The sequence below is a fragment of the Dermochelys coriacea genome, chromosome 1, assembly GCF_009764565.3.
Source record: "Dermochelys coriacea isolate rDerCor1 chromosome 1, rDerCor1.pri.v4, whole genome shotgun sequence".
NCBI classification, from domain to species: domain Eukaryota; kingdom Metazoa; phylum Chordata; order Testudines; family Dermochelyidae; genus Dermochelys; species Dermochelys coriacea.
Window position 1 is genome coordinate 231,838,556 of NC_050068.2, and position 105,576 is coordinate 231,944,131.

At 43.0% G+C, this 105,576-nt stretch overlaps 2 protein-coding genes and 1 long non-coding RNA gene across 6 annotated transcripts; 1 reads left to right on the plus strand and 2 right to left on the minus strand.

Annotated features, from left to right (window-relative positions):
* Positions 1-467: 467 nt before the first annotated feature.
* Positions 468-4,670, minus strand: LOC122460562. The gene is made up of 2 exons (XR_006281937.1): positions 1,419-4,670; positions 468-1,243 (listed from the first exon to the last, which is right to left on the minus strand). It is a non-coding gene; the product is annotated as an uncharacterized LOC122460562 (long non-coding RNA).
* Positions 4,671-6,945: 2,275 nt separating this feature from the next.
* SSPN (sarcospan) lies at positions 6,946-70,964 on the minus strand. Of its 4 annotated transcripts, none has more exons than XM_043516184.1 (4): positions 70,722-70,964; positions 39,292-39,732; positions 13,183-13,269; positions 6,946-8,650 (listed from the first exon to the last, which is right to left on the minus strand). In XM_043516184.1, the coding sequence occupies exons 2-4, from the start codon at positions 39,604-39,606 to the stop codon at positions 8,285-8,287; spliced, it is 768 nt and encodes a 255-aa protein (XP_043372119.1). In that variant the 5' UTR covers positions 39,607-39,732; positions 70,722-70,964; the 3' UTR covers positions 6,946-8,284. The 4 variants fall into 4 exon arrangements, with proteins under 4 accessions (XP_043372119.1, XP_043372127.1, XP_038245027.1 ...); XM_043516192.1 differs by lacking the exon at positions 70,722-70,964 and adding an exon at positions 37,848-37,935 and having other exon boundaries at positions 39,292-39,420; XM_038389099.2 differs by lacking the exon at positions 39,292-39,732 and having other exon boundaries at positions 70,722-70,957.
* Positions 70,965-76,044: 5,080 nt separating this feature from the next.
* BHLHE41 (basic helix-loop-helix family member e41) lies at positions 76,045-81,768 on the plus strand. Its single transcript, XM_038386618.2, has 5 exons — positions 76,045-77,466; positions 77,740-77,803; positions 78,062-78,169; positions 78,484-78,595; positions 79,005-81,768. The coding sequence occupies exons 1-5, from the start codon at positions 77,405-77,407 to the stop codon at positions 80,018-80,020; spliced, it is 1,362 nt and encodes a 453-aa protein (XP_038242546.1). The 5' UTR covers positions 76,045-77,404; the 3' UTR covers positions 80,021-81,768.
* Positions 81,769-105,576: the final 23,808 nt, after the last annotated feature.

The window sequence follows — 105,576 nt, forward strand, 5'->3', positions numbered from 1 at the left end:
CAGGTCCACATTCCTTCTTATCCCAGGTAAAACTTCCACTGAGTTTAATGGGAGGGTTGCCTGAGTCAGGATTGCAGTTCAGTTCCTTCTTGTTCTTAGAGGTATATATACACATAGCTTTGCATTCTGCTTCAATAAATGAAATGTACTCATACTGTATAATTAGCCTACAGGCTGGTGTAATCTTCAAGCGCTTGTTTCCTCTTCTGTTTGACAATTCACTATAAACAATAGTGTAATCATAAATATAAGCAGATTTTTAGGATAGGGGATTCTTTTGGGAGATTTTACCATCCTGTAACTCATCTCTTCCAGCTATAAGTCTAGCTGCCCATACAAAGGCAATAGTCTCCTAGTTTTCTTAAAACTGATTGCAGAATTTGGTGAAATAGACCATGGGTAATATGCAGAAGAAAAGTCCAGTTGCCTTGGGAAACAGATAAAGAAACAAAAATGCAGAAGCTAAATTGGAGCAAATGAAAAGTTTTTATTAGAAATGCAGTAAAGATAAAAGTCTTTTTAAATCGGAGGCATAGCTTTTACTATCAGAAGTCATAATTTTTTATTTATTTTTTGCACACAAGAACCTAAATCTGGAAACAGCTATCTTAACAAATAGGATACATATGAATGTGACACAACCAACCAAAATTAGATTATAAAGCTTAATTTCAGTTAAAATACCAAAGGACATTGCTAAATAAAATGGATCGGCCAACTCCTCAGCTGGTGTAGCTTAACCAGCACTGCACAGAGGTACACCAGCTGAGAATCTGGCCCAGTGTAAACTGGTTAAAATTCCTGACCCCCTGCTATTAGTAACACTTTAGGTAATTGAAACTGAATGAGTTACTTTAAAAACAAATTCCTTTTTTTTTTAAACCATGTATGTTGTTTCTTTCTTTCTTTTTTTTTTTTAAACAACTAGACTTCGATAGTGAAAGTAGACCAGACAGTTTCACTCTCCAGTCTGTTTCAGTTGCTGGTTCTTTTATGTTAGCCCAGAGCTCTTGTGTTTGGATTCACAGCACTGGGGTGCAGGGGGCAGAATGTTTAAATTAATTTTAAAAATATTTCCACTGCAGCATTTTTAGAAACATTTCATTAGGGCCAGATCTTCAGTTGGAGTAAACTGGTATTGCTCTGTTGAAGTCAATGGAGCTAGACTGAGTCGCATCAGTTGAGGATCTGGCCCTTACACTATCATTGGGCCATATACCCAAGAAGTGTCAAGCATCTGCAACTCTCATTGAAGGAAAAGGAGTACTTGTGGCACCTTAGAGACTAACAAATTATCCGATGAAGTGAGCTGTAGCTCACGAAAGCTTATGCTCAAATAAATTTGTTAGTCTCTAAGGTGCCACAAGTACTCCTTTTCTTTTTGCGAATACAGACTAACACGGCTGCTACTCTGAAACCTCTCATTGAAGGCTCATCAAGTTTTGTAACTCTTCCCCCAACTAAACTCCCCCCCCCAATTATTTAACATGGTCTAAATCTGGGGCAAAAAGTACTTGGCACTGTCCTTTTAATATTGTCTTCTGTTGATTTTAACATAATGTGCCAGATACACCTGGAGAGCCTTTCTATACATACATGTAACTCCAATTTGAGTCCACACGAGTTGCATACACATCTTTATGGGCTGACTTTGGCCCAGCGTCAGAATCATGGCTATTTTTCAATGAGGATTTGCAGCACACTGCAGGACATCATCACTTACATGACCAGAAAGGAAGAGATGGAAACGTCAAGTCTCTCTTCCCCGCAAAGCTCCCAGTGAAATCTATGGGAGCCATGTGTATATATGCCAGGCAAAACTGGATCCCAAACTGACAGGCTTCTTTAAGGGAGAGCTCACTACTGATCCCATTCAGGCTGTATCCACCAGGAGCAGCTGGCTATGGGGAAAAATATCCAGTATAGATTTCTTTTAGGTACAATTCTGGCAAAAGAGAAATCCTGTGTTATATCCCTATTCTATTAACTTTGGAACATTTCAGAGAAGATTCTCTTTGCACAACTGAGTGAAGCTCAGTTGAAAACTGGCTTGCTAAAATATTCCATTTCTAATATAACTAGGGCCCTCAATGCTGCTGAGCTCTGGCTTAATCTGTGTCATTCTCCATACATCCAGTAATTTGAGGTCATCACAGTGCTTGTCATTCATAATATATCTGACTGAAGGATGTGTGTGTATTCAAGTCATCTTCTGCAGATTATTCCCCCAGCTCACTCTCTGTTCCCATTTGTCTACACATTAGCAACCCAACCTTCTAACATTTATGCAATGTGCTAACCTGGAGACAGTGGCAGGAATATTGGAGTGCAAATGAGCATTAACTCCTGTCAGCTGAGAATCCAGTTTTTGAAGTAGACACTAATTTGTGAGTTTTGATGCATCTCAGCTCATGCTCTATCACAGTCAATCACTTTAAGCACACTTTAATAGCTGTGCTCAAATGTAGATGGCTTCATGGAATATAGAAGCATTATGTTAACAAATGAAATATGCATTATACATATCTCCTTTAAAAAAAAACCCAACCCGAAATACATTTAAATGAATCTTTTAACTGTTTCTTCAGACAAAGGCATAACATTACACACACACACACACACACACACACCCATCAATACAAACCTTTGTTTTTGTTTATATTTGTATAGTCCCAGCTTTCAAACTACAGATTTGAATTGTACACGTGGATAAACGTTAGTGATCACTGGGAATTGTAGGGAAAAAATAAAAATGCTATGGTAATAACTATAGACTCGGCACAATTAATAATTCACAATTAATAATTCCAATAACTTGCTACAGGTGCTATAATTAAGGTAAGCATGTATTAGTAACAGATACAGCTTTGTAAAAATTATGTCAGCAAAAGTTAGCTAAATATACAGTTCCAACCTGTTATAACTGGTCAGAGATCTTTGATTAGCAGAGTAGAAACATGGAGTTCTCTCATGATTTATGATATAGGAACATGCAAGGCCAGATTCTAGAGTTCACCAGAGTTATGGTGATTTACCCTAACTGATGATCTGGTCCACACATAATATTTCTCTCTCTATATATAGTATAAGTATTATAGAAAGCCACAATGTACATACTGGTAATACTGTTCCATCTCCTTAAGGAGGTTTTTAAACTTCATGCTTAAATAGTGCTTTACTGTTGTTCCTCAGTGTCTCCCTTGAATACCCCCCTACCCACACACTCTACTAATATCTAAAAACATTTTCCAGACATAAGCACATGTGGGTGTGTGGAGGGAGTGTATGAAAATTTCAAGGGGAGCTGACATCCCAGACTTAAATATAGAATATATGCATAACGGCTTCTAACACACAAACATAATGGTTTCCGATTTTAGAAGCCCCATGGAAACATTATACAATTTAGCAGACTCAGTAGGTGAAAAAGTTAGTCCTAGTACTTAACTACGTTTCCAGAGCTCTTCTGTAGCTCTCTCTTTTAGGCAAAGCTCCAAGTAGCTGCCCACATAGAGCTAGATGGAGCTGGCAAGGCTCAGATGGTGATCACGTGAAGGCACAGTCAAAGAGTGGGCTTGCTTACAATGTCTGTACATTTCAGCTACTGTGTTCCTCATCTGTCATGTAAAGCCAAATCGCGGCAGTTCCCCTTCCTCCAAAGTCTAGTTTCATTTTAGTACTAGTGGAGCGGGAGGAGGAGGAGGATTGTGCAAATCTCAGAGATTTATGGCTTATAAGAAACAGTCATTGCCTTGGTTCATGGTCAGTTTTAGAATGCAACATTTTGCTAAGTAGTATGCTGTGTATCTCAGTTCCTTTTTTGTTGTTCTTATTATAACTTTAGTATTTGCATAACACAACATCAAAATACCTCAAACCCAGAGTAAAGATGATGCTTTGTGTGTTATGCATGCAACATCCCTGCTTACATATGTTCCGAGGACTGCTTGCATGACTAAGGGATTAAATAACCAGGCCCCAGCCTTCTGGAAAAGTCCAACCGAATTTAATAGAGAATGAAGATCTTAAGCTTGGCAATAGAATGCAATGGAGAATTATACCCCACTGTTATAGTTCTATAAAATGGTCTGAAACAGTCTATAGAAAGATCTCATTCTCCATGAAATTTTCATTTACAGTAAGGGCCTGTTAGCAGTATAAAGAGGCCATAAAGTGAGCACAAATGTAATTTATGCTCTCTTTAAGGCTCATTTATGCTGCCAGAACAATAGAAAGTGGCAATAGTGCAAATGAGAATCAGGTCTGTTTTGAGTGTAGACTATATAAACCTTTCTCAGTTCCTATGCAACCATATTGGTTTAATCACTAGCCAGTTTTAGTGGGCTTTTCCAGAGGATTCATTTCCAGGACTGATTTTTTTTCCCCTTCGCACCTCTTCAATACCTTGCAAGAGCTTTAGGTCCCAATCCTCCTCTCACTGAAGTCAAGGTGAATTTTTGTTTTACATTCACTTTCACTGGAGCAGGATCTGGCACTTTCTGAAGACTCTAGATAAAGAACTTTTTAGTTTTGCTCTAATCAAAGTTCTCAGGATTTTCTTGGAACAAAATGCATATTGTAAAACCATGGCCAGGAGACAGCTGGTTCAAAATAGCGCCTGTGGCTGTTTCCTGGTATGACCTCTATGTTCTGAATGTATAATCTTGATAGATAGATACATCTAGAGAGATAGAGAGATAGATAGAGAGAGACATAGAAGTTAGCATTTGCTAGTTCAAAATACCTATTAAGCAGGAAATATTTTAATATACATGATCAATATTGGGTTTTTTCCCTTTCAGAGCAAAGAGGTAAGCTGCAACACACTGTTTAATATACTGAATTCAACTATGCAGTTTAAAAATATAGGTGGGCTGCTATTAGAATACACAGAGTTCTAGGGAACAGGCATTTTTCCCAATACATTCATTGTATTTTCCATAGCCACCCTCAGATCTTTCACAGCAAATGTGTGTTAGCCCTCATCATTATGATGGATTCAGTGGTGCCGAAGGGTGCCAACCTATTTAAATCATTGGATTGTGGCTGGAGCCCTCTATGCAGCAGCTTCCCCCCTCCTCCACTTTCACATGAGGGAAGAGGCACAGAGTACAGGACCTAACAGATTGCAGTGAACAAAAAATGAAAAACATAGGACTGAGATGAAGGCCAAAGGATTAAAACTGACAGCTCTGGAGAGTGAACATTTAGCTATAGTGGAAATATGGCACAGGCAACAGCAGATCAAACTTCCCATCCTGCCCTGCCACTCAGCCTCCTGTGTGGAGTGAGAGGGTTGGTCAGTCTCCATGTCTATTCAGTCCTTGGCCTTGCCACTGATAGTGCTAGAGATACCAAAGGGTGCCAGTTTTAGTGGTGGCACCTCACTCTTTGAACTATCCCCTTTGAAACAGTTTAACAAAACCCTTTTCACAAAACTAAAATAATTCAGTTATTCTTACCCCCACTATTTCTTCCCTGGCCAATAAAATCCCCTGGACGTTGGGTAAGACACCAGCCTGGATAAAGGCATTCTTTGAAGAAAGGGAGTAAAATGCTTATATTTCCCACCAAAAATTATAGGTAACATTTTCAAAAGTGCCCAAATGAACAAGCCTGAGATTATTGAGTGCCTAAGTCCCTTTTGAAAATGGCACTTCTTAGACACTTTGAAAAATGTTACCCCACAGCTGGAACAGAGCAGCCCTGAGAGTGAGCTGTCAGGACTGCTGTGGGTCTGCATCCTCTGGATCTCCAGGGGTCCCCCATTTTGAGGGGTGAACCCTACACTCTTTTCCGTCTCTGGACTGTGCTTGAAAGATGGAAAGGTTACTTCCACATAAACATCTCCTTTGGAAAGCTAAATATTCCATGGATCCACATGCAATGGCTATGCTGATGTAAGGATCAAACAACTTCCACTGACATCAATAAGATACTTTCCATTGACATCAAGGAGAGATGGATCAGTCCCCAATATGGTAGTGGACCCCAAATCAATCCTCTTAATTGAATTCCACTGTACCTGGCTTCTTCCCAAGGTTGTCATTACCTCAGTTTTATTTGAAGACTGTTTTGGAGTCAGATTTGCTGCTTAGATTGCACCAATTTACCTGCACAGTTAATGCTGATATAAAATTCTACAGTACCCACAAGTACTTGTGTCTGCAGGTTTGTGGGCACAAAAAGGGAGGCCCCGGTTGAGGCTGGTCTCAAAAATTACACTTTTGGGGTTAACATTTTTCATAAGTGGTTAAGACCTAGATGCCCAAAGGCATTTAGGCTCCTAATTCCCAAGGAGTTCACTGGGAGGTAGGTGCCTAAATCCTAAGTCACATAAGCAGGTCTCAGCCTATGTGACTTAGGATCCTTAGTCACATTTTCAAAAGTGACATAAGCACCTAGGAAGCTGAAGTCTCATTGCAAGTGAAGGGGACTTATGCTCCTAAGTGCCTAAATCACTTTTGAAATTGGGGCTAAAGCACATGAGTCATGTAGGCAATTTGGGATGTACTGTATATGTGTGAGCAATGAGGGAAGGTTGAGACCCTTCCAAATGAAACTAAGACCAGCAACAAATAAGAATCTATTGCTGGTAACAGTATAAATTCTAGTCAAGGTTTTCAAAAGGCCTAATGAGATCCCTTAAAGGGGCCAGATTTTCCAGGAGTGGTGCTCAGCACTTTCTGAAAATCAGACCAATGGAAGGTCTCTCAAGTTGGACACCTAAAACTGAAGTTCCCAAATAGCTAGTGGCTTTTGGAAAGCCTGTATCAACCATGATTGTAATAGCACTGCATATAAAAAGGATCTTTACCCAATTACTCCACTTTTACTTTCCTCCAAGTGCAGCAGGCCAAAGTCTTCTTGGTGTACTTCCTGTGAAGACAACAGAGTTGCACCAGGGATGGATTTGACCTAACAACCCTGAAAGATATATCACTGCATAAATAAAATTGCCAGTGTCCTAACAATCAGATGAGGGATCTCTAGATATACAAGGCAAGATTCTCCACTGCTTTCGTCCTTGCCCTTTGTACATCTGTGCAAATGAATGTGTGCAAAGTATGACCAAATCAGAAGTCTTCATTTACTCACACAAGTTTTATATCCACTTTACAGAGGCGCAAAGGACTATACAAGGAGCAAATCAGTAGAGAATCAGGCCCATAAACTGTAAAGCACTTTTGGATCCTAACCTTTGGGATATAAACTGCTATTTAAATGCAGTTTGCAATGAATGATTATCTTCACCACCACTCATTAGGAAATCATTATGCTCTTGTACTCAGATTATGTTCTTAGGACACTGGCAATACCTTCTTGGAGGCCCCCTTTTTATTTATGCAGTGATATATCTTTCAGGGTTGTTGGGCCAAATACATCCTTGGTGCAACTCTGTTGTCTTCACAGGAAGTACACCAAGAAGACATTTGGCCTGCTGCACTTGGAGGAAAGTAAAAGTGGAGTAATTGGGTAAAGATCCTTTTTATATGCAGTGCTATTACAATCATGGTTGATACAGGCTTTCCAAAAGCCACTAGCTATTTGGGAGCTTCAGTTTTAGGTGTCCAACTTGAGAGACCTTCCATTGGTCTGATTTTCAGAAAGTGCTGAGCACCACTCCTGGAAAATCTGGCCCCTTTAAGGGATCTCATTAGGCCTTTTGAAAACCTTGACTAGAGTTTATACTGTTACCAGCAATAGATTCTTATTTGTTGCTGGTCTTAGTTTCATTTGGAAGGGTCTCAACCTTCCCTCATTGCTCACACATATACAGTACATCCCAGTAATGATAATGTGGGATATCCAAGAGCACAACTCCCTAAGCATGACTGGAATAATTTCACTTAAACAGTCTGAACCAGATCCTCAACTGGTGTAAATCAGCATAGCCCCACTGAAGTCAATGGAACAGACAGATTGACACCAACCAAGAATCTGGCCTATTGTTTGTTACCATATATAGCTCAGCAGAGGAATGCCAATAATGATCAAAACTGCCTTTGTCTATGCCTATTAAAGATGCTCTTTCGAGAATATTTGTACAGCCACATCTTTAGAATTTTTGAGATACATCTAGCTCTTCCCACAAGGGCCCTTGGCAATAGCACCCATAAAAATTGCTCTTCAAATGACTGAAAAATATAAATATATTCATTAAAAATGTGTGAATGGTCATCTTTGTCAAAAATCTTTAAACACTCATCTATTTGCGGTTTCTACAGTGGTAATAGCCTGACATTTGTTATTCTCTCTCTACAAAACAAACCAGAACCACCCCCTATACTTTCTGCTGCTGGATTTCAGTACCAGTTAATGAGTGTAACCGAACGCCCACATAAAAGACCTGATATCTGTGTTTCCATATCACAAAGCATGCTAACAAACACACAATGGCTGTGATCAGATTAAGAACCATCTGCAGTAGCAGATACAGATTGAAAGTGCCAGTGACACTGGTACAGTCAGATACATCATGGTAAATGAAGGTCCTACTGAAGGGATCTGAAGTGTCCAGTTTGCACTGGCAAGAGTTGAGGACGGCATCACAGGTAAACTGTGTAATCTGTGAATAATGATGTGCAACAAAAGCCACTGCCAGAACACAGGTAATCAGACTCAGGGTGCTCAGTAGAAAGTACATCAGCTGAAATAAAGCAAAAAAGAAAAACATTCTTTTCCAGCTACACGGAGAACAGGGCATATAACCAACACATGCACATAGATTTTTCTAGTGAAAGCGTGCATTTGAAGGACAGTTTATACATTTCATGCTCATGAGTTGCAATAAATATGTAATTCTGGGTTGATGCAGAGCTTGGGTGCTAAAAGCAGTTGCAAGTACATCAGCCCTCCAAAAGCATATTTTACTTACTTCATATGAGGTTTGGAATATAATTTTCAGAACAGACCTATTAAAAATAATATCAAGGAGTCTAACTTTTTACAAAGTTGCATGCTTAATGGATCAGGCTGTGCTTTTGTGGTATTGTTCATGCTGCTTTGACTAGAGTTGCAACAGCCACGTATTCAGGTAAGGTAAATTTGTGGTGCTCTATTGAAGTCAATGGAACCACAGCAATTTACACGAATTGAGGCACTAGCCTCAAATATTTAATGGCAAGCAGTGGTGCTTACAAAAATGCTGTCATTATGCCACTGACATAAAGGAATTACAGGAACAAGTTTGTGCATGCATCTACTCATAGCTATGTTTTGCGCACACACAAAAAATCAGACTTGTGCAGGCATATTGGACAGCTAGGTGTCTAACTGAGCGGGGACTGCAAGGGCACTTTGCTTGAACTCATCTGAGGTTCCATAGGGAAAATAATGATAATTACAAAACATGCACATAAACTTATAGGAGTGAATTTGTGCCTCACAGAGGCCCCTTTGGAAATCTGGCCCAGGAAGGTGAAAGAGAAGATTTCAAAGGCACAGAAGGAAGTTAAGTTCCCATTAGTATCTAAGGCTACCACTTGCATGGAATAAAGAAGATAGAGTCCTTTTTCAGTCCCAGAGGGAAATGTAATTATTTGGGGCCTGGTCCTGAAATCTGCTCCATGTGGATGGAATTCTGATATCACTGTGAGGTCATTCAGAGTCCCAATCACTTCAGGTTGCAGGAGTGGAGCTTTGATTATTATATGGTATGGAATTTCCTGACATTTGAGTTCTGGATGTGGCAATTTTTGTATTGCACTCACACTACTTTTTGTGAATATATACATTCAAATATAACTCTGTGCATAGCGCCAATATCATTTCTGGTTCTGCCGAGCAGGATGGAGACATTTATTTCTCTTGGCTTCTTACCTATCTGTCAGCAATATGGCATGGTTAGGAATTTGTTATTTTAAATAACAAGGGTTTTTTTTTTAACCTCTGCACCATAAGCAAACTATCAATATATAAGCATTTTTATGACCTTCAAGCTCTAGGTATGTATGTTTTGAAATTCACTCTCTGGGTATATTTGTCTTTGATTCACACTGTAGATCTATCTTCCCAAACGTGTCAGTTTGGGGAGAAATAGTAGGGCTTATAAGAGATATCAAAGCAATATATCCCTTCTGTCCCCAAAATAACTGAATTCAAGATATCTAGATCTTCATTTAGAATCCATGGCTTCTATTAAGTTTAATGACTCTCCCTGCAGTCTTAAACTTAGGTCAATTTCTAAAGAAAGGTGGCTTTTATTAAATTTAATTACATTCCCCCTGCAGCTTTCATGGTAAAGGCCCACAGTAAAACTGAAGTTACAAAATGAGGGCAGCTCCTATTAAAAACGGCATGGTAAAGGGGCAGCTAGTAATTGAGGGCAGCCTCTAAACAAAGATATATGGTAATTTATGAGCATGTGATAATATTTCAAAAGATGACGCAAACATTTTTAAAGGGAAAAACATGCTGGCAACAGATAATTGCATTAATGTTGATATTCATGAGGGAACCAATTTTAAACGATTATCCTGGTGTAAATCTGTGGCAACCCCACTGAATGGAATGGAGAGTAGAATATGACCTCATTACATGAACTTTTAAGTTTGTATGTACCATGGGTCTGCTTCTGCACTGATCTGCACTGCATGCAGCTATCAACACCTACAGAAAGTGAGTGTAAAATGGCATCAAATCAATAAATAATCTAGACAGTACTTCTTGTATTGTCACATGCATTTGCATGTTAGGCACCAAAATAAATACATTAAGTAAAATTATGCCATACATGAAGGAAACCTCAGTTTTCCTTCCAAATGCAAAAATATACAGGCAGCCCCTGCAGCAATCAGCTGAGACACACAGAGTCATATGGGGCCGTTAGGCAATTGACAAATAGCCATTATCCTCACGTGGCGTTTGCAGAGGAATTTTCTTTGCAGTCAGATGAAAGGGAACACACTTCTAAATATCAAAGGTGAGTCCAAAGAAAATGCCGCCTGGGAAGGAGCACAAGGGCAACGAGTGCACAGATCCCATCAGCAGGCTAATCACACGACAGACTCAGAGGCAACTCCAAAATGGCAAATACAACTGCTTAGGGAGTTCTGCCAAGGAGCCGGAATTTCTCCCCGGAAAAATGTTTTTCACCGCTTAAGAGCTATATAGGTCCTGTGATTGCTATCTAAATAGTGTTACGGGGCAAGGCCAGATGGCTATGGAAAAGTAGTGGGAGATAGATAGATTAGCTCCAGGCTAAACAAATCCCTGGTACCAGGATAAGTGAAATGGCAACTGCTCCAGGTCAATTAAGACACCTGGGGCCAATAAAGAACTTTCCAGAAGGCAGGGAGAAGGCTAGGTTGATTGGGACACCTGAAGCCAATCAGGGGCTGGCTGAAACTAGTTAAAAGCCTCCAGTCAGTCAGGTGGGAGTGCATGTCAGGAGCTGTGGGAGGAAGTTGCGCTGTTGGAGAGGCTGAGTAGTACACACCATATCAGGCACAAGGAAGGAGGCCCTGAGGTAAGGGTGAAGTAGAGCTTGAGGAAGTGAGGGCTGCTGTGGGGGAAGCAGCCCAGGGAATTGTACATGTCATGTTTCTAAAAGGTCAGCTACCATAGCTGATACTATTAGGGTCCCTGGGCTGGAGCCAGGAGTAGAGGGTGGGCCTGGGCTCCCCCCGTGATTAATCACTGAGACTGGGAGACAACAGAGACTGTGCAAGGAAGGATAACTTCTCCTCACCTCCCTTGCTGGCTTATGATGAAAATGGCTCAGTAGACTGTGACCCTTGTCTCTAGAGAGAGAAGGATTACGGGGAGGGTCACAGCGAGCCTCCGAGACTAGCGAAATCTGCCAGGAAATGTGGGACCCATGGAGACAAGGACAGAGCTTTGTCACAATAGAAGGAAAAAGGAAGGAATGGGGGAAGTACCGTTGATTAGGTACAGTGAATGGCAGGTCACATACATTTTCCTACATGATGAACCCAAAGGAGAAGAAAAAGGTTTTAAAATATTTACATTTTTGTTACACGTCAGGGAAATAAACAACAACTCAGCTAAGATGCATTGTGTCCTGCATGGGAAATTCCTATACTATTAAGGATTAAACTGGTTGGATTCCATAGAAAGTATTCAAAAAACCTGCAGAAGTTAATAGAGAACCCTTTCTAAGAGTTAGGGTAGCTTGGACTATAAGACCATGAAGAGGGGCTAGAGGATGTCAGAGCCACCCTTTATACCAGTGTCAGTGCTACCTGCTGAGGGGTGGGTGGATGTAGCTCTGCCACCTGTGTCTTTGCAAATCTTCCTCTTGAATTTTATTCATTTTCCCTTTCCATTTAATTCTTTCACTTATTATTCCACACCAGCACAACAACAAGAGCCTTTGAAATAAAAGTAATCTGGAGAAAAGCTGCTACAATACTCCTACTGGAGAAAAAATTTGGTGCCATTCAGAGTTAAATTCATCCTCCTGCAGAGGGTCAGTGCAAGGCCAATGAACTGCATAACAACCACGCTAGTGCTGTTTTGAGAACTTAAATGGGACATAAGTGGTGCTTAGTCCTTGTGTGCTCACTGACTAAATGTCTGTGATACCTGACACAATATGAAGCAAGACTACATAGTTTACATGGGCTTACTATATATCCTTGGTATGTGGGTGGGTGGGCAAGTAGGGGGTCTTCCCCCAAGCATTTTAACTTGCACGTGCATATGCAGTCAGCATCTAATTTTATGGTAAGGGGGAAACTGCATGCTAGATGGGACTTAAAATCAATCCTAAAATGTCAGAAATAGATACAGTAAAGCCTTATTTATCTGAATCCCTTTAATATGAAATTCTCTATCCTGATAACTGTGATGTCTCCTCTTACCCAATAACCCCCTCAGTTTTGGAACCCTTGAGCCCATTTATCCAAAGGTCTTTGATATTCCTCAAAATGTTGCAGATAAAATGGGCTCTTACCTGAAAATAAGGTATTTATCAGCACATCTTGACCTAGAATTCCTCTTTTATACAGACTTCAGATATGCATGGTATAGTATAAATCCTCCTAAGCATTTGTTTGATTGTTCGCATTTTCTAGACTGCCAATCTAAGGGTTAAATTTTTGCAATTTCAAGCACAATCTGGCTTTCTTTTATATCGGGAAATTATCCAGTAAAGCAGCTTGTGATTTTATACGTGTGTGTGTGTGTATAGCGAGATTTTAAAAAATTACATTGTACCTTTATGGCAAACTGGAAACATGTCTTCTCCTCAGGCTGATATGAAACACAAAGCATCACCATTCCCACTAAGGCCACCATAAAGACCTGCAAAGGAGGAGATTTAAAGGGACAATGTCAAGATAAAGATCTTATTTTTCCAAACAAAAAATGTCCTATGTGTATTACCAGCACCTTTAAAATAAAATAAGTTTTAAAATGTAATAACTTTGCTGTGGTATTTATATGGCCCAATAGCATCTGAGTGCCTCACAATCCTACAACATGCCTCTGAGGAATGTTTATCCTCACTGCACTCTTGTGATGTAGGGCAGTTCTATTATGTCCATTTGACAAATGGGAACGGAGGCACAGAGTGGCTAAGTGACTTAAGGTCACATAGGAAGTCTGTGACTGAGCTGGTCTCACAGCTCCAAGGCTAGAATTCTAACTATTGGGAAATGCTGCGGCTTTAAATTTAGCCCAAGGTTTTCAAATTTGAAAGCTTAAAGTTAGTCTCCCTCAATCTATATTAAGGCATCTAAATTAACGGCCTGGTTGTCAGAGGTGTTGGGCACTCACCACTGCAACTGGAATCAATGGGAGCTGCCTGGCTCACCGTTTTTGAAAATCAGAATACTTATGTAGCTGGCCAAATATTTAAGGCCTAACTTTAGGTGCTCAGCTTTGGAAACCTTGGCCTTAATTTATATGGCTACATTTATGCTTGTTTACATTCTGGACTTCATTTGGCTAATACACTAAAACTAGACAGTTTATTTATTTGTAAAATTTAACTCAACGCAACAGTTATAACTCAAAGGAAGAAATCCAGAGATTCCATCAAGCCTACCATGGGGTTGGCTATTGATTTTACATGGAAAGTGCTCAGATACTGGATGGCTGGATGGATAGTAACTTTTGGGATGGAATTCTGGATAGCCCTGTGTAGGTAGGGAAGAGAACACACAGGATCCAGGCAAAATTTTGCACCTACTACTCCCAAAATGCCATGTAGGTCAGCTAGTGTGTCCAGTGACATTCCACAGACATATCTGGGGTAGACAGGAGAGTTGAGGCATGGCCAACTCACTGTGCTCCTTGCACATCTGCTACTAGCAGATGAGCACAAGCTGCTTGTTTGCAAAGCATCAGTTGCTTAGTACGCTCCCTGATGTCCAATGAGCCATTAAGCCTTATTTGCCCTTCACAGGCAGAAAGGTTCAGAAAAACCTTCAGCTAGTTGCTATGCTCCACTCCCTTTTTCAGAGCTCTTCCCAGGAGACATACCAGAATGTAATCTCTTGTTTAGGGGCTTGTCTATGCACATAAGTTTCACCAGTTTCCATTTTTTAAACCAATTGATTAAACCAAAGCAAAACCTTGTTTGGACTCACTTATTTTAGTTTAGAAGAGGCTTATTTTGGCCTAGCTTAAAACCTGCCCTAATCAACATAAACTTAATTTTATATAAGCCTAGTGTAGATGGATTTAATATCATACACACAACTTTTTGCAAAAGTTAAACTCTTCTTCTTCTTCACCTTGTGCCATCAATTGGGGGTCACCTTGTCCCATCAAGGCTTCATCTCCAAGTGCATTTTCCAAACTGGAACCAGTCTTCTTCATGCCCTCCTTCAGTGTCTCAAACCATCTTTCCTTGTGATCTTTGTCCTGGGACTACATCTCATGTACTCTAAGGCCAACATATCCCACATCTTGTAGTCTCAGATGACCCAGCCATCTCAGCTGATACTCTCTCAGCTTTTCAGCGATAGGGGCTATGTGCATCATGGCTAGTACTGTTTAATTGTGTATCCTATCAGTTCTCGTCTTATCCAGAGTCCACCTGAGTGCGAAGTAATTGTTCTTCTCTCTTCCTCATGGGCCAACATTCAGACTGTATATCATGGCTGGCTTAATCATCTTATACATTTTGTTCTTTAGTTTACTTGGCATATTCTTATCACAGAGAATTCCCTCCATTTATACCAAAATGCACTTCATATGACTTAACATCCACAGCCACATTCTCATCATGGCACAACACTGAACTGAGGTATTTAAATTGTTGCACAGACTTAAAGCTAGATGATAGAGTTAACTGGCTTCTTGTTGTCCCTCTTAATGAAATGTATGTATTCAGTCTTTTGTCACCTGATTCAGAAGCCACTGTCTTCTAATGCAGCCCTCTACAGTTTGAGGCCCCTTTCCCGTTTGCATTTATCTTCATGGAATAAAATATCGTAGGAAAAAAGCATGGTGCATGGAATCTCTCCCCTAGTCTTCTGCATCAAGGGGTCCATTACAATCACAAACAGGAATGGGCTTAAGACTGTTCCTTGATGTAAACCTATCTTTACAGTGAAAGGCTTACTCTAGACATAGCTGCTTCTCACTACTGTTGTCCTACCCTCGTACGTGTCCATGAGAGAGAGACATATTCAGACTGGCAAATTGTGTGACAGCAGGTACCATAACAATTGTCTAGGAACTCTGTCATAAACCTTCAAATCCACAACACTAAGTTTAATTCCTTGAATTTCTCCTTCCATATTCAGGCTGTGAACCTTGCAAACATTGTTGACCCTCCTGGCATAAACCTGAGTTGATTACTTGGTGCTCCAGCTCCTCCTGATGTCTTTTCTCAATGATTCTCTCCAGCCATTTAATCATGTGACTCATTAACTTGATGGGTTAGTAATTACTACATTCTGGCACGTCTCCTTTATGCTTGAAGATAGGGACCAATGTGCTCTTCCTCCATTCATCAGGCATTTTTCCAAGATGGAGAATTAAGCAGAAAAAGTTCATCATCAGCATCACTCCCTCATGGCCTAATGCTTTAAATGCCTCAGCTGGTCTGCTGTCTGATCCCACTGTCTTCCCCACTTTCATCGTCATTAGCGCTGTCTGAGTCTCCACCATGGGGATAGATCTTATGAGGTTGTTACTTGAGCATACCTCCCTCAAGGGTTTCTACATGTTGTGGTACTGATCTTCCACCAGCACTTTCATTTTCATCTGACAGATTTCACAGCTCCCAAGTCCTCTGTTCTTCTTTGCCTAATTTTGGCTAATCTATATATTCCTTCCCCCGCCCTCGTTCATTAGTAGTCCCGCATATATTGCTTTAAATACCTGAACTTTAGCTTCTCCAGCTGCTGTTTTTGGTGTTTTCTTTACCAGCTTGTATTTCTCAGAACCTTCCACCATTCTTATTTTCCGCCATCACTTAAATATTTCCTTCCTCTTCTTTACTGTCTCCTGCACATTGTTTTACCACCACCGAAGCTCCTTGCCAAGAAGTTTCCCTTTTTTCATCTGGCCATGGGCAGCTTGTGAACTTTCTGTGATATGTTTGGACATTTCCCCCCAAACCTCATCAGTTTGGTCATGTCCAATCTCTGTAGAACCTCATCCTTACATCTCTAGCTTCCCTATCTGTGAGCCTCCACAACTTTGTTCTTTCTTCCACAACTCATCTTTTGTCCCCCATGAGCCTTTTCACTCAGATGTCCATTAGAAGCAAATCTATGTTGCTTCCCAATCTGCTGTCCTGGGATCACTTTACAGCCTCTCATGTGTTTGAGATCTCCTCCTCTTGTCAGGAAGAAATTGATTTGGGACCTATTGGAACAGCTCTTTTTTACAAAGCATGTACTGGCAACAGTCAGGCCATGGGATCTGTCTAACATTTTCTACCAACTTCATTTCTGGTTCCAAAGCCTTAACCTCTGACAAATAGTCATAGCCCTCACTGTGTGCTCCCACATGTCTGAGATCTGCTCTGATAATCAAGTACTCAGCTTGTGGTACTTAATTTATCACTTGGTCCAGCACTATCTGGAATTCCTTCTTTTCCTCTATTGTATGAAACATTAAATATTTTTTTCTGTTCAATGCCATTCTCTTTCTTTGCACTGCCTTATCCTGTCACATTTCTGCTTTGATTATTCCTATGCTATTCCTCCTTGCTACTGAGCCACAATACATTATGTTGTAACCCTCCTGATCATGGATTTCAACCCCTTCCATTTGGTCTCTTTTATACAGAGAATATGCACTCTTTCTTTTCAAGATCCCAGCAATTTATCTAGATTTGCCAGTCATTGTTCCCACATTCAGGAGAACCAAACATAGCTCTTTAGCCACATGCACCCAGAACGTGGTAACCTTTTCCCATTTTTCCACAGCTGTTGGGCAAAGCAGTCTCATCACTTCTGGGGGATGCTCTAGCATTGTACTGGTACACTCCCTGAAGATGAAGGGAGCATAGAGCATACGTGCATGGCACAACTTTTACAAACTGGCTGGCCAGGCCCAATGTTCTTGCTTTGAAATAGGACTCCCTTCTCATAGGTGGAATCCCTACTACAGCTAATGAGCTCCATCTGTTTGGAGCAACCTAGTTATAAGGCACCACACACCAGCCTTTCAACCCATGTCTTCAATTAAGAACATCTCCACCATGAGAAGGCAAGTATACTACACTGGCCACATGAGGCATTTCCTAGGAAGTGAGAGCTCATCCTCAAAACCACCTTGAACATGACCATTATTTAGTTTGCACCACTTTAACTAACTTTAGGTAAGTCAGTGCTCTTTGCATGTAAATAACCTCTAAGCCCCCCTCTGATCTGTGATTGCATTTTATTTTCTGTTTCTCCTGCATGAGCCATTGCTGTTGTGTTTGGGTTTCTAACAATGCAGGAGAAATGTAAAGAGTAAAATTAGTTATCTTGGACAATATTTGCAGGCCAGATCCTGAGATGTGTTTGACCATGTGCAATTCCAACTGATTTCAGTGGGCTTTTGATCAGCCCCATATGAGAGTAGAATTTGATCAGTGATCTCCAGGGTGAGTTTCTATTTATATCATAAGTAACCACTGTCATCTCTCAAAGGATGGTTCAGGCTTGTAGGGATAGGATCATGAATCTAAATTCCACCTATCCTCTTTGTTACAAGATATCTGCAGGTTTTTTTATGTTATTAGCAAAGACTGCAGGGTTTAACTGTAGTCAGCAACATTTCCTGTATGCATGAATAGCATGGGTTAGAGCAGAGGCTTTCAAACTTTTCAGTGTGGACTACATCTTAAATACAAACAGATACAGAGATGTGCTGATTGCATTTCAGCGCTGTGGCAATGACAGTAATTGCTTATGCCGAACAGTAATAGGAAAAAAGAAAAGGAGTACTTGTGGGACCTTAAAGACTAACAAATTTATTTGAGCATAAGCTTTTGTGAACTACAGCTCATTTCATCAGATGCAGACAGTGGAAAATACAGTGGGGAGATTTATATACATAGAGAACATGAAACAATGGGTGTTACCATACACACGGTAACAAGAGTGATCAGCTAAAGTGAGCTATTACCAGCAGGAGAGCGGGGGGTGGGGGAGGAAACCTTTTGTAGTGATAATCAAGGTGGGCCATTTCCAGCAGTTGACAAGAATGCCTGAGGAACAGTGTGGGGCGGCGGGGGGGGAGAACAAACATGGGGAAATAGTTTTACTTTGTGTAATGATCCATCCACTCCCAGTCTTTCTTCAAGCCTAAATTAATTGTATCCAGTTTGCAAATTAATTCCAATTCAGCAGTCTCTCGTTGGAGTCTGGTTTTGAAGTTTTTTTTTGTTGAAGAATTGCCACTTTTAGGTCTGTAATTGAGTGACCAAAGAGATTGAAGTGTTCTCTGACTGGTTTTTGAATGTTCTATTTCTTGATGTCTGATTTGTGTCCATTTATTCTTTTATGTAGAGACTGTCCAGTTTGGCCAATGTACATGGCAGAGGGGCATTGCTGGCACATGATGGCATATATCACATTGGTAGATATGCAGGTGAATGAGCCTCTGATAGTGTGGCTCATGTGATTAGGCCCTATGATGGTGTCCCCTGAATAGATATGTGGACACAGCTGGCAACGGGCTTTGTTGCAAGGATAGGTTCCTGGATTAGTGTTTTTGTTGTGTGGTTGCTGATGAGTATTTGCTTCAGGTTGTGGGGGCTGTCTCTAAGCAAGGATAGGCCTGTCTCCCAAGATCTGAGAGAATGATGGGTTGTCCTTCAGTATAGGTTGTAGATCCATGATGATGCATTGGAGAGGTTTTAGTTGGGGGCTAAAGGTGATGGCTAGTGGCGTTCTGTTGTTTTCTTTGTTGGGCCTGTCCTGTAGTAGGTAACTTCTAGGTACTCTTCTTACTCTGTCAATCTGTTTCTTCGCTTCAGCAGGTGGGTACTGTAGTTGTAAGAATGCTTGATAGAGATCTTGTAGGTGTTTGTCTCTGTCTGAGGGGTTGGAGCAAATAGCGGTTGTATTGTAGAGCTTGGCTGTAGACAATGGATCATGTGGCATGGTCTGGGTGAAAGCTGGAGGAATGTAGGTAGGCATAGCAATCAGTAGGTTTCCGATATTGGGTGGTGGTTATGTGACCATCACTTATTAGCACCATAGTGTCCAGGAAGTGGATCTCTTGTGTGAACTGGTCTAGGCTGAAGTTGATGGTGGGATGGAAATTGTTGAAATCATGGTGGAATTCCTCAAGGGCTTCTTTTCCATGGGTCCAGATGATGATGTCATCAGCGTAGTGCAAGTAGAGTAGGGGCATTAGGGGTTGAGAGCTGAGGAAGTGTTGTTCTAAGTCAGCCATAAAAATGTTGGCATACTGTGGGGCCATGCGGGTACTCATAGCAGTGCCACTGATTTGAAGGTATACGGTGTTCCCAAATGTGAAATAGTTATGGGTGAGGACAAAGTCAAAGTTCAACCTCCAGGTTTGCTGTGACATTATCGGGGATACTGTTCCTGAAGGCTTGTAGTCCATCTTTGTTGGAACGTTGGTGTAGAGGGCTTCTACATCCATAGTGGCTAGGATGGTGTTTTCAGGAAGATCACCGATAGATTGTAGTTTCCTCAGGAAGTCAGTGGTGTCTCGAAGATAGCTGGGAGTGCTGGTAGTGTAGGGCCCGAGGAGGGAGTCTACTTAGCCAGACAATCCTGCTGTCCAGGTGCCAATGCCTGAGATGATGGGGCGTCCAGGATTTCCAGGTTTATGGATCTTGGGTAGCAGAACTGGTTTGGGTTCCTGGGGTGTCTGTATGGATATGTTCTTGTGCTTTTTGTGCTGTGTGGTGTTGGAGAGCTGCCTAGCAGCCTCTTGTTCATATTCTGACCTATTCATGATGACGATGACACCACCTCCTTTGTCAGCCTTTTTGATTATGATGTCAGAGTTGTTTCTGAGGCTGTGGATGGCATTATGTTCTGCACGGCTGAGTTTATGGGGCCAGTGATGCTGCTTTTCCACAATTTCAGCCCGTGCATGTCGGTGGAAGCACTCTATGTAGAACACCATCATAGGGCCTAATCACATCAGCCACACTATCAGAGGCTCGTTCACCTGCACATCTACCAATGTGATATATGCCATTATGTGCCAGCAATGCCCCTCTACCATGTACATTGGCCAAACTGGACAGTCTCTACATAAAAGAATAAATGGACACAAATCAGACATCAAGAAATAGAACATTCAAAAACCAGTTGGAGAACACTTCAATCTCTTTGGTCACTCAATTACAGACCTAAAAGTGGCAATTCTTCAACAAAAAAACCTTCAAAACCAGACTCCAACAAGAGACTACTGAATTGGAATTAATTTGCAAATTGGATACAATTAATTTAGGCTTGAAGAAAGACTGGGAGTGGATGGATCATTACACAAAGTAAAACTATTTCCCCATGTTTGTTCTCCCACCCCCGCCCCACACTGTTCCTCAGGCGTTCTTGTCAACTGCTGGAAATGGCCCACCTTGATTATCATTACAAAAGGTTTTTCCCCGCCTCCCGCCCCCGCTCTCCTGCTGGTAATAGCTCACCTTACCTGATCACTCTTGTTACAGACTGTATGGTAACACCCATTGTTTCATGTTCTCTGTGTATATAAAATCTCCCCACTGTATTTTCCACTGTATGCATCTGATGAAGTGAGCTGTAGCTCACGAAAGCTTCTGTTCAAATAAATTTGTTAGTCTCTAAGGTGCCACAAGTACTCCTTTTTATTTTTTGCGGATACAGACTAACACGGCTGCTACTCTGAAACCTGTATTTATGTACTGTCACCGTCTTTATTAGCAGTATTCTATATTTGCAGTAGGACTTATTACATGCTAGGCACTTTTCAGTCACTTACAAAGGACAGTCCCTGCTCTGAACTCAGAATCTAGGGCAACAAGTATTCTTTATTTTTTTTAAATGGAATTAATTACACTGTCTTATTTTGCTCTTCAGGGTGGGCTCAGCCCTACAAATTATTCAGCATTCCTTTGAGGTGATTAAAATCCTCGACTTTGGTGAGAGCACTTAGCATCTCACCAAAAAGCTCACCTAACCCTAATCCTGCAGGAGCCAAAGCTAGAACTATGTGACCAGCTCTCCATGGACCTCCAGCTTGTGCTCTATAAAACCTATAGCAGTGGCTCTCAGACTTTCCAGACTACTGTGCCCCTTTCAAGAGTCGGATTTGTCTTGCATATTCCCAATTTTCACTTAACCTCAAAACCACTTGCTTATAAAATTAGACATATAAATACAAAGTGTCCCAGCACACTATTACTGAAAAATTGCTGACTTCCTCATTTTTACCATATAATTGTAAAATAAACCAATTGGAATAGAAATATTATTCTTCCATTTCAGTGTATAGTATATAGAGCAGGATAAACAAATCATTGTCTGTATGAAATTTTAGTTTGTACTGACTTCGCTTGTGCTTTTTGTTGTCTATTGTAGAACCAACTAGGCAAATATATAAATGAGCTGATGTATCTCCTGGAAGACCTCTGAGAGCCACCAGGGGTACACATACCCTGGTTGAGAAACACTGCTCTATAGAACAAATACGTATGGGGGGAGATTACACAATACTCACACCATCATATCAGTAAGTGAAAGCAGGGGAAAAGATAAGACAAGACCATTTTTAAAAGCTTTACTGCTGCCTAACTGACTAAACACACCATGAAAAATGTACTCCATGCTGCCCTGTGTTCTTGGTACTCCTTATTGGAGTTTTGATGTCCCAAAGTTAACCCTTCTACCTCTGATGTTCATTGCAACCTCTGTGCTCAAGAAGAATACAATGGCATTCTTTGGCATGCCAACAATCAAATCCCACAATCTTGTGCCTCAGCACAGAAGACTGAGTGATCACCAGTAATCATGGGATTAACATTGTTGATTGTTAAACTAAAGACAAAAAAGTCCTCCAGAAGTAATATCTGCAGCATCTCACACACTCAGTATGGTCTCAATTGTAGTAACTCGTCTTTTTAGTTCTAGAGAACCTAAATCTTCTGTAATTATATTTTTAAGAGCCTGACCCAAGGTCTATTGAACTAAATGGGATTCTTTCCATTGACTTCCATGGGCTTTGGATCAGGTCCCAACAGATGGAATAATTTCAACTGATCACGTTTTTCTCCTAACTTCTAAATAAATGTTAAATCTGATTCTGAGACCTTTGAATAGAAGTGTTCTGTTTGTTTATGAAATTCCCACATCTTAGGTTAGCCCTTGTCAGATGTGAATCTGTGATCCCATCTTGTGACTTCCTTTAATCTTCTCATTCAAAGTCTCATTTGGTTTGGTGGGGCCTACTGCAAGTTCTTTGTTTTTGATCACGAATGATGGGGGAGGGGCAAGCTCACTGGTGAGCAAGCAGTGGGACAGCCAGAGCCCCTTGGATGATTATTACATCAGGTCTGTATGACTACAGCATGGATGATATACAAGCTCAGGACCATAAAAGGGATCAAGTCTGAGTGTGGACAGAAGGAATTGTGATAGAGCCTGTCTATATTATGGGGGAAAAGGTGTGTGTGTGGGGGGGGGGGGGGGGATTAAAACATGATAGCCAAAATGTGTTAATGTGCACATGTTTAAGCACCACTGGGCACCATGGTGTTTAATGCCTTTGAGAACATGTTGGCTGGATGTGGTTAACTCTGAGTTATAGGAGACCAGTTAACGTGTGTGTGTTTTTTTTTTTAAAGGTGTTAAATCCTGCCTCACCTAGGTACTGAGCAGTATTCTGTACATGCCTTACTAGTAGCACCCTGGATTATGAAAAATGGATGAATGTTAAAAATCTGAGGGCCCATTCCTCCTCCCCCCACTAAAATCAATGGGGAAACCTGCATTGACTATAATGGGAACCCAGCTGGGCTCTAAGGTTCTTGTTTCTCTTTAATCCTATGTGTGTGTTTTGAGAGGAATTCTCTCTGCTTTTCCAGTGAAACTAGGCTGGTAGGTTTTGTTTCCTCTGGACCAGATCCTCAGCTCATGTAAATTGGCATCGCTCCAGGGAAGTCAATGGAACTCCCTTGGCCTACACCAGCTGTGGAGCTGGACTTCTGTTAGTAGTTTCACAACCTGGTTTTCCACACACTATCATAATGCTATTGTATTTGAGTTCCCAACACTGCAGGGGGCCATCTGAATTGAGGGAAAAAAATACAAATCCAAGAATTTGTAAAACTATATTGAATGAAAACATTCCTGTTTATGCTTTAATGGGAAAACAAATACTACTAACTGTTCTTCCATCGGTTTCCCTTTAGGAGGACAGTATCTCTGAATACACAGCAGTGTCCCTCCAAAACCTGTGTGAAATAACAGATTTACCCATAAAGTTGTCTTTCATGTCATTTCTGTAAGACATGGTCAAGTAGTATTCCCTGAGAACATTTCTAAAGAAAGCATCAGTGTTATTTACTCCTTTCCATGTCATGTGTATTTATGTTTGGTCCTATGACCTGCACACTGTCTCCAATTTATTTGTTTTCTTTTTATTGCTGACAGCAATAATTGACAGGGTTGTCAGGGGGAACCCTCTCCCCTCCACACACACACTTTTTTGGCACAATGGTCCTGATTTGCGCTCACTTTTGAGAGTGTAAATTTGGCACAGCTCAGTACAAGCCAATAGGATCAGTCTGAAACTAGTGCTACTGAGAGCAAAACCAGGCTCTGGTTCTATTTAACATGGTATCTAATGATAAGTTAGGATTCTTTTACAGTAAAAAAAAGTCCTAAAGAAATAGGAGCTCATCCAAATCCCATTAGGTCAGTTGCAAAACACCTACTGACTTGAACAGGAGCAGGATCTGGCCCATCTTCAGAAATCTTTCAGTATGAAGAAGTATCATTCAAAAGCATTTCCATCCTGCATACACTTTGTAGGATTCCTCTGGGATTTAAATAATATACTAAAGGATAATTGGAGAGCACAGTTAATGGGCATTTATAAAGGATTACATCAAGTCAGGTTTCAGGCAAGGTTTGAACAGGATATTTTAGAAGGCTTAATCCTGTTTTTTTTTTTTTTGTTTGGTTGGGTTTTTTTGTTAACCAAAGATCTGAAGAAGAGGAAGCTGGCAAGCACCTGATGTTGACTGGTAAATACAATAACTCCTGCCCAAATCTTAGATTTTTAGGGATTACAACAAATATCTAGTTTACATTTAAGTTTTTTGAAAAGGTAGACTCTCTCTTTGAAGCAAACTTGAGTACAGAACAGTTAGAGAACAGTTTACATGTTTCTCTGTGTTATTAAAAGATCAGTTTTGAATTATGCCCATGAAGTGCAATAGAACAAACATCTTTTGGTAAATATTCTTAAAGACTCCTTAAGTGACTATGTTCTAGCATGTGTGTGTTATGCATGCTGTTAATGTTGATTATAAAATAGCATAAGGAAATGTGACATTCTGAGGTTCAATAACTATTGCAATATCCCAGCATGAAACAGACTTCCCATGCCTTATTGACTAAATATATAATGTAAGATGCACTAACCTTAGCACTAGGTTATCAATCAATATGCATTTGTTACACAAACAAAACAGATTCCATAAGAGTTATGGAATAATATTTAGGAGTTATAAGAGCTGATCTTATTAGCTGACTAACTAGGAATAAGCATTTCAACCCTGTGCAAATTTCAATCTGAGTTTATTTCAAGTTCCTGTTTCATAATTTTCCGTATGAGCTAATACACCCCTCTTTGAACAGATAGTTGCATGAAAGGAATCCACAGGAGTTTAAATTTCAAAAAGTATTGCCTAGAAAAATACCTGGATGTGATACAGATGTACTTACAAAAGTTACAGGTTTAATTTTGATTACTACATCCTCTACCACTGAAAACAAAATTTACGAGAGCTGGTTGAAAAATTAAAAAAAAAAGTTTGTGGAAAATGTCAACATTCTTTCCATCTAGCAGATTTCTAAATGGATCCATTTTAGTTGTTTTTAATCAAAGTTTTTAAATAAAACCACTATCAAAATGGTTGAAATTGTCTGTTTTCTGAAAACAGGGATAGATCATGTTGCCGTTGAAGTTAATAACTTGTTGATTTCAGTGGGAACAGAACCAGGCCCTATACTGGTACCTAAATATAATTATTTATGACTAGACTTGCAATGATTCCTTTCCAGGATAGCCCATAGCTTGTAAGATCTTTGGGACAGAAACTGTCTTTTCATTGTGCCCAGTGCCTAGCACTGGAGAACTTGTCCCTGATTGGGAACTCGAGGCAATACCACAAAAGAAATACTTAGTGATAATAATAATACAATGGTGACTGACATACTACAAATACCCATTTTACATATGCAGAGTAGATTCTATCAAAGTATGCAAGATGCCACTCTTTACGTAGCTTAGTCATCTAAAAAGTGGAACGAAAGCAGTGAAAAGTCTTTCCTCCAATCTGCCACAGCAAAAAGCCAGCAACACTAACTACATTTCTTACTGCCAAAATAAAGTCACATGCTGAACATCCACACCTGTCTTTAAAGGACAAAGGTTGATTGTTTTCCAAAAAGCATAGTCAGACTGGCAGCAGCAGAAGCACAAAAACATCGTACTGCTCTACATGACTAATTGTCCTCCCTCAAACCTATTACACTCATTGAACTAACCATGGCAACGAACGGTGAGAAAAAATATGATCTTCAAAAGCATAATGATAAATACACACAATCCACTCATTCAGTAGGGGCCAAATCCAGAGGATTTTATTTTGACCAAATTCCCATGGAACTCACTGGTGTTTTTCTTAAGTAAGGCCCACCGGATTTGCCCTCCCTATCCAATCACCCTTATTTTAAGTTTCTTGTAACTTTCTCATACTTTAATCACACAAGGTCTCAACACAAAGATGGAGGATAGATAGCAGAATACAATCTGGTAATGATTAAGATGTTGATGTAATATACATAATTGGGGGAAGTATTAGTTATTGTCACACTCTGATGTATTAACATGGTTTGCCTTATTCCTACAGCTGTCCAAACCATGGATTGCTCTAATCTGCTCTTTTTTCTGCCTAATACATTATGAGGGTTTGTTGCTGCTGCAATTTCAGGCAAAGTGTGGCCCTAAAAATAGGTAGGCCTCTCAGTCAAATGATGTATATTTGCCTTCCAAGAATTTCCTACAGATTTTGGAAAACATATGGTGCTGAGATGGGAGAGGCAGGAGAGCTGAAAATGTCTGAAAAGAGATGAAAATCTGGTTTAAATGAACATCTTGGGCCATAACTCAAAACCTATCTGGAAATACTTATGCAGGTGACTAATTTTACTCATCTGCTCTATTATATGGTCTAGTTAGCGGGAATTTTAGAAAATAATCCTTGTAGTCAAAAGTGTAAACAGTGAAAAGCAACATATTTGTAACCTGTGGAACCCAATGACATATGATAACACTGAGGCCAAGAGAATTACACATTTTTATGGATAATGAGAATACCCAGAGTTATATTAAATAGAATGCACCTTTTTAAAGAGGAATATAAACCCTCATACTTCAGGGAATAAGCCAACCGCTAATAGATGAAGTTAGGAAGAAACTTTCCTTATGAGCAAGTTATTCCATAATCACCCACTACAAGTCACCTCTCACTATCTTAGATTTCAGAGTAGCAGCCATGTTAGTCTGTATTCGCAAAAAGAAAAGGAGTACTTGTGGCACCTTAGAGACTAACAAATTTATTTGAGCATAAGCTTTCATGAGCTATAGCTCACTTCATCGGATGCATTCAGTGGAAAATACAGTGGGGAGATTTATATACACAGAGAACATGAAACAATGGGTTTTATCATACACACTGTAAGGAGAGTGATCACTTAAGATGAACTATTACCAGCAGGAAGGGGAGGGAGGAAGGAAGAAAACCTTTTGTGGTGATAATCGAGATAGGCCATTTCCAGCAGTTGACAAGAACGTCTGAGGAACTGTGCAGGGTGGGGGAAATAACATGGGGAAATAGTTTTACTTTGTGTAATGACCCATCCACTCCCAGTCTCTATTCAAGCCTAAGATAATTGTATCCAGTTTGCAAATTAATTCCAATTCAGCAGTCTCTCCTTGGAGTCTGTTTTTGAAGTTTTTTTTGTTGAAGAATAGCCACTCTTAGGCTTAGGTCTGTAATCGAGTGACCAGAGAGATTGAAGTGTTCTCCGATTGGTTTTTGAATGTTATAATTCTTGATGTCTGATTTGTGTCCATTTATTCTTTTATGTAGAGACTGTCCAGTTTGACCAATGTATATGGCAGAGGGGCATTGCTGGCACATGATGGCATATATCACATTGGTAGATGTGCAGGTGAACGAGCCTCTGATAATGTGGCTGATGGCCCTATGATGGTGTCCCCTGAATAGATATGTGTACACAGTTGGCAATGGGCTTTGTTGCAAGGGTAGGTTCCTGGGTTAGTGCTTCTGTTGTGTGGTGTGTGTGGTTGCTGGTGAATATTTGCTTTAGGTTGGGGGGCTGTCTGTAAGCAAGGACTGGCCTCTCTCCCAATATCTGTGAGAGTGATGGATCATCCAGAAGTCACCTACTACAGGACAGGCCCAACAAAGGAAATAACAGAACGCCACTAGCCATCACCTTCAGCCCCCAACTAAAACCTCTCCAACGCATCATCAAGGATCTGAAACCTAACCTGAAGGACGACCCATCACTCTCACAGATCCTAACTATACATATTCAACATGCGTTACTTTGCATTTATCAACATTAAATTTCATCTGCCATTTTGTTGCCCAGTCACCCAGTTTTGTGAGATCCTTTTGTAGCTCTTCGCAGTCTGATTGGGACTTACAAAACTACAAGATAGTTATCATCTGCAAATTTTGCCACCTCACTGTTTACCCCTTTTTCCAGATCATTTATGAATATGTTAAATAGGATTGGGTTTAGTACAGATCCCTGGGGGACACCGTTATTTACCTCTTTCCATTCTGAGAACTGATCATTTATTCCTACCCTTTGTTTCCTATCTTTTAACCAGTTACCAATGCATGAGAGGACCTTCCCTCTTATCCCATGATTGCTTATTTTGCTTAAGAGCCTTTGGTGAGGGACCTTGTCAAAGGCTTTCTAAAAATCTAAGTACACTATATCCACTGGATCTACCTTGTCCACATGCTTGTTGATCCCCTCAAAGAATTCTAGTAGATTGGTGAGGCGTGATTTCCCTTTACAAAAACCATGTCGACTATTTCCCAACAAATTATGTTCATCTATGTGTCTGACAATTTTGTTCTTTACGATAGTTTCAACCAATTTTCCCGATACTGAAGTGAGGCTTACTGGCCTGTAGTTGCCAAGGTCACCTCTGGAGCCCTTTTTAAAAATTAGTGTCACATTAGCTATCCTCCAGTCATTTAGTACAGAAGCTGATTTAAATGATAGGTTACAGATGACAGTTAGTAGTCCTGCAATTTCACATTTGAGTTCCTTCAGAACTCTTGGTTGAATACCATCAGGTCCTGGAGACTTATTACTGTTTCCTTTATCAATTTGTTCCAAAACCTCCTCTAATGACAGTTCAATTTGGTACAGTTCCTCAGATCTGTCACCCAAAAAGAATGGCTCAGGTTTGGGAATCTCCCTCACATCCTCCACAGTGAAGACCGATGCAAAGAATTCATTTAGTTTCTCCACAATGGCCTAAACGTCTTTGAGTGGTTTTTTTTAGCATCTCCATCGTCCAGTGGGCCCACTGGCTGTTTAGCCGGCTTCCTGCTTCTGATGTATTTAAAAAAAATTGCTATTACTTTTGGAGTCTTTGGCTAGATGTTCTTCAAATTATTTTTTGGTCTTTTTAATTATATTTTTACACTTCATTTGCCAGAGTTTATGCTTTTTTCTATTGTCCTCATTAGGATTTATCTTCCACTTTTTAAAAGGATGCCTTTTTGCCTCTCACTGCTTCTTTTACTTTGTGTAACCACAGTGGCTCTTTTTTTTTGTTCTCTTACTAGTTTTTTTTAAATTGGGGTATACGTTTAAGTTGAGCTTCTATTATGGTGTCTTTAAAAAGTTTCCACACAGCTTGCAGGGATTTTACTTTTGGTACTGTACCTTTTAATTTCTGTTTCACTAACCTCCTCATTTTTATGTAGTTTCCATTTCTGAAATTAAATGCCACAGTATTGGGCCGCTGTGGAGTTTTTACCGCCTCAGGGATGTTAAATTTAATTATATTGTCACTATTACCAAACGATCCAGCAATATTCACCTCTTGGACCTGATCCTGTGCTCCACTTAGGACTAAATCAAGAATAGCCTCTCTTCTTGTGGTTTCCAGGACTAGCTGCTCCAAGAAGCAGTCATTTAAGGGGTCAAGAAACTTTATTTCAACATCCCTTCCTGAGTTGATTTGTACCCAGTCAATATGGGGATAGTTGAAATCGCCCATTATTATTGAGTTTTTTATTTTAATAGCCTCTCTAATCTCCCTGAGCATTTCAGAGTCATTAGACCACCTGACCAGGGTGGTGCTGTAATATAGCCCTATTGCTATATTCTTATTTTTCAAGTATGGAATTACTATCCATAGAGATTCTATAGTACAATTTAATCATTTAAGATTTTTACTTCATTTGATTCTACGCTTTCTTTCACATATAGTGCCACTCCCCCACCAGCACGACCTGTTCTGTCCTTCCGATATATTTTGTATTACTGTGTCCCATTGATTATCCTCATTCCACCAGGTTTCTGTGATGCCTATTATATCAATATTCTCATTTAATACTAGGCACTCTAGTTCACCCATCTTATTATTTAGACTTCTAGCATTGGTATATAAGCATTTTAAAAACTTGCCATTTTTTTGGCTGTCCCTATTGCATGATGTAATTGAATGGGACTTTCTTCAATTGACTGTTTCTCATCAGATCCTCCCTGTATTTTATCATTTTCCATCCTCTCCTCCTTATTAGGACATAGGGAATCTCCATTTTTGGTTTCCTCCCCTAAGGCAGTGGTTCTCAAAGCCGGTCCGCCGCTTGTTCAGGGAAAGCCTCTGGAGGGTCAGACCGGTTTGTTTACCTGCCGTGTCCACAGGTTCGGCCGATTGCAGCTCCCGCTGGCCACGGTTCGCTGCTCCAGCGGTGCGAGCCAAGGGACATGCTGGCTGCCCTTCCCGCAGCCCCCATTGGCCTGGAGCAGCGAACCGCGGCTAGTGGGAGCTGCGATTGACCGAACCAGCGGATGGGACAGGTAAACAAACCTGTCTGGCCCACCAGGGGCTTTCCCTGAACAAGCGGCGGACCGGCTTTGAGAACCGTGGCCCTAAGGACCATCCGAACCACATGCTCCTCCACACCTGTTGGCTTTCCCCCAGCCCTTAGTTTATTTAGTGGTATTTCCAGACCAGACTATAAGCAAGTACTAGAAAACCCAAAACCTCCTCTTTCACAAAATGTACCCCATTTTGCACAGTCCAGAGGTTCAGGTGCTTTGAAGAAGGTTAAATTAAACAGCCAAATTTCTGGGTATTTATCTGAAGCAACCCCGCCCCCCAACTCCAATTTTTGATGTTCATCATGACCAATTAAAAATGGCCTGTATAAAAAAAAAAATAGATGCCTATATGGTTATGATTTCCATTAGCTGCCTTGACTGTGTCAGTTTTAATTGTCACCTTTTATGAAAGATTTAAAGTAGTTTCTCTAAAAACTAGTGACAGTTAAAAACCCAGCCAGGTTGTATAGTAGGTAAAACATGACTGAAAGCCACATCCACAACTGCTGCTAGAATTGGTGTCCACAGCAACAACCAACCCATCCCCCAAAACCAGCATGGGTCCAGAGCTGACTAGAAAGTATCTTTCTTCTCTCATACTTTGAGAAGTGAAGAAGTTTCCGTGGATTTAAATGGCCAAACCCATCATCCCCCAGATCAGTATAGAATAAGATCAAATATTTCCTGCTCAAGCTGCTCATACTTCTCATAGAAAAGACAATAATTGAGGACAAAGCTGTGGCCTGAAATTTGGAAGGCCCATCACTGAGAAGCCAATGCATATGACTCATGCATAGCAATGAGGAGGATCCTGTGTTGTGGCCTGGAAAAATCAAGGCAGGAGGGGAGGACTATGGTTTGTTCATATGAATGTGTATTGTCGTCTTATACTGGTGAGACAGTGTACAGATAACGATCCTTCTGTATGAGCTGTTAAAAGTGTAATATGATTTAGATATAAATAGCTTAAAGAAGGGGAGTGGTGGACATTATTCACTTTATATGATCAGTTTAAATTACAGTATGCCCTGTCCAGTCTATATTGTACAATTAACACCACCTGTCTAGCTAGCCTCAACCAATCAACATGTAAATTACAAAATGGCCTTAATTGTCATTGCTTTATAGCATAGTAAAGTCCTTTTCCCTGGCACACTCCAATACAATAATATTTTATACTTTTATGACCCCTTTTGCCCAAAGATCTCAAAGCACTTTACCAACAATTAAGCAACAAAACCCCTGTGCATTCAATACGTATCATTGTACCAATTTTGAAGCTGGAGGGTCTGTTCCTCATCCCCTTTGTAAAGAAACTTTGCATTACACAAAAAGCACAAGTTGACCATAGAACTGCATGGCATTCACTGGGAATTATGGGTGCTGGAGTGGTCCAGTGACCTTACAAAGGGTCAAGGAACAGATGCTGCTTTACGTCCACCTCTACGTCCTCCAGCTCAAAGATGAGTCATGTTCCTTTCAGGGATACCTGAGGATTGAGCTTTGAGAATCTGAAGACACAGAAAAATTAAGTGTTTGTGGCCTGATTTTCAGAGGTGCAGAGCACCTCAATTCCTATTGAGCCCAGCAGGTGCTCAGCCCCTTTGCAAATTAGGACACCCATTTAGATGCTTAAATATTGATTTAGGCAGCTAAGTATGGCAATGAATGGCCAATGAAAGCATCAGCACAGAGCCAGGAATAAAACCCCAAGTTCAAAGTCAGAGTCACCTGCTTTAACCACTGGAAATATGTCAATTAAATATCTCATTTATCAGAGTCTTAGAGGGATATGGAGTGCTGGGAGATATTTTTTAAAAGTCTTTTCATAAATGGGACTAGGGGCCAGCTCCTCAGCCAACCCAATAATTGGCTGGACTGACTTGCACGGCCTTCTGATTCTTCTCCATAAGGTGCCTTCTCTCTCTTTCCTGAAAATCCTACCTCAAAAGCAGTTACCTTCAGGAACTATTCTTCACTTGTTGCCCCTCGTGCCTCCCCCCCAAAAAAATCTTTCCACACCTTCCTTTACTGAACTGTTTGCCACATGCTTCATTGTGTCTTTATTGGTTTTGTCTCTCCTGTGAACTACCTGAGGCAAAAAGCATGTCTCATTCTACTGAAGGTTTTACGAAGTGCCATATACATTTCTGGCACGATATAAATGAGGACTGATAACATTCACAGAACATTGCAATTAAAACTCTGTCTAGCTTTTGCACCATAAAAACCTGTATCAGTCTTGCTCCACTAGCCCTCAACCTAAAATCAATAGTGGTCAGAGAATGGAAGCCAGACCCCCCACAGGCTGCTATGAACAGGAATCAATAAGCCAATGGCCACCATATTGCTAAACATGAGGAAGATTCTGGGAAAGAGGTCAAGTTCTGTGATGATGTGGGGGGTGGGAGGAAATGTCCTGGTGTGGAACAAGACCATGGAAAAGGTTAAGAACGACTGGTCTAGGTAGTTTAAGGTCAAAGGTCAACCACCTTGAAGGAGGAAAAAAAAATAATGTGGGAGAAAGGGCAGCGGCTTAAGAGTGTTGTCAATGGTAAGTATTTTCAGCCAACAAGAGTGCATTTGTCAGCAGAGCAAAGAAAGAAGTTAAAGATAAGGGAGGGGAGGAAATGAAAGAGAATAAAGAGGCAAGGGCAGGAGGAGATGGGTTTGAGAGGCTGAAGATGAATAGGCCTCACTTTCACAGAATAGAGTGGAGGAGAGGGTGGACTTGGAGGTCAGAGATGGGAAGGAAAGGAAGGAATTTATGCCTAAGAACCAGTCTTTAAGAAGTGTTCAGCTCTCATGCAGGGGCCAAAATAAGTCGCCGGTTTTCAGTAGAGATCAACTCATTGGGTTCTGAGCTCTTAAAATATTTCCTATTAAGTGTCACAATGGGAGCTGCAGGACACTGAGCGCTTTTTAAAAATTTGATCCTTATCGAAATGCCTAGATGGGAGCTCAACCCTTTTGGGGCAGGGGGGAATCTCTCCCCAACTGAAAGTACTTTAAAAATGGTTGTGAGTAAGAGGAGAAGGTTTTATGCTTTAAATGCAGAACACACATACTGTTTCTTCTGTGTCCTGAAGAAGGGTTTTTATTTTTTTGTGAATTCCACAGTTTTCTCTCTCTTCTAGCCCATCTGGAGATGGGCAAGGCCAGCTAATATGAGGTTTTGAGAACTAATGAGACTACAGTTCCTTTGAAATCTGCTGCCCATGAGAAAGTGTGCCTGGGAATCTCAACGGACCTGACCTTTCTCCAGTTTTCCCCGGCATAACTCCATTTACTCCAATGGATGCAGTCCTGATTCACACCAGTGTGAATGAGAGAAGACTTGATTCCAAGAGCTTGAACAAGCTAGAAACAAAAAACAATGTTAATAACTAGTCTCCTGTGTCCAAACAGATTAACTGGAACTATAAACAAAAGCCAGATCAGGTTTTTCAGACCAGAAGCTGAAAAGAGCTATTCTATTTTCTTTTATGGACCACTGTAAAGTAGATCTTAATATTTAACCATAACACAATAAAATGTAAAAACAGATTCATCTAGACCTGTAGTCTGGGAGGAAGTTAGGTATCTCAGATTTTCAAGTCTCCTAAAAAACCCAAATAATTAAAAAAAATAGGTTTTTAAAAGAGAATTAAAATGAGGGCACCTCAAAACCTGTTGGGCAGCTCTGATAAGCAGCCCTGACTTAAGATAGTTCCCATGAGGTTTGGAGAAATATCTGAACATCTCAGGGGAACAGGCTTGCTTGTGAGATTTCTGACACTTCCTACTTCCGGTCATGATGGAAATACTGAGAGAATAGACTTTCATGGAGAAATTCACTATTTGTGCTTCTAGTACGGACTGGGATCTGGGTGTGGAGAGGCCAGAAGGAAATGAAAATGAACAAGAAGAAGAAGAATACATAATGCTTCTATAGGGCTTTTTCATCAAAGCAAAAAGATGGATGGATAATCATTATTATTCCCATTTTACAGAGGAGAAAAAAGAGAAATTAAGGTCCAGAATCTCACAGGTATTTAGATGCCTAATTCCCATTGATTTCAATAGGAGCTAGGGGCCTACATACATTTGAGGATCTGGGCCTAAAGCGACTTGCCTAAAGTAACATGGCACATCAGGGCAGAACCTAGCAAATGATTCAGCACTCCTGGCTCAGTGCCACATCTCTTCGAAAGCCCTGCTTCCAATGGCAGAACATTTATCTGAATATTTTCAAAATTGCATAAAAAGGGGTTCAGCTTGAGTTAGAGCCAAGCTCTGGACAGAGGTTTCAGTCATCTCCTTTTTTATCTTAATTTATTTACCTGGTTCTAGTGATACAACAGGTACATTCTGTTTTTAAAGGGAATAGGTCATTGAGACTGAAGCAGGAGACTGGTAACTCCGCTTTTGCTCTCTGGGCACAAAGCCCAATAGTGCCTAGAACTACATGAAGCTCAGCTACACAAAGCCCATGAACCTTTCCTTTGGTTTCTAAATAGCAACCCTTGTATTTCAAATGAAACTCAGCTGAAATTGCTAAGTTTCACCTGGTTTCATGTTGAAATAGTTTTAGTGTGATGCGGCTAAGTGTATCACTTCCTTCTCTAGCAGCTAGTCCATACAGAAGATAAGAGCCTACTACTGCTACTAATCCATGGTGTTACTGGTTTTGCTCAGTGGTAGAAGCCTGTGCTTTCGGAGCTATGGGTCCCAGATTCTGTCCACACCGATTGCCTATAGTGTGGTGGTGGTAAGGTGACACAATAGCCACAGAACCAAAAAGCAGCCCAAGTTTATTCAACAGATTTGTGGAGTCTTATCACAACAAACTGAGGCCAAGTTTTGAATTTGAAATGAAACCTGAATCCACACTAGTTTTGCTTGGTTTGGTTTTCACTGGGAACATTTTGTTCTAGTTGCTTCACTAGACAAGTTCCCTTTCATTCATGCTAATGGATTAAAGCACTTTGTCACACTATTCCTAACTGAAAATACCTTTGCCACTAATAAAGCAAAAAATCAGTCAGGATCTGTTTAACACATTAGCAGTTTTCCTTCATTTTTCTGTCATATTTCAACAACAGCTGGGGGTTAAATTCATTCCTGCTGTAATTCTGATGGAGTTACACTGGGGGTGAATTTAGCCCACTGTCTTTAACTTCATTAAAAAGGTCTTGATAATATATTTTACAGTTCTTAAACAGTTGGTGAATCTGAACACTAATCAAATACTTTGAAAAGAGTACTTGAGTGGGATGATACTAAAACAAGCACACATTGATATTTTACACCACTTCTTTCCGTTCTGCTGCACTGCCAAGAAAGGCAATGTTGCTCATTTCTGCGTTAATAAATAAGTTCCAGAAAGATGCACTTTCTGCTACAGAATAGGAGCATATTTGTTTTATGAGCAAGACACACTCCATCCCATGCCCTTTGCATGATCTCCAATCTCTACACTGGCCTAATACCAGCCCAAAAGACTGTGAGCAGGATATCTGCATGCAGGGTGTTCTAACACAATAGATCTCCTCCATGGAGCACCTCATCTCCAAATTCTCTAATGCATAGTTTCCAGAATATTCTGTCCTACTGACCACCGGCAAAGGTCCTGGGAACTTTTGTCCTACACTGGCAAACTTTTCTCTGGCTCACAGGTTCTCAACCTTTCCCAGCCAGCGTCCCAACAAGCAGCTTGTATATCCATCACAGTGTAACCATATATGAACAAATAATGGCACAACTTCTCAGCTACCTCTTTATTTTTTAAGCTCTCATGAACCAATATCTTGTAATCCTTTGCATCAGCTCCCACAGCTCTCCTGACATCACTTGAGCTCCATTTAAACATCGTCTCTCCTGGATGCCGGGAGTTACAGCTCCAACTTCTCAATCTCACCTCTCTCTTTCAGTGCCATTCCCAACCTCCTCCACCTGAGCCTGGCTGCTGGGAATGGAAAACAACATGCTTCTCTTTCCTCCCCTACATTTGGTGTGTGTGAGTTTTCTCAGTAGCTCTCAGACACTTGTCTCTCCACTTCTCACTCTCCCTGAAACACATGTATCAGGAAGAACATTCTCATGGTCACCACACCATTCAACTCCAAGACCAGATAGTGTGTACAGAAACCCAGTCAGTGGCACGTGTAATTGTGCTGGTAAGGAATGTGCCTACACCAAAACCTGCTGGTAACCCAACTTGGTAGAGCAACCCACAGACTGAGAGCTGCAAGTCTAGCCAACATATTATTATTTAATACTCTAGCTAGATTCTTAAATTGGCTCCCATTACTTTTGTATCTTTAGGTCTTCTATATAGGTGAAAAGGTGAAATGATTGTAATGCTCAAAGCAAAGAGATCCTAAGAATTATGTAGCCAGAATCTTGTGTTTCTAGTGTCTGTGGGAGCTCTGCCGTCACAGAGGTCATGCAGGTTGATGTGTGCAAAACCCAGCAGTTTTAGTTCAGACTTGAGTTTTGCTTTGAAATTTTAGGCTAACTCAAAGTGTAAACGTACAAATTTTTGCCTGGCTTCAGGTGGAAGCCATGCAAAACAACTAAGTTTTGCATTATTTATACCCAGCCCACACCCATCCAAATGTCAGTCCAAATTCCTGCAAACGGTTCATAAATCATGGCAAATATTACCCGAGTTATGGGTTGGTCACAAAACCTCAGTGACCATTGGCCTGGCTGGGGACTCCCTCTGGAAGGGTAGCACAGCTTTATGTGCCGATTCTCAGGTCTACCACTTTTTTTATATATATATATGTTGGCTGCATACAGGCAAATCAAGGAGCATGCTCAGCAGCTGTAAACTTGCATGCCCTCACTGACTTCAATGGAGCAATGCCAATTTACTCCCGCTGGAGATCTAGTCCTGAATCTTTGTGGCTGTTTATCTGTCCTTCTAATGAAGAGGTTATTCAAAATTTGGGAGATCCATAGTGTGGATCTGAGAAGAGAATCTGACCATCAGTGTTTGCAGAAACTTTAGGACATGTTAACTTAAAAAAATGAAGTGGAAATGTTGCATGCCCTAGTTTATTGTTCCCCTTCCACCCTCACCTTGTAATGGAGCAAGTCCTATTGGAAATTTCTCTTCTGTAAGTGAGGGTAGAATTTCACCATGCAAGACATAACTGAACTTTTAGATCTATATTTCGGAAGAAGAGAGAAAAAGGGGAAAGGGCTAATTAAAACGAGCCATTATCTGTTTAGAAACTCAGGTCCTGATCATTCCAACTTTTTCAGGATTGGGCCTTTGACTTTTAGGTCTCAGAGATAATTTGATAAGGATTGCTAACACAAAGATGTAATTGTTATGTGCAGCAGCTGGATTAATACAATTAACCATAACAATTCAGGTCAAATAATCCTCAAACTAATAAGAATTTATGTTTATGTGGTACACTATACACTGGTCTACTGCATCAAGAATCTTTTCTTTGTTATAGTGCCTAAATATTTATTTACTTGGTGGGAGATTGTATGTTCCATAGTTGAATAGCACTCAGAATTAGTACAAATACATAAGAATACATCTACTTGAAATATGGTCCTTTGGGGAAAAATAACAGGCATAGAAAACATATATAATACAGTCCCCAACACAGGAATGTTACCATAGCCACATGTACTGTCTCTCTAAAAATGATTAAATAAAACAAGGCCAAATCCTGAGAGATGCTGAGTGCCCCCCAACTCCTAGTGACTTCTACAGGAGCGGCCTGTGCTCAGGATTTGGGCTGTATTTCTTAGCTGATTGCGTATATGTGCATGATCATAATAGACTTACCAGGGACCCCACCCTTTACTCCTGCCACTGTATTTTTTATGCCTAACTGCATTAGACAAGGCTAGCCTGTCACTCACAACTTCAAATTTCCTCATTTTAGCTGGCTTGTGTCACACGCTTCAGACTCTACAGACTTACTTGTTTTGCATTTCATAGTAACCCTTTAATCCGAAGAGCCACATGTGGTGTGTTCTATGGCAAAGGATTTGGGATGTGGAGGGGGGAATGAAAGGGGTTAAGTTACAGTCTGTTTTTAACTCATCACAGTGTTGACGCTAAAAGAACAGCCAGTTCTTTTCTGACACTATTATAAACACATTGAATTAGAGGTTTATAATTATACTTTCACTCTCTTAAACCTGACTGGTTTTTTTGGGGGGGATAACAACATAAGTAGTAAACATTTTTTTTCAATATTACTAACCATCATTTAATAGCAAACAGGTTAATAGGTAACATAATATACATCTGGTGCACCACAACCCTATATTTTATTCAAGGTATTGGGTGTTTTGGGGAAGAATATGAAGGATTATATTATATTGCAAGTTTCCTTGGGAAAGTAAATTAGACATATAATTGCAGGAATATTTATAGTTAGTTTAGCTCATATATGGTGTAGGACATGCAGTTGGTTAGTCTTAAGTGTAGCATCATGCAGATTGCATTAATGTTGGCAAATGCACTTTATGTAGAAACAGACTTTATGCTTACAATTATCCCAGCCCAATATGGAGTGTCTCTGACTAGTAAAGAAGAGCTGATGCCTGCCATAATGAAGCCCAGCACTGTTATAGAGATGCCTAACACCAGCTGCAACAAAGCAACCAGCAGTGGGAAACGGCAGCAACAACAAGTGTGGGATTCCTCCTCCTGGCCCGTTTTGGGATCCCCCTTGGCTTTCTTCTTCATTGCTGGCTCCTGCTGCTTGGCTGGATCGGTGCTTTTCTCCCCTTCAGGTGCCTTCCCTGCCTGGTTCTGGTTATTAAGGGACGTATTGTTCTGAGGTTTCTTCTCCTCTTTCCTCATGTTGATGAACTTTTTTTTTTTCCTGGCTGATGGGCGTGTTGAGGGGTTGCTTTTTTTTGTGTGTGTGTGCCCCCGAAGCTTCGCTATGTGCTGGCTGAGTTGTTCCTGGTATTTGAATCAAGGAGGCTGAACAAATATGGAAAACATTTGGAGCAGATTGTCAGAGCTTCTAAATGCCACATATAGCCCGGAGAAGAGGGGGAATCAAGGGGGGTAGTGAACTCCCAACATGCAGAAGCAGATTGCCTGTGCTAGGGCTGGCTGTGCACATGAGAACTGTGCGTATGGAATCATAATCACCGCTTGTGTGACCTTAATTAATATGCAGGAAACCATTGTCTAGGTAGGGGATGCCTGAGCACATGGGGGATTGATTTGATTTGCGAGTGTGAAATTAACAGGCACAAGTTGATCACACTGCAACTGTGTTATTAGCATGCAGAAGCTAATAGAATAAATCTGCGGGGTGCTGTGCACACAGTATGCAAGTGTGTGATTTTTGCATGCAAAAGACTACTGCCTGTGCGTCTGAGTGTGTGTGTGGATGTGGGGAGCCTGTGTATATAAAAAGAGTGTGTAAGTGATATGAAGAAAATTCAAAGCCAGTTTCCTGGATTTCAAGCAATCGAGAATTTGCCATAACTTTAAAAGGCATGGGGAGGTACCGAATATTTAACAAATAGGAACACTAGGGACTCATCTTAAAAAACATGTACTCCTTTTGCATGCATTACAGAAAGAAACAAGAACTGGTGACTATGTGCAGGTATTGACGAAGCATAAAGTATTTATTGGTACCTTAACATTTACTAGGGCCACGCTTCATCATTAATTAATCAAGGAAGAAGCATCGTATCATCCTATTACCCCATCACACTTTCTTATTTATGCTTAGGGGTAGGATATACACAGAAGTGTACAGGTGAATGGTATTTTACACACACACACACACACACACACACACACACACACACACACACACACACAGTCCTGCAATGGAATCTGTGCAGGTGGGCCCCTTGCAGAGTCTCAATGGGGGCTCCATTTGGACATGGGAGTCCGCCCATACACAGAGATTTCATAGCAGGATTGGGGCATGTAACATTAAAGGGATGCTTGAGGACCTTGTATGTAAATACAGGAGTAAAGAGAACTAGGTAATGAGCATTCTATTAAAAAACAAAATCTATGTTTTTACCACTGAGAACAGAGTGCAATATTTCTCATATGGAAAGAAATCATACATCCATTTAAATTATACATAAATGCTCAAAAAAAGAGATACCAAACTGATATTAGAAGTATCAAACTATAAGTTCCTGATCCAGAAAGCAAGCCCTTAAGTAGGAGTTCAACTAACTTTGGGGGAATTACTCAAGTGCTTAACATGAAGCATGTGCTTAAATACCTCACTAGACTGATGCCTAAGTATGTAAAGAATGACATATTGGCCAAAATTCAGCAATCACTTGCGTCCTGTGCAACCTGGCCCCGTGCCCGCAAAGCACTTAAGTGTGAAGCCGAGCAGTACTTGTGAAACCAGCAAACACAAGGGACCACATTCTGCTTCCAGTACACTGGTGAAAAGCCATTTAAATCACTGGCATAACTGATCAGAATTTGGGCCCAGCAGTTAGAGAAGAGAATGTTTTCTTAGAATGAATGATAAGAACAAATGGGGAATTTAGAGGAAGGGAGTCATCAGAAAGTGTATGTGTGCAGGGGGTGGGGGGTGGGGGGGGGGAAGAAGAACTCACACAACCATCTTGGAAGGAAACAAAGTCATGCTGGAGAGAAGAACAGGAGTACTTGTGGCACCTTAGAGACTAACAAATTTATAAGAGCGTAAGCTTTCATGAGCTACAGCTCACTTCATCGGATGCATTTGGTGGGTTTTTTTCCACCAAATGCATCCGATGAAGTGAGCTGTAGCTCACGAAAGCTTATGCTCTAATAAATTTGTTAGTCTCTAAGGTGCCACAAGTACTCCTGTTCTTTTTGCGAATACAGACTAACACGGCTGCTACTCTGAAATGCTGGAGAGCATAACCAAAATTTTGAAGTATCCAAAGAGGATCTTACACGTGCTGAGGTTGCATCAAGAAAGTCTTTCCCTTGAAATATTGGCAATATTTTCTGGGAAACTACACTATTTCCAGCTCTTTATGGCATTTAACAACAATGAACTGTGTCTGCTGTATTAATAAATTATGATGTCACCTTGTTTTATGGTTAAGCAATATCCTTTTCAGATATTTATATTATAGGTGTACAAAAGAAAACTAGTCATGAAGTGATTTCAGACACAGTACATGCACATAACTCACAAGTGACATCAGTTCTTGTTTCCTAAATGAAGGATTAGGAAATACTCTTAAAACAATAATAGTGAAAGAGAAAATGAAAGAAAAAATTGGGAAAGCTATCCCCAAATATTTGTCATCTATCAAACTGAGCTTTTATATCTTCTTAGTGACAATATTTTATAATAAGCTGGGCCTATTCCTTTTAAAAAAAATCATGAAAATACTTTTCACTTATATCATGTTTTTCACCTGGCACCTCAAAGTACTTTACAAAAGAGGGTAACTATATTTATGCCATTTTATTGATGGGGAAACTAAGGCACAGAGGGTTTAAGTAGCATTCTCAGGGTCAGACCTAGAGTCAGGGCAGAGCTGGGAATAGACTTTGGTTTCTTGATTCCCAGTTTCTGTCCAAGCTAGTGGGGAGGTGGGGGGGAATCAATATACAGTTAAATAATTTATTAAATTGAATTTAACAGATCACTAATCTATAAACACAAAGAAATATTCTTTTGGAGTTTTCTGAGTTCCAGTTCCTCAACTGTGAGCAATCTGTGGCTTGGAGAAGGATTTGAGGAGGCGGGCAAAAGTGAAATAAAGCCACCTTTGCATGCTGATCTTGAGGGAGTAAGTTAGAACAGCTCAGAACTGCTCATATGTATGTTGGTTGGAAATGCACGTAAGGGTTTTTTCCAGAGTTAGGCATGGCCAGAGATGACAGAGTTGGCTAAACCAGGAATCCCCAGTTGTTAGGGCAACATTACGTTCTCTTTGAATTGTTGTGTGTTGCAAAAGGAGTGTGTTGGAGGTGGAGTATGTTGATATATTTATAATTTATTTACATGTATTTTCCCCTTCCTCTCTAACTCAGATCTGAAGTGAAGTTTCTTTTTCAAAGAAAATACCAGTAAGATTTTTAGCACCTGGATTCAGGTCAAAAAGCTGATTAATGAGAATATTCTACTAAAGGGGCCAACCCCCCCGCCCCCCGCTTTATTCATGCAGACAGTGCTATTGATTTCAATGGGTTATTCATCTGAGGATTTGCATGACTGACTGAAATGGCTGCTTGCTTGTCTACTGAATGAAGAATTTCTCTCTCTCCATCTCTCATTTTTAAATAGGTGCCTAAATATATATATTTATCCAATAAGTATCTTAAAAATCAGGCTGTGCTCTCCCGGCTTCGGACAGTACTTCAACAATGCAGATTGTGCAAAGAGAATTTTGGTGGGGATTTTCAAAGGGGCTTATGGGAGCTAGGACCCTTCCCTTCTCCAACGGAAAGTCAGTTGGGCACTAACACCATTTGTCCCCTTTGAAAATTCCAGTCTTAGGGCCTATTTCTGTACCCTATATGCAGGGAGAACTCAATGGGACATTTTGTTTGTGTGAGGACTGTAGGGTCAGGATACGTGGTTGTGACACATGAACAGAATAGGCTATAAATCTTACCTTGTCACAAGCAGTTTGTTTTGTAGTAAGTACTATTATAACACTATTTTTCTTAGGAAACTAAACAAAATAGTTCCCTTCTCAGCCATTCACTTCAGACTGTAAGGGTATGTCTACATGGCACCGACTCTCAGAACCCAGGTCAGCTGACTCAGACTTACAGGGCTTGGGCTTCAGGGACATAAAATTGCAATATAGATGTTCGGGCTTGAGCTGGAGCCCGGGCTCTGAGACCCTCCTGCTTCATGGGGTCTCAGAGCACAGACTCCAGCCCAAATCCAAAGATCTATACTGCAATTTTATAGCCCCACAACCTGAGCCTTATGAGCCCGTTAGCTGACCCAGGCCCACCACAGCTGCGTAGCAGGTCTTTTATTGCTGTGTAATAAAAGCAATACAAAACAAAAAAGCAATCTAAGGTGTCTTAGATTAGGGTATGTCTAAACTGCACGCTAAGCCTAGGATCTGACTTGGGTTTGAGCCCTAGCCCCACTTCTGTCCACACACAAGTCGGTTTGACTCAGGTCAGCAAGCACTCAGGTCCTGGGTCCTCGGATACTGCTAGGACGGTGGCTCAGAGCCCAAGTTCCACTGAGACTCGGGTCCAAGCCCTGAAATTTAGCAGTGTTGATGTAGGTCAAGCCACAGATCTGAGTCAGAAGGACTGCATAGTGCAATATGGACACATTAGCAAGGCCTGAGTGCAGCAACTGTAAACCCAGGTTTACAATGCAGCGTGGATGCTCAAGTGTGAGCTTGGAAACACCAAGCCCAACAAACCCAGGTCACACAGACCCAGGTTTACAATCCAGCATAGACATACCCTAATTTACCTCTCGGTCAGACACAACATTCTGTCCTGATACAGAACTTCTCTCATCTCTATGAGCCTGATTCTGATTCCCCTTTTCATGCTGGACAGCACTTCACCCAGAAGTAGTCCTGTGAGCTTCAGTGGGTCTATCTGTGGAGGAACATACTCTTGTCGAATAGTGAGGGAAGCAGAATCTGGCCCCATGTGAGAATTATTTAGACACATTCTACTTTGCAGTCCCTAGGTTATATGACAAATGTAACAGTCAGAAAACAGCTGACCTTCTTTCACTGGAAGAGTTTTAGAACTCCTATGGATATTAATCAGCTGTTAAATGAAGCTAGTAGATTATCTTGTAATTTAAAAATATACTATATATGGCATATTTAGACAGTCACTATAACTGTAGCAGTACACCAAGATGTATTTTGTAAACTTTACTTTGTAATAAAACCCTTGAGTGGGAAAGTATATCTAGTAGGGGATTTTAAAAAAAAGAGAGTTAGACAATGGCTACAAGATGAGGAAACAACAAGGCCCTTTTTACTGTTGCAGACTCACCACTTCTGACCCAGTCCTGCATTTCTTGAACACTTGAAAATATTGAGTTCAATAGGGGCATTGGGCCCAAGCTTGGCCCTTCCATTATTATGAACACTACCATATTTGTTAATTGTACTTGATATTGTGCATCTAGTGGAAAATTTGTTGTAGAAAAATTCAGAGCATTGCATGAGCATGTTAGAAATTAATATAGTTATTTTTAGAAATTAGAAGATTTAACAACATGAAACTTTCTAGATTAATTGTAATAAATCTTCTGTATGTCACTTGGATTTTCTCAAACAACAGAAGAACAACAGTTCCTGATTTATGCCCAAAGATCCTGATTCAGGAAAGCACTTGAGCAGAGACTTAACTTTAAGTTTACATTAAACACATTCTTTAATTAAGCATGTGCTTAAATGCCCTTCCAAATAAGATGTTTTTGTGAATCGAGCCCACAGATACATGTTACCATTTATCTCAGGGCATGGAACTCTAATTTTGGTGTACTTTACTGCGGTGTCCCACAGCTTTTTCATATCCAAATATTGTCCAATGTAAAACATTGCACATCTTTTATTCTTTACTATGCCAAAGGAAAGCATGACGCCAACAACCATGACAAAGTCAAAATGTCCCCCATTTTGCAACTTATGACTTATTTTTCTCTTGTCCAGAACTTAAGTGTCAAAAGGTTACAGCTGGGCTTGCATTGCTATGACACAGTCATTCCTATTTCTCCTCAGAATTACAAGGACAAATATATAATTCCAGAAATCACTGACTTTTTCTCCATTACACTATATTTTGCTGGAAAGAAATCCACTCACTGATCTCATATGTTAATAAAGAAAGATATTTATACAGATATTTTTAAATACAATTCCCAGTAGAGCCAAATTAGTCTCAGAGTTGCAGTCTGGAAATTCCACATAACAACTAAGGGCTGGATTGAGACACTTGACTTGCAGCCCTGAGGATGGCATGGTGTGTGTAGCTGAGCTGCCCCAGGAGTAATTCCAGAAAGGAATTATGACTCATAGGCACCCCTCTGAGTCACAGTTCTCCCATAGCTCCTTTATACTGTGCAAATTGTGGGTGGGGGAGAGAACTATGTGGCATCTGGCAATGGGCTAGCCCAGCATACTCTCTCCTTCACACCCAGCAAGCTCTACCCTGGCTCACCCAGAAGCCATGGCTCTGCCTATTCCCCACTCCCACCCTTTCCTTCTACTTGCACATGCAGTGGGAGAAACAGTCCTGTGGAGCCTGAGCCAGGCAAGCCACGTGCAGCTGCCCAAGGGAATGGTGGAATTTATATCCTCATACTTCCCTCCATGGTAGGCCAGGGCAATCTCTTCTATGTGGGGCCTTGATTGTTTAGCTAACAAATACTATAAGCTTCTAGTAATGTTACTTGGTATGAATCAATTATAACTATTTCCACTCAGTGCATCAAAGGGTAGAGATAGAAGAGACCTATTAGATAAATTAGTCCAGTTCTCTGAGACACCAGGAGCATTCCCCACATGAAAAATGGAGAGAGAGAGAGATCAGTACACGTATTTGCCCTAAAAACCAAAGATTTAACTTAGACTTCTGAAGACTGTTGTCCATTGATGAAAGATAATCAATAGCAATTAATAATAATTAGCCCTCAAGAGTGTTTGAGGAACAGTTAACTATAAAACAATAATATTAAAGATAGGTCAGAACTACAAAGTTTGAATTTAGTTAGGGATGTTTCAAAAGTTTAGGGTTGTCTGGATGTGAGATTTTGGTTCAGATTTACCATCCCCTTCACTCCAATGGGACAATTCTACTTTTTTTTTTGGTTGGTTGGTTGGTTTTTGTTTTTGAATGCATCATATTCCCTTTTGGGACAACTCAGAATATGGCTGAGCTATGCAGTGTTGTATATGGGACAGGATACTGACTGTGAAAAGTTGTGGAAAATGACTTGTTTTATATACAGGACACCACAATCAGAGTTGTATGCCCAAATGATATTTGCCTAAAAAGTGTCTCATTTCAACTTATATTTTCATACACTATTTCCATCGAGCCAAGTTCATAGGCTGGTCTACAAATGTAAAGAAAGTCAGAAGTGATGTAGTGTAGACAGCTGCAGTGTAGATAGCACTCCTTCACATCACTATTGTGACAGGGTTGGACCACATGGCTACAGGAGAGTAATAGAAGGCAGATATATTAGCCCCAGGTTAAGTAGGTCCCTTTTCCCTGGGTAAGGTAACAGGGAAGGTTCCAGAACAATCAGGAACTTTCTGGACACAATTAAGGCAGACAGGCTGATTAGAACACCTGCGGCCAATCAAGAAGCTGCTAGAATCAATTAAGGCAGACTAATCAGGGCACCTGGGTTTAAAAAGGAGCTCACTTCAGTTTGTGGTGCACGTGTGAGGAGCTAGGAGCAAGAGGCGCAAGAAGCTGAGAGTGAGAAGACGTACTACTGGAAGACTGAGAAGACCAAGCATTATCAAGACATCAGGAGGAAGGTCCTGTGGTGAGAATAAAGAAGGTGTTGGGAGGAGGCCATGGGGAAATAGCCCAGGGAGTTGTAGCTGTCACGCAGCTGTTACAGGAGCCACTGTAGACAGCTGCAATTCACAGGGCCCTGGGCTGGAACGCGGAGTAGAGGGTGGGCCTGGGTTCCCCCATCCCTCCATCCCCCCAACTCCCTACTTCATACCGGAGGACTTGACCTGGACCATGGGTTCCACCAGAGGGGAAGGTCTCTGGCCTGTTCCCCGATCCACTAGGTGGATCAGCAGAGACTGCGGGGATTGTTCTTCTTCCTTTCCCCATGCTGGCCAGTGAGGAGGCTAACTCAGTGAACACCAGATTTGAGTCATGAAAGCGGCCAGAGAGGGCTGCCATGAACCTCTGAGGTGAGAAAATCCTCCAAAAAACACAGGACCCACCGAGGCAGAGGAGGAACTTTGTCACACTATCTAGATTTAATAGGGAGGCTAATGTACATCATCATTTGTATCATCTCTGAATTTGTGCCTCATTCTTTGAAGTATATTTACAAAGGATAATGTGTCAAAGTACATAAACAAGATACCATGGCCATTAGACCTTCTCATCAGGTGCTAAATATTTTTTGGTCAAACAGGCAAATCCTCTTATGCATGTTCTCCTGAGGATAATGGATCTACCATACTGAATGTGTTTACAGAGACTGAGTACAAATACATTGTAAGATACAAGCTCCCTCAGGGGACAGATAACACCCATGAGTGGAAGGGAAACTGGAGTGCGACCTTAGGCTGACGTAGCAGAAATGGGTATTAAGAGAAGGAATAACCACCACACCCTCACTTTTCATTAATGACAGGGATAAAATGAAGGAAATTGACTCTGCAGGAGAAAGAAAAAAATTTCTGAAAACACAAAGCTGATTGGCACAACTGTCACTGACACACCAATGTGAATCAGTCTCACTAATGCACATATTTTAGTCACCCCATGACATAAATGTATACCCTTGCTTTGCCATTTAAAGGTAAATGACATTCCTTTTTATAAAGGAAATTTAATTTTCATGCTGATATGCTGGAGGACACTCCAGGAGACACAAGTCTTTTGTTTATATGCCAAACATGGAGCAGATATGCAAGTTTACCCACATCCATGAGTGGACTCAGGCAATCCAAGGACCTAGGTAAAACCACACGGGGGCCCCCTGCTTGCGGCCCCAGACTGTTATCAGGGTGGCTGTTTGCTGGAGGAAACAGTCATCTTCTATTAGGTTGGGGCCACCCTTCTCCCCAGCCTCACAGTTAATTATCTTCAAGGGGCTAGAGTCCATCCATGAGGTGGGAGGCCTCAGCTCCCCACTTCAGCAGAGAGCACTGTGGGGACGGAGGGAGGGCTACCTCATCACCCTGGCACACTACCCTGTTTTTTTGGGGGGGTGGGGTGGAGAGGAGGTCCTATCTCCCCAGAAGTCAGCTCTGCTACAGATATGTTAAAGGAACCTACTCCCACCCCACAGAGCCCTCTGCTAGGATGGAGGCTTCCCTGGTCAACCAGTGGATGGAAGGACAAACACAGTGACAAAGCAGCTAGGGAGGTATTTAAAGCTGTTGAAGCAGTTGTGAGAGGACTTACACTGGAGGTGATAGAAGAAGCTGATGAAGACCATGGCTGGATTAAAGCAATCCTGGGAGACACACACACACACACACACGACCCCCTGTGGCTCTGTCCCTGGAGCCTTGTTCTACAGCATGGGGACTTAAGAGTGGTGGTGGCAGGGACACACTCCTCCTCTCCCACAGAGGCAGGGCCAGCAGCATTGACTGCAGCATCTCCCCCTCAAGAGGCACCAGAGATCTCGCTGCCTTGGAAGAGCAAGGATTCTCTTCCCTGCAGCACCCAGAGAAGCAGCAGAGGGTTCCCTTGCCAGTACTTGCATCCCAGCTTCAGAGGTGTCTGCTTGGATGAGTAGTTTGCCTGCATCTTTTTTGGCCATAAAGTTAACACTCCAATGAGATTATTTTAAGGCACTTTACCCAACTCAGAGCTCTTGTTTCAGGGTCTCTGCAGACATCACTGCATTGGTTACACTCAGGTCATATTTTCAGGACTTTCTTTGAAACCATGAGGGGTGGAGAATGACATGACTCCAGTAGCTAAAGCCATAGGCACAGGCCTAGTGGGGAGGGGAGGCTGAGAAGGGCACTGGTCCAAGGAAAGGTCTGAGGCATGGCTAACTAGGGCACATTCAGAGCTGGTTCAAGAACTTTTTATGAAGTACATGAATAGGATAGAGAAGTACATGGAAAGGATGAAGAAATCAGAAGACGAAAGAGCTGCAGAGGACTCATTCATAGCAGCAGACAGCACGCACATTCAGCATGTTCCCATCAGCCTGTGTTTTGTAACAAAACTATAAAGGCATACTTAGAGACAGATGAGAAAGTGTCACTGGGTTGGAATAGCACAGTGTATAAAAATTTTAAAAGGTGCTATCCCTGTAGAACACAGCATCCATGCCAATCTTTGTTATAGTACTAAATGCAAATGTAATACATTTGCAGGACATATTGACATTTGCAGACACTCGCCACTTCATGTCTTGCACAGGGTCTCACATTGGAATTTTGCTAATATCACTGAGTTATTCACAACCTAAAATCCATCTAGAGAGAAGATTGCAGTTCAATGTCTTATTTATTCACACATGCAGAGCAGTACACTGTTTGTGATTTAGATTATTGCTTGATTACACTGCCTACTTACATCACTTGCATGGTCCAGCTAACAGATATCTCAGACTTATGGCTAGAATTTGCAGAAGGGTTCAGCACTTAAAATTAGAGATAGATTTAAAAAAAAAAGAAATAAAAAAGAAGAAGCTCAGTTTCTAAATTCCTCAAAATTAGGCTCCACAAGTGGCCAGATTTACAGAAGAACTGTGTTAGATCTGTTATGTCTGGATCCAGGAACTTGCCAAGTCAGACACCAACAGAGAGCTAAGTAACCTGCTAGTTTATTCAGCTTTGAGTTGCTTCCTGTTCCACCACACTCTACTGCTCCACAACTATGGATCTTGATACATACAGATGTCCGTTAGAGGTTAGGCATGGAATGTGCACAATTACATCAGAATTCTGCGAATGGCATGGCCAAGGACTAGTGAGTGTTGCACCCAGACCCAAGTAGATTTATTTCCCTACATCAAACCCCCTACCAAGGGAACTATGGAATTCTGCCCCACCCCCGAGAAGTACCGTGACTATGCTGATGTCTTCAAAAAGAAGAATGCAGAAATCCTCCCCCCACATCAGGACTCTGATTGCCCCATAAAAGTCCAACCAGGGGTGAAGATGCCATTTGGACAGATCTATGTAATGTCAGAGCCTGACCTGGTGGAATTGTGAGAATACCTCCCGGGGACCCGGGCCTAGGGGTTCATCTGCAAATCAACCTCACCAGCCAGTGCCCCAGTCCCTTTTGTACAAAAGGAAGGAGGGCAGCCTCTGTATCTGTGTCGATTACCGATCCCTAAACCTGGTGACAATCTGGAACAGTTACCCACCACTCCTAATCCCTGTGTTGTTGGACTGCATGGGGGCCACCTGCATAGTCACTGAACTGGATCTTCAGGGAGCTTACAATCTCATCCATATCTGAGAGGCGGACGAATGGCAGACTGCTTTTCAAACCCACTGTGGCCACTTTGAATATTTAGTCATGCCATTTGGCTTGATTAATGCACTAGCACCAATTCTAGCTCTTTATTAACAATGACAGGTTTCAGAGTAGCAGCCATGTTAGTCTGTATTTGCAAAAAGAAAAGGAGTACTTGTGGCACCTTAGAGACTAACAAATTTATTTGAGCATAAGCTTTCATGAGCTACAGCTCACTTCATTGGATGCATTCAGTGGAAAATACAGTGGGGAGATTTATATACACACACAGAGAACATGAAACAATGGGTTTTATCATACACACTGTAAGGAGAGTGATCACTTAAGATGAACTATTACCAGCAGGAAGCGGGGGGGAGGAAGGAGGAAAACCTTTTGTGGTGATAATCAAGGTGGGCCATTTCCAGCAGTTAACAAGAACGTCTGAGGAACAGTGGGGGGGGGGGAGGGAGAAATAACATGGGGAAATAGTTTTACTTTGTGTAATGACCCATTCACTCTCAGTCGCTATTCAAGCCTAAGTTAATTGTATCCAGTTTGCAAATTAATTCCAATTCAGCAGTCTCTCGTTTCTGTTTCTGAAGTTTTTTTTGTTGAAGGATAGCCACTCCCAGGTCTGTAAACAAGTGACTGGAGAGATTGAAGTGTTCTCTGACTGGTTTTTGAATGTTATAATTCTTGACGTCTGATTTGTGTCCATTTATTCTTTTACGTAGAGACTGTCCAGTTTGACCAATGTACATGGCAGAGGGGCATTGCTGGCACATGATGGCATATATCACATTGGTAGATGCGCAGGTGAACAAGCCTCTGATAGTGTGGCTGATGTGATTAGGCCCTATGAGGGTGTCCCCTGAATAGATATGTGGACACAGTTGGCAACGGGCTTTGTTGCAAGGATAGGTTCCTGAGTTAGTGGTTCTGTTGTGTGGTGTGTGGTTGCTGGTGAGTATTTGCTTCAGGTTTGGGGGCTGTCTGTAAGCAAGGACTGGCCTGTCTCCCAAGATCTGTAAGAGTGATGGGTCGTCCTTCAGGATAGGCTGTAGATCCTTGATGATGCGTTGGAGAGGTTTTAGTTGGGGGTGAAGGTGATGGCTAGTGGTGTTCTGTTATTTTCTTTGTTGGGCCTGTCCTGTAGTAGGTGACTTCTGGGTACTCTTCTGGCTCTGTCAATCTGTTTCTTCACTTCAGCAGGTGGGTATTGTAGTTGTAAGAATGCATGATAGAGATCTTGTAGGTGTTTGTCTCTGTCTGAGGGGTTGGAGCAAATGCGGTTATATCGTAGAGCTTGGCTGTAGACAATGGATCGTGTGGTGTGATCTGGATGAAAGCTAGAGCATGTAGGTAGGAATAATGGTCAGTAGGTTTCAGGTATAGGGTGGTGTTTATGTGACCATCGCTTATTAGCACCGTAGTGTCCAGGAAGTGGATCTCTTGTGTGGTCTGCTCCAGGCTGAGGTTGATGGTGGGATGGAAATTGTTGAAATCATGGTGGAATTCCTCAAGGGCTTCTTTTCCATGGGTCCAGATGATGAAGATGTCATCAGTGTAGCGCAAGTAGAGTAGGGGCATTAGGGGACAAGAGCTGAGGAAGCGTTGTTCTAAGTCAGCCATAAAAATATTGGCATACTGTGGGGCCATATGGGTACCCATCGCAGTGCCGCTGATTTGAAGATATACATTGTCCCCAAATGTGAAATAGTTATGGGTGAAGACAAAGTCACAAAGTTCAGCCACCAGGTTTGCCGTGACATTATCGGGGATACTGTTCCTGACGGCTTGTAGTCCATCTTTGTGTGGAATGTTGGTGTAGAAGGCTTCTACATCCATAGTGGCTAGGATGGTGTTTTTAGAGGATCACCGATGGATTGTAGTTTCCTCAGGAAGTCAGTGGTGTCTCTCGGGTCCTCTCCTTTTGCCCCTCCACCCCCATGAACATGATACAGTTCTGTGGTGACCTAGAATCCTATTTTCGACATCTCCGACTCAAGGAATATTTCCAACACACTTCTGAACAACATACTAACCCACAGAGACTTTCCTACCAACACTACAAAAAGAAAGATTCTGGGTGGACTCCTCCTGAAGGTTGAAACAACAGACTGGACTTCTACATAGAGTGATTCCGCTGACGTGCATGGGCTGAAATTGTGGAAAAGCAGCATCACTTGCCCCATAACCTCAGCCATTCAGAACACAATGACATCCACAGCTTCAGAAACAACTCTGACATCATAATCAAAAAGGCTGACAAAGAGGTGCTGTAGTCATCATGAATAGGTCGGAATATGAACAAGAGGCTACTAGGCAGCTCTCCAACATCACTTTCTACAAGCCCCATTACCCTCTTTGACCTTTAACCTTTGAGGGTTACCAAAAGAAACTACACCATTTGCTCAAGAAACTCCCTGAAAAAGCACAAGAACAAATCCGCACAGACACACCCCTGGAACCCCGACCTGGGATATTCTATCTGCTACCCAAGATCCATAAACCTGGAAATCCTGGACGCCCCATCATCTCAGGCATTGGCAGCCTGACAGCAAGATTGTCTGGCTATGTAGACTCCCTCCTCAGGCCCTACGCTACCAGCACTCCCAACTATCTTTGAGACACCACTGACTTCCTGAAGAAACTACAATCCATCGGTGATCTTCCTAAAAACACCATCCTAGCCACTATGGATGTAGAAACCCTCTACACCAACATTACACACAAAGATGGAGTACAAGCCGTCAGGAACGGTATCCCCGATAATGTCACGGCCTACCTGGTGGCTGAACTTTGTGACTTTGTCCTCACCCATAATTATTTCACATTTGGGGACAATGTATACCTTCAAATCAGCGGCACTGCATGGGTACCCGCATGGCCCCACAGTATGCCAACATTTTTATGGCTGACTTAGAACAATGCTTCCTCAGCTCTCGTCCCCTAATGCCCCTACTCTACTTGCGTTACATTGATGACAGCTTCATCATCTGGACCCATGGAAAAGAAGCCCTTGAGGAATTCCACCATGACTTCAACAATTTCCTTGCAACAAAGCCCGTTGCCAACTCTGTCTACATATTTATTCAGGGGACACCATCATAGGGCCTAATCACATCAGCCACACTATCAGAGACTCGTTCACCTGCGCATCTACCAATGTGATATATGCCATCATGTGCCAGCAATGCCCCTCTGCCATGTACATTGGTCAAACTGGACAGTCTCTACGTAAAAGAATAAATGGACACAAATCAGACGTCAAGAATTATAACATTCAAAAACCAGTCAGAGAACACTTCAATCTCTCCAGTCACTCGATTACAGACCTGGGAGTGGCTATCCTTCAACAAAAAAAACTTCAGAAACAGAAACGAGAGACTGATGAATTGGAATTAATTTGCAAACTGGATACAATTAACTTAGGCTTGAATAGCGACTGGGAGTGGATGGATCATTACACAAAGTAAAACTATTTCCCCATGTTATTTCTCCCCCCACCCCACCCCCCACTGTTCCTCAGACATTCTTGTTAACTGCTGGAAATGGCCCACCTTGATTATCACCACAAAAGTTTTCCTCCTTTTTCCCCACCCCCACTTCCTGCTGGTAATAGCTCATCTTAAGTGATCACTCTCCTTACAGTGTGTATGATAAAACCCATTGTTTCATGTTCTCTGTGTGTGTATATAAATCTCCCCACTGTATTTTCCACTGAATGCATCCAATGAAGTGAGCTGTAGCTCACGAAAGCTTATGCTCAAATAAATTTGTTAGTTGCTAAGGTGCCACAAGTACTCCTTTTCTTTGTATTAACAATGTGCTACAAAACCTAGAAGACCAGTTTGCATTGATATACTTAGACAATATATTGATCTTCTCAAACTATCTAGACCAATGCACCACTCATGTCTACACAGTCTTGAAGAGACTACGACAACATGGTCTCTATGCTTAACTTAAGGAGTGCATGTTCAATCAGACCTCAACTGAGTTCCTGGTTTCATATAGAAGGAATCAAGATGGATCCATGCAAGGTCCAGGCTGTCCATGACTGGGCAGCCCACTGCAGTGAGTGCAACATACCATGTTTTCTAGGCTTTGCAAATTTTTACCAGCAGTTTATCTCCAATTTTTCAAACAAACCGAGCCCCTCACTGCCCTACTCCGAGAGATGCCCAGTTCTACTTGTCGCCAGAGGCCCAGCATGCGTTCCAAACAGCTAAAGCTTGCCTTCGCCATGGCTCCAGTATTGGCTCACGCAGAAGTGTTGCAACTTTTCATCATGCTGGCCAATGCCTCTATCAGGTATCAGGGCAGTCCTCTCCCAGAGGCACGGACTCAAGCAAGTACTGCACCACCTTGCCTACTACTTGAGGAAGCTTACCACAGAAACTATGAATTCTTGGAGAAAGAGCACTATTCAATTAACACTGCTTTTTAAGAATGGTGACACTACTTGGATGGGGCCCATCATCTGGTCCAAGTATTTACTGATCAGAAGAGTCTGGAGTACCTGCATAGGGCCAAGGCCCTAAACCAGCGGCAGCTCTGGTGGGCCCTATTCTTCTTCCAGTTCAATTTCACCTTCATCTACTGCCCTAGAACTAGAAATGCTAAGGGTGATAACTTGTCCCAAAGGCATAACTCTGATCCACAAGGCCCCAGTCTAGAACCAGCCCACATTCTCAAGTTCCGTAATTTCCTCAGTGTGACCCACCACCAGGAGCTGCCCACACACATCCGCTCTGTCCTGGAATTCCACCAGATAAGATGGCCATTATTGACCAAGAATCACATGACATCCAGGAGAGGATCACATTCATAAAAGACCACATCTATGTTCCCTCCAGGCCTGCAAGAGTGGTGGTTCTTAAACAGTGCCACAACTCCATCCTGGCAGGACACTTGGGGCAATGTAATACCCAATGATTAACGTCTTGGTACTTCTAGTGGCCCTGTATGCATCTCATAATAAAGCCTTTTGTTGCTTCACACACCAAGATCCCATGTCAGAAACCCTGCAACCTTCTCCAATCCCTGGACACCCAATCTGGCCCTGGGAGGCCGTTTCCTTCAACTCTGTGGAGGAACTACCAGAATCCAGTGATTTCATTACCATCCTGACAGTGGTAGATCACTTCACTTCCCGGATCACGTCATTTCCCAACTGGGGCCTCCAGTTCACTGCTTGCTTCTGGCATAAGGTCCTATGTCTATTAGGAGTCTCCATGCACCTGTCCTCTGCCTACCATCCTCAGTTGAATGGCCAAATGGAAAGAATCAACCAGATCCCAGAGCAATACCTACAATGCCACACCAACCATCACCAGGATGACTGGTCTGCACTATTGCCATATGCTGCATTCTCATGTAATAATGTAGACTATGCATCCACAGGCCACAGCCCCTTTTTGGTTAACTATGGGTACCAGACCTGATTTCACCTACAACTACCAACATCCTCCCACAACCCATTGCCCTTGGACCTAATGCAGCACATCCATCACACCCAAGAAGAGATGAAGGGACACCTTGAGAAGGCAAAGGAGAACTACAAAAAGCATATAGACAAGACCCTCTTGGAAACTAGAGAACTGGTTCCTTGACCTGTATCGGTTTTGGTGACAAATCAACCCAGTCACCTTCAAGCTCCAGCTCCCTCAGTCCCTTAGAGTCCATCTGTATTCCATTTCTCACTCCTTAAACCCTACACTGAGAACATGTTTCCCCATAAAGTCCAATCATTACCCCCACCAGGGCAAGTAGGAGGTCAGGAGGAATACATTGTCCACAAAGTCCTCAATTCCAAGTTCAAGCGGAGTAAATTGTGGTACCTGATTGACTAGGATGGTTAGAGCCCAGAGGAACGTACATGGGAACCAGCAGAAAATGTTCATGCTCCCACCTTGGTTCGGGCCTTCCATAGGAGCCAGGCTAAGAAACCTGGACCCAGGTCACCAACACGGGGCTCTTCGGGGAGTGGGTGATGTCATTACTCATGATCCTCGAATCTGGGCTCACAGGAGAAGCCACGCTTCAACCCTCCCTCCACTTGGCAGCCTGCTGACCACTGCTGACCCAGGACCTATGTTTGAGGCTCCACCTCTGATATCCTATTGGCAGAGTCCCAGAACAGCCAATTGGCCCACTGGGCCTACTTAAGCCACCAACAGGAACCTGTCCAAACAGCTGGGATTAATTCTGCTCTGGACTGAGTACTTTATGCCTCCCGCTGCTTGACTTCTCGGTATCCCAACCTGGCTTGGCTCCTGACCTCTGACTCATGGTTCTGATCTCCTGGTATCCTGGCCCAGCTGTTTCTTGACTCCTGACTGTGGACTCTGACTCTGATCACTAGGTCTGGCTGCTAATGACCCAGCCTTGACACATACTCACTTAAAGGCTTCTGGTGCTAGAGAACAGTTTAAAAAAAAAAAAAGCAGCCGCAGCATGAGCCCAACCTCTGCATCACCATTGTTAGATCTGTTACGTCTGGACCCAGGAACTTGCCAATTTAGATATGGACCGAGAGCTAAGTAACCTGCTGCACTGTTTCTTGCTCCACCACTCTACTGCTCCACTAATAGGGATTGTGATACATACAAATGTGTTGTAGCAGTTAGGCATGGAATAGGCACAATTACTTCAGATGATACACTCAGCATGTTGGGTGTTGAGCTCTTTGAAAAATCTGGCCCTAATGATGGGTGCTGAATACTTGAAAAGTTAGAGTGAAATCTTGGCCCCACTGAAGTCAATGAGAGTTTTGTCACTGACTTCAAAAAGGCCAGGATTTCACCCTGCACCCTTGAGCTCTTTTGAAAACTTAGCTGCATGCCACCCAAGGCCTTCCTGGAAGGCAGCAGACCCAAGTATAAGAGATCTCTGTTCCCAACTCCCCCTGGGTGGGTCTTAGCAACTGTGCTCTTGCCCATGTGTGGTGCAATAATTTTCAGTCTCACAAAGTCCTTATTACTCTTGATAAATCAGTTTCAATTTGATTAAACTCTTCCTGCATTAGCCTACATCATCTATAAATTACTCTCTGAATGAAAAAAAAAATGATTTTGTCCTTCATTATAGGTAAAACAGAGGCCTTGGGTGATTTACAGTACATTACGGTTGCACAGCAAGCTTCATCTTCTCCCCTTAGACATATACCAACCCCTTTCCTCCACACTCCACCTCTCCAAGGATCATTTCTGCCAGACAGAGCACATCAGCAGCCAGGGCATCTCTTTTCCCTTCCTCTCATCCAGTGTTTCCCAATCTTTTCAGGCTGGCAACCAAATATTTTCATGATCCTTTTACATTTACTATAAAAGTAAAACATTATCAGTGATAATGATGAGTAAGGCCCTACTTGAATTGCATGATGATTGTAAAAAAAATGGCGGCTGACTTGCAGACAAGCCATGGAAAATTGCCGAAAAGTAATAATGGACCTTATTATTTGCAGTAATAAAGTCCATTATCATCTTACTGCGATTTTCCACTGTTGGCCGCCCAGGGCTCAGAGTGGTTGCCCAGGGCTGAGAGAGGGGACTCCTGCTGTCAAAATTGCGGTGGAAACCAAATATTACAGAATCCGCAATATTGCAAGTTAAGTAGGGCCTTAATGATAAGCCCATATAATGTATTTGTGTGTATCTCAAGAAATTGATAGAGAATACTTGACCTTGAAGGGGAAGCATTTACTCCTCCTCCTTTTCCTCCTATAACAAGTACTACAACTACTATATTTGACCTCACAAATTTTGAAGGTTTAGCAAGCCCAAAGATAGTCTGAAAATGTTATTTCCTTTGCTCTATAAAAATGCATTGCTTTGGGATCCCCTTGATTGTCTTTTGTGACCCTTCCAGAGGGGTAATGACCCATCAATTGAGAAACACTGTTCTAGACTGACAGTGCTGAGTCATCCTGGATTTTAGAAGGATCAAGGCTATTGCTGCCTCTTCTACTCTACCCAAGATCACCACTGCCATGAGGCAAATTTCTCTGCCTGTGTTTGAAACGGTCATCTCGGAATCCCTCATTCACAGTACTGCAGCTACCCAATGTGGTGCCTGCTCCTTCATAAGGAAGGGGACTTTTGAAATTCTTCCGGTTAAAAAAATAGAAATTAACAGATGTAGAACATTTACTGAATTAGTTAGTGTGTTTCTAAAGCATTGCCCCTTACTCCAGCCTAGGTAAACTTCCCACAAGGAGAACCATGGGGACAAAACTAATTTCAGACACCCCTTTGACCCAGCATGTCCAGCTTGCTCCATTGGTTGGCACAGAAGGAGGTGGAGCCATGGCTCTGCCTAAGCCCCACCCACTTGCTCCCAGGAGGGAGTGTCTTGGGCATGGTTCCCATGTTTCCTTGAATACTGGGAGTAAGATCTAGGAAGCCTGAAGTCAGCTGTGAAAGAAGGGAGGATCCCCCCGCTCCCCTGTGCAGCTGTTTTAGGGCTTGGTACAATCTAGACCTTAATTTGTTAGTAGTAATTATTTAGACTTTGTGTATTTCTTAGAGAATAAACAAGTAAGTTACAGCAGTAACCATTTTTAAGTTAATACTTTGTACTTATATAGCACCTTTCATCTTTCAAAGTGCTTTACATACATTAATTATTTACTCCTCCCCACACCTCTTTGATCTAGGCAAGTATTACGAGGCTCATTTTACAAACAGGGAAACAAATATAGAAGAGCAAATTCTCGCCCACTGCTAAACTCGTGAAATCCCATTGGTGTCAAGGTGGCTTCGCAGGCACAATGGCAGCAGGGTGTGGGGTGTAAGGGCTATGACATTTGCACATGGTCACAGAGTAAGTCAGTGGCACAGCCGGGAACAGAATCCAGAATACTTACTTTTATCCTTGAGGAGGAGGGAGGGGCACAGATTTTGGGCACATATGGTCTCTGGAATATGCTGTCAATTAGGGCCGTGCATGGGGAGAGTGTGTAATGCTGTGTGTGTAACTGGTGAAATTGTGACACAGTGAGAGGTGCCTAGAAAATAATGAGTCCAGTGCTCCAGGAGAAAAGAGAGAAGCAGATCAAGAATCTGGTTTAGTGAAATGTTAAATACTTATATGATTAGGATGCAAATATTGTGGATGAATCCAATCAGGTGAAGGGTAACGATTAAGACATGCTATTGATTTGTGTGAACATTTGTCTGCAGAAGAAAGACTTACGCCTTCCTTTTTTGGTTACAAAAAAAAAACTAGTATATACTGATCATGCATATACTGAATGTTGGTGTAATTTTTCAGAATGACAGACAGAGTCTGATTTGAAGATGAGTTTACTATGGCAGTTGTTATTGCTGAATAGCAGAGTAATTTCTCTTGCAAACTCACATACTGATGTTAGTTGTGTGTTTGGATTACAGTAATTATGTGGGGATGCTGGAAATGCACTCGGAAAGTTTTTTTTCAAACAAATTTTTTTCCCTTCTCACCCCCCCTTTTTTTAAAATCCATTTAAAATGGCTTAGAAGTGCAAGGAATATTGTCTGTTAGACAGAGCAGGAGGCTGGGAATCAACATGGTTAGGCTCTGTTTCTACCAATCTGGCGTATGCCCCTGGACAAGTGCAGCAGTGTTTTAGTAGGTGGCACAGAGAGCATGTTGTTAAGAGATTGGGCTTCTGTTCTTGACTGCCACTGGCTTATTCTGTGACTAAGGGCAAGGCATTTAGGGCCAGATCATGGTCCAGCCTTACATGGCCATGGAGGAGTCATAAAGAGGGAATAAGATGCCACACAAACTCCTACATGGCCAGCTATACGCTCTCACTAGGATTACTTGAATTGAAGTAACCTAAGAGGGAGGTTATGAGGACTCTTAGGCTAACTCAAAACCAACTAGAATATAGGAGCAAAATATCACTGCTTGGTTGATATTACTGTATATTGGAGGACAAAAGGGAAGAGGGCCTGAATGTGATCCAATGAGTGGAAGATATTTTTCCTGTTACTGAAAGAATTAATTCTCAGAGATGTAAAGTGACTAAGATTTTCCAATTTTATGGTCATTTTGTTACATTCAATGCTGCCAAAAGAGTTGGTGGGAAACTAACTGTGTTCAAAGCCCTGCAGAACACAGGAATCCCAGTTAAAATAGCACTGCTAAATATTAATGATTAGTAAAGCTGATTTTAAAATGCATCATTTTAATCAGCTCCAAACTATTCTCACATCAACTCAGAATTACATGTCACATGGCTATACTTGGAAGATTTCTATACAGATTCCTTACCCATATAAATCCGAGGCATCAATGGGTAACAACCCTGAAACATCTGGGATTGTATATTAAATAAAAGAAAATCATGTTAATAACACTGAATTTTTGACCCACTAATAAATCCAGTAAATTTAGAGATGTAATTGCCTCAATCTCTGTCCCCACCAGATAGGTTCTCTGCCTCTCTCACCCTGACTTCCCATGCACTTATTATTACTGAGATTATTCATTTTTTTTAATGTTACAGAAAGGCCCCCATTCTATTCTATATAGGCTCTTATAATGTGCTCATCACCATAGTATCTGAGTACCTTTCAGTAGGGCATTAAGTAATATGACTAACATCCATCGTGTGTTTTCTTTCTCTCATCCTCTCCCCAGGGAGAGAAGTGCGTGCAATGGAGTGTTTTCTTTTGGAATTGTTTTTATATGTGGGTCTATATTTATGTTAGAGAAGACAAGGTTAAAGAAGTATACCTTGCACTTGGAGTATAAGATAGCAAGGTTTGTCATGGTTCCTAGGGATATTTGTTCCACCACCTCAGACTGACCACCAACAAAGCTTTGTCTCTCCTGCATAAGCTTTGCTCTTATGGTAGAAAGCTCCATTGTACCAGAGGAATGAAGCTGTTGACCACGGTCATCATCCCAGAGGGATATAATAGGCACTGACTGTACAGATACATAGTAAGAGACAGTCCCTGCCCTGAAGAGCTTGCAGTTTAAATAGAGCAGACAGAAGTATTAATATCTCTGTTTTAAGATGCGGAACCAAGGCAGAAAGTAACTGTCTTCAATAGGACTACTTATGCGGACAGGTCCTGAGCATCAAGCCCTAAGTAGCTAGCCAAGGTCACCAAGGAAGTCTGTAGCAGAGCTGGGACTTAAACCTAGAGCTTTTAAGCCCCAGGCCAAATCTTAAACCAGAAGACCATCCATCCTCTGATGCAAGCCTTCTTTCTGCCCACAGTATATGTAACTTGTTATTCTGCTCTGTACTCACATGATCATGACACAGGCCAATGTGGCATACTATTTGGACAAACATACTTTTACAAACATCAGGTAGCTAAAGTGAAGATCTCAGGAAGTTATCAGATAATACAGATACATTGGTATATAAGAGGAATACCAGTAGATTATTCAGTCACAGAACCTGACCCTACAAAGTACTAAGTACATTCAAATCTGATTTAGTAGTGGACCCTTTATACACAAGCTTCTCTGTACACAAAAACTATAATTAGTGAAGAATAATGGTTAAAAAAAAAGACCCGTAAACCTAAATGTTCCTTTTCAAAGACAAGCTATTATCACTTCTTCACAAGATTTGCCTCCCTTCCCATGTTCATGTAAAAAAAAATGATACAGTTAAGATTCATGTCAACAATAATGTGTGAAACCTTGATGAATTTCAGCCAGACACCAACCTCAAACACTTCCTATTACAACAGAGTCAAAGAAACCAAACAAGCACTACGCAGAATGTTCAGAGCATAAAAACAACCACTCTGTGAAACTTCAGATGGTAAGGCCACCTCCCCATAGAGAAAAAATAGAAAAATATGCTCCATTTTAAACCCATTGCAAACAGGAAACTTGATTATGTACAGGCAACCTTAGTTCTCACACTTTCTAACTTTTTAGTGCTTGACTTTCCAACCCTAACAATGTTCTTTTAATAATATATATGTGTGTGTGTGTGTGTGTGTGTGTGTGTGTGTGCGCACGTTATTTCCTAGGTTTTTTTAAACAGCAAACTGAAAAAAAAATTACAGGAATTCCATTATGTTGCATCATATTGACACCTACATGGCCATCAGCAAGGTTGGAACCTTTAAATCCAGTAAACCAGGGGTGGGCAAACTACCGCCCACGGGCTGAATCCGGCCCGCCAGCCATTTTAAGCTGGCCTTCGAGCCCCCGCTGGGGAGCGGACTCTGGGACTTGCTCCATTCCAGCCGGGGAGCAGGGTCAGGAGCCGTTCCATGCAGCTCCTGGAAGCAGCAGCATGGCCCCCCTCTGGCTCCTATGTGCTCCAGTGGCCCCTCTCCAATGGCCCCCTCTGGCACTCGAACAGAGAAGGGACATGCTGCTGCTTCCAGGAGCCGCTTGAGGTAAGCGCCACCCGGAGCCTGCACCCCTGAGCCTCTCCCCATGACCCAACCCCTGTCCCAGCCCTGATTCCCCTCCCGGACTCCAAACCCCTCAATCCCAGCCTGGAGTACCCTCCTGCACCCCAAACCCCTCATTCTCAGCCCCAGCCCAGAGCCCATGCTCCCAGCTGGAGCCTGCACCCCTTCCCACACCCCTGCCCCAGCCCTGATCCCCCTCCTGCACCCTGAACTCCTCATTTCTGGGCCCACCCCAGAGCCCGCACCCCCAACCAGAGCCCTCACCCTCTCCTGCACCCCAGCTCCAATTTTGTGATCATTCATGGCCCACCATACAATTTCTATTCCCAGATGTGACCCTTGGGCCAAAAAGTTTGCTCACCCCTGCAGTATACAGACCTCTGCCACATGAACTGATGGAATAACAAACAGAAGTAATAAGTTGTTATCCTTTAAATGGACCAGCACTAGAGGGGGGGATGAGACTTGCACTTTGCCGGTGGATTTCATACATATTTGCTCACAGAAGAATGGTAAAACTTAGCAACCTTGGGTTCCATTCCAGGCTCTGGAGGGAAGTATTCTCTAGTGGGCATAGACTTCTGCCTGTTTCCCTCTCTCCACCCCCAGCATGGCTCTTTCTGTCCTGTCCCCTTCATCCTGTCCCTGTCCCAGTTCTGTCTCTTCCCCACCACTGGCTCCTTGTCCTAGTCCCATTTTTGTGTTCCCAGTCCCCATTCCTCCATTCTCATCCCAATCTTCTTGCCCAGCCAATCCTAGTATCCTGCTCGCCCTGGACTTACTGGACAAGTCCCTCTCTCCCTCTATCTCGTCCCCATCTCTTTGGCTGACCAGCCACAGCTCTCCCTCCACACTAAAGTTTCTGGTCAGATTTGTCTCCCATCCTCCTGCCCCCAGTTCTCCTCCACACTGGATCCTAGCTCCAGTCACTTTGTCCAGCCAGTCTGTCTTCCCCTCTCTTCCATCTCCAGTCAACTGGCTCCCCATTTCCAACACTGGTGCCCAGTTCCAGCCCCCCCCCCATCTCAGTTTCTCTCCTACAGTCCCAGACTCCTTGTCCTTATCTACTCCTTTCCCTCCCCACCTAGCTCCAGCTTTTGTTCCCTCTGCATTCAACCCAGGTGGCTTCCTCCTCCCTGTTGCCTGAGTGCCAGCTGGGGAGTCATTGAGAACACAGGGGACACAGACTCTCTGCTCTCAGTTCCAGTGCCTTGACCTCACTCCAGCCTGGAGCAACCATTACAGGGAAAGCATGACTTTACCCATGCAGCCCTGGACTAGAGCATGCTCAGTTGCTCTGTAGAGAAGGGGCATGCACAGTCCAGTCAAACATAGGAGCGGTGAGGAGATGCAGCATGCTCAGCCACTCTGTGGGCATGGCGCATATGCAGGCGAGTCAGTCATAGGAGCAAAGAGAGGCTCAAGTATGCTCCGTAAAAATGGAATCATTGGAGATTTCAACAGTTAAAATTGAGGAAGTCTCTATTGAGCATGTGGGAACTGCAGTTTTTCAAAGGCTTATAACTTGGTCAAATTTGGGCAGATTTTGAAAAGGCCTATGCTTGGGCACAAAGTTCACCTCCCTGCCAAATTTAAAGTTTCTGCTCCAAAGCATGGGGGCACTACAGCTGTTCACAGAAAAAAAAAGTCACCAGCATTTTTTTAACATGGGCAAAACGTATTTCTCTATAGCCTCATTCTCATAAACAACTTAACTGTTTTGGTTCAAATTTTCCAGAACAATTCAGCCTGAGGCAGACACCCAGCATGGAAGATTTCTTCAAAATGGGTTGCCAAACTCTAAATTATAGACAACTAAAAGACAGGGTCTTAAAGGGGAAGTGTAGGGCCTTCATGATGGGTGATATTGGCAGTCCCACCTACAATACAGTTTACTGCAAAGAGTCTAAAATATGCCCATGTCAAGTCAGCTACACTAAATCCATTCAGTTTTACCACTGACATCATCTTAAGGATGAGTGTGTCTCAGTTGTCTGTCTCATATCTGTATGGGCCATTTTACGTGTCAGGGGGAGTCATGTATTCAGACTTCAGCTGCTCAGGGAATATCAAACTTTAAATTGAAACTACAGGGCAAGAGAAAACAACCTTTTGTCTCATGAATCAATAAGTAACTTAAATGAGTAACCACAGGTTTAGCAGTGCTCTCTGCAACAGAAGTGGATTTTCCAGCATGCATCTCTCTGGTAGCTTTTAGCAGATTGTAGGAATGAAAAAAATATATGTTGAGATGGTACAATGTAGACGCTTTGTACATTTAAATGAGTTTTATTCTATCTCACACATGCAGCTATTCTCTTAACTGAACATTTATTCACATTTCTCTTCAAATCCCACTACACCATTGTACACACTAGACTTTTTTTTAAGTTTTCTTAATCACTTACCTAGTTGGTGACAGCACCTCAGGAAAAGCCTATTCTACACTGCCTCCTGGAGTTTTAGCCCCTAACACTATTCAGAGCAGTTTGTCATGACACCTTACTTCTGTCTACCCAGTGCACTCAATGATGCTGATGGCCAAAGTTGCCATATGAATACCACATTTTCTAATGTAGACAAAGTCTTGACATAACTGTACTTGAGCTCTTTGCTTGGACAAGGCAGTGACCTGACCATGTTAAAACACGGTTTGGGGTTTTGCCTTGTATGGACAGAAGCAAACCTTGTGAAGGGGCAATGCTGTAGCTCCAAGCTTTACAAGAGTTATAACACTATTCCTTAACATGCATGTTTTCTAGAGCTGGTTAGGAAATTTTTGACTAACATTTTTTCTTTGAAAAATGTAGATTCATCAAAAATTAAGATTCTTCATGGGAAATGATGAAATTCGACAAAGCTTTCATGGGGAAGGGTTTCTCAGGCCCAAGATGGAGTCTGGTCAAAATCAAGAGAGAGAAACCATACACAAGAATAGCCAGGGCACTCCCATGATATGTGAAATGCCCAAATTCAAGTCCCTACTCCAACTCAGGCAGGAGAACCCAGGTCTCCCACGTCCTATGGAGTTCCCCAACCATCAGGTCTGCCACATCCTATGTGAGTGCTCAGACCCCCAGCTATTGACTGTTGTGGGGAGGTTCTCTCTCCACGTTCTTTTTATTAAAATCTTTTAAAGGCCTTGGTTTTGTCCTTATACAAAACTGGAAACTCCAAGATCTTGACAATTTTTGTAGGATGGGAAAACCATTTCCTGCCCAGCTCTACTGTTTTTGAAGAGTTTGGTTCTGACCACACTAGCAAGATCAAATCATAGTATGACGTGGCTGGGGCACCCCTGGTTTTCAGAACAGTGGTTAAACACAGTGAAATCTATAGTGCAGATAGTGCCACAGAAAGTGTTTTGTTCCAAGTAAATTCAAACCAGCTTTCCAGCCTCTTTGTGCCACCAGAACAGTGTCAAAGGGATGGAGTAGGTGAGGATCAAGCACAATGAGGGCTGAAGAGGTAGAGCAATATACCACAGGAAGGCTGTTCCAGATGACAGGGGAGTATGAGAATCTGCTGCAAAGAATTGCAAGACTGTGGGAAGGGACTCTAAGGAAGCTGGTGTTATCTGATTGGATGCTCTAAGGAGGAGAGGACAAAGTCTAAGTCAGCGAGGTTGGCTGAAGAGAATATATAGAGAGAGAAGGGAGTTTTTATTAGATTCCAGAAATGAACTGTAAATCACTGGATGTGTTTGGAGTGATGTGGATGCACTCTGTAACATATAGTTCAGGGAGCACAGCCAGCACATCCCTCGGCCCGCGCTGCTTCCCACAGCCCCCAGTGGCCTGGAATGGCGAACCATGATCAGTGGGAGCTGCGATCTGCTGAACATGTGGATGCTGCAGGTTATCAAACTGTCCCAGCCCGCCAGCAGATTTCTCTGACAGGCCATGTGCCAAAGGTTGCCAATCCCTGATATAGTTAAATGTGGAACTCACTGCTACAAGATATTATTGAGACCAAGAGCTTAGCAGGATTAAAAAAATGAATAGACATTTATATGGGTTATGAGAACATTTACATCAGATAGTACAATAAAGGGGATATAAACTCTTATCCTTCAAGTGCTAACTGCCTGGGGTAGGAAGAATCTTTCCTATGGGTTGATTACAATTTTCCATTATGGAGCTGCTTGTAGCTTCCTCCACAGCATTTCCTGCTGGCCCCTGTCAGAGAGAGGATACAGGAGTAAACAGCCCACTAGCTCAATCCAGTGTGACAACTCCTATGTCTGTGGCACGTGAGAAGGCATGTGAGGAATTATAATTCCCGGTAACCATGTGAGCCAAACTGTAGGGGGAATTTTCATTCCTGGGTCTAACTTTCACTTCACATCTCTTTCCAATATACAGAAAAGCCTACAAGTGGACTCCTTTACACTTGCTGAGAGCACAAGTTAGATAGTATTTTCAGCAAAATTAAGAACAGCATCTACACAGAAGTAAAAATAAAAAGAGCCTGTAATGTAATGTAAGTGCTTTCCCACAGAAAACAAACTTGCTAAGGGAAAAATCAACTGTCACTTTAAAATCTGACATTAAGTTTCTCAAATCACATCCCTTAATCAGGGAGTAATACTTCAAGAGGAACAAAGAGAATTTATGATGAAAAATCAGGACACTTGAGGGCTATACTCAGCAGGACTAACTGCATGACAATATGGATGAGAATGATAATTGCATTAGATAATTGCCTGAAATGACTGGCCAGAGCTAGCTTTTTTGGTCAGCTGGATTTTTATAAGGTGTCATTTACTTTTTAGAAAACTCAGAAGGAGAATTACAAATAGATTGGGCCACATCATCTATTCTCTTAATGCTACAGGGTATTTCAGAAATATAGAGCAATACAGGAGTTGTGCTCTTTGAAATGCACAAGCAGGAATTTCACAAGCAAGTTCAATTAAGGGTCCTTTTGTCTTATTTTAACAAGACTACAATGAGAGGGTAGTGCCTACAAATGAATATTAGTGAGCAAAAACATTGATTACTGATACGCTACATTCAGACTTCCTACCTGCTGGCAGTCTAATGCTAAGCACCCACTCAGTCATTCCAATTTTAATATTTTATTTATTTATAAAAATGCACTCATCTTATGCTCTTTAAAAACAACCTAAAAAGATATCTGAATAAACACTATATTCTGCATGGGATCCAATGTATTTATATCGAAGTACCACAAGCAAACTCCGCCCTGTCAGTGAAACCTATTGACCCTATTTCTGGGCTCTTCTACAACCCTTGAATATCAGAGAAAGCCCATGGCAGATGGAGGAACTTCGGGGTTGTAAGGCCAGTATAACACCTTTATGTCGGTGCCCTTTACGACTCCTAGGATGGGAATGTGGCCAGAGAAGGGAGGAAATATTTCAGAAGAAGGAAGGGGTACGGTTGGAGTGCACTATGCTCCAGCTATTTGGGGCAGCAGCTACAAGGTAAGAGCAGCCCTGCGGCTGCTCTGTCTTCTGCCAGGGAACTGAACAGCCTCCATCAGAATGGCCCCCTGTGACAGGTTGGATCACAGAAGCACCCTTGGGGCTGCCAACTGATGTGCCAAGACTACTTCTGCCCCTGCCTTCCCTGCCAGCTTGGGACTCCAGAACCCTGCCTGGTTGTGCCAGACACGCTTGCCAGCCACAAACACAGACCCAAGTCTGAACCACATCTCACAAACTGTAAGCTTAACCGAAAGCAGCTTAAGAAATGTTCCTGTCTCTAACACTCAGATGCCCAGATCCCAATGGGGTCCAAACCCCAAATAAATCCATTTTACCCTAAAGCTTAGACAGGGTAAACTCATAAATTGTTTGCCCTCTATAACACTGATAGAGAGATATGCCCAGCTGTTTGCCCCCCCAGATATTAGTACATACTCTGGGTTAATTAAGAAGTAAAAAGTGATTTTATTAAATACAGAAAGTAGGATTTAAGTGGTTCCAAGTAGTAACAGACAGAACAAAATGAATTACCAAGCAAAATAAAATAGAACTCACAAGTCTATGCCTAATACAGTAAGAAGACTGAATACAGATAAAACCTCACCTTCAGTGGTGTTCCAGTAAGCTTCCTTTTACAGACTAGTCTCCTTCTAGTCTGAGTCCAACAATCACTCACACCCCCATGGTTACTGTCCTTTGTTCCAATTTCTTTCAGGTATCCTTTGGGGGTGGAGAGGCTACCTCTTGAGCCAGCTGAAGACAAAATGGAGGGGTCTTCCAAGGGTTTAAATAGACTTTCTCTTGTGGGTGGATACCCCTCCCTCTCCCTGTGTAGAATTCCAACTACAAGATGGAGTTTTGGAGTCACATGGGCAAGTCACATGTCCATGCATGACTCAGAACTTACAGGTAGCAGCCATGGTTCACACGCTACCTCGAAAGTCCTCAAGTAGACTTCTTATGTAGATTGGAGCCTTCCAAGATCCATTGTCCGTTAAGTGTTTCTTGATTGGGCACTTAATTTGCACATTCCTTTCTCAGGAAGCTGACCAAATGCTTTACTAAGGTTACTTAAAATCAAGCAAGTACACAGCCAATATTCATAACTTCGAATACAAAAATGACAAATGCATACAAATAGGATGAATACATTCAGTAGATCGTAACCTTTACAAAGATATGTTATATGGCATATGTAGCATAAAACATATTCCAGTTAGGTCATATATATATATATATATATATATATATGACCTATATTCATAAGCATATTCCCATAAAGCATTATGGGGTGCAACGTCACACCCTCAGTTACCCTCCTGAGCTGTACTGAGCATAGCTGTTTCACAGCCTAGAACTGGGGCCACCTTTTGCTTCGGGGGTAAGTCAGGACAGAATTTAGACCAAAGTGAAGCTCCAATGGTGGAAGTAGCTGTGGGAAATTTTAAGAGTCAAAGGCTAGTGTGGACAAATCCAGAGAGACACAAATTAGAAGATTCTGCCTAACATGCTGGACACAGCAAAGCATCAGCTGAAGTTCTGCAAATAGTTCTGATGTGTCCGCATCCTTGTTCAAGGTGAACAGGATTTATCTAAATATTCTTAATAAAACAGAAAAGGAGGAAACAGCCTAGTATCTGCATCACTATTTTCTCTCCCAACAAGGAACTGGGCTAGTTCAAGTTCCAAATTCTAGCCATTGCTTGGCAGAAGGGACAACAATAAATAATCCAATTGAAGCTGCAGGGTGAAATTAGGTTGGAAGATTGTAGATACCTAGATTAGAATTTGGTCAGGACACTAAGGTTATAATGCGCCTACTCTTGCCCCAAACAGCATAGGACCTTTACTTATCACAAAGGATCAAGAGCAGAGTTTTATATCTAAGCCAAGAGACATCTTCAAGAGCATAGCAACCTATGAAAGAGGGGAGAGTTCACACCCTTTAACAGAGCAGCACACATGGTGTAAATTGCTACACAACTCACCCCTTTGCAGTGGTTCCTTTTACTCATCTCCATCAGACTTAACACAAACAACAAAAATCTGAAGCAGGTTCAAAACAAAACCTTGGCTCCAGTTCCTTCTTTAGCAGGCTGTTCCCTGATAACTACCTATCTCTCTTTCTAGCTTCCTCCTTCATAGAGGACTCTCAGCCCTTCAATGTTGCTGAGTAGGAAGTAATAAAACTCACCTGGTTCTGATGCCTGCATTAGTCAGTAGAGTAGCTCTCTCCACACAGTCCTCAGTGCTTAACAGGGACCGGTTACTGCAGGCTTAAGAAGTTCTCCTCCACAGGGTCTTAGAACAAGGACACCATGTCATAATTCCCTAATACTATGATTGGATGCTGGCTCCATACTAAGTCTGAAATTTACTTGTGCCAAGAGCCTACTTAAGTGCTATTCACTATTGGTCAGCAGAGGTTGGTGTTACCTGAAAGTGGACAGATAAAATTGACACATAAAGGCGGCTTCAGAGCCAGTTTAAACAATGCCCCCTCCACAGTCCTGTAGAGATTAATTGTAAAAGACAACACAGCTTGGATCTGTATTACTTTTTCTGGGTCTACGTTGTCTTTTTTGCATCCTCCCCCTGCATAGGGAATTCCATTTAATTGAGTGTCCTGGGGCAGCTGTAGCCAGGAGAGGCCTTTGTAGATTTCTGTTCTGTGATATCCTGACCTAGTGGAAGAGGATGAGGGAGCCAGGAGTCCTACAGCCTGTACAGCCTGGGGAAGACTTGCCTCATGTGGCTCCCAAAGGATCTATGGGGCTCAGGGCAGAACTGCAGCCCATTCCCTGGAGTGCAACCTTCCCCTCCCAAGGGATCCTCACAGAGCGTTCCTCTCCTTATCTCCCTCCCATGGGCTTTTCCACTGGCTATGGAGTTCAGATGGGCTGCAGATATGTGAGAGAGGATTCTAAGTGCCATCCTGATAGTTTTAAGAACTATTCAAAGGTGGCAGTACATTATGTTGGCAGAATATTTTTCACTAGCATTTTAAAATACTATAGATAAGTTATATGGTTTGGTTTCCATTTAAACTAAAATGGATCAGTTAAACGCATAAAACCCAAAGGAAGTCGATAGCTGTACTTCGATTTTATTTTGTTCAATTTACTCTTTATGGCCAATTTCCCCCTAATAATGACAGTGTTAATTATAGGTCCTTAAGGCACCATGTTGTGATGGGTGGCACTTGCAGGAAGCAATAGGCTTGGAACTTCCATTGGCTTTTACTTGCCTATTGCCTAGCCAGTATGTTTGCCGTTGATCAATGGCTTGAGCAGTAGGATGCCAAAGACAACATCACATCTAGTTTTTCTCCTCTCTCCACTCAGGAAATCTACACTCATCAGCAAGAATGAACACCACAGCCATAGAGATACAGATTGGAAACTGGATGGGATCATGTCATTGGTGCAAGACCCTCATCAGATCTTGAACTGACAGCACAGAAAGTTGTCACACTCAGGGTATATGTACACTTCAAGCTGGAGGTGTAGAGACATACTTGAGCTAGCTCTGTTTGAGCTAGTGCACCAAAAATAGAAGTGTAGCCGCTCGGCATGTGTGGCAGGAGAGGTTAGCCATATGAGTATGATCCTATTGAGTGGCTAGCCCCACCTGCTACTAGCCCAGCCATGGCTACACATCTATTTTTAGCACACGGCTCTGATCAAGCTAGCACAGGTTTCTCGCCTTGAGCTGGAATTTACACTTCCAGCTTGAAATGTAGACATATGCTAAGACATTGCTATATTTAACTCCTAATAATGGTCTGGATCACCTCCTCTGGTGGAAAAGCCCAGGAGATGGGGCTAAAGGAAGGAAGGCTATAGGATGATCCCTTGGGGGAGGTTTCTCCCCATGGAATAGGCTTCAGTTCTGCCCCCAAACCCCACAGATCCCTTGGGATCCACAAGAGGCAAGTTCCCCCAGGCAGAGAAACTGTGCCACACCACTGAGGCTCTAGATGCCTGGCTCTTTCACCCTTTTCTACTTGTTGTAGAAGAGCCAAACAACCAAGGCTTCTCCTGGCTATGTCTGCCCTTTAAAACACCTTTAAATTGTTTCCCCCATGCAGGAAGAGAGGGCAAAAAAGATGATATAGTACCAGAAAAAGTAATAGAGACCAAGCTATATTGTCTTTTACAATTCATCTCTATGGGGCTGGTGAATTGGGGTAGTGTATCCCTCTCTGCCCCACTCACTGCCTGCCCCACCTAGTCCCCACTGGCACTGGAGAGATCCTAACTCCGCAGGGAGCCCACCTGAGAGTCCAAGGAAGAATCTTACCTTACAGTGATTCTATTTCAATCAAGTCTGATATTAAAGAAGAGTCAAGCCCTTTGTTTTTGTCAAGCCCTTCCTGCCATGTTCAATAACTCATACCCTGTCTGTTTTAGGGAGAGCACATGTAATAACATACAGCCCTTGATCTAGGGTGGCCAACCATCCAGGATTGTCCTGGAGTCTCCAGGATGTCAGGAGGGGCCAGAAGGCATTCTGGGTGTAGGAGGGAGTGTGGCAAGGTCTGAGTTCCCACAAGGTCCACAGGGGCCATGGATTAACTGTGCAAGTTAGAGCAGCTCTCAGGGCTGCCTTAATTTTCGCTTGGGGCCCTAGTGACTCCTAACTACCCCAGGATGCACCTTTATTTTTTCATCAGCCCTTGTGCTGGGCTACTAACTGCCACAAGTATGAATTGGGGCCTGTGTGTACAAGGTCCTGGTTCAGTGGATATCACCCTGGGGAGAAGTTAAATCTACCTCTCTAGTAGCATCCATTTCTTGATAGGCAGCAAGAGTTTCTAACATCACACCAAAGCTCTTTTGCCTTCATGCACATGTATATGTAGATGGTAATAGATGATAGAGGCAGACACATCTTTCTTTCTCTTATCTCTTATCTGTTGAATTTCTAATGGGCCCATCTCCCTATTATCAGTGATGATTAGTGTACTAGTTCTTTAAAACTGTAGTAGGAAGCAAGGCAGAAGGGTCCAGGACTGATTCTAGGCAGAAGCTCTAAAATGAAGCAGAGAGATACACAGGAGAGTCTGAGGGAATATATTGTTTCCTTATTCTAATGAAGTTCCTTGTTCAGTATTAGAAGGAAACAACTATGTAAGCATGTACCATTTGTCACATGCCAATAGCCAGGCAATTTTCACTTGCAATGTGTAATTTACACTGAACTCACTCTGGGATGGTGTACAATCTAGCCTACCCAATATTTTTCTTTACTCCCTAACAGCAATTGCTGTCAACATGCAGTGGTTCTCAACCTATTTACCATTGTGGGCCACATATGCAGCTCTCTATATGTTATGTGGGCTGCATCCACACAATATATATATGACCTGTATGGCCCTGAGGATGTCACACGGGCTACAGTTATATGCTGATTGGGTTGCAAGCGGCCCATGAGCCACGGGTTGAGAACCACTGCATTAGAGCTTCATAACTCCTTTTGCTACACCAAAGCACAGTTCAATGTATACACACATGGTTAGAGCCCTACCAAATTCACGGTCCATTTTGATCAATTTCATGGTCAAAGGATTTTAAAAATAGTAAATGTCATGATTTCGGCTATTTAAATCTGAAATGTCATGTCGTTGTAATTGTAGGGGTCCTGACCCAAAAAGAAGCTATGGGGGGCCATAAGGTATGGGGGGGAGCGGGTTGTGGTACTGCTACCCTTACTTCTGCGTTGCTGCTGGTGGTGGCTCTGCCTTCAGCACTGGGCAGCTGGAGAGCGGTGGCAGGGCTGAAAGCAGAGTCGCCGCCAGTAGCAATGCAGCAGTAAGGATGGCCTGGGAGTGGTATTGCCACCCTTACTTCTGTGCTGCTGCCTGCAGAGCTGGGTCTTCAGTCTGTAGCCGCCACTCTCCGGCTGCCTAGCTCTGAAGGCAGCAGTGCAGAAGTAAGGGTGGCATGGTATGGTATTGACACCCATACTTCTGTGCTGCTGTTGGTGGGGCACTGCCTTCAGAGCTGGGTGCCCGGCCAACAGCTGCCGCTCTCTGTACACCCAGCTCTGAAGGCAGCGCAGAAGTAAGGGTGGCAACACCACGACACCCCCCACCCCTGGGGCCCTAAAATAACCTTGTGACCCCTGCAACTCCCTTTTGGGTCAGGACCTCCCCTGTGAAATCTGTCTAGTATAGGGTAAAAACACGCAAAAGACCAGATTTCATGGGAGGGGGGACATCAGATTTCACCATCCGTGATGCGTTTTTCATGGCCGTGTATTTGGTAGGGCCTTGCGCGTGGTGTATCTCCTGATTGACTTTCACTCCATCAGGATCACTGGGAAGAAATTAAACAATCCTGCCCCTGCAGCAGCGTTTACTTTTCTCACTAGTAGCAGGAGCTCCCATAGCCAGTGCTAGGCATAAGCAGACTAAGCAATTGCTTAAGGCCCTAAGCATACCAATAATGGGTCATGTGTGTTGTGTGCGGGGGAGGTCCCCCAAAATATTCCTGCTTAGGGCCCCCAATGGGCTAGCACCACCTCTGGGAGCTCCTAACACCCCACTACAGCCCTTTCCACTCTTAAATCCCCATTCACACTTCATGTACTGTATATGTAAAAGTGCCAAGCATACCAAAATCATGAATCAGTTTCCCAAAATCCCAAGAACGCCTTTAAAAATCATGAGATTTTAAAAAATATAATGAATATGGAGAATTTGCTGTCTCGTTCTTGAGCTGTTAGTGTTTACATTTTCCAGTGTTTCCTTGCAATTATGAGAGCTAGAAGTTTAGTCATTTTTAAAATAAAGGTGAGATTCTCATGTAATCACATGCCTCCAGGAGCCAGGGCTTTAAGAAAAACCCCAAATATCCAGAGACTCCCCAGAAAATTGTGAGCGCTGGCAACACTTACATCCATATGTAGATCTCCTCATTTACTGCCATTTACAGTGTGTGATGTCCATTGGGCTTCCCTGGGAGAAAATAAATAAACCTGCCCCTGCGTTTGCTAACTTCCAGCAGGAGCTCTTAACACCCCACCAGAGCCCAGATCTTTCTTATTCTCCGTCCTCATGTATGTATATTTAATACAACCCCTGCTTTACGGTCATTTTCATTTGCAATCTAATTTCCGCAGGGACTCAGTGGGGGACAGTATATAATGCTGTTTTAGCAGCCCTGGTTGGTTGCTGTTCCCACAAGCAGCAGGAGTCCCTCGCATCGCCGATTCCTCCCACCTATACTTTGACTTGCACTGAGTCATTTCCATTGGGCTCGCTCTGGGGAGCAGGTAAATACTCCTGCTTCTGCGGCTGCGTTTGCATTTCTCCCTAGGCAGCGGATGCAGCAGCGGCTCCAGAGCAAGGGCTCTCACCGCTGTGATGTGGCAGCGGCAGGTCGGATCACGTTGCTAGCCCTGTGCGCGTACCCGTTTGAGACAGGATTACGGAGGAGGGTTTTTAGGTGCCAGTGGTAGTAAACGTGGGCTATGCGCACACATCCAGGGTTCATTATCAGACTAAGAGAAAGTGTGTGTGTGTTGGGAGAAGGGAGGGGAGGAGGACAGGAGAGGCACGTACCACCAGACGCACAGAGCAATGGACGTTCACAGGGGAGTGATTAATATTACATTTCTCTTCAGTGTAACTCCTCTCCCAATGTCACCCTCTCTCCTGACAACTCCTTTGCAACAGCGATGCAGCGCGTGACAGTCATAACCACACTAGAGCACGCTCCTGATTTGCACCTATAGACATCAACTCGCTGTAATCGGTAGCCTCAAATAGGGTTCTTTCAAAAGGGCAATATTCAGAGTTACAGGCCGTTTCTGATCACCTGCATGAGACAGCTTAAACAAAAACCCTCCGGATTATAAATGACTCATTGAAATAAACAGGCAACATAATCTCTCTGCACCAGAGAAACTTTAAATTCTTTAAATGGGACTTGACAGATCTCAGTGTAGCTCAGGAATAAAAGGACATTTTTGAATGCACCATTTTAATCACTTTCCAGACAGCTGATTTGCAAATTGCATGTTGTCAGACTAAGGTCTCCCCCACTGCGAATTTTCCTCCCAACGCGTTTTGCTTTTTGCACAGGACCACCACGTTGCCTCCGCTTTTGAATCCAGCATCCTTTATGCTACATGTGAAATCTCTCCCACCCCTCCGTCCATAAACTGGCCAGACTGAAGAGCAACCAACCCCCAGACACTAAATGCACCATGATCAGGAGTGCTGCGTTTATTTCCTTACAGGAGGAAACCTCAGCGGACTGCATTGCCATTTGGAAGATGAATAGCTGGACAAATTTGTTTTTCTTTTCCGGTCGCCTGGATCAGCTGTCCCCGCCTCCTTTCCCTCCCACCCAAACCCCTAGTCTGGAGCTTGTGTGGTACGTTCCGCACGTGAGCTGGGTGCTGGTCTGGCTGGCGACGCGCGTGCCCTGTGGCCAAACACTGATCAGTGAGTGCAAACTACCAGCACAGTGTGTGACTGTGAGTGTATGAGTGGGAGAGGGAGAGAGAGAGAAGGGAGGGAGACAAACTGCTTCACACTTTCCCTAGTGCACAAGAAAGACAGAGGCTGCATGTGCACAGTTTTGCTCAAAGATCTCCAAAGACTCTCAGCATCCCACAAATTCAATCAAAAGCAACAACAAAAAATCAGCTGTTGTCAAACATGGATGAAGGAATCCCTCGTTTGCAAGACAGGCAGTTGCTAGAACATGTGGATTTTATAGGGTAAGGAGCCAGTGCAATATATCTCTCCGTCTCTTATCACCAGTGTTTTGTTTCTTAAGAAACTGATAGAAAGCATTGAAAAGATAGGTCGTTCTTAAATGGTGTCTGATTCTTGCTTCCTTTTTTGCAGTCGGGGACTATCTTTGGAGCTGTACAATATTATATGCATATCTTATACGTTTTTTCTCTTTCTGTATGTATATATTCCCACTTATGAAAGTGATCGGTAGCTCATTGACATACTACCATTGGATCTCTTTTCCATTTTTGCAGACTGGACTATCCATCCTTGTATTTGTGCAAACCCAAAAGAGGCATGAAAAGAGATGAGAGTAAGGTAAGAATAAGTTTCTGAAGCTCTTCATGACCTGCCTAAATACTTAATTGGGGTTCAATGATTTTTATAGCATAGCTTTACCCATAACCGCATCCGAGTTCTTCCTTTTTAACTTCCCCTGATAACTACCGGGTAACAAGCATATAAGGGAAGGTTATACATGCCTTGCAATTTGCACTACATGTGGACATTTGTTTTTGTTTTGATTGTCATATTAAGTGAATGTAACATTTGGCTTTTCCTGATTTTACTAATTAGGAAACATACAAACTGCCACATAGATTGATAGAAAAGAAGAGGCGAGACAGGATTAATGAATGCATTGCTCAGCTAAAAGATTTACTGCCTGAGCATCTGAAATTGACGGTAAGGTATATATATTTCATTGTCTGAAGCATTATACAATATGTTCTTTGTGATTATCTTAAAATGTAAGGACCGGAACTGTAGAGCTAAAAAAGTATGACTTGTGTTGGATGATAAAGGTTTTCTACAGAGGTGTATGTATATATGTGGTTCAGTTTAAAGCAGCAATCATTTCTAATATGCTTATGTAAAACCAGAAGCTTTAAATATAATACTCCTTTCAAAGGGAGGTTCCTGAAGTTATGGACACAGAATATAATGGGCAATTGTATTGTGTTAATAACCAAGTGTCCCCTGTCCCCCCTACTTTTCAGACATTGGGGCATCTAGAGAAAGCTGTAGTTTTGGAATTAACTTTGAAACACTTGAAAGCTTTAACAGCCTTAACGGAGCAACAGCATCAGAATATAATTGCTTTACAGAATGGTAAGTCAGTTTCAGAAGATGCCAGCACAAAAATATACTCAAGACACATGTTTGTTAAATTAGAGATCTCTTAATGTACTATAATTCATAGGGGCAGTCCTTTGATTTTTTTTTTCATGTGCTTTGAAAGGAATATAATAAAATGCTTAGTGTATTATCTGGCCAAAATGCTGACCTCCATTGAGATGTCACCAGCCAAATTGCCATGTTAACTCCCAGCACATATAGGCATTTGTGCCCCATGAGGAAAAGTAGCCTGGATTGAAAGGATTCCCTAAGAAATCACTGAAGTTACCTTTGGTTTGACTAAAAAGGACAAGCCCAATAGCAGAGACTCCCATGCCTGTGATAGCAGCTGGTTTTATGCTGACTTTTCTTTGCATTCCCCCTCCCATATTCTCCATCACAGGGGAGCGGTCTATGAAGTCCCCCATTCAGTGCGATCTGGATGCTTTCCATTCGGGATTTCAAACGTGCGCCAAAGAAGTCTTGCAATACCTCTCCAGGTTTGAGAGCTGGACTCCCAGAGAGCAGAGATGTGCCCAGCTCGTAAACCATCTGCACGCGGTTTCCACTCAGTTCTTACCCAGCCCCCAGCTGTTGACTCCACAGGTCCCCGTGAGCAAAGGATCCTCCTCCTCCTCCTCCTCCTCCTGTGCACAAGATCGCACCGGGCAAAAGCTGGAGGCTCAGACTAACTGCGTCCCTGTCATCCAGCGGACTCACCCGCCCGTGGAGCTCGGCGGGGAGAACGACACCGACACGGATAGCGGCTATGGCGGGGAGAGCGAGGGCCGGCCGGATCGAGAGAAAGGCCAGGCGGCGGGGCTGCCCGGCCTGACGATCAAACAGGAGCCGGCCGGGGACGAGGCCCCAGCGCCCAAAAGGCTGAAGCTGGATTGCAGCAGCAGCGCCACCCTCCCTGCTGCCGCCGCCGCCGCCGGGCTGAGCCCGGATCACCAGGCAGCGGCCGCCCTGCTGCGACCCGACGCCGCCCTGCTCAGCTCCCTCATGGCCTTCGGCGGGGGCGCGGCTGCTTTCGGCCAGCCAGCCGCCGCCCCCCTTTGCCTGCCCTTCTACTTCATCTCCCCCTCCGCGGCCGCGGCCTACATGCAGCCCCTGCTGGACAAGAGCAACCTGGAGAAATATCTGTACCCGGCCGCCGCCCCCATCCCTTTGCTCTACTCCGGAATACCGGCCCAGGCCGCCGCCGCCTTCCCCTGCCTGGCCTCGGTGCTGGCGCCGGCTGATAAGGCGAACGCAGCCGCCGCCGCCGCCGCCTCGGCCCTTCTGCCCCTTGACATGGTCTCCCCTGGGCAGCACCTGCCCCATCTCTTCGCCGCTGCCTGCGAGACCGGGCCCAGCCTGGACAGTGACCTTCCCTCCCCGGAAGATCTTCTGCAGCCCGGAAAGGAAAGCCCCTGAACTGGGCTGCAGGACGTAGGAGTCAGCCCACCCGTGCTCCCTGGTAGGGAGGAAGAAGGATCCCGACCTACTAAATAAGAACAGCAACAATCAGAAACAACCCACCCACCCACGTCGTGGTTTTGAAGGGGAAAGTGTAATAGGTCTGCACGATGTTTCTGTTGTGGTTGTTTCATTTCTTTGGTGTTGTCTCCTGCTGCGTTTCCCCCACCCCTCACCCGACTCCGCTGCTGTAAACGATCCTTTGCATTTCTGTGTTTCACAGAGAATCACAAATTGTCTCCACGTTTACCGAAAGGGAGCAAATAGAAACAGGCTTCAAATGAAACGTTTTGTAAACCAGAGGGTCAGATTCAGTTTCTGACCCAAAGATGTCAGTGACATCTGAAAGTGGGTAGGCAAAAAAAGTTGCCCTGGGAGCCACAGACTATGGTTATGGCCTCTCTCTAGAGTTGTATATTAATAATAATATATAGAAGCAAATGAAGATCATACAGTATCTGACTCAAAGTAGGGTGGAGATGCTTAACTTTAGAGGCCTCTGCCACTGCTTGAGAATCTTTAAGGATTAAATTTGCTACTCAGTATTTTTTTAATGTTTGGCTTTATAAATGCATAAATATGTTTTAAAAAAAAAGAAAGAAAAATAGTAAGGATACTCTTTTCTCTAAAGTAAACGTTGCACCTTATTTGGAAATGTTTTTCTGTAGTATCTCTATGTTCCACTTAGTAATTTGCACTTGTTTAAAGAGGCTTGGATTGGTGCATTGTCAGAATGGGGGAGAGGGGACAGAAAGAGAAGGTGAGTTTTAGGTACCTACGTTCGCACTTTATTGAGAAATGGACCATGAATGAATTGATGTTGAGCCCAGTCCTTCAGTGCTTTGAGTACTCAGAGTTGCTACTGGCTTCAGTCAGAGTTTTGGATGCGCAAGGAACAGAGGATCAGGCCCATGCTATGATTTCTTCTTAGCTAAGGTATAGAGAGGTATGGCAAGTGCATTTGTTTCCACCCTGTCCTTATTTAATTTCAGTATTTTCCTGAGTTTTTATAACCTTGCTTTATAAAACAAACATTTCTGCACTGAACTAAAAAAAAAACCAAAATAAATAACTGACAACCCTGAACTAATTTTATCCAAATGAAAAACTGGAGGAAATTATTAAACATCTCAGTTTTTAATTGGAAACGCTTAGAAGATATGGGATAAGGTCCCATGCAGTCCTTCTGTCTCCAAATATCGCGATTTCCCTTTCTGGAGACTGTACAGATGCCAGATAATCACACAGATAAAGCTTTATTAATAAGGCTTAAAACAAGACCTTGCCGAGATATTTTTAGTTTGTTGCCAAGGTAGCGCTGTGAGAAATCTCACGTGAACGTTATGTAAGAGGTGAGACACAACTGTCTGACTGAGTGAATAAGTATCCTGGGTCTGTTAGTCAGTTTGATTGCATTTGCTGCTGCTGTTGCTACTGTTTGCCTCAAACGCTGTGTTTAAACAACGTTACCAAAAAATCTTACTAGCCTGCAGAATGGCTGTGTGTAAATAGTTGTTAATACATCCAATTAATGATGTCTGACATGCTATTTTTGTAGGGAGAAAATGTGTTAATGATATTTTGAGTTAAATATCTTTTGGGGAGGATTTGCTGAAAAAAGTTGCACTTTTGTTACAATGCTTATGCTTGTTTCAAGCTTATGCTGTCTTAAATTATTTAAAAAATAAATACTGTCTGCAAGAAAACAGCTGTTTTAGAACAGTTTAGTATGTGATATATTAGAAATCAATCTTTATAATTCAGTATTTTCCAGCACTTCACAAATTCTATTATCTAAATATTTACACACTATTTTGTGATTTTAAAAAAGTCTTACTAAGGAATAAAAGCTTTAATACACAACATGGGTTTGTCTAGTAATTAAAAATTTCTACATTAATACGGCATAATGGATGCATAGCAAACCTTAAAAATGTCTAGTTATGAGAATGTAGATAGCAATTTATTTTCTTTGAATATTTTAAAGATGGTTTTGCATTTGCTTACTTTCCTTTGACTGAGTTTAATTAATTGTATTTTATAGTGTGTATATTACACAAAGCATTGCATAAAGCATGCATGCACACACATTTCTAATTATATTTTAAATTGTTCTATACTTTTTTGCAGTATATTCATTCTGCATTTTAAAATGATAAAATGCAACATAATTCACACTATAGATACTGTACATCTTTAGTAATTGTCCACAATTATCAGACTTTAATTATCAGATTTTTTATGACAGGTTGATGGCATTAGTTTCATAAATGTTGGGGAAATCATATATATCTGAAACTGGAAACACTGTAAATAGCCCAGTTTTATAGGGATACAATCAAGTAATTTACAGTATGGGAAAATATTCCTCTAAAGACTTAGACAGTTTTAATATCGATGAGATTTGGAGCTTTTTCCTTTTAAAATTTCATCATCCTGTTCCTGAGAAAATAATTTTTTAAAAAGTAGGGAGAGTTTATGTAAGATATAAATATAAAAACAATGTTTTGTGCTCCCTCTACTGGTTCTTCAGTACTAATTAACAATCAAGGTGTTTTCATAGCTGCACTGACATTGGATCAAGCTGGAGTACAAATATAGCTGCAAATTTTCAAAAAAAAGAGGGGGGCATGTTAATATCATTAGATATTAGATTAGAAATATTAGAAATAAGGGAATAAAATAAAGAATTCAGGTAACATGTTTTTGTAAACAACTCAGATGGTATTACAAGCAAGTAAGTCTACATAGTTTTATAGTAAAGCTAAGCTAAACGAATTCACTATAGACAGCTAGATGAACCAATTAATGATATAAAACTATGTATACATTTTCATTACTTGTAATGTCTTCTGAGAGTTTATCATAAAGTATTAATAATGGACCAGATCTTGCAACCATGTGTAAGTAATCCTGTTGAAAACAGTTATTCATGGGTTTGATCCAGATCCCACCAAAGTCTGTGGAAAGACTGCCATTGACTTCAGTGGTCTTTGGATCAGGTTCTTTGCCTGGGATTTCAATCCAGTCAGAGGAGTGAAATTCAATTAGGCTTTCGTTACACACGAAAAATGTTCAACCTGTCTCAATGGATGGGCAAAATTTGATGGGGCTTGTGGTAAAAGGGAACACTCCTAGCAGCAAGGGAGGGAGACTCCTACCCGTGGGAGTCTCTGGTACTCTGGCCAGCTGGGAGAGAGGGTGCTAATTGGCCAGCATACCTCAGCTTCTGGGATTTAACCTAGAATGGGGCCCATATGGAGCCCCTTTTCAGCTCCATTCCAGCAGCCCCATGCTACCCACCCTGAACTAGGAATGGAATCTGGCCTGACAGATGCGGTGGATCAAGCCAATTGCTGGTTTGGGGGTCAGGAAGGATCTTTTTCTCCCATGGATCAATTGGCAGTGGACGAGAGAACTTTTCACCTGCAAGCCATATTGGATTAAGTAGGAATGTGCTTAGTACCTAACCGAGGTACTGGGGGTTGAGTTCTTAATTCATTGCAACTTGTGGTCAGTTTCCAGTGCTCTCAAGAGGATAAAATGAACAGTTCCCAGAGCTAAAAGACCTGGGATTTTAGTGATGGGCCTTGTGCTCATTGGATAGAGTGAGACCTTGTGGCCTTCACAGGCTGAGGTCCCCACCCTTCTGCATCTAGGTGTCTATAGTGAATTAATTTAGCTTAGCTTTACTCTGTCCCCCTCACTGGGCAGAAGGTATTAGGACTCAGAAAGCTGTGTCCTGGGAGTTAGACTGAGAAGAGCCTGCCCCAACCTATGGGTTATCTGGTAGGAGCCTTGTAAAGCCCCCCACACTGGAACCAATTAAATGCCTGTTATAGGTGAGTGAGGGTGATGGGTGCGTAGCACCTCTCTCCTATGTTAAAGTTTAATAAAAGTTGCAGCCTGCCATTTAATTCCATGCATCTGTTTGTCCTCATCGCTGTGTCCACATCAAGTTGTACTGCTTTAACTATAATGGTATTACCCCTATGCCCTACTGTGGATGCAATTGTGCCAACATAAATGTGCTTATACTGATGTAGCTAATTTCCCATACAGGAAAGCTCATAAGCTATACTGGTCTAAGGCACCTTTCTACCAGTATAACTGTGTTTATACTACTGCTATAATTATACTGGGGGGACACACCCTTAACTGACACAGTTATACCAGTACAAAAATTGTGTCGCTCAGGCCTATGGCTTCTTAGAAAATTCTACTCTCTATGAATAGGAGTTACAGGTTAGTATTAGTATCACTTTAGGCTCCATTGGATTGTAACCTTATCCCAGCATCTTTAGTTTTATATTTTAATCAATTTCAGTATTCACGGGTGCAGTAAAAGGAATAATTATTTTATTAGTCATTGCATCAAATATGTCAAAGTTCATGCCCAGTTATATCTTCAAGATATCCTCTTTAATGCTGTTGCAGAAACAAAATTTAGAGATAAAATAAGGATGGTTCAGTAATGTTAATGTTTTAAGAAAAACATAAAAAACTTCATAGTTAAAACTGATAATACAGTGTTGTAGGGGACAAAAGACAAATGGTGGAAGGAAATCTAAGAGCTTTAATTATGAAATTTCTGGCTTTTATCAGTTCCACGCCTTAGCTTTATTTGAATAAATTCTGTTTTCATGCAGTTAAAAAAAAATAAAAAAACATGAAATGAAACTGATATTTAAAAACAAAATTATATTTGTTCTTGTGCAAATGCAAGTTTGTGTTTCCCACCTGATTTTTTATATTGGTATAATTTGTGGGCCCACTTTTGCATTTCCTGACTTTTAGAATGCAGGACTAGGCTTGATATTTTTTATACATACCTTGCTACATAATGTATTTTTCATAGACTGTAATATATTGGCAAAGTATTTTCCTTACACAACAAACTCTAAAAACAGATATTATTTATCCAGTATATCACGGTGGCATGAAAGGTTCCCTAAGCAAGGGGAAAAGACTCATAGGGGAGGGTTGCGGACCAAACAGGATGAACAAGTATCTCAGACAGGTTAAGAGAAACAGAAAGCCTACAAGGAATGGCAGAAGGGAAGGATCAGCAAGGAAAACTACCTCTTGAAAGTAAGGAGGTATAGGCGAAAAGTGAGAATTGCCAAAAGCCAAGCAGAACTGGATTTCGCAAAGGAAATGAAAACCAATAGTAAAAGGCTCTTTAACTACATAAATAAAAAGAAAACAAGGAAAGAAGAAGTGGGACTCCTGAGCACTGAGGACAGGTGAAGATGAAAGATAATTAAGCATGGCTTAGGGGCAATGGCAGGGTGGCTACAGGGAACAAGAATATGTAAATAGAAATTACCATGTCCAAGGTGGAAGCCAAACTCAAACCGCATAATGGGACCAATTCAGGAGGCCCAAATAATGTCCATCCAAGAATATTAAAAGGAACTGGCATATGAAATTGCAAGCCTAATAGCAAGGATTTTTAATGAATCCTGTAAACTCTGGGGTAATACCCTATGACTGAAGAATTACAAAATATGGTATCTATATTCAAGAAAGGAAAAGTGGACAGGAAAACTACAGACCTATTAGTCTGACCTCAATTGTATGCAAAAACTTAGAACAAATCTTGAAAGACAGAGTAATTAAAGGCAGAGGAAAATGGTAATTGACATAAAACACAATGGTTTTACAAAAGGTAGAATTTGCCATACCAACCTGATCTCTTCCTTTGAGAAGAAAACCAATGTTCTAAAAAAGGAAATGCAGTAGATCTAATCAGTAGATTTAATCAGTAAAGCATTTGGTACAGTTCCGTGTGGGAAATATTTTTATTAAATTAAAAAGATGGGATTAATACAAGAATTGAAAGGTAGGTAAGGATCTGATTAAAAGGCAGGCTACAATAGGTCATACTGAAAGATAAACTGTCAAGCTGGAGGAGCTTATCAGTGAAGTTCCTCAAAGACAAATATGGAGGAGGATCTGAATATCATACAAGAAGATACGGATGACCTTAAAAACTGAAATAATAGAAATGGGATGAAATGTAATAGTGCAAAGTCACACACTTTGGGACTAACACGAGTTTTTGCTATAAACAGGCACTTACCCGTTGGAAGCGAAAGAGGAAGAGAAAAACTTGGTTGTATTGGTCAAACCCAGAATGAGTATGATCCGCCAATGTGATGTGGCCGTGAAAAAGGCTAAAGCAAATATCTCCAATGGCCTGACATGGGACACTAAATGGGAGGGCTCTGAGTTACTACAGAGAATTCTTTCCCAAGTGTCTAGCAGGTGGGTTTTGCTGATATGCTCAGGGCCTACCCAATCACTATATTTGGGGTCAGGAAGGAATTTTCCCCACATAACAGAGGTCACAGAACTTCCCCCACATAATTCCTAGAGCAGATCTTATAGAAAATGATGGAGAATACACCATGACCCTTGATAAATTGTTCCAATGGTTAATTACTCTCATTGTTAAACTCTGTCCTATTTCCAGTCTGAATTTGTCTAGCTTCAACTTCCAGCCACTGGATGGTGCTAGATTGAGCAGCCCATTATTAAATAGTAGTTCCCCATGTAGGTATGTGATGGGGTGCTGTACTCACCACTAGGATGGCACCTCCTCCTGGCCAGTCTAGGGATTAGCTTTGCGAGGTCGATGCCCCTTCCTGCAGTTTCACTCCGTCTCTCCCTCTCTCTCGGTGCGCAGCCCCTTTCTTGCTCCACGCGCTGCTTCTGTCTCTTTGTGACTCAGCTGTCTGACCAGGTCGCTATACGCATTTTCTCCTTTTGGGTTATCAGTCTTCCTTCAGCCATCCTAAGTAATCTCCCCATTCACTGTCTCATAGTGCCACTTCCTCAGTGGCTGGTCGGGAAACCCAGACCCCCTCTCTATTCTTTTCAGAGTAGCAGCTGTGTTAGTCTGTATTTGCAAAAAGAAAAGGAGTACTTGTGGCACCTTAGAAACTAACACATTTATTTGAGCATAAGCTTTCGTGAGCTACAGCTCACTTCATCGGGAATGCATCCGATGAAGTGAGCTGTAGCTCACGAAAGCTTATGCTCAAATAAATGTGTTAGTCTCTAAGGTGCCACAAGTCCTCCTTTTCTTTTTTACTCTCTACTCTGGGTTCCAGCTCAGGGAACCCAGAGTAGAGTCGGTAGCTAAGGTCTGTTCCCTCCTGGAACTTACTGCCTTTCCCTGAGCCCTTTCCTTACCATCTGGCGCTTCGCCCCATTGGTCTGCCAATCTACTAACTCCTTCCTTTCAGGGAGTAACTGTAGGCACCTGTCTCTGCAGCCTCCAAACACTTCTCCTTTCTCCCAGAGAGTGATTGCCATCTTTCCCAACAATCCCCCAGCTTCCCATTTCCTGTCTTTCTAAACCGAGCCCAGCTCATTCCTCCTCAGCTGGACTCCCTCACTTAGTCGGGGGACTACTTAGCCATCTGCTTCCCCTCAGCTGTGGCTTGTTGGGTTAATTACCTCCCTTCTCAGTCTACATTAACGCTTTCTAGGCAAGTGTGGGGTGAACACTCCCAACACAAGGTACTTAGCATAGGCACCGGCTTCCTCATTTCCAGAGGGGTGCTCGACCCCCGCTCTGCCCCATGCCCCGCCCCCACTCCACCCTTTCCCTTAAGGCCCCTCCCCCACCCCACCTCCTCCCACCCCCACTCCACCCCACCCCACCTCTTCCTGCCTCATTCCACCCCCTCCCCAAGCGCACCCTGCCCTCGCACCACCCCTTTCCACCCAGCGCCTCCTGCAAGCCACTGAACTGCTGATCTGTGGCAGGAGGGAGGGCAAGGAGCTGATCCGTGGGGCCGTCGGTGGGTGCTGAGCACCCACTATTTTTTTCCATGGGTGCTTGAGCCCCGGAGCATCCACGGAGTCAGTGCCTATAGTACTTATTGATTGTAATTAAGTCACCCCCTTAACCTCCTGTTTGCTAAACTAAATAGATGGAGCTCCTTGGGTCTGTCATTGTGAGGCAGATTTTCTAATCCTTTAGTCATTCTCATGGCTCTTCTCTGAACTCCCTCCAACTTATCAACGTCCTTCTTGAATTGTGGGCATGTGACAGTGTCCAAGTGATCAGAGTTTACCTCCTTCCCCAGAGAAAGCTGATAGGGGTATTAGTGGTAATTAGATAACCAGGCTAGTGAGCTGAGTGAGCTAACCAGTTCAAGACTGATAAAGAGGCATAGGAAGGAAGTGCCAGAGGGAGGGAGGATCAGGGTGAGCTGAGCCCAGTTTTACAAAGGTCTTAGGGAAGGGAGCCCCCCTGCTCCTCTTGGGTCCTGAGAAGAAGGCTGAAAGCACAGAGGATATCCTAAATAGACGTGGGACTGTGAATGTGTTGGTGGAGGGAACTTAAATAAATGGCACAGTGGATACACAACCAGAAGAGTCTAAGCCAGTTTCTGTGGTGTGGAAAGGCAATAGTGGAGTGCGTGCCCTGCTACAGGGCACTAGAACTGTATTTCAGCAGCAATAATGCTATTGCTAAGGGTAAACTAAGCTCCCTACTCTAACTTGAGGATCCCTTGTTTATGCACCCCAAGATCTCATTAGTTCTTTTGGCCACAGCATCACACGGGGTGCTCATAGAGAGCTATCTATCACAACCCCAATCTGGACACATTGATCCTTTCTAGGCTGATAGAGTTTAAAAGCACCCACACTGATTTTCACAGAACAGCTTCTACAAACCACTTGCACCTGAGATGAAATCTTCTTTGTTAAATTTAACACTGGGCACTTTGGTTTTTAATAGAAATACAGTTGTACTCTCCCCCTCCACCGGCCTCCCCCCGCAATAGACCATAGTGGGGTGACTGGCCTATATAAGCCAAAGCCCTGATCCTCCAATGAGCTATGATGGATGGATCCCAGTGCCTGTGTGGATTCCCAATGAGATCAGTGCAGCTCTGTGGGAGTGCAGAGCTCTGCCCCAGGTAGGACTACTTGCATAATTATAATTACCCACCACTGTAGATTCAAAAGGAAAAGTTCTCGATTTCATCTGTCTGATTTTTTCACTTCACTAAGTTTGATGAGTCTAGTTTTCATTAAAAAATGCTTTCAACCACACCTGAGCCTGTAGAACCAGTTATTGAAAAGAAACTAGAGAGAGTACAGAAAGGGTTCACTACTGAGCACTCTCTAAGAAGCAGTTCTACTTGGGAAAACAGCTATGTAAAAATGGCTTTTTTTTACTCAGCAGAAAATCAGCTTCCCAAGGGTATTCAAAGTCCAATCTGCATTGCTGAGCCATGATTCTACTCCTGTTGCACTTCATTTGAATGATTTTCTGGCCCCAATCCTGCAACTGACAGTATGCAGACTGCAACGCTTGCACACAGTCCAATTCACTTCAGTGGGGCTCTTCTACACAACACAAGTGCAATTTTCTGCCCATGTGCTGTTAGCTGTGGGATTGGGGCCTTGGGGTCTAGTACAAAGCTCATTGAATTGACTTGAATAGACTTTGGATCAGGCCATACAGGCCCAGCCCTCCAACCCCTTTTGTGAGTAGCCTCCCTTACTCAAGTACTCATGAGTAAAGGTTACAGATGTGAGTAAAGGTTATAGGACTGGGCTCTAAAGTCCAATTGCAGGGCCAAATTCTGTCCTTGGGTTCTGTCCTGGGGATGCTCATCTGCAACTGAGGGCAGAAGGAGACCTGGGGAATCTTTACAGTTGAGGACAACACACAGGCATCTTGACTCTCAGATCTCAGGGTGAGTTTGCAGGCCTGGCAGTCAGAAAGAAAACCCATCTTTTTACTTGTAAATTGAGCACATTTGCTCTGGAAGCCATCAGGATGCTTAGAAGAACTGTACGTTCAAGTTTCACATATTTGTATTATGTTTCAGTGTGAGATTTAGCTAAATAATGTTTCCACAAAGCTTTGAAGATCTAAAACATTATATAAATGCTATAAGAGTGTGTGTGTGGGGGGGGGGGGCGGGGGGATACATAAAATACCTATCCATACTCACACAAGCAACATTCTGGAGTGGGGTGTCCCTGCAGGCTACTTTATCAGTTAATTACATAGATTGCTTTTCAAGTTTTCTGCATGTACCCAGGGAGCACGTGAAGGTTTATTTTATCCACCACATCAGAGTAGATTTATTTTAAAGAGGGTATATGCTGCTAAAGACCTCCGTGATTGGATTCAGTGCACTGTGCAACAGGGCTTCACAAAAGCGTCCAGGGTGGTGGCTGGGGAATAATTCCCTCACCCCTTGGATCCTGAAGAAGCTCCAGGATTCCAAAGAGCGAAGCATTATTTGTTGCCTAGCAATAAATCAGCCTTGACACCACGCCCTCTTCTTCCTCCTTCCCCCCTCGAAGTTCCGGACTTGTGCGCGAGGTGACGGAGCCGCGGGCGCTGCGGGGCTGGGCGGTCACGTGCGCTCACACATGCAGAGGCACACGCTGCCAGGCATGTGACCGGGAGGCTGTTCCGCAGCAGCAGCCTCTGGCGTGGGGCCGCTGCAGGGGGAGGAGTGGAGCAGCTCGGCTGCTGCTGGGGAGAGAGAGAGAGAGGAGGGGGGGAGGGGAAGGGAGCAGGGAGAAGAGAGAACTCCTTTGACAGCAGCTGCACTCTCCCTTTGGCGTGGCTTGCGGCTCCATCATCATGTCACTGCAAAGATGGATCTGGACGTTGCCTCCCAAGAAGCATAATCCTGATTAGCTCTTCACTGTCCTCCAGATAAATCATGAATAATATTAAATGAGCTCTTCTGTGGCGATTTTGCACCTGTGCAGCTCAAAGCGCTTGACAGAGTGAGCATTTTTTTCCACCAAATGCATCCGAGGAAGTGAGCTGTAGCTCACGAAAGCTTATGCTCTAATAAATGTGTTAGTCTCTAAGGTGCCACAAGGCCTCCTTTTCTTTTTGCGGATACAGACTAACAGGGCGGCTACTCTGAAAAAAGTAAGTACTGTCATCCTTCCCGTTTACAGCTGGGGAAACTGAAGCACACAGATGTACAGTGACTTTCCCAAGGTCACCTGGCAGGTCCGTGGCAGAGCCAGGAATAGAGCCCAGGCCTCCTGGCTTGCAGTCCAGTGCTGTGGCCAAGTAGTTACCTCAAATGTTATCAGCTGTTGATATGCCACCGGAGAGTGAGTACAGATGCCCTGCTCATTCCGACTGAAGAAGCAAACAACTCTTCTGATGGCAGACTCTATAACAATAATTTACATTTATAGCTACGCTAGTGACTCATCCCAAAAGTGGGTCCAGTCCTGCCAACACTTACACACACAAATAATTTTACTTCCCACTGAATTCAGCCGCTCACTCGGTGAGTAAAGTAATTAGTGTGTGTAATCACTGGAGGACTGGCTTCTATATAGCATCATTGTAACGTACACAACTTTTGGGTAGGAAGGTTGGGCAACCAACTGGTTTCACAGCATTCTGGCCACAGTAGCGGTGGTTGTGCTAGATGCAATTCTGGGACAGGTCAGTGGGGCAACATGCCCTTAGGGAAAATGCCAAGGTCCATTTAGGGGAGATAGGACATCAGTTCTGAAATCCCATCAGACAGACAAACCAATTAGATAAGTCAGTTTTGGGTAGTCAAATGTACGCTTTATTCTTTGATGATTCATTAAGGAGACCTGAATTTGCCTTGATCCCTTAGAGCACTACTGGACATCCTATTTATATGCAGTGAAGTGGCACTCATGGCCTTTGGATATGTCTGTATGTCCAACAACTCCAGCAATGTCATCACAGATTATGGGAGATGATACATTGCCTGGAGGCAGCTCTCAAGGTTTAAAGTGAGTTGGATCCAGGGCCACAGCATTCAAGAGACTCACAAAATGTATTTCAAACAAGATTATAGTGTAATATTATGTAAGTATGGACTGGCTGCTTTCAGGAACAGAAAATACTGACTCAAAGGTACATAGCTCCTGAGACCATCAGCTGAAGAACTAATACACCACAATGAAGGGAACTGTATTTATCAGCAGATATTTTTTCTCTGATATTATTCTCAAAGCCCGTTTTATTAATTTTGTGAGGATTCTTATTTATCCCTGGTTACTTATGGTGGTGAGGGAGCGGGGAAGGCTTCAGGTTCTTCTCTCTCAAGTCTCACTGACAGGAGAGTACCTAAAGGAAGAGGAGTATGATACTTTTCCACCTTTACCTCAAGCAAGAGCATTCTGAGGGGGAAAAGGCAGGGACAATCTTCAGAGCCCACCTCTTTCACTCAGGAGTAATATTGGAGGGAAGCTTTGGGGTTCTTCCACCTCCCCTGTTGGAATTGTCACAGGAAATGAGCCCTGGGTGTTGAGGCCAGCTCCTGTACTTAGTAAGAATTATCAAGGCCTTCTTCCCCCATGGACATTTGGAGTTGGCTGGCTTTTCTTCCTATGGGGGAAATTCATGGTGGGGAGGATGGAGGGACATGTGGGAACCTCCTCTCTGTCAGCCTGTCTCATGAAAGGCACCTTTGGGCAAGGGCACATCTTCTCACTGACCATGGCAGATTGTTCCCAGCAAGCATGAGTAGAAGGGAAGATGTAAGGCCAACGTAAGACTGCCGCTGTTGTGGCAGGGCTTTTCTGGCAATCACAGGAATTATATGAATCAAACACTGTTGCCCTCCCAGCCTGTAACGGTGTCCGCTTGGGAGGCCAAAAACATAAGTCCACATTTAGTCACATGACCAAATGTTCGCTAATAAGATTTAAGAAAAAATCCCAGAAAAGTGTATGCTTGTGTATTCTTGTGGAAGCAGTAGAGGATTCTTACAATGAAGCTTTGATTACGGCTTCTAATATGACCCTTTATTTTCAGCCACTTACAACTTTCTGAAACGTTCATCTTTTCCTAAATTTTTCCATGACATCTTTCTGCCCAATGGTGAAATTCTGAGGGGAAATTGAAACAAAAGGCATTCTGCCATTTCTGAACATGAGAACTCTGGAAGAATGAAAAGCACATTTCTCTATTCTTGTGACCTGGATTAGCACTAGTGTGGCTGGAAGTTGAAAAGTGAAATATGGATGGGCAATAATCCACAGGAAGGAGTGGATGTTTTTCTAGGAATTATTTTGAGAAGGTTTTGTATGGTCTGTGTTAGTCAGATTAGATTATCACAAAGGTCTATTCTGGTTTTGGAATCTATGGTACCTTCTAGTGTTGCAGAGGAACGTTGTTTTGATTTGATGAAGAATCAAGTACTAAGCATGCACGGACATTTTTTTCAATATGGCAAAAACTTACACATATTCATAACTTTATGAATTGAACTGGGACTCAGAGTCAGAAATGGAACCGATCTTTTTCTATCAAAAATTTCCTGTGCCATTTTAGGTAAATCACTTGATCTCTCTGTAAAAAGGGGGGATAATAGAATCTTCTCTCTCCCAAACTTTGCCTGGCTTGTCAGTTTATGTCGCAAGCTCTCGGGGAAGGGACTGACTCTTGCTATGTACAGTGCCTAGCACAGTGGGGCCCTGATCTTGGTTAGAATGCTTAGATGCTACCATAATATTATATATGAAATAATGCCAGGCTGCTTCAGTTCTAATGACCTATAGACCAAAATAAAATGTTCTTTAACTGACCAAAGCCTGAGGAAACAAGAGTATGTTTGTTTTTGTGAGGTGGTGGGAGAGATGCTTGTACTTTAGAAATGGGAAATGTATTCTGCCAGCATAGAGTAAATTCACTAACAGCCATGTCATACCTTGTTTGTTATAATTCCCTAACAGGGAACAATAGGTTAATATTCTTTGCCACTTTCTACAAATTTGAGGATGCAATCAAGTGGGTAACTGTAGTGATGCTGGCCTAAAGAGCTTGTAATTGCTAGGCTTGACCCTGTGGGGAGCTGAACTCCCCCTAGGCTCACAGAAGTCAAAGTACTTAAGTCATCAGGAGTGAAGGACACTCATCATTTTGCAGGCTAGAGCCTTATATCAGAAATAATGGACCAACTGCGTCTCATATAGCAAACTCCTGGCTTCACCAGGACTAGTCCAATGAATGCAAAGGGAGGGATATATTAAGATATATATATTAAGATATTAAAATTTTTGGACTGAATATGTTTATTTTGGAAAAGATACAGACCTGACTGCTTCAGGGCATGATTCAGTCTCTAACTGAGGGGTTAGGAAGAAACTTCCCCTGGGGATCAGCTGCTCCATAGCTGCCTTTTGCAGGGTACCTTATACCTTCCTCTGAAGCATCTGGTGCTGGCCACTGTTTCCTGGAAATTATTTTCCTAGTAAGGATATTAAGGTTTATCACCACTCAGTTTCTACACAAGCATTCCTTTAAGAGTTCAAAGGCCACGGTGTTAATTACACCCCAAGTACAAACATAAGCATATACACAGGCCTGTATTCTATACCCTAGCAACAATAGAGTTATAAGCATTGGCCAACATACTCATGACCAGATCAGGCCAGGGAGATCTCTTCCCATCATGATGTGACTCCAGAGGGGTAAGGAAAAGCTCTGAGAAAGAACCTGCTAGGAAAACCTGGGTTTGTATGCACTTTAACAAACAAGTGATGATATTGCTGGGCATTGTACTTTAGCTAAAGCCTGCGGAGAGAGTTTTAGAGCTGAACCTTTTCCCCGGCTTGTTTAAGAGAAGATTAATGGTTGGTCCCCTTTCTTCTCAAGGTTTTCATCTTATCTCTGTTGGCCATATTTCTCCCCAGCTACTGGACTGAGCATTTCTAATCAATTATTTACTAAACTTTGTGCCCAGTTAATCATTTTTTCTTTATTTCTTTTACTTCAACCCAAACCTTAAAGGAGATAACATTGGTACTTTAAATGTCACTACAAATTTAACACAAATAACTTTTGTTTCTCACACTCTCATCCTTTTACATGCTTTGGGCCTACCACTCACATCAAGATCCAGACTCAGTCTAAAAACCATAGCTATGCAGGTCTAATGTGGGCCTATATTCCTACACTGTTGGACCCAGGATACTATACTAGATGGGCCACCGGTCTGATCAGGTGGGGTATGCTTTTAAAGCTTTGTCGGTCTGTAAAACATTAGTTGTTAGGAGGAGCTAGACACCTTGGTGTCCTGGAGGAGGAATACAGTTCCAGATATAGGGAGAGAGATAGAAAATAGGCATGGCGATGAATGGTCAAAGAAGATGATGGGTACAGGAAGGCTCTTCACAGCTCTGGGCCTCAGTTTCCACAGCTTGCAAATGGGGATAATAATACTTTCACAGGCTTATGAGAATGATTCAGTGAACGTATTTAAAGTGTTGTGGGAGCACTGGCTCAATCAGCTATAGAAGCCTTATTCAATGTGAATAAAAAGGGGATTGTGAAAGAAGAAACTTGTCTCAACTCAGGACTTTCTAGGCAGCTGTTAAAACAAGTAACCAAAACACTTACTAAAACAATCCCATTGGCTCCTCCCACTTCTCAGGCAGCTAGAGGCCCTTGTATTTTGTGGTTTTGTGCCCTTACAATACTCCTAAGGCATGCGGTGAGTATAATCACGCATGCGGGGCCACACCTTGAGAGATGCAGCGTCCGCTTTTGACTGCAAGGGAGCCAAATGCGCTCAGCAGCAGGTAGCTCATTATGTGCATTCGCTTATGTAACACAGGAGGAAGAAACTAGAGTAAAAGGAACACCATGAAATAGGACATGAAAAAAACGCACTGGGCCCGATTCCGTGATTCTCCACTGCCTGGCTCCTTGTATAGTCATCCACATGTGTGCCAAGTGAGTGTAAAATGCTGTGACTAACTGTGAATGGCTGTACAACTTCATTCTGATTGCTATTGTGAAGTTGTATTATGAAAAAAGTTATGTATCTTGAGTGCCTGTATGTAAGCGGCTCCACCGTTGCTGGCAGTCCTGTAGCAAGTACACATCAACAGATACAAAGGGACATAACTGAGGTGAACAGTGGTACTTAGCCCTTTCAAAGATTATGCAAAAAGCAGCTGCATCCTTAGGGGAAAAAAACAAACGGTGTAGCTGTTTCCTCTGGGGAGAGAGAGGGGAAGGTAGAAGCAGTGGAAACTTACCAGGAGTAGAACAAAAGAGGCCAGGTGACCAGAAGGAGTTTAAATAAAGAAACACACAGGAACAAGGGGTGGCAGGCAGGAAAAGGAAGTATGGGGCATGAGCGAGCAAGGTCATAGAAGCTGGGTGAAGGGCTTCAGGAGGGAGAGGTCAGCCAGCATGTAGCAGCCTCATTGCGTAGGGTGACCCTGCCTGCTTTCTTGAACCCTGATGGACTTTGGACAGCCAAAGGCATTTGGGCTCCGGCCCAAAGAATGCCCTGGAGTGGTGAGGAAACTAGGCAGGGACATGTGTTTAGTGTTTGTTTTGTATGATCTGTTCTCTCCTGTGCTTTACATGATTACTTGTAAAAGGCATTAGACTGTGCAAAGTGTGTGTGTCTGTTAACTGCTTCATAACTGCCCTGTGCTCCTGAGCCAGAGAAACTTTAAACCAGAAACTTCACGTCTTGTGAATGGAGTTCTGGGAGAGGGGTGTGTTTAAGTTACTGGGGTATCTTGGGGGGTAGCCCTCTCTTAGGGGCTTAGGGCCTGTGGACTAAGCCACATTTTTGAGAAGGGGTACGAGACTGACAGTGCCCAGGAAATGTGCCAAAGCGGCCAAGGAACGAACCGGAGCTGCAGCGGCTCCAGAAGCTTGAAATGCCAGAGCAGCAGAGGCCTGGATTCCCTTCACAGCAGTTCTAGTGGGTGCTGGCAGGATATGTAACAAATGCTCTACCCTGTCATTTGGGCCAAATGTGGCACTGGCTAGCCCAAGAAAGTGGGGGAGTGCAAAGGTGGCTTACGGCTGCCTTTGTCCCCAGACTTGAGAATCAGACTTGAGTCTTTACATATGGTTGGTATGAGCCTGACTGCAGTGGAAATAACTCTCACTGAGGTAGTTGTAAGGTAACAAAGATTACCGGGAACAAATGAATCCATATCTTTCCTTACTCAGAATCAACGAATCCCTTCTCCCCCCCAATAATTTCAACTCTGCACATAGCCTCTCTCTTCACACCATAATACTGAAATGCAATTAGGTTTCTATGGAGAACCATAAAATGCCAGTCTGTCGTGGCATGTCACTGGTTCCTTGCACTTTGTCAGAATATTGTCAGCCTCCTGAAAACATTGGAACATTTAGGACCAGGAAGTAAACTTCAGAATGTTCAGGCAGTCAAGTCCGTTGATGAGTTGCACGCTGCAAGTTGTGGGAAGTTGCCTGGCATAAGAAAATTGCTTTGTAAGAAGAGCAGGCTGTTCTTATGTTTTTGTTCCTTTAATTATTTTTACACAGTTAGATACCTTATTTTTTTGAAAAGTAAAAAAAAAAAAAAAGCCACTGATACTCTGAGACTCCTCTTTTTCCATATCATGCTAGCGTCTTGTTCCCATTGTCAGAGAAGACCAGCTCAGAGTGACATCCTGTAAAACCCTTGGGTAGGACGAAAGAATCTATTACTATTTGTATAATAGTAGCAGCTAAATCGGGGCCTCATTATGCTAAGCACTGTACAAACATTTAGTAAGAGAGAATGCATTCCCCAAAGATCATGTAGTCTAAATAGACAAGTCAAAGGGTGGGGAAAAGGAAGTATTATTATTTTCACTTTACAGATGTGGAACTTGGGCACAGAGGGCTTACGTAATTTGTCCAAGGTCACGCAGGAAGTCTGTGTCACAGAGCTAGGAATTAGTGGTCATCGAAGATAATCGCCTCAACCTGAGCTGTGAGTGCAATGTTGTGGCAAAAGCAAAGACTGAAGCTGAATACAGGTTAAGCTGAACAAGTGGAACTTTATTAAATCCTGTGCTTTGCTTTGTCCATGTGACTCTCTTGCTTCCTGACAACTCCTCCACTTCCCATTTTTTCTGGTGTCCTCTCAATAACAGTCCCTCCAGGGAACATGAGCCCTCTGATGCCAATTCCATTGATCATCCTTATTTTACAAATATTTTAATATAAACATTCAAAACAAATAATTAAAGGTCAGACCCCCCACCTCAAGTCCCTTTTGCTAGTAGTTGCTACCACATAGCCAAATTGGAGTTTTGTCTTTACCACAGACTCAGCTGGTTACATAATCTTTGAGACAATTTGGTCTCCTCAGTGGTTGACCACACCAGGATTGACCTTTCTCTGTCAGTTGTCACTCTACAAAGACATAGAATCTCCCCTCACTCTGGGTTTGACTTCAAGATAGTTCTCTGTCTCTTCATTCTGTGATGATCTTTGTAGACTTTGTCTGGGTGTTTGTGTCTGCTGGCTCATAAGTGCCTCCTGTTCCTTTGGATCCCTTGACCCTCTTGCATAGTCACCCCGCTGCAGCACTCATGACACCTGTAGTCCATTTTTTCTGGTGTTTCTCTAATAGCTGGATTCTCGAAAGAGAGTCTACCTCCAGGGCTAGATGCATGGGCGGTGCTTGAACCACTGGCTTGGGGAGGCTACCCCCCAGCCCCAACCCTTCCACCTAAGGCCTTGCCCCTTCTGTGCCCCCCGCCGGAGCCCAGAGCACCTCCCCAACCGCAGCCACTGTCCCCCGCCCCAGGCTAGCCCCCCCAGCCCTGGAGCTCCAGGAGGGCCGGAGGTGCATGGCCACAGCCCTCTCCTCCACCGCAGCCCCAGAGCACCAGGAGGGTGGGCTGCACATGGCTGCAGTGCCCCCAGTCCCGGAGCGCCGGGAGGGCGGGCGGAAGACGGCTGCAGCCCCCCCCGCCCGACACGGAGTGGTGGGACTGGAGCTGCTGCACACAGAGCAGGAAGCAAGAGCGGGGAACTGGGGTGGAGCATGAGTGGGGCCATGTCTGGCTGTCTGGGAAGGCACAGTGTCCCCCAGCCTATGGTACCCGCTGCCCATGGCTGGATGATCCTTGGCTGAGCTTTTATACTCTAGTGCCTCCTTTCTCTGATTGCTGGCCATCTCCTTTCAGTGTATCTCCATCCGTCTGGCTACAACAGGGCTCCCCTCATTGGTAGCAGGGTTTTGGTCCTTTATCCCATCAGAGCTTGTGCTGGATTGTTATGGGATGCCTGTGATAGGGTATTTCTGTGCGTCAAAAATGCTAACAATGTCTCTGAACCATAAGACACAGCCTGATTCCACCTTACCATTATTCTGAGGGTATGCGGGGGAGGAGGTGTGGGGGTCAAACTCCAATGGGCATGAAAAAGTCTTGCATTCTCCCAAGGCAAATTGGGGTCCATTATTGGTGAACACAGAGTTCAGAATGTCATATCTCACAAAGTGGGCCTTCTGCTTGCCAATTGCTGACTTGCTTCTTGTATCAGGCAGGGCAACTACCTCTCAAAAGTTTGAATAGGAGTCTACTGTAATCAAGTATTGCTTTTCATTGAAGGTAAATAAGTCCGTGCCCACCATTTCCCATAGTCGAGTGGGCAGTTCATGTGGTAACAGTCTCTCTCTGATGGTGGTTATCTCTTATTTGACAGATGTCACATCCTTTTATCTAGGAGCAGAGTTGCATATTCAGTCCTGGCCAGTAAACACATTAGTGAGCCCAGTTAAGACAGTTGTCGATGCACAGGTGTGAGGCATGTGTTTTTTGCATGAAATCCTTACATAATGAAGCAGGGACAACAGCTGTCTGTCCTCTGTCTTACTCGGTTGTTTAGCCATGGTATAAATTTTTTTAGTTCTCGTCCTATTTTTTTTATTTGGGGTATACATTTCATTTGAGCCTCTATTATGGTGTTTTTAAAAAGTTACCATGCAGCTTGCAGGCATTTCATTTTTTGTGATTGTACCTTTTAATTTCCATCTAACTGACTTCCTCATTTTTGTGCAGTTCTCTTTTTGAAGTTAAATGCTTCTGTGGTGGGTTTTTTTTTGGTATTATCCCCCCTACAAGGATGTTAAATTTAATGAAATTATAGTTGCTATCACTGAGCTGTTCAGCTATATTCACCTTTTGGACCAGATCCTATGCACCGCTTAGGAGTATATTTGGGGTCGGGAAGGAATTTTCCTCCAGGGCAGATTGGAAGAGGCCCTGGAGGTTTTTCACCTTCTTCTGTAGCATGGGGCACGGGTCACTTGCTGGAGGATTCTCTGCTCCTTGAAGTCTTTAAACCACGATTTGAAGACTTCAATAGCTCAGACATGGGTGAGAGATTTTTCACAGGAGTGGGTGGGTGAGATTCTGTGGCCTGCGTTGTGCAGAGGTCGGACTAGATGATCATAATGGTCACTTCTGACCTTAGTATCTATGAATCTATAAATCAAGAATGCTGTCTCCCTTGGTGAGTTCCAGGACTAGTGGCGCCAAGAAACAGTTATTAATGGCATCTAGAAATTTCATCTCTGCATCCTGTCTTGTGGGAGGATGTACCCAGACAATATGCAGATTGTTGAAATCCCCCATTGTTACTGAATTTTTTTATTTTTATAGCCTCCCTGAACAATTCACAATCACTATCCTGGTCAGGAGACTGGTAGCATATTCCTACTGCTGTACTCTTATTATTCAAGCATGGCGTTTCTACCCGTAGAGATTCTATGGTACAGTTTGATTCACTTAAGATTTTTACAGTATTTGACTCTATGCTTTCTTTCACTTACAGAGCCTCTCTCCCACCAGTGCGATCTACTTCCTATTTATTTTGTACCCTGGTATTACTGTGTCCCATTGATTATCACAGTTCTACCAAGTTTCTGTGATGCCTATTGTATCAATATCCTCAGATAATACCAGGCACTCAAATTCACCCATCTTAGTATTCAGACTTTTAGCATTTTTTTATACAAGCACTTATAAAATTTATCAATATTTAGTTGTCTGCCTTCATGATGTAATTGAACGGGACTTTTTCATTTGACTGTTTCTCATCAGTTCCTACCTGTACTTTATCAACTTCTGCCCTCTTCTCTTTACTAGGATATAGAGAATTCCCATTAATAGATCATCCCCTAAGAGATGTCTCTGTCCAAACAGTGTGCTCCTCCACATCTATCTGCTTTCCCCCAGTCCTGACTTTAAAAACTCCTCTGTGACCTTTTAAATTTTACATGCCAACAATCTGGTTCCATTTTAATTTAGGTGGAGCCCAGCCTGCCTGTATAGGCTCCTCCTTTCCTAATAAACCTAAACCCCTCCTCCTTATGCCATCTTCTCATCTCCGCAGTGAGGCCCTGCAGCTCTGCCTGTCTATCTGGCCCAGTGCATGGAACTGGAAGCATTTCAGAGAATGCTGCCATGGAGGTCCTAGGCTTTAATCTCTTATCTAGCAACCTAAGTTAGACTTCCAGGGCCTCTATCCTATCCTTCCCTATGTCATTGGTACCTACATGTACCACAACCACCAGCTCCTCCCCAGCACTGCACATAAATCTGTCTAGATGTCTCGAAAGCTCTGCAAGCTTTGCACCCAGCCGGCAGTTCACCATGCATGTCTCCAGGTCATTACAAACCCAGCTATCTACATTTGTAATTATCGAATCCCCCATTACTATTACCTGGCTCTTCCTAGTAACTGGGGTTCCCTCCCCAGGAGGGCTATCCACAGTGCGAGAGGGGTATGTCTGACCCTGACATAATCTGGAAGGAGGAAGTATCCGAGCGTGTGTTTGCTGAGGAAGTATCCGAGCGTGTGTTTGCTGAGGAAGTATCCGAGCGTGTGTTTGCTGAGGAAGTATCCGAGCGTGTGTTTGCTGGGAGGGCAGGGAGAGAGCCTGAGTGAGTGTCTGATTGGCTGCTAGCCTGCAGGGGGCGGGCATTAGGGTGTCTGTGTGTTTGCGTCAGGGAAGCCTGGCTGTTTAAAAATAGCCAGAGCCTCGCGAACCAGCTGAGCAGCGGGGACAGCAGAGCAGCTCACAGCAGGAGTTTGCCTGGGAGTTCGCCTGGAGTGAGCCCAGTGAGGCTTACATCTTGCCAACGTCTCTGAGGAAGCTCATAGTAGGTAGGTGATATGGAAGGGGGGGATTCAGCTGTTGTGACCTGCACTGGATGTGCCATGTTTGTCTTTCTTCCACAGGACAGAAGCGACTTTGTCTGTACAAAGTGCAAGCTGGTCTCCATATTGGAAGAGAAGATTGAAGGTCTGGAGCAACAGGTAACGACCCTGCGTTGTATACGAGAGACTGAGGATTTTCTGGACCAAACTCAGGATAGCCTTCTAGGGGCACAAAGCTCTAAAGATATAGAGCAGGTTGCACAGAGGAGCCAAGAGGCCAGTGAAGAAGCTTGGCAACATGTGACCTCCAGAAGAGGTAAGCGGAATGTCCGGGTTCCAGTAACACAGACACAGGTAACTAACCGCTTTCATGTTCTCTCCACAGGTACCAATGCGGAGAGTGGACCAGATGATATGTCTGGGGGGAGAAAGCGGAAGGAGACTCCGCTGGTTGGGAGGCATGAGATGCGATGTCCTGAGGTTGGGGGTTCCACGACCACCACTCCCAAGAGGAGAAGGCGGGTGGTGGTGGTCGGGGACTCTCTCCTCCGGGGGACTGAGTCATCTATCTGCCGCCCTGACCGGGAAAACCGAGAAGTCTGCTGCTTGCCAGGGGCTAAGATTCGTGATGTGACGGAGAGACTGCCGAGACTCATCAAGCCCTCGGATCGCTACCCCTTCCTGCTTCTCCACGTGGGCACCAATGATACTGCCAAGAATGACCTTGAGCGGATCACTGCGGACTACGTGGCTCTGGGAAGAAGGATAAAGGAGTTGGAGGCGCAAGTGGTGTTCTCGTCCATCCTCCCCGTGGAAGGAAAAGGCCTGGGTAGGGACCGTCGAATCGTGGAGGTCAACGAATGGCTACGCAGGTGGTGTCGGAGAGAAGGCTTTGGATTCTTTGACCATGGGATGGTGTTCCATGAAGGAGGAGTGCTGGGCAGAGACGGGCTCCATCTTACGAAGAGAGGGAAGAACATCTTTGCCAGCAGGCTGGCTAACCTAGTGAGGAGGGCTTTAAACTAGGTTCACCGGGGGAAGGAGACCAAAGCCCTGAGGTAAGTGGGAAAGCGGGATACCGGGAGGAAGCACAGGCAGGAATGTCTGTGAGGGGAGGGCTCCTGCCTCATACTGGGAATGAGGGGCGATCAACAGGTTATCTCAAGTGCTTATATACAAATGCACAAAGCCTTGGAAACAAGCAGGGAGAACTGGAGGTCCTGGTGATGTCAAGGAATTATGACGTGATTGGAATAACAGAGACTTGGTGGGATAACTCACATGACTGGAGTACAGTCATGGATGGTTATAAACTGTTCAGGAAGGACAGGCAGGGCAGAAAAGGTGGGGGAGTAGCACTGTATGTAAGGGAGCAGTATGACTGCTCAGAGCTCCGGTACGAAACTGTGGAAAAACCTGAGTGTCTCTGGATTAAGTTTAGAAGTGTGTGCAACAAGAGTGATGTCATGGTGGGAGTCTGCTATAGACCACCGGACCAGGGGGATGAGGTGGATGAGGCTTTCTTCCGGCAACTCACGGAAGCTACTAGATCGCATGCCCTGATTCTCATGGGTGACTTTAATTTTCCTGATATCTGCTGGGAGAGCAATACAGCGGTGCATAGACAATCCAGGAAGTTTTTGGAAAGCGTAGGGGACAATTTCCTGGTGCAAGTGCTAGGGGAGCCAACTAGGGGGAGCGCTTTTCTTGACCTGCTGCTCACAAACCGGGTAGAATTAGTGGGGGAAGCAAAAGTGGATGGGAATCTGGGAGGCAGTGACCATGAGTTGGTTGAGTTCAGGATCCTGACGCAGGGAAGAAAGGTAAGCAGCAGGATACGGACCCTGGACTTCAGGAAAGCAGACTTTGACTCCCTCAGGGAACAGATGGCCAGGATCCCCTGGGGGACTAACATGAAAGGGAAGGGAGTCCAGGAGAGCTGGCTGTATTTCAAGGAATCCCTGTTGAGGTTACAGGGACAAACCATCCCGATGAGTCGAAAGAATAGTAAATATGGCAGGCGACCAGCTTGGCTTAATGGTGAAATCCTAGCGGATCTTAAACATAAAAAAGAAGCTTACAAGAAGTGGAAGGTTGGACATATGACCAGGGAAGAGTATAAAAATATTGCTCGGGCATGTAGGAAAGATATCAGGAGGGCCAAATCGCACCTGGAGCTGCAGCTAGCAAGAGATGTCAAGAGTAACAAGAAGGGTTTCTTCAGGTATGTTGGCAACAAGAAGAAAGCCAAGGAAAGTGTGGGCCCCTTACTGAATGAGGGAGGCAAGCTAGTGACAGAGGATGTGGAAAAAGCTAATGTACTCAATGCTTTTTTTGCCTCTGTTTTCACTAACAAGGTCAGCTCCCAGACTGCTGTGCTGGGCAACACAAAATGGGGAAGAGATGGCCAGCCCTCTGTAGAGATAGAGGTGGTTAGGGACTATTTAGAAAAGCTGGACGTGCACAAGTCCATGGGGCCGGACGAATTGCATCCGAGAGTGCTGAAGGAATTGGCGGCTGTGATTGCAGAGCCCTTGGCCATTATCTTTGAAAACTCGTGGCGAACGGGGGAAGTCCCGGATGACTGGAAAAAGGCTAATGTAGTGCCCATCTTTAAAAAAGGGAAGAAGGAGGATCCTGGGAACTACAGGCCGGTCAGCCTCACCTCAGTCCCTGGAAAAATCATGGAGCAGGTCCTCAAAGAATCAATCCTGAAGCACTTAGAGGAGAGGAAAGTGATCAGGAACAGTCAGCATGGATTCACCAAGGGAAGGTCATGCCTGACTAATCTAATCGCCTTTTATGATGAGATTACTGGTTCTGTGGATGAAGGGAAAGCAGTGGATGTATTGTTTCTTGACTTTAGCAAAGCTTTTGACACGGTCTCCCACAGCATTCTTGTCAGCAAGTTAAGGAAGTATGGGCTGGATGAATGCACTATAAAGTGGGTAGAAAGCTGGCTAGATTGTCGGGCTCAACGGGTAGTGATCAATGGCTCCATGTCTAGTTGGCAGCCGGTGTCAAGTGGAGTGCCCCAGGGGTCGGTCCTGGGGCCCGTTTTGTTCAATATCTTCATAAATGATCTGGAGGATGGTGTGGATTGCACTCTCAGCAAATTTGCGGATGATACTAAACTGGGAGGAGTGGTAGATACGCTGGAGGGGAGGGATAGGATACAGAAGGACCTAGACAAATTGGAGGATTGGGCCAAAAGAAATCTAATGAGGTTCAATAAGGATAAGTGCAGGGTCCTGCACTTAGGATGGAAGAATCCAATGCACCGCTACAGACTAGGGACCGAATGGCTCGGCAGCAGTTCTGCGGAAAAGGACCTAGGGGTGACAGTGGACGAGAAGCTGGATATGAGTCAGCAGTGTGCCCTTGTTGCCAAGAAGGCCAATGGCATTTTGGGATGTATAAGTAGGGGCATAGCGAGCAGATCGAGGGACGTGATCGTTCCCCTCTATTCGACACTGGTGAGGCCTCATCTGGAGTACTGTGTCCAGTTTTGGGCCCCACACTACAGGAAGGATGTGGATAAATTGGAAAGAGTACAACGAAGGGCAACAAA

Coding starts and splice junctions, on each gene's coding strand:
- SSPN (XM_043516184.1), bottom strand. CDS start 39,606: ATGAGGAAAGAGGAGAAGAAACCTCAGAACAATACGTCCCTTAATAAC. Junction 13,270..39,291: donor CATATTGGGCTGGGATAATT/GTAAGCATAAAG, acceptor CCTCCTTTGCAG/GTCTTTATGGTGGCCTTAGT. Junction 8,651..13,182: donor GTTTCCAGTTTGCCATAAAG/GTACAATGTAAT, acceptor GCTTTATTTCAG/CTGATGTACTTTCTACTGAG.
- BHLHE41 (XM_038386618.2), top strand. CDS start 77,405: ATGGATGAAGGAATCCCTCGTTTGCAAGACAGGCAGTTGCTAGAACAT. Junction 78,170..78,483: donor CTGAGCATCTGAAATTGACG/GTAAGGTATATA, acceptor CCTACTTTTCAG/ACATTGGGGCATCTAGAGAA. Junction 78,596..79,004: donor TATAATTGCTTTACAGAATG/GTAAGTCAGTTT, acceptor TCTCCATCACAG/GGGAGCGGTCTATGAAGTCC.